At 45.9% G+C, this 141,895-nt stretch overlaps 10 protein-coding genes and 3 pseudogenes across 10 annotated transcripts; 4 read left to right on the top strand and 9 right to left on the bottom strand.

The window, feature by feature from the left end:
• Positions 1–265: 265 nt before the first annotated feature.
• LOC127484807 (lysine-specific demethylase 4D-like) lies at positions 266–2,458 on the bottom strand. Its single transcript, XM_051826924.2, has one exon. The coding sequence runs from the start codon at positions 2,441–2,443 to the stop codon at positions 266–268; it is 2,178 nt and encodes a 725-aa protein (XP_051682884.2). The 5' UTR covers positions 2,444–2,458.
• Positions 2,459–6,957: 4,499 nt separating this feature from the next.
• Positions 6,958–9,126, bottom strand: LOC127489960 (lysine-specific demethylase 4D-like). The gene has a single exon (XM_051841958.2). The coding sequence runs from the start codon at positions 9,109–9,111 to the stop codon at positions 6,958–6,960; it is 2,154 nt and encodes a 717-aa protein (XP_051697918.2). The 5' UTR covers positions 9,112–9,126.
• Positions 9,127–13,626: 4,500 nt separating this feature from the next.
• On the bottom strand, positions 13,627–15,795 carry LOC138846088 (lysine-specific demethylase 4D-like). The gene has a single exon (XM_070060733.1). The coding sequence runs from the start codon at positions 15,778–15,780 to the stop codon at positions 13,627–13,629; it is 2,154 nt and encodes a 717-aa protein (XP_069916834.1). The 5' UTR covers positions 15,781–15,795.
• Positions 15,796–20,286: 4,491 nt separating this feature from the next.
• Positions 20,287–22,455, bottom strand: LOC127489958 (lysine-specific demethylase 4D-like). The gene has a single exon (XM_070060728.1). The coding sequence runs from the start codon at positions 22,438–22,440 to the stop codon at positions 20,287–20,289; it is 2,154 nt and encodes a 717-aa protein (XP_069916829.1). The 5' UTR covers positions 22,441–22,455.
• Positions 22,456–26,950: 4,495 nt separating this feature from the next.
• LOC127489967 (lysine-specific demethylase 4D-like) lies at positions 26,951–29,119 on the bottom strand. Its single transcript, XM_051841963.2, has one exon. It carries the CDS (start codon positions 29,102–29,104, stop codon positions 26,951–26,953), a length of 2,154 nt encoding a protein of 717 aa, XP_051697923.2. The 5' UTR covers positions 29,105–29,119.
• Positions 29,120–42,542: 13,423 nt separating this feature from the next.
• Positions 42,543–44,417, bottom strand: LOC100347712 (lysine-specific demethylase 4D-like). Its single transcript, XM_002708441.4, has one exon. It carries the CDS (start codon positions 44,415–44,417, stop codon positions 42,543–42,545), a length of 1,875 nt encoding a protein of 624 aa, XP_002708487.2.
• Positions 44,418–44,621: 204 nt separating this feature from the next.
• On the top strand, positions 44,622–46,908 carry LOC127484812 (intestinal-type alkaline phosphatase pseudogene; annotated as a pseudogene).
• A 12,853-nt stretch (positions 46,909–59,761) lies between these two features.
• LOC138846079 (lysine-specific demethylase 4D-like) lies at positions 59,762–61,781 on the bottom strand. The gene has a single exon (XM_070060705.1). The coding sequence runs from the start codon at positions 61,757–61,759 to the stop codon at positions 59,762–59,764; it is 1,998 nt and encodes a 665-aa protein (XP_069916806.1). The 5' UTR covers positions 61,760–61,781.
• A 59-nt stretch (positions 61,782–61,840) lies between these two features.
• LOC100347956 (intestinal-type alkaline phosphatase pseudogene) lies at positions 61,841–63,920 on the top strand (annotated as a pseudogene).
• A 6,368-nt stretch (positions 63,921–70,288) lies between these two features.
• On the bottom strand, positions 70,289–72,019 carry LOC138846078 (lysine-specific demethylase 4D-like). Its single transcript, XM_070060700.1, has one exon. It carries the CDS (start codon positions 72,017–72,019, stop codon positions 70,289–70,291), a length of 1,731 nt encoding a protein of 576 aa, XP_069916801.1.
• Positions 72,018–74,510, top strand: LOC100346940 (intestinal-type alkaline phosphatase pseudogene; annotated as a pseudogene).
• A 6,488-nt stretch (positions 74,511–80,998) lies between these two features.
• Positions 80,999–117,811, bottom strand: KDM4D (lysine demethylase 4D). Its single transcript, XM_002708442.4, has 3 exons — positions 117,446–117,811; positions 115,872–115,965; positions 80,999–83,406 (listed from the first exon to the last, which is right to left on the bottom strand). The coding sequence occupies exon 3, from the start codon at positions 83,047–83,049 to the stop codon at positions 81,565–81,567; it is 1,485 nt and encodes a 494-aa protein (XP_002708488.3). The 5' UTR covers positions 83,050–83,406; positions 115,872–115,965; positions 117,446–117,811; the 3' UTR covers positions 80,999–81,564.
• Positions 117,812–117,889: 78 nt separating this feature from the next.
• Positions 117,890–131,750, top strand: CWC15 (CWC15 spliceosome associated protein homolog). Its single transcript, XM_002708624.5, has 7 exons — positions 117,890–118,030; positions 119,064–119,202; positions 120,067–120,179; positions 120,568–120,656; positions 121,652–121,759; positions 128,081–128,199; positions 131,577–131,750. The coding sequence occupies exons 2-7, from the start codon at positions 119,072–119,074 to the stop codon at positions 131,704–131,706; spliced, it is 690 nt and encodes a 229-aa protein (XP_002708670.1). The 5' UTR covers positions 117,890–118,030; positions 119,064–119,071; the 3' UTR covers positions 131,707–131,750.
• The last annotated feature ends 10,145 nt before the right edge of the window (positions 131,751–141,895 follow it).

Genomic DNA, 141,895 nt, shown 5'->3' with positions numbered 1-141,895 from the left:
ATTAAAACAACTTCAGCAACAAGAATACAAAAATACAATCATTGACTACCTTTCATCTACTCTGCTTCATATACAATTTAAGTTTAAAAACACGCCAAGGAGTTCTCGTTTCTCTTTGCACGAGGAATACATAACAGGCAGAAATCAGAAATGCCAGTCAGGTACTAGGTCTCCAGTGGGGACAGGCCAGGACGAATGCTCCCGTGGCTGGGAACTTTACAGGTTCTGAGGGTCAGGGGCCACTGCACAGTCACAGAGCAGATGGTCAAGGGCTCAGGGGCTGAAGAGCGTTCACTGGTGCTGAACTTGGCTCATGCCACCAGAAAGCGCCTCCCTGTGGCTTGAGCCAGAGGGGACTAGCATCAGGCACACCAGGGCCGGGGGCAAGCACAGACGCAGCCAAGGTTCTGGAGGCGCAAGTGCGGCGCACCACCCCATCCTCTGCCTGATTCCCAGGAGACGCCCAGTCCCCAGCAGTGTCCCTGCAGAAGCTTCTGAATGGCTGCACGCTGGTGCTGGGAGGAGTCAGCGGCACCACGTCAGGGAGACCCACGGTGATGCTGTCCAAGGAGAGCAGGCAGGGGCCCGGGTGCATCGGGGCATGGGGATCCAGCGGGGGCCCCAAGGGCTGAAGATCCGGGGCGCAGCAACATCCCGAAGCCTTGGCAGGAAACGGGCGTTCAGGGCTCTGAGTAGCACTGACCTCTGAAGCTCCATCACTGGGCAGGGGCGGAGCCTCGGCGCCAGCATCGGTGTGTGCAGAGGGGGACAACAGCCGCCTCTTGGGTGGAACCTCCAGGCTGGGCTCCTCAGCTGGCAGTGGCCGAGGACGCCGACCACGACCACGACTACGACCAAGACCACGACCACGACCAGGTCTGGCAGCTGACAGGCGCACAGCCTCGGCAGACAGAGCTGGAGTCGGTAACCAGGCCAGGCTGGGCTGCCTGGACCTGCGAACGTCAGTGTGCAGTGTGACATCACTGCTGCGGCCCAGAGCCAACTGAGATCCGGGGCCCACAGGAGCAGCTCGACGGGTGCTACCAGAGGCCGGCACAGGCCCAGTGGACCTAGCCTGGGGCGAGGAAAGCTGCCTGAGGCCCAGGGCAGCCCTCCAGAGCCCGCGATCCTGCCTACAGGCCGTCAGCTCCTGGCTGGTGCACAACGCGTGGCTGGGGCGCGGCTTCAGGCAGCGGCGTGATTTCTGGCTGCTGCATGGCTCCTCACTGGTGCCTGGCTCCTGGCTGAGGCTTGGCCCCTGGCTGGTGAGAAGCTCCTGGCTGCTGTGAGGTTCCTCACTGCTGCGTGGCTCCTGGCTGAGGCTTGGCCCCTGGCTGGTGAGAAGCGGCTGGCTGGTGCCTGGCTCCCGGCTAGTGTGTGGATCCTGGCTTGTTTGGCCCATGGGCTCCGGGAGGGCCACAGCGCCACGGTCTTGCCCGCGTTTCCACAGCTCGTAGCGCTCGGGTTGCAGGATACGAACGAAGGGGTCCATGTCAAAGGTGACCCTGGCCTCCCCGCAGCTGCACTGGGAGGCCACTTTGCCATAGTCGATCCAGCGCGGGGTGGCGAAATTGATGGCTTCGGCGCAGTTGAAGCCGTGGTTGAAGCCCGCGTGGTAGCCGTAAGGAAAGGTCACCATGAACTCGCCAGCCTGCTGAGTGACGCGGCGGAAGGGGATGCCGTTCTGCCGCAGGACGCTGGGCGAGATGAGGGCCACCTTGTGCCGCAGGAAGGCCTGGCAGCTGCGGGAACTGCCCGGGAACAGCTGCCCGGCCAGGCGCTCCAGGCGCCGCCCGTGCTCCGGGGGCACCGCGTACCACGTCTTGGGCTCCCCGAAGTGCAGGTAGTTGATGCTGTACAGGTCCATGTCCTCCGTGTGCCAGGCGAACGTGGTCTTCCACATGCCAAAGTACAGGTAGGGCGTGTTGACGCCCTCGATGACGACGCCGCACTCCTGCGCCAGCAGGTCCAGAGGCGAGCCCAGGCGCCTGAGGTTCCAGTGTGCCGTGTTTTCATCAAACAGAGAGCCGCTGATGTCAGCGCCGTAGATCGGGGCATCGTAGACACGGGTCTTCCAGTACTTTTGCTCCAACTCTTCGAAAGTCAGGTGCGCTGGGGTCTGGTATTTTGTGCTGGTGGCCAGCTGGCGATACTGTCTCAGGGTCATGGCTCTCCTCTTTCTGTGGAACTGAGTGAAGACACCTGCCCCGCCATAGGCCTTCTGCTGGAGGGGGCGGGCTATCAAGATGTCATCCATGTCGTCGTAGCTCTGTCTGGCCCTCCACTCCTTGGGTGGGATGACCTTGGCCAGGCCTCCTCGGTGTGCACCCTGAGATTCCATCTGAGCGATAAATTGGTTGAAGTCCATAAACTCCTCCATGGTTGGGTAGAATGTCATGATGTGGCAGCTGGGGTTCTGGGGGCCGGAGCTCTCAGGCGTCATGGCTGCAAGACAGGAAAGTGGGCGACTCTGAGTCCCCAGGTGTGTTCTAGATCGTCCCCCTAGAATTTCCCCCAGAGGATCTTCTCTACGTAGTCTCTCTTTAGTAAAGATGGATTCATTCATTTCACAGGCAGAATCACACACACACACACACACACACACACACACACACAGAGTGAGAGAGGGAGGTCTTCCATCTGCCTGTTCACTCCCCAAATGGCCTCAACAGCCAGAGCTGGGCCCATCCAAACCTGGAGCTGCTTCTGCATCCCCCGTGGGTACAGTGGGTCAGAGCACTTGGATCTCCTTCCACTGCTTTCCCAGGCCATCTCAGGGAGCAGGGTTGAGAGCAGAGCCGTTGGAACTCCAATCAGAGCCCATTGGGGATGCTGGCCCCTAGGCGGAGGATTAACCACCTAAGCTAGAGTGGCCTGCCCCTCTCTGCTGATTTGCTACGTGGTTTCCTTTCTATGGGAAGTCCTAACAGAGATCGAAATGTGGAGAAATGAGAAGGTCTCTTTTCCAGGCTTGTTAATGGCATAGCAGAACCCAAGGAGGGAAGACCTCTTTCCCCGTCTCTCCATCTCTCTGTCCTAACCCTGCCACTCAAAAAATAAATACATGTTTGAAAAAATCCGTGAATACTCCTACAGAAGAGTACATGGAGAAACACGAAGAGAACAGAGAGACAACGCACATAAAGCATATTAGGATAACATAGGTGGCATTAATAAACGTCTCCCAAAGACGTTTTTAAAGTTGAAATGGAGTCTTCAACGCTTTTGGCATAAGGACTTTCTCAAAAGCACAGGCACCAAATATGGCCTAACAGAATAAGAAATTGAGCTACCTGCCGTGGACGAAATCCTGATCCAGGTGAACACACTCTAGGACTCAGAGAGAGGTGGTTTCCCGTGGCCGCTGCAGTCGCAAGGAGGCTCCATCTCTCCGCGCTTCCTTCCGGCTTTATACCTGGGCCAGGTTCGAATCCAATCAGCCCTCAGCTCAGGAAATCCCAGAGCTGGGTTTCTGTCTGACAGCCAGCTTCATTTTGCCCCACCCTTTGCGTTGACATTTGTAGCCAAACTCAAAGGAACATCAGAGTGGAAAATCAAGTGTTGGGGACAGGCAACCTTGACAGATACAACCAAAGACATCCCAGGGAGCAACACGAATATCAAACGAATGGAGCGGGTACTTTGTGAAAAGCTTCATTGGGAAGGAAGAGTGACAACAACCTGTCTTGCATCTGCTGGCTCCCTCCCCAGCTGGGAGCCACAGGCAGGGCTGGGCCAGGCTGAGCCCAGGAGCCAGGAATTCCATCCTGGTCTCCCCCAAGAGGGGCAGGGGCTGGAGTACTTGGGCCATTCCCACAGCTTTCCCAGGTGCAGTGGCAGAAAGCTGGAGTGGAAGGGGAGTGGCCAGAACATGCACTATGGGAGGTCAGCCCTGTAGGGTGTGAACTAATCCTTTCTCTCAGCCTACAGGCCCCTAAGGGGACATTTTACACAAAAGTCCTTTTCAAAGATTTGCAAAATTCCTTTTAAAAATACAATTATTTTAGGGTTAAAAATTGATATAGAAACATGGATTTTCTTAATACATTTCCTTTTTTTCTTTTTCTTTTCTTTCTTTCTTTCTTTCTTCATTTATTTATAGGAAGGCAGGCACGGTTAGACAGAGAGAGAGAGAGAGAGAGACAGAGAGAGAGAGAAAGGTCTTCCTTCTGTTGTTTCACCTCTCAAATGGCTGCCATGGCCATCCCGCTGCGGCTGGCACATTGTGCCGATCCCAAGCCAGGAGCCAGGTGCCTCCTCCTGGTCTCCCATGTGGGTGCAGGGCCCAAGGACCTGGGCCATCCTCCATTGCCTTCCTGGGCCACAGCAGAGAGCTGGACTGGAAGATGAGCAACTGGGACAGAATCCAGCGCCCCAATTGGGACTAGAACCGGGGCTGCCAGCACCACAGGCAGAGGATTAGCCAAGTGAGCCTCGGCGCCAGCCTCTTAATACATTTCTAGCAACTTTTAGAAGATCCTTCATAGTTAAGAAAAAGACGCATTCGGTAGAAAGGATTCAAGTGAGTTCAGTAGGAAAGGACTAAAGTGAAGAAGGTGGAGCCGAGGCTGTGTTGCCTCCACTTAGGGCTCCAGCAGCCCACAGCTGTGCGGGACTCCTGGCTGCTCTGTTTCCAGTGCAGCTCCCTGCTAGCCTCCCTGGAAGATCTCCTCTTTGCTCTGTTTCTTCCCCTCTCTCGGTCACTCTGCCTTTCAAATAAATTAAAAGAACACCACTTAATAAACAGAAGTTGTATATGTGACTACATACCAAAAACCTGTTTTTTTTTAAAAAAAAAAAAAAAAGAAAAAAAGTGATTATGGTATGCGGCTAACTACCCAGCACTGAGACTCTAACTGGCACCCATATGGGATGCTGCCATTGCAGGTGGTGGTGTTGCCCGCTAGGCCATAGCACCAGTCCCATGAATAGCTATTACACAATGTACACATGCATCAAGACATCACACAGAATCACATTAATATGTGCAATGTGATACATCCGCTACATTCTTATTAAATTAATGAAAACGCATTGAAATAGTGTCTTATGCACGCAGGACTTGACGATAAACAACTATTTCTAATGTATGTATTCATTTTTCATTCTAATTTCAGTGTGCTCATTCTATTCATAAAAATGTGTATTGTCAAGCAGCATGTCATGTGCTGGCAGCAGCCTCATTCAAGTGTACTTCAAAGCTCTGTGGAAGGGGCCGGCGCTGTGGCACAGCGGGTAAAGCCGATGTCTAGGACCTATGGGGCCAGCATCCCACATGGGTGCTGGTTCCAGTCCGGGCTACTCCTCATCAGGTCCAGCTCCCTGTTATTGTACCTGGGTATGCCACAGAGGATGGCCCCAGGACTGCACCCACATGGGAGACGCAGAAGCAGCTCCTGGCTCCTGGCTCCTGGCTCCTGGCTCCTGGCTCCTGGCTCCTGGCTCCTGGCTTAGGATCGTCTCAGCTCTGGAGGTTGAGGCCATTAGGGAGTGAACCAGAGGATCACTGCCTCTCTCTAACTCTGCCTTTCGAATGCATGAATACATCTTTCAAAAAGAGAAGAACAGATCTTGGAAAACGTGTCTGTGAATGCACACTTGACCATTCAAACTGTTCTGCCCAAGTTTGTATCAGTTGAAACACTCTCTGCCTAGGAGGACAATTTACGCTTTTCACTTTGTCAAGCTCTGGATGAGTATCAACTTTTGAGTGTTGTCCAATCGAGTGAGAGTGTAGTGGTATGTCATTCCGATTTGCATATGCAGGGACACTGCTGTGGCATAGCCGGTGAAAGCCACTGCCAGTCCTGCAAGCATCCCATATGGGCGCCAATTGAGTCCAGGGTGCTAAACTTCCAATCCTGCACTCTGCTGTGGCCTGGGAAAGCAGTGAAGATGGCCCAAGTGCTTGGGCCCCTGCGTAGCCGTGGAGCCGTGGGAGACCTGGAAGAGTCTCCTAGCTCCTGGCTTTGGAGCGGCGCAGCTCTGGCCCTTGTGGCCAATTGGGGAGTAAACCAGCAGATGGAAGACCTCTCTCTCTCTCTCTCTCTCTCTCTCTCTCTCTCTGTCTGCCTCTCCTTCTCTCTCTGTTTAACACTGACTTTCAAGCAAATAACTAAATCTTTAAAAAAAATAAACTTATCATCTGCTTCCTCGTGGCCGACATGCCCGTGAGCATTTTACTAAAGAGTCTGGGGCTGTAATTCTGGGCAGCCAAGAATCCCTCTTAGGGTGAAGATCAGGGGAGAAAAGGAAGACGAGACTCTCCCCACCCCGGGTTGTCCTACTATTCCGTTTCTACCAACTGCAACAATAAAATACATTTTGCCACCTGCCTTCCTGCACATATAACCTTCATTTTGTATTAGGGATGCCTCTAAATTCTATATATTTTGCTAGACATGTATCAAGTATTTCTTCTTCAGTAAAATGCTGACTTTGGTACTAAATAGTAACTAAATAAAAAGTCTGCATCTTCAGAGGGTATGCAGCTTCCTCGTGGTGGTATGTTTTGAAACAAGGCCTACCTAGGCTTGAATTTTGTCAGCTGCCATTGGCATTCATGAGTACTTGATCCTATCCCTTTTGTTCTGACTGCATTGCTAAGATAAGCTTATTCCTACATTTTCTCTTTTAAACCAGCTTAGAGAAAAAACTTACACTAAATTCATTCAGTGAAGTTTATTTGAGCAATTAAAACAACTTCAGCAACAAGAATACAAAAATACAATCATTGACTACCTTTCATCTACTCTGCTTCATATACAATTTAAGTTTAAAAACACGCCAAGGAGTTCTCGTTTCTCTTTGCACGAGGAATGCATAACAGGCAGAAATCAGAAATGCCAGTCAGGTACTAGGTCTCCAGTGGGGACAGGCCAGGATGAATGCTCCCGTGGCTGGGAACTTTACAGGTTCTGAGGGTCAGGGGCCACTGCACAGTCACAGAGCAGATGGTCAAGGGCTCAGGGGCTGAAGAGCGTTCACTGGTGCTGAATTTGGCTCATGCCACCAGAAAGCGCCTCCCTGTGGCTTGAGCCAGAGGGGACTAGCATCAGGCACACCAGGGCCGGGGGCAAGCACAGACGCAGCCAAGGTTCTGGAGGCGCAAGTGCGGCGCACCACCCCATCCTCTGCCTGATTCCCAGGAGACGCCCAGTCCCCAGCAGTGTCCCTGCAGAAGCTTCTGAATGGCTGCACGCTGGTGCTGGGAGGAGTCAGCGGCACCACGTCAGGGAGACCCACGGTGATGCTGTCCAAGGAGAGCAGGCAGGGGCCCGGGTGCATCGGGGCATGGGGATCCAGCGGGGGCCCCAAGGGCTGAAGATCCGGGGCGCAGCAACATCCCGAAGCCTTGGCAGGAAACGGGCGTTCAGGGCTCTGAGTAGCACTGACCTCTGAAGCTCCATCACTGGGCAGGGGCGGAGCCTCGGCGCCAGCATCGGTGTGTGCAGAGGGGGACAACAGCCGCCTCTTGGGTGGAACCTCCAGGCTGGGCTCCTCAGCTTGCAGTGGCCGAGGACGCCGACCACTACCATGACCAGGTCTAGCAGCTGACAGGCACACAGCCTCGGCAGACAGAGCTGGAGTCGGTAACCAGGCCAGGTCGGGCTGCCTGGACCTGCGAACGTCAGTGTGCAGTGTGACATCACTGCTGTGGCCCAGAGCCAACTGAGATCCGGGGCCCACAGGAGCAGCTCGACGGGTGCTACCAGAGGCCGGCACAGGCCCAGTGGACCTAGCCTGGGGCGAGGAAAGCTGCCTGAGGCCCAGGGCAGCCCTCCAGAGCCCGCGATCCTGCCTACAGGCCGTCAGCTCCTGGCTGGTGCACAACGCGTGGCTGGGGCGCGGCTTCAGGCAGCGGCGTGATTTCTGGCTGCTGCATGGCTCCTCACTGGTGCCTGGCTCCTGGCTGAGGCTTGGCCCCTGGCTGGTGAGAAGCTCCTGGCTGCTGTGAGGTTCCTCACTGCTGCGTGGCTCCTGGCTGAGGCTTGGCCCCTGGCTGGTGAGAAGCGGCTGGCTGGTGCCTGGCTCCCGGCTAGTGTGTGGATCCTGGCTTGTTTGGCCCATGGGCTCCGGGAGGGCCACAGCGCCACGGTCTTGCCCGCGTTTCCACAGTTCGTAGCGCTCGGGTTGCAGGATACGAACGAAGGGGTCCATGTCAAAGGTGACCCTGGCCTCCCCGCAGCTGCACTGGGAGGCCACTTTGCCATAGTCGATCCAGCGCGGGGTGGCGAAATTGATGGCTTCGGCGCAGTTGAAGCCGTGGTTGAAGCCCGCGTGGTAGCCGTAAGGAAAGGTCACCATGAACTCGCCAGCCTGCTGAGTGACGCGGCGGAAGGGGATGCCGTTCTGCCGCAGGACGCTGGGCGAGATGAGGGCCACCTTGTGCCGCAGGAAGGCCTGGCAGCTGCGGGAACTGCCCGGGAACAGCTGCCCGGCCAGGCGCTCCAGGCGCCGCCCGTGCTCCGGGGGCACCGCGTACCACGTCTTGGGCTCCCCGAAGTGCAGGTAGTTGATGCTGTACAGGTCCATGTCCTCCGTGTGCCAGGCGAACGTGGTCTTCCACATGCCAAAGTACAGGTAGGGCGTGTTGACGCCCTCGATGACGACGCCGCACTCCTGCGCCAGCAGGTCCAGAGGCGAGCCCAGGCGCCTGAGGTTCCAGTGTGCCGTGTTTTCATCAAACAGAGAGCCGCTGATGCCAGCGCCGTAGATCGGGGCATCGTAGACACGGGTCTTCCAGTACTTTTGCTCCAACTCTTCGAAAGTCAGGTGCGCTGGGGTCTGGTATTTTGTGCTGGTGGCCAGCTGGCGATACTGTCTCAGGGTCATGGCTCTCCTCTTTCTGTGGAACTGAGTGAAGACACCTGCCCCGCCATAGGCCTTCTGCTGGAGGGGGCGGGCTATCAAGATGTCATCCATGTCGTCGTAGCTCTGTCTGGCCCTCCACTCCTTGGGTGGGATGACCTTGGCCAGGCCTCCTCGGTGTGCACCCTGAGATTCCATCTGAGCGATAAATTGGTTGAAGTCCATAAACTCCTCCATGGTTGGGTAGAATGTCATGATGTGGCAGCTGGGGTTCTGGGGGCCGGAGCTCTCAGGCGTCATGGCTGCAAGACAGGAAAGTGGGCGACTCTGAGTCCCCAGGTGTGTTCTAGATCGTCCCCCTAGAATTTCCCCCAGAGGATCTTCTCTACGTAGTCTCTCTTTAGTAAAGATGGATTCATTCATTTCACAGGCAGAATCACACACACACACACACACACACACAGAGAGAGAGAGAGAGAGAGAGAGAGAGAGAGAGAGGGAGGTCTTCCATCTGCCTGTTCACTCCCCAAATGGCCTCAACAGCCAGAGCTGGGCCCATCCAAACCTGGAGCTGCTTCTGCATCCCCCGTGGGTACAGTGGGTCAGAGCACTTGGATCTCCTTCCACTGCTTTCCCAGGCCATCTCAGGGAGCAGGGTTGAGAGCAGAGCCGTTGGAACTCCAATCAGAGCCCATTGGGGATGCTGGCCCCTAGGCGGAGGATTAACCACCTAAGCTAGAGTGGCCTGCCCCTCTCTGCTGATTTGCTACGTGGTTTCCTTTCTATGGGAAGCCCTAACAGAGATCGAAATGTGGAGAAATGAGAAGGTCTCTTTTCCAGGCTTGTTAATGGCATAGCAGAACCCAAGGAGGGAAGACCTCTTTCCCCGTCTCTCCATCTCTCTGTCCTAACCCTGCCACTCAAAAAATAAATACATGTTTGAAAAAATCCGTGAATACTCCTACAGAAGAGTACATGGAGAAACACGAAGAGAACAGAGAGACAACGCACATAAAGCATATTAGGATAACATAGGTGGCATTAATAAACGTCTCCCAAAGACGTTTTTAAAGTTGAAATGGAGTCTTCAACGCTTTTGGCATAAGGACTTTCTCAAAAGCACAGGCACCAAATACGGTCTAACAGAATAAGAAATTGAGCTACCTGCCGTGGATGAAATCCTGATCCAGGTGAACACACTCTAGGACTCAGAGAGAGGTGGTTTCCCGTGGCCGCTGCAGTCGCAAGGAGGCTCCATCTCTCCGCGCTTCCTTCCGGCTTTATACCTGGGCCAGGTTCGAATCCAATCAGCCCTCAGCTCAGGAAATCCCAGAGCTGGGTTTCTGTCTGACAGGCCAGCTTCATTTTGCCCCACCCTTTGCGTTGACATTTGTAGCCAAACTCAAAGGAACATCAGAGTGGAAAATCAAGTGTTGGGGACAGGCAACCTTGACAGATACAACCAAAGAAATCCCAGGGAGCAACACGAATATCAAATGAATGGAGCGGGTACTTTGTGAAAAGCTTCATTGGGAAGGAAGAGTGACAACAACCTGTCTTGCATCTGCTGGCTCCCTCCCCAGCTGGGAGCCACAGGCAGGGCTGGGCCAGGCTGAGCCCAGGAGCCAGGAATTCCATCCTGGTCTCCCCCAAGAGGGGCAGGGGCTGGAGTACTTGGGCCATTCCCACAGCTTTCCCAGGTGCAGTGGCAGAAAGCTGGAGTGGAAGGGGAGTGGCCAGAACATGCACTATGGGAGGTCAGCCCTGTAGGGTGTGAACTAATCCTTTCTCTCACCCTACAGGCCCCTAAGGGGACATTTTACACAAAAGTCCTTTTCAAAGATTTGCAAAATTCCTTTTAAAAATACAATTATTTTAGTATTAAAATTGATATAGAAACATGGATTTTCTTAATACATTTCCTTTTTTTCTTTTTCTTTTCTTTCTTTCTTTCTTCATTTATTTATAGGAAGGCAGGCACGGTTAGACAGAGAGAGAGAGAGAGAGAGACAGAGAGAGAGAGAAAGGTCTTCCTTCTGTTGTTTCACCTCTCAAATGGCTGCCATGGCCATCCCGCTGCGGCTGGCACATTGTGCCGATCCCAAGCCAGGAGCCAGGTGCCTCCTCCTGGTCTCCCATGTGGGTGCAGGGCCCAAGGACCTGGGCCATCCTCCATTGCCTTCCTGGGCCACAGCAGAGAGCTGGACTGGAAGATGAGCAACTGGGACAGAATCCAGCGCCCCAATTGGGACTAGAACCGGGGCTGCCAGCACCACAGGCAGAGGATTAGCCAAGTGAGCCTCGGCGCCAGCCTCTTAATACATTTCTAGCAACTTTTAGAAGATCCTTCATAGTTAAGAAAAAGACGCATTCGGTAGAAAGGATTCAAGTGAGTTCAGTAGGAAAGGACTAAAGTGAAGAAGGTGGAGCCGAGGCTGTGTTGCCTCCACTTAGGGCTCCAGCAGCCCACAGCTGTGCGGGACTCCTGGCTGCTCTGTTTCCAGTGCAGCTCCCTGCTAGCCTCCCTGGAAGATCTCCTCTTTGCTCTGTTTCTTCCCCTCTCTCGGTCACTCTGCCTTTCAAATAAATTAAAAGAACACCACTTAATAAACAGAAGTTGTATATGTGACTACATACCAAAAACCTGTTTTTTTTTTAAAAAAAAAAAAAAAAGAAAAAAAGTGATTATGGTATGCGGCTAACTACCCAGCACTGAGACTCTAACTGGCACCCATATGGGATGCTGCCATTGCAGGTGGTGGTGTTGCCCGCTAGGCCATAGCACCAGTCCCATGAATAGCTATTACACAATGTACACATGCATCAAGACATCACACAGAATCACATTAATATGTGCAATGTGATACATCCGCTACATTCTTATTAAATTAATGAAAACGCATTGAAATAGTGTCTTATGCACGCAGGACTTGACGATAAACAACTATTTCTAATGTATGTATTCATTTTTCATTCTAATTTCAGTGTGCTCATTCTATTCATAAAAATGTGTATTGTCAAGCAGCATGTCATGTGCTGGCAGCAGCCTCATTCAAGTGTACTTCAAAGCTCTGTGGAAGGGGCCGGCGCTGTGGCACAGCGGGTAAAGCCGATGTCTAGGACCTATGGGGCCAGCATCCCACATGGGTGCTGGTTCCAGTCCGGGCTACTCCTCATCAGGTCCAGCTCCCTGTTATTGTACCTGGGTATGCCACAGAGGATGGCCCCAGGACTGCACCCACATGGGAGACGCAGAAGCAGCTCCTGGCTCCTGGCTCCTGGCTCCTGGCTCCTGGCTCCTGGCTCCTGGCTCCTGGCTTAGGATCGTCTCAGCTCTGGAGGTTGAGGCCATTAGGGAGTGAACCAGAGGATCACTGCCTCTCTCTAACTCTGCCTTTCGAATGCATGAATACATCTTTCAAAAAGAGAAGAACAGATCTTGGAAAACGTGTCTGTGAATGCACACTTGACCATTCAAACTGTTCTGCCCAAGTTTGTAACAGTTGAAACACTCTCTGCCTAGGAGGACAATTTACGCTTTTCACTTTGTCAAGCTCTGGATGAGTATCAACTTTTGAGTGTTGTCCAATCGAGTGAGAGTGTAGTGGTATGTCATTCCGATTTGCATATGCAGGGACACTGCTGTGGCATAGCCGGTGAAAGCCACTGCCAGTCCTGCAAGCATCCCATATGGGCGCCAATTGAGTCCAGGGTGCTAAACTTCCAATCCTGCACTCTGCTGTGGCCTGGGAAAGCAGTGAAGATGGCCCAAGTGCTTGGGCCCCTGCGTAGCCGTGGAGCCGTGGGAGACCTGGAAGAGTCTCCTAGCTCCTGGCTTTGGAGCGGCGCAGCTCTGGCCCTTGTGGCCAATTGGGGAGTAAACCAGCAGATGGAAGACCTCTCTCTCTCTCTCTCTCTCTCTCTGTCTGCCTCTCCTTCTCTCTCTGTTTAACACTGACTTTCAAGCAAATAACTAAATCTTTAAAAAAAATAAACTTATCATCTGCTTCCTCGTGGCCGACATGCCCGTGAGCATTTTACTAAAGAGTCTGGGGCTGTAATTCTGGGCAGCCAAGAATCCCTCTTAGGGTGAAGATCAGGGGAGAAAAGGAAGACGAGACTCTCCCCACCCCGGGTTGTCCTACTATTCCGTTTCTACCAACTGCAACAATAAAATACATTTTGCCACCTGCCTTCCTGCACATATAACCTTCATTTTGTATTAGGGATGCCTCTAAATTCTATATATTTTGCTAGACATGTATCAAGTATTTCTTCTTCAGTAAAATGCTGACTTTGGTACTAAATAGTAACTAAATAAAAAGTCTGCATCTTCAGAGGGTATGCAGCTTCCTCGTGGTGGTATGTTTTGAAACAAGGCCTACCTAGGCTTGAATTTTGTCAGCTGCCATTGGCATTCATGAGTACTTGATCCTATCCCTTTTGTTCTGACTGCATTGCTAAGATAAGCTTATTCCTACATTTTCTCTTTTAAACCAGCTTAGAGAAAAAACTTACACTAAATTCATTCAGTGAAGTTTATTTGAGCAATTAAAACAACTTCAGCAACAAGAATACAAAAATACAATCATTGACTACCTTTCATCTACTCTGCTTCATATACAATTTAAGTTTAAAAACACGCCAAGGAGTTCTCGTTTCTCTTTGCACGAGGAATACATAACAGGCAGAAATCAGAAATGCCAGTCAGGTACTAGGTCTCCAGTGGGGACAGGCCAGGATGAATGCTCCCGTGGCTGGGAACTTTACAGGTTCTGAGGGTCAGGGGCCACTGCACAGTCACAGAGCAGATGGTCAAGGGCTCAGGGGCTGAAGAGCGTTCACTGGTGCTGAACTTGGCTCATGCCACCAGAAAGCGCCTCCCTGTGGCTTGAGCCAGAGGGGACTAGCATCAGGCACACCAGGGCCGGGGGCAAGCACAGACGCAGCCAAGGTTCTGGAGGCGCAAGTGCGGCGCACCACCCCATCCTCTGCCTGATTCCCAGGAGACGCCCAGTCCCCAGCAGTGTCCCTGCAGAAGCTTCTGAATGGCTGCACGCTGGTGCTGGGAGGAGTCAGCGGCACCACGTCAGGGAGACCCACGGTGATGCTGTCCAAGGAGAGCAGGCAGGGGCCCGGGTGCATCGGGGCATGGGGATCCAGCGGGGGCCCCAAGGGCTGAAGATCCGGGGCGCAGCAACATCCCGAAGCCTTGGCAGGAAACGGGCGTTCAGGGCTCTGAGTAGCACTGACCTCTGAAGCTCCATCACTGGGCAGGGGCGGAGCCTCGGCGCCAGCATCGGTGTGTGCAGAGGGGGACAACAGCCGCCTCTTGGGTGGAACCTCCAGGCTGGGCTCCTCAGCTTGCAGTGGCCGAGGACGCCGACCACTACCATGACCAGGTCTAGCAGCTGACAGGCACACAGCCTCGGCAGACAGAGCTGGAGTCGGTAACCAGGCCAGGTCGGGCTGCCTGGACCTGCGAACGTCAGTGTGCAGTGTGACATCACTGCTGTGGCCCAGAGCCAACTGAGATCCGGGGCCCACAGGAGCAGCTCGACGGGTGCTACCAGAGGCCGGCACAGGCCCAGTGGACCTAGCCTGGGGCGAGGAAAGCTGCCTGAGGCCCAGGGCAGCCCTCCAGAGCCCGCGATCCTGCCTACAGGCCGTCAGCTCCTGGCTGGTGCACAACGCGTGGCTGGGGCGCGGCTTCAGGCAGCGGCGTGATTTCTGGCTGCTGCATGGCTCCTCACTGGTGCCTGGCTCCTGGCTGAGGCTTGGCCCCTGGCTGGTGAGAAGCTCCTGGCTGCTGTGAGGTTCCTCACTGCTGCGTGGCTCCTGGCTGAGGCTTGGCCCCTGGCTGGTGAGAAGCGGCTGGCTGGTGCCTGGCTCCCGGCTAGTGTGTGGATCCTGGCTTGTTTGGCCCATGGGCTCCGGGAGGGCCACAGCGCCACGGTCTTGCCCGCGTTTCCACAGTTCGTAGCGCTCGGGTTGCAGGATACGAACGAAGGGGTCCATGTCAAAGGTGACCCTGGCCTCCCCGCAGCTGCACTGGGAGGCCACTTTGCCATAGTCGATCCAGCGCGGGGTGGCGAAATTGATGGCTTCGGCGCAGTTGAAGCCGTGGTTGAAGCCCGCGTGGTAGCCGTAAGGAAAGGTCACCATGAACTCGCCAGCCTGCTGAGTGACGCGGCGGAAGGGGATGCCGTTCTGCCGCAGGACGCTGGGCGAGATGAGGGCCACCTTGTGCCGCAGGAAGGCCTGGCAGCTGCGGGAACTGCCCGGGAACAGCTGCCCGGCCAGGCGCTCCAGGCGCCGCCCGTGCTCCGGGGGCACCGCGTACCACGTCTTGGGCTCCCCGAAGTGCAGGTAGTTGATGCTGTACAGGTCCATGTCCTCCGTGTGCCAGGCGAACGTGGTCTTCCACATGCCAAAGTACAGGTAGGGCGTGTTGACGCCCTCGATGACGACGCCGCACTCCTGCGCCAGCAGGTCCAGAGGCGAGCCCAGGCGCCTGAGGTTCCAGTGTGCCGTGTTTTCATCAAACAGAGAGCCGCTGATGCCAGCGCCGTAGATCGGGGCATCGTAGACACGGGTCTTCCAGTACTTTTGCTCCAACTCTTCGAAAGTCAGGTGCGCTGGGGTCTGGTATTTTGTGCTGGTGGCCAGCTGGCGATACTGTCTCAGGGTCATGGCTCTCCTCTTTCTGTGGAACTGAGTGAAGACACCTGCCCCGCCATAGGCCTTCTGCTGGAGGGGGCGGGCTATCAAGATGTCATCCATGTCGTCGTAGCTCTGTCTGGCCCTCCACTCCTTGGGTGGGATGACCTTGGCCAGGCCTCCTCGGTGTGCACCCTGAGATTCCATCTGAGCGATAAATTGGTTGAAGTCCATAAACTCCTCCATGGTTGGGTAGAATGTCATGATGTGGCAGCTGGGGTTCTGGGGGCCGGAGCTCTCAGGCGTCATGGCTGCAAGACAGGAAAGTGGGCGACTCTGAGTCCCCAGGTGTGTTCTAGATCGTCCCCCTAGAATTTCCCCCAGAGGATCTTCTCTACGTAGTCTCTCTTTAGTAAAGATGGATTCATTCATTTCACAGGCAGAATCACACACACACACACACACACACACAGAGAGAGAGAGAGAGAGAGAGAGAGAGAGAGGGAGGTCTTCCATCTGCCTGTTCACTCCCCAAATGGCCTCAACAGCCAGAGCTGGGCCCATCCAAACCTGGAGCTGCTTCTGCATCCCCCGTGGGTACAGTGGGTCAGAGCACTTGGATCTCCTTCCACTGCTTTCCCAGGCCATCTCAGGGAGCAGGGTTGAGAGCAGAGCCGTTGGAACTCCAATCAGAGCCCATTGGGGATGCTGGCCCCTAGGCGGAGGATTAACCACCTAAGCTAGAGTGGCCTGCCCCTCTCTGCTGATTTGCTACGTGGTTTCCTTTCTATGGGAAGCCCTAACAGAGATCGAAATGTGGAGAAATGAGAAGGTCTCTTTTCCAGGCTTGTTAATGGCATAGCAGAACCCAAGGAGGGAAGACCTCTTTCCCCGTCTCTCCATCTCTCTGTCCTAACCCTGCCACTCAAAAAATAAATACATGTTTGAAAAAATCCGTGAATACTCCTACAGAAGAGTACATGGAGAAACACGAAGAGAACAGAGAGACAACGCACATAAAGCATATTAGGATAACATAGGTGGCATTAATAAACGTCTCCCAAAGACGTTTTTAAAGTTGAAATGGAGTCTTCAACGCTTTTGGCATAAGGACTTTCTCAAAAGCACAGGCACCAAATACGGTCTAACAGAATAAGAAATTGAGCTACCTGCCGTGGATGAAATCCTGATCCAGGTGAACACACTCTAGGACTCAGAGAGAGGTGGTTTCCCGTGGCCGCTGCAGTCGCAAGGAGGCTCCATCTCTCCGCGCTTCCTTCCGGCTTTATACCTGGGCCAGGTTCGAATCCAATCAGCCCTCAGCTCAGGAAATCCCAGAGCTGGGTTTCTGTCTGACAGGCCAGCTTCATTTTGCCCCACCCTTTGCGTTGACATTTGTAGCCAAACTCAAAGGAACATCAGAGTGGAAAATCAAGTGTTGGGGACAGGCAACCTTGACAGATACAACCAAAGAAATCCCAGGGAGCAACACGAATATCAAATGAATGGAGCGGGTACTTTGTGAAAAGCTTCATTGGGAAGGAAGAGTGACAACAACCTGTCTTGCATCTGCTGGCTCCCTCCCCAGCTGGGAGCCACAGGCAGGGCTGGGCCAGGCTGAGCCCAGGAGCCAGGAATTCCATCCTGGTCTCCCCCAAGAGGGGCAGGGGCTGGAGTACTTGGGCCATTCCCACAGCTTTCCCAGGTGCAGTGGCAGAAAGCTGGAGTGGAAGGGGAGTGGCCAGAACATGCACTATGGGAGGTCAGCCCTGTAGGGTGTGAACTAATCCTTTCTCTCACCCTACAGGCCCCTAAGGGGACATTTTACACAAAAGTCCTTTTCAAAGATTTGCAAAATTCCTTTTAAAAATACAATTATTTTAGTATTAAAATTGATATAGAAACATGGATTTTCTTAATACATTTCCTTTTTTTCTTTTTCTTTTCTTTCTTTCTTTCTTCATTTATTTATAGGAAGGCAGGCACGGTTAGACAGAGAGAGAGAGAGAGAGAGACAGAGAGAGAGAGAAAGGTCTTCCTTCTGTTGTTTCACCTCTCAAATGGCTGCCATGGCCATCCCGCTGCGGCTGGCACATTGTGCCGATCCCAAGCCAGGAGCCAGGTGCCTCCTCCTGGTCTCCCATGTGGGTGCAGGGCCCAAGGACCTGGGCCATCCTCCATTGCCTTCCTGGGCCACAGCAGAGAGCTGGACTGGAAGATGAGCAACTGGGACAGAATCCAGCGCCCCAATTGGGACTAGAACCGGGGCTGCCAGCACCACAGGCAGAGGATTAGCCAAGTGAGCCTCGGCGCCAGCCTCTTAATACATTTCTAGCAACTTTTAGAAGATCCTTCATAGTTAAGAAAAAGACGCATTCGGTAGAAAGGATTCAAGTGAGTTCAGTAGGAAAGGACTAAAGTGAAGAAGGTGGAGCCGAGGCTGTGTTGCCTCCACTTAGGGCTCCAGCAGCCCACAGCTGTGCGGGACTCCTGGCTGCTCTGTTTCCAGTGCAGCTCCCTGCTAGCCTCCCTGGAAGATCTCCTCTTTGCTCTGTTTCTTCCCCTCTCTCGGTCACTCTGCCTTTCAAATAAATTAAAAGAACACCACTTAATAAACAGAAGTTGTATATGTGACTACATACCAAAAACCTGTTTTTTTTTAAAAAAAAAAAAAAAAGAAAAAAAGTGATTATGGTATGCGGCTAACTACCCAGCACTGAGACTCTAACTGGCACCCATATGGGATGCTGCCATTGCAGGTGGTGGTGTTGCCCGCTAGGCCATAGCACCAGTCCCATGAATAGCTATTACACAATGTACACATGCATCAAGACATCACACAGAATCACATTAATATGTGCAATGTGATACATCCGCTACATTCTTATTAAATTAATGAAAACGCATTGAAATAGTGTCTTATGCACGCAGGACTTGACGATAAACAACTATTTCTAATGTATGTATTCATTTTTCATTCTAATTTCAGTGTGCTCATTCTATTCATAAAAATGTGTATTGTCAAGCAGCATGTCATGTGCTGGCAGCAGCCTCATTCAAGTGTACTTCAAAGCTCTGTGGAAGGGGCCGGCGCTGTGGCACAGCGGGTAAAGCCGATGTCTAGGACCTATGGGGCCAGCATCCCACATGGGTGCTGGTTCCAGTCCGGGCTACTCCTCATCAGGTCCAGCTCCCTGTTATTGTACCTGGGTATGCCACAGAGGATGGCCCCAGGACTGCACCCACATGGGAGACGCAGAAGCAGCTCCTGGCTCCTGGCTCCTGGCTCCTGGCTCCTGGCTCCTGGCTTAGGATCGTCTCAGCTCTGGAGGTTGAGGCCATTAGGGAGTGAACCAGAGGATCACTGCCTCTCTCTAACTCTGCCTTTCGAATGCATGAATACATCTTTCAAAAAGAGAAGAACAGATCTTGGAAAACGTGTCTGTGAATGCACACTTGACCATTCAAACTGTTCTGCCCAAGTTTGTAACAGTTGAAACACTCTCTGCCTAGGAGGACAATTTACGCTTTTCACTTTGTCAAGCTCTGGATGAGTATCAACTTTTGAGTGTTGTCCAATCGAGTGAGAGTGTAGTGGTATGTCATTCCGATTTGCATATGCAGGGACACTGCTGTGGCATAGCCGGTGAAAGCCACTGCCAGTCCTGCAAGCATCCCATATGGGCGCCAATTGAGTCCAGGGTGCTAAACTTCCAATCCTGCACTCTGCTGTGGCCTGGGAAAGCAGTGAAGATGGCCCAAGTGCTTGGGCCCCTGCGTAGCCGTGGAGCCGTGGGAGACCTGGAAGAGTCTCCTAGCTCCTGGCTTTGGAGCGGCGCAGCTCTGGCCCTTGTGGCCAATTGGGGAGTAAACCAGCAGATGGAAGACCTCTCTCTCTCTCTCTCTCTCTCTCTCTCTCTCTCTGTCTGCCTCTCCTTCTCTCTCTGTTTAACACTGACTTTCAAGCAAATAACTAAATCTTTAAAAAAAATAAACTTATCATCTGCTTCCTCGTGGCCGACATGCCCGTGAGCATTTTACTAAAGAGTCTGGGGCTGTAATTCTGGGCAGCCAAGAATCCCTCTTAGGGTGAAGATCAGGGGAGAAAAGGAAGACGAGACTCTCCCCACCCCGGGTTGTCCTACTATTCCGTTTCTACCAACTGCAACAATAAAATACATTTTGCCACCTGCCTTCCTGCACATATAACCTTCATTTTGTATTAGGGATGCCTCTAAATTCTATATATTTTGCTAGACATGTATCAAGTATTTCTTCTTCAGTAAAATGCTGACTTTGGTACTAAATAGTAACTAAATAAAAAGTCTGCATCTTCAGAGGGTATGCAGCTTCCTCGTGGTGGTATGTTTTGAAACAAGGCCTACCTAGGCTTGAATTTTGTCAGCTGCCATTGGCATTCATGAGTACTTGATCCTATCCCTTTTGTTCTGACTGCATTGCTAAGATAAGCTTATTCCTACATTTTCTCTTTTAAACCAGCTTAGAGAAAAAACTTACACTAAATTCATTCAGTGAAGTTTATTTGAGCAATTAAAACAACTTCAGCAACAAGAATACAAAAATACAATCATTGACTACCTTTCATCTACTCTGCTTCATATACAATTTAAGTTTAAAAACACGCCAAGGAGTTCTCGTTTCTCTTTGCACGAGGAATACATAACAGGCAGAAATCAGAAATGCCAGTCAGGTACTAGGTCTCCAGTGGGGACAGGCCAGGATGAATGCTCCCGTGGCTGGGAACTTTACAGGTTCTGAGGGTCAGGGGCCACTGCACAGTCACAGAGCAGATGGTCAAGGGCTCAGGGGCTGAAGAGCGTTCACTGGTGCTGAACTTGGCTCATGCCACCAGAAAGCGCCTCCCTGTGGCTTGAGCCAGAGGGGACTAGCATCAGGCACACCAGGGCCGGGGGCAAGCACAGACGCAGCCAAGGTTCTGGAGGCGCAAGTGCGGCGCACCACCCCATCCTCTGCCTGATTCCCAGGAGACGCCCAGTCCCCAGCAGTGTCCCTGCAGAAGCTTCTGAATGGCTGCACGCTGGTGCTGGGAGGAGTCAGCGGCACCACGTCAGGGAGACCCACGGTGATGCTGTCCAAGGAGAGCAGGCAGGGGCCCGGGTGCATCGGGGCATGGGGATCCAGCGGGGGCCCCAAGGGCTGAAGATCCGGGGCGCAGCAACATCCCGAAGCCTTGGCAGGAAACGGGCGTTCAGGGCTCTGAGTAGCACTGACCTCTGAAGCTCCATCACTGGGCAGGGGCGGAGCCTCGGCGCCAGCATCGGTGTGTGCAGAGGGGGACAACAGCCGCCTCTTGGGTGGAACCTCCAGGCTGGGCTCCTCAGCTTGCAGTGGCCGAGGACGCCGACCACTACCATGACCAGGTCTAGCAGCTGACAGGCACACAGCCTCGGCAGACAGAGCTGGAGTCGGTAACCAGGCCAGGTCGGGCTGCCTGGACCTGCGAACGTCAGTGTGCAGTGTGACATCACTGCTGTGGCCCAGAGCCAACTGAGATCCGGGGCCCACAGGAGCAGCTCGACGGGTGCTACCAGAGGCCGGCACAGGCCCAGTGGACCTAGCCTGGGGCGAGGAAAGCTGCCTGAGGCCCAGGGCAGCCCTCCAGAGCCCGCGATCCTGCCTACAGGCCGTCAGCTCCTGGCTGGTGCACAACGCGTGGCTGGGGCGCGGCTTCAGGCAGCGGCGTGATTTCTGGCTGCTGCATGGCTCCTCACTGGTGCCTGGCTCCTGGCTGAGGCTTGGCCCCTGGCTGGTGAGAAGCTCCTGGCTGCTGTGAGGTTCCTCACTGCTGCGTGGCTCCTGGCTGAGGCTTGGCCCCTGGCTGGTGAGAAGCGGCTGGCTGGTGCCTGGCTCCCGGCTAGTGTGTGGATCCTGGCTTGTTTGGCCCATGGGCTCCGGGAGGGCCACAGCGCCACGGTCTTGCCCGCGTTTCCACAGTTCGTAGCGCTCGGGTTGCAGGATACGAACGAAGGGGTCCATGTCAAAGGTGACCCTGGCCTCCCCGCAGCTGCACTGGGAGGCCACTTTGCCATAGTCGATCCAGCGCGGGGTGGCGAAATTGATGGCTTCGGCGCAGTTGAAGCCGTGGTTGAAGCCCGCGTGGTAGCCGTAAGGAAAGGTCACCATGAACTCGCCAGCCTGCTGAGTGACGCGGCGGAAGGGGATGCCGTTCTGCCGCAGGACGCTGGGCGAGATTAGGGCCACCTTGTGCCGCAGGAAGGCCTGGCAGCTGCGGGAACTGCCCGGGAACAGCTGCCCGGCCAGGCGCTCCAGGCGCCGCCCGTGCTCCGGGGGCACCGCGTACCACGTCTTGGGCTCCCCGAAGTGCAGGTAGTTGATGCTGTACAGGTCCATGTCCTCCGTGTGCCAGGCGAACGTGGTCTTCCACATGCCAAAGTACAGGTAGGGCGTGTTGACGCCCTCGATGACGACGCCGCACTCCTGCGCCAGCAGGTCCAGAGGCGAGCCCAGGCGCCTGAGGTTCCAGTGTGCCGTGTTTTCATCAAACAGAGAGCCGCTGATGCCAGCGCCGTAGATCGGGGCATCGTAGACACGGGTCTTCCAGTACTTTTGCTCCAACTCTTCGAAAGTCAGGTGCGCTGGGGTCTGGTATTTTGTGCTGGTGGCCAGCTGGCGATACTGTCTCAGGGTCATGGCTCTCCTCTTTCTGTGGAACTGAGTGAAGACACCTGCCCCGCCATAGGCCTTCTGCTGGAGGGGGCGGGCTATCAAGATGTCATCCATGTCGTCGTAGCTCTGTCTGGCCCTCCACTCCTTGGGTGGGATGACCTTGGCCAGGCCTCCTCGGTGTGCACCCTGAGATTCCATCTGAGCGATAAATTGGTTGAAGTCCATAAACTCCTCCATGGTTGGGTAGAATGTCATGATGTGGCAGCTGGGGTTCTGGGGGCCGGAGCTCTCAGGCGTCATGGCTGCAAGACAGGAAAGTGGGCGACTCTGAGTCCCCAGGTGTGTTCTAGATCGTCCCCCTAGAATTTCCCCCAGAGGATCTTCTCTACGTAGTCTCTCTTTAGTAAAGATGGATTCATTCATTTCACAGGCAGAATCACACACACACACACACACACACACAGAGAGAGAGAGAGAGAGAGAGAGAGAGAGAGAGAGGGAGGTCTTCCATCTGCCTGTTCACTCCCCAAATGGCCTCAACAGCCAGAGCTGGGCCCATCCAAACCTGGAGCTGCTTCTGCATCCCCCGTGGGTACAGTGGGTCAGAGCACTTGGATCTCCTTCCACTGCTTTCCCAGGCCATCTCAGGGAGCAGGGTTGAGAGCAGAGCCGTTGGAACTCCAATCAGAGCCCATTGGGGATGCTGGCCCCTAGGCGGAGGATTAACCACCTAAGCTAGAGTGGCCTGCCCCTCTCTGCTGATTTGCTACGTGGTTTCCTTTCTATGGGAAGCCCTAACAGAGATCGAAATGTGGAGAAATGAGAAGGTCTCTTTTCCAGGCTTGTTAATGGCATAGCAGAACCCAAGGAGGGAAGACCTCTTTCCCCGTCTCTCCATCTCTCTGTCCTAACCCTGCCACTCAAAAAATAAATACATGTTTGAAAAAATCCGTGAATACTCCTACAGAAGAGTACATGGAGAAACACGAAGAGAACAGAGAGACAACGCACATAAAGCATATTAGGATAACATAGGTGGCATTAATAAACGTCTCCCAAAGACGTTTTTAAAGTTGAAATGGAGTCTTCAACGCTTTTGGCATAAGGACTTTCTCAAAAGCACAGGCACCAAATACGGTCTAACAGAATAAGAAATTGAGCTACCTGCCGTGGATGAAATCCTGATCCAGGTGAACACACTCTAGGACTCAGAGAGAGGTGGTTTCCCGTGGCCGCTGCAGTCGCAAGGAGGCTCCATCTCTCCGCGCTTCCTTCCGGCTTTATACCTGGGCCAGGTTCGAATCCAATCAGCCCTCAGCTCAGGAAATCCCAGAGCTGGGTTTCTGTCTGACAGGCCAGCTTCATTTTGCCCCACCCTTTGCGTTGACATTTGTAGCCAAACTCAAAGGAACATCAGAGTGGAAAATCAAGTGTTGGGGACAGGCAACCTTGACAGATACAACCAAAGAAATCCCAGGGAGCAACACGAATATCAAATGAATGGAGCGGGTACTTTGTGAAAAGCTTCATTGGGAAGGAAGAGTGACAACAACCTGTCTTGCATCTGCTGGCTCCCTCCCCAGCTGGGAGCCACAGGCAGGGCTGGGCCAGGCTGAGCCCAGGAGCCAGGAATTCCATCCTGGTCTCCCCCAAGAGGGGCAGGGGCTGGAGTACTTGGGCCATTCCCACAGCTTTCCCAGGTGCAGTGGCAGAAAGCTGGAGTGGAAGGGGAGTGGCCAGAACATGCACTATGGGAGGTCAGCCCTGTAGGGTGTGAACTAATCCTTTCTCTCACCCTACAGGCCCCTAAGGGGACATTTTACACAAAAGTCCTTTTCAAAGATTTGCAAAATTCCTTTTAAAAATACAATTATTTTAGTATTAAAATTGATATAGAAACATGGATTTTCTTAATACATTTCCTTTTTTTCTTTTTCTTTTCTTTCTTTCTTTCTTCATTTATTTATAGGAAGGCAGGCACGGTTAGACAGAGAGAGAGAGAGAGAGAGACAGAGAGAGAGAGAAAGGTCTTCCTTCTGTTGTTTCACCTCTCAAATGGCTGCCATGGCCATCCCGCTGCGGCTGGCACATTGTGCCGATCCCAAGCCAGGAGCCAGGTGCCTCCTCCTGGTCTCCCATGTGGGTGCAGGGCCCAAGGACCTGGGCCATCCTCCATTGCCTTCCTGGGCCACAGCAGAGAGCTGGACTGGAAGATGAGCAACTGGGACAGAATCCAGCGCCCCAATTGGGACTAGAACCGGGGCTGCCAGCACCACAGGCAGAGGATTAGCCAAGTGAGCCTCGGCGCCAGCCTCTTAATACATTTCTAGCAACTTTTAGAAGATCCTTCATAGTTAAGAAAAAGACGCATTCGGTAGAAAGGATTCAAGTGAGTTCAGTAGGAAAGGACTAAAGTGAAGAAGGTGGAGCCGAGGCTGTGTTGCCTCCACTTAGGGCTCCAGCAGCCCACAGCTGTGCGGGACTCCTGGCTGCTCTGTTTCCAGTGCAGCTCCCTGCTAGCCTCCCTGGAAGATCTCCTCTTTGCTCTGTTTCTTCCCCTCTCTCGGTCACTCTGCCTTTCAAATAAATTAAAAGAACACCACTTAATAAACAGAAGTTGTATATGTGACTACATACCAAAAACCTGTTTTTTTTTAAAAAAAAAAAAAAAAGAAAAAAAGTGATTATGGTATGCGGCTAACTACCCAGCACTGAGACTCTAACTGGCACCCATATGGGATGCTGCCATTGCAGGTGGTGGTGTTGCCCGCTAGGCCATAGCACCAGTCCCATGAATAGCTATTACACAATGTACACATGCATCAAGACATCACACAGAATCACATTAATATGTGCAATGTGATACATCCGCTACATTCTTATTAAATTAATGAAAACGCATTGAAATAGTGTCTTATGCACGCAGGACTTGACGATAAACAACTATTTCTAATGTATGTATTCATTTTTCATTCTAATTTCAGTGTGCTCATTCTATTCATAAAAATGTGTATTGTCAAGCAGCATGTCATGTGCTGGCAGCAGCCTCATTCAAGTGTACTTCAAAGCTCTGTGGAAGGGGCCGGCGCTGTGGCACAGCGGGTAAAGCCGATGTCTAGGACCTATGGGGCCAGCATCCCACATGGGTGCTGGTTCCAGTCCGGGCTACTCCTCATCAGGTCCAGCTCCCTGTTATTGTACCTGGGTATGCCACAGAGGATGGCCCCAGGACTGCACCCACATGGGAGACGCAGAAGCAGCTCCTGGCTCCTGGCTCCTGGCTCCTGGCTCCTGGCTCCTGGCTTAGGATCGTCTCAGCTCTGGAGGTTGAGGCCATTAGGGAGTGAACCAGAGGATCACTGCCTCTCTCTAACTCTGCCTTTCGAATGCATGAATACATCTTTCAAAAAGAGAAGAACAGATCTTGGAAAACGTGTCTGTGAATGCACACTTGACCATTCAAACTGTTCTGCCCAAGTTTGTAACAGTTGAAACACTCTCTGCCTAGGAGGACAATTTACGCTTTTCACTTTGTCAAGCTCTGGATGAGTATCAACTTTTGAGTGTTGTCCAATCGAGTGAGAGTGTAGTGGTATGTCATTCCGATTTGCATATGCAGGGACACTGCTGTGGCATAGCCGGTGAAAGCCACTGCCAGTCCTGCAAGCATCCCATATGGGCGCCAATTGAGTCCAGGGTGCTAAACTTCCAATCCTGCACTCTGCTGTGGCCTGGGAAAGCAGTGAAGATGGCCCAAGTGCTTGGGCCCCTGCGTAGCCGTGGAGCCGTGGGAGACCTGGAAGAGTCTCCTAGCTCCTGGCTTTGGAGCGGCGCAGCTCTGGCCCTTGTGGCCAATTGGGGAGTAAACCAGCAGATGGAAGACCTCTCTCTCTCTCTCTCTCTCTCTCTCTCTCTCTCTGTCTGCCTCTCCTTCTCTCTCTGTTTAACACTGACTTTCAAGCAAATAACTAAATCTTTAAAAAAAATAAACTTATCATCTGCTTCCTCGTGGCCGACATGCCCGTGAGCATTTTACTAAAGAGTCTGGGGCTGTAATTCTGGGCAGCCAAGAATCCCTCTTAGGGTGAAGATCAGGGGAGAAAAGGAAGACGAGACTCTCCCCACCCCGGGTTGTCCTACTATTCCGTTTCTACCAACTGCAACAATAAAATACATTTTGCCACCTGCCTTCCTGCACATATAACCTTCATTTTGTATTAGGGATGCCTCTAAATTCTATATATTTTGCTAGACATGTATCAAGTATTTCTTCTTCAGTAAAATGCTGACTTTGGTACTAAATAGTAACTAAATAAAAAGTCTGCATCTTCAGAGGGTATGCAGCTTCCTCGTGGTGGTATGTTTTGAAACAAGGCCTACCTAGGCTTGAATTTTGTCAGCTGCCATTGGCATTCATGAGTACTTGATCCTATCCCTTTTGTTCTGACTGCATTGCTAAGATAAGCTTATTCCTACATTTTCTCTTTTAAACCAGCTTAGAGAAAAAACTTACACTAAATTCATTCAGTGAAGTTTATTTGAGCAATTAAAACAACTTCAGCAACAAGAATACAAAAATACAATCATTGACTACCTTTCATCTACTCTGCTTCATATACAATTTAAGTTTAAAAACACGCCAAGGAGTTCTCGTTTCTCTTTGCACGAGGAATACATAACAGGCAGAAATCAGAAATGCCAGTCAGGTACTAGGTCTCCAGTGGGGACAGGCCAGGATGAATGCTCCCGTGGCTGGGAACTTTACAGGTTCTGAGGGTCAGGGGCCACTGCACAGTCACAGAGCAGATGGTCAAGGGCTCAGGGGCTGAAGAGCGTTCACTGGTGCTGAACTTGGCTCATGCCACCAGAAAGCGCCTCCCTGTGGCTTGAGCCAGAGGGGACTAGCATCAGGCACACCAGGGCCGGGGGCAAGCACAGACGCAGCCAAGGTTCTGGAGGCGCAAGTGCGGCGCACCACCCCATCCTCTGCCTGATTCCCAGGAGACGCCCAGTCCCCAGCAGTGTCCCTGCAGAAGCTTCTGAATGGCTGCACGCTGGTGCTGGGAGGAGTCAGCGGCACCACGTCAGGGAGACCCACGGTGATGCTGTCCAAGGAGAGCAGGCAGGGGCCCGGGTGCATCGGGGCATGGGGATCCAGCGGGGGCCCCAAGGGCTGAAGATCCGGGGCGCAGCAACATCCCGAAGCCTTGGCAGGAAACGGGCGTTCAGGGCTCTGAGTAGCACTGACCTCTGAAGCTCCATCACTGGGCAGGGGCGGAGCCTCGGCGCCAGCATCGGTGTGTGCAGAGGGGGACAACAGCCGCCTCTTGGGTGGAACCTCCAGGCTGGGCTCCTCAGCTTGCAGTGGCCGAGGACGCCGACCACTACCATGACCAGGTCTAGCAGCTGACAGGCACACAGCCTCGGCAGACAGAGCTGGAGTCGGTAACCAGGCCAGGTCGGGCTGCCTGGACCTGCGAACGTCAGTGTGCAGTGTGACATCACTGCTGTGGCCCAGAGCCAACTGAGATCCGGGGCCCACAGGAGCAGCTCGACGGGTGCTACCAGAGGCCGGCACAGGCCCAGTGGACCTAGCCTGGGGCGAGGAAAGCTGCCTGAGGCCCAGGGCAGCCCTCCAGAGCCCGCGATCCTGCCTACAGGCCGTCAGCTCCTGGCTGGTGCACAACGCGTGGCTGGGGCGCGGCTTCAGGCAGCGGCGTGATTTCTGGCTGCTGCATGGCTCCTCACTGGTGCCTGGCTCCTGGCTGAGGCTTGGCCCCTGGCTGGTGAGAAGCTCCTGGCTGCTGTGAGGTTCCTCACTGCTGCGTGGCTCCTGGCTGAGGCTTGGCCCCTGGCTGGTGAGAAGCGGCTGGCTGGTGCCTGGCTCCCGGCTAGTGTGTGGATCCTGGCTTGTTTGGCCCATGGGCTCCGGGAGGGCCACAGCGCCACGGTCTTGCCCGCGTTTCCACAGTTCGTAGCGCTCGGGTTGCAGGATACGAACGAAGGGGTCCATGTCAAAGGTGACCCTGGCCTCCCCGCAGCTGCACTGGGAGGCCACTTTGCCATAGTCGATCCAGCGCGGGGTGGCGAAATTGATGGCTTCGGCGCAGTTGAAGCCGTGGTTGAAGCCCGCGTGGTAGCCGTAAGGAAAGGTCACCATGAACTCGCCAGCCTGCTGAGTGACGCGGCGGAAGGGGATGCCGTTCTGCCGCAGGACGCTGGGCGAGATGAGGGCCACCTTGTGCCGCAGGAAGGCCTGGCAGCTGCGGGAACTGCCCGGGAACAGCTGCCCGGCCAGGCGCTCCAGGCGCCGCCCGTGCTCCGGGGGCACCGCGTACCACGTCTTGGGCTCCCCGAAGTGCAGGTAGTTGATGCTGTACAGGTCCATGTCCTCCGTGTGCCAGGCGAACGTGGTCTTCCACATGCCAAAGTACAGGTAGGGCGTGTTGACGCCCTCGATGACGACGCCGCACTCCTGCGCCAGCAGGTCCAGAGGCGAGCCCAGGCGCCTGAGGTTCCAGTGTGCCGTGTTTTCATCAAACAGAGAGCCGCTGATGCCAGCGCCGTAGATCGGGGCATCGTAGACACGGGTCTTCCAGTACTTTTGCTCCAACTCTTCGAAAGTCAGGTGCGCTGGGGTCTGGTATTTTGTGCTGGTGGCCAGCTGGCGATACTGTCTCAGGGTCATGGCTCTCCTCTTTCTGTGGAACTGAGTGAAGACACCTGCCCCGCCATAGGCCTTCTGCTGGAGGGGGCGGGCTATCAAGATGTCATCCATGTCGTCGTAGCTCTGTCTGGCCCTCCACTCCTTGGGTGGGATGACCTTGGCCAGGCCTCCTCGGTGTGCACCCTGAGATTCCATCTGAGCGATAAATTGGTTGAAGTCCATAAACTCCTCCATGGTTGGGTAGAATGTCATGATGTGGCAGCTGGGGTTCTGGGGGCCGGAGCTCTCAGGCGTCATGGCTGCAAGACAGGAAAGTGGGCGACTCTGAGTCCCCAGGTGTGTTCTAGATCGTCCCCCTAGAATTTCCCCCAGAGGATCTTCTCTACGTAGTCTCTCTTTAGTAAAGATGGATTCATTCATTTCACAGGCAGAATCACACACACACACACACACACACAGAGAGAGAGAGAGAGAGAGAGAGAGAGAGAGAGAGAGGGAGGTCTTCCATCTGCCTGTTCACTCCCCAAATGGCCTCAACAGCCAGAGCTGGGCCCATCCAAACCTGGAGCTGCTTCTGCATCCCCCGTGGGTACAGTGGGTCAGAGCACTTGGATCTCCTTCCACTGCTTTCCCAGGCCATCTCAGGGAGCAGGGTTGAGAGCAGAGCCGTTGGAACTCCAATCAGAGCCCATTGGGGATGCTGGCCCCTAGGCGGAGGATTAACCACCTAAGCTAGAGTGGCCTGCCCCTCTCTGCTGATTTGCTACGTGGTTTCCTTTCTATGGGAAGCCCTAACAGAGATCGAAATGTGAAGAAATGAGAAGGTCTCTTTTCCAGGCTTGTTAATGGCATAGCAGAACCCAAGGAGGGAAGACCTCTTTCCCCGTCTCTCCATCTCTCTGTCCTAACCCTGCCACTCAAAAAATAAATACATGTTTGAAAAAATCCGTGAATACTCCTACAGAAGAGTACATGGAGAAACACGAAGAGAACAGAGAGACAACGCACATAAAGCATATTAGGATAACATAGGTGGCATTAATAAACGTCTCCCAAAGACGTTTTTAAAGTTGAAATGGAGTCTTCAACGCTTTTGGCATAAGGACTTTCTCAAAAGCACAGGCACCAAATACGGTCTAACAGAATAAGAAATTGAGCTACCTGCCGTGGATGAAATCCTGATCCAGGTGAACACACTCTAGGACTCAGAGAGAGGTGGTTTCCCGTGGCCGCTGCAGTCGCAAGGAGGCTCCATCTCTCCGCGCTTCCTTCCGGCTTTATACCTGGGCCAGGTTCAAATCCAATCAGCCCTCAGCTCAGGAAATCCCAGAGCTGGGTTTCTGTCTGACAGCCCAGCTTCATTTTGCCCCACCCTTTGCGTTGACATTTGTAGCCAAACTCAAAGGAACATCAGAGTGGAAAATCAAGTGTTGGGGACAGGCAACCTTGACAGATACAACCAAAGAAATCCCAGGGAGCAACACGAATATCAAACGAATGGAGCGGGTACTTTGTGAAAAGCTTCATTGGGAAGGAAGAGTGACAACAACCTGTCTTGCATCTGCTGGCTCCCTCCCCAGCTGGGAGCCACAGGCAGGGCTGGGCCAGGCTGAGCCCAGGAGCCAGGAATTCCATCCTGGTCTCCCCCAAGAGGGGCAGGGGCTGGAGTACTTGGGCCATTCCCACAGCTTTCCCAGGTGCAGTGGCAGAAAGCTGGAGTGGAAGGGGAGTGGCCAGAACATGCACTATGGGAGGTCAGCCCTGTAGGGTGTGAACTAATCCTTTCTCTCAGCCTACAGGCCCCTAAGGGGACATTTTACACAAAAGTCCTTTTCAAAGATTTGCAAAATTCCTTTTAAAAATACAATTATTTTAGTATTAAAATTGATATAGAAACATGGATTTTCTTAATACATTTCCTTTTTTTCTTTTTCTTTTCTTTCTTTCTTTCTTCATTTATTTATAGGAAGGCAGGCACGGTTAGACAGAGAGAGAGAGAGAGAGAGACAGAGAGAGAGAGAAAGGTCTTCCTTCTGTTGTTTCACCTCTCAAATGGCTGCCATGGCCATCCCGCTGCGGCTGGCACATTGTGCCGATCCCAAGCCAGGAGCCAGGTGCCTCCTCCTGGTCTCCCATGTGGGTGCAGGGCCCAAGGACCTGGGCCATCCTCCATTGCCTTCCTGGGCCACAGCAGAGAGCTGGACTGGAAGATGAGCAACTGGGACAGAATCCAGCGCCCCAATTGGGACTAGAACCGGGGCTGCCAGCACCACAGGCAGAGGATTAGCCAAGTGAGCCTCGGCGCCAGCCTCTTAATACATTTCTAGCAACTTTTAGAAGATCCTTCATAGTTAAGAAAAAGACGCATTCGGTAGAAAGGATTCAAGTGAGTTCAGTAGGAAAGGACTAAAGTGAAGAAGGTGGAGCCGAGGCTGTGTTGCCTCCACTTAGGGCTCCAGCAGCCCACAGCTGTGCGGGACTCCTGGCTGCTCTGTTTCCAGTGCAGCTCCCTGCTAGCCTCCCTGGAAGATCTCCTCTTTGCTCTGTTTCTTCCCCTCTCTCGGTCACTCTGCCTTTCAAATAAATTAAAAGAACACCACTTAATAAACAGAAGTTGTATATGTGACTACATACCAAAAACCTGTTTTTTTTTAAAAAAAAAAAAAAAAAGAAAAAAAGTGATTATGGTATGCGGCTAACTACCCAGCACTGAGACTCTAACTGGCACCCATATGGGATGCTGCCATTGCAGGTGGTGGTGTTGCCCGCTAGGCCATAGCACCAGTCCCATGAATAGCTATTACACAATGTACACATGCATCAAGACATCACACAGAATCACATTAATATGTGCAATGTGATACATCCGCTACATTCTTATTAAATTAATGAAAACGCATTGAAATAGTGTCTTATGCACGCAGGACTTGACGATAAACAACTATTTCTAATGTATGTATTCATTTTTCATTCTAATTTCAGTGTGCTCATTCTATTCATAAAAATGTGTATTGTCAAGCAGCATGTCATGTGCTGGCAGCAGCCTCATTCAAGTGTACTTCAAAGCTCTGTGGAAGGGGCCGGCGCTGTGGCACAGCGGGTAAAGCCGATGTCTAGGACCTATGGGGCCAGCATCCCACATGGGTGCTGGTTCCAGTCCGGGCTACTCCTCATCAGGTCCAGCTCCCTGTTATTGTACCTGGGTATGCCACAGAGGATGGCCCCAGGACTGCACCCACATGGGAGACGCAGAAGCAGCTCCTGGCTCCTGGCTCCTGGCTCCTGGCTCCTGGCTCCTGGCTCCTGGCTCCTGGCTCCTGGCTTAGGATCGTCTCAGCTCTGGAGGTTGAGGCCATTAGGGAGTGAACCAGAGGATCACTGCCTCTCTCTAACTCTGCCTTTCGAATGCATGAATACATCTTTCAAAAAGAGAAGAACAGATCTTGGAAAACGTGTCTGTGAATGCACACTTGACCATTCAAACTGTTCTGCCCAAGTTTGTAACAGTTGAAACACTCTCTGCCTAGGAGGACAATTTACGCTTTTCACTTTGTCAAGCTCTGGATGAGTATCAACTTTGGAGTGTTGTCCAATCGAGTGAGAGTGTAGTGGTATGTCATTCCGATTTGCATATGCAGGGACACTGCTGTGGCATAGCCGGTGAAAGCCACTGCCAGTCCTGCAAGCATCCCATATGGGCGCCAATTGAGTCCAGGGTGCTAAACTTCCAATCCTGCACTCTGCTGTGGCCTGGGAAAGCAGTGAAGATGGCCCAAGTGCTTGGGCCCCTGCGTAGCCGTGGAGCCGTGGGAGACCTGGAAGAGTCTCCTAGCTCCTGGCTTTGGAGCGGCGCAGCTCTGGCCCTTGTGGCCAATTGGGGAGTAAACCAGCAGATGGAAGACCTCTCTCTCTCTCTCTCTGCGCCTCTCCTTCTCTCTCTGTTTAACACTGACTTTCAAGCAAATAACTAAATCTTAAAAAAAAATTAAACTTAACATCTGCTTCCTCGTGGCCGACATGCCCGTGAGCATTTTACTAAAGAGTCTGGGGCTGTAATTCTGGGCAGCCAAGAATCCCTCTTAGGGTGAAGATCAGGGGAGAAAAGGAAGACGAGACTCTCCCCACCCCGGGTTGTCCTACTATTCCGTTTCTACCAACTGCAACAATAAAATACATTTTGCCACCTGCCTTCCTGCACATATAACCTTCATTTTGTATTAGGGATGCCTCTAAATTCTATATATTTTGCTAGACATGTATCAAGTATTTCTTCTTCAGTAAAATGCTGACTTTGGTACTAAATAGTAACTAAATAAAAAGTCTGCATCTTCAGAGGGTATGCAGCTTCCTCGTGGTGGTATGTTTTGAAACAAGGCCTACCTAGGCTTGAATTTTGTCAGCTGCCATTGGCATTCATGAGTACTTGATCCTATCCCTTTTGTTCTGACTGCATTGCTAAGATAAGCTTATTCCTACATTTTCTCTTTTAAACCAGCTTAGAGAAAAAACTTACACTAAATTCATTCAGTGAAGTTTATTTGAGCAATTCAAACAACTTCAGCAACAAGAATACAAAAATACAATCATTGACTACCTTTCATCTACTCTGCTTCATATACAATTCAAGTTTAAAAACACGCCAAGGAGTTCTCGTTTCTCTTTGCACGAGGAATACATAACAGGCAGAAATCAGAAATGCCAGTCAGGTACTAGGTCTCCAGTGGGGACAGGCCAGGACGAATCCTCCCGTGGCTGGGAACTTTACAGGTTCTGAGGGTCAGGGGCCACTGCACAGTCACAGAGCAGATGGTCAAGGGCTCAGGGGCTGAAGAGCGTTCACTGGTGCTGAATTTGGCTCATGCCACCAGAAAGCGCCTCCCTGTGGCTTGAGCCAGAGGGGACTAGCATCAGGCACACCAGGGCCGGGGGCAAGCACAGACGCAGCCAAGGTTCTGGAGGCGCAAGTGTGGCGCACGACCCCACCCTCTGCCTGATTCCCAGGAGACGCCCAGTCCCCAGCAGTGTCCCTGCAGAAGCTTCTGAATGGCTGCACGCTGGTGCTGGGAGGAGTCAGCGGCACCACGTCAGGGAGACCCACGGTGATGCTGTCTAAGGAGAGCAGGCTTTCTCAGGCTACTGCAGGGAGCTTGATTGGTAGTGGAACAGCCTAGATTCAAACTGGCACCCATATGGGATGATGGCTTTGTAGGTGGTGGTTGGCTCGCTAGGCTATAGCACCAGTCCCATGATTGGATGTTGCACAAATGGGCACATGCATCAAGACATCACATAGAATTCTTGTTAATATGTACAATTTCATACATCCACTAAATTTTTTTAAATTAACAGGACACTTTTAAATAATGACTTATGTACATAGTACTTGATGATAAACAACTATTTCTAATGCATGTGTCATTATTCATTTTAATTTTAGGTTGTGCTCATTCTATTCATAAAAAAAGTTTATTGAAAAGCAACATGTCATGTGCTGGCAGCAGGCTCATTCAAGTGTACTTCAAAATTTTGTGGAAGGGGCCAGGTCTGTTGCACGCAGGTAAAGCCAATGTTTATGACTGGTGGGGCCAACATCTCACAACATCCCACATGGGTTCTGGTTCTAGTCTGGGCTACTCCTCATCAGGTCCAACTCCCATACCTGTTCTCAGAGCCATAGTACATGGTTCCAGGAAGTCCACAGATAGAACTAGCATCTATCATACCAAAGGCAAGATGCTTATTTCTTGTGTTTGTGAGTTCTAGCATGCAGAGGAGCACATTGTCCCCAGGAGAACACCAGCAGTTCCATGAACTGTCAACTGAGATGATCATCTGCCCATGTCTTGCTGCTCACATCACTGAATAACTACACAAAGGACTACAGTGTCAGCAGGATTACAATGTCACCAGGGGCGTTGGATCTTTTCCCTTCCAAGGAAGTTCTGCTTTGCCAAAAAATGGGAACCAGAATTAGTACTGCAGGCCAGAAACCCTAAAGAGGAGACTCTGAGAGGTCAGCAATCTGGTGGTTTGGTAGAAACGCCCTTACGGCCCTCATCTGAGGGAAGGAGGGAGGAAAGGGAAGCAGATTTCAGCAGAGAGAACAGTGGAGCTGCGGTGCAGTTCCAAAGACAGTCTCTGCAATCCTGCAGGGAGCTCTGGGGCTGAGTGGCCTTGGAAGTTGTCCTGAATTGCGCGGAGACAGCCATGCTTTTATGTTCCAGCAAGGAGCTGTGACCCGGAGTGCACCAAGCTGGGAAGAGGTATGACCTTGGGTGAGGCAGCTCCCACAGCCAAAGGTGCTGACAAGCTGAAGGCTATCTGCCTCTGCCCTCCCGGGGCATTAGGGCTTTAAGAAAGGACAAAGAGGCTCAAGGTCTTATCACATAAAAGTTGACTTCTTGCTCATCCAAATCTGCTGTGGGTGCAGCAGCTCTCCAGGACAGCTCTCTTCCAAGTGATGAGAATGTCATCAAAGTCACTGAACTGGCTAAAATAACAAATCAGATCCTATGTACATTTCACCACAATAAAATATTTAAAAATTACATATTTCTGAAAACTGTACTTTCATTGTGAAATTTAGCTGTTAGCAGTATAAAGAGCTCTTGCATGTACCTTTTCTCTCAATTCATTTGTTGATATTATGATATGCAATTCTCATTTTCTTTTTGTTTGCAGCTGGATAATAACAGGCAAATTCAGCAGATAGCCAGGAGTCTGAACAGGATAGACCAGAAGAGAAATTCACCGTGACACATTGTGGCTACACTCAGCTCAGCGACACACAAAGAACAAATCCTAAAATGTGCCAGAGAGAAATGACAAATTACATTCAGGGGTAAGTTAATCAGACTCACCCCAGACTTCTCATCGCAAACACTACAGGCAAGGAGACAATGGCATGATATATTTCAAGTTTTTTTTTTTTTTTTTTTGACAGGCAGAGTGGACAGTGAGAGAGAGAGACAGAGAGAAAGGTCTTCCTTTTTGCCGTTGGTTCACCCTCCAATGGCCCCGTGGCCAGCGTGCTGCGGGCGGCGCACCGTGCTGATCCGAAGGCGGGAGCCAGGTGCTTCTCCTGGTTTCCCATGGGGTGCAGGGCCCAAGCACTTGGGCCATCCTCCACTGCACTCCCGGGCCACAGTAGAGAGCTGGCCTGGAAGAGGGGCAACCGAGACAGAAACTGGTGCCCCAACCGGGACTAGAACCCGGTGTGCCAGCACCGCAAGGTGGAGGATTAGCCTATTTAGCCGAGGCGCCGGCCTATTTCGAGTTTTAAAAGACGAACAATGCCAACCTAGAATACTAAAGCTATCATTTATATTAAAGCAAAGCTATCATTTATGAATAAAGGGGAAATAAAGATCTTCCAAGACAAACAGAAATTGAAAGAATTTGTATCCATGCATCCAACCCTACAACACTTGTTCAAAGACGTGCTGCACACAGAAATACAAAAACAAGAACTTCACTACAAAAAAAAAAAAGCGAATGTAGAATAAGCTACAAACAAAGTTCAAAATACATAAACAGCTCGTTTCAGGAAACATGACTGGGAAAAGACAGTACTTAACAGTAATCACACTGAATGTGAATGGTCTTAATTTTACTACCAAGAGACACAGACTAGCTGATTGGAACAAGAAAGAGAATCCATCTATATGCTGCCTTCAGGAGACACACATTATCAGCAAAGATGTACGCAGACTGAAAGTGAAAGGATGGAAAAAGATACTCCAAGCTAACAGAAATTAAAAAAGAGCTGGTGTGGCCATCCTGATATCAGACAAAATAGACTTTAACATAAAAACTATTAAAAGAGACAGTGAAGGGCACTATATAATGATTAAAGGATCTATCCAACAGGAAGGCGTTACTATTATAAATGTATACGCACCTAATTATAGGGCGCCTGGCTACCTGAAAGAATTACTAAAGGATTTAAAGGGAGATATAGATTCAAATACAATAGTAACAGAGGACCTCAACACCCCACTCTCACCAATGGACAGATCAACCAGTCAGAAATTCAACAAGGAAGCAACAGAGCTAATTGACGCCATAGACCAAATAGACCTAATAGATATCTTCAGAACCTCCCACCCCACAGCCACAGAGTTCACGTATTTCTCCCAGTACATGGAACGTTCTCTAGGATTAACCATATGCTAGGCCATAAAGGGAGCCTCCACAAATTCAAAAAAATTGAAACTATACCATGCAGCTTCTCAGACCATAGCACAGTGAAACTTGAAATTAACAACCCAAGAATCTCTACACCATATGCAAACATATGGAGAATGGACAACATGACCCTGAATGAACAGTGGGTCATCAAAGAAATTAAAAGAGAAATCAAAAGATTTTAGAAACAAATGAAAATGAGAACACAACCAATCAAAATCTGTGGGACACAGCAAAAGCAGTGCTAAGAGGAAAGTTTATAGCAATTGGTGCCTACATCAAGAAGCTGCAAAGGAACCAAACAAAAGAACTCTCCATGCACCTCAAGGATTTAGAAAAACAGCAGCAAATCAAGCCCAAATCTAGCAGGAGGAAAGAAATACTAAAGATTAGAGAAGAAATAAACAGAATTGAAATAAACAAACAAAAAAATACAAAAGATCAACAAAGCCAGAAGCTGGTTCTTTGAAAAAAATAAACATAATCAACACACCATTTGCCCAACTAACAAAAAAAGGAGAGAGAAGACCCAAATCTGTAAAATCAAAGATAGTAATGGAAATGTAACAACAGACACAACAGAAATAAAAAGAATCATCAGAAGCCACTACAAAGAGATGTATGCTAACAAATTGGGGAACCTGGAAGAAATGGATAGATTCCTGGACACATACAACCTGCCTAAACTGAGCTGTAAAGATATAGAAAATCTAAACAGACCCATAACCATGGAAGAAACTGAATCAGTAATAAATGCACTACCAAAAAAAGAAGAGCCCAGGACCGGATGGCTTCACCACCGAATTTTACCAGACATTTAGAGAACAACTAACCCCAGTTCTTCTCAAATTATTCAAAAAAATTGAAAGGGAGGGAATCCTCCCAAATTCTTTCTATGAAGCCAAAATCACCTTAATTCCTAAGCCCAGAAGAGACACAACAGAGAAAGAAAACTACAGACCTATCTCCCTGATGAACATAGATGCAAAAATACTCAACAAAATTCTGGCAAACCAAATCCAACTGCACATCAGACAGGTCATCCACCCAGACCAAGTGGGATTTATCCCTGGTATGCAGGGATGGTTCAATATTTGAAAGTCAATCAATGTAATACATCACATTAACAAATTGAGAAACAAAAATCATATGATTATCTAAATAGATGCAGAGAAAGCATTTGGCAAAATACAATACCCTTTCATGATGAAAACCCTAAGCAAATTGGGGTTAGAAGGAACATTCCTCAACACCATTAAGGCAATTTATGATAAACCAATGGCCAGCATCATATTGAATGGGGAAAAGTTGGAGGCATTTGTCGCTCCCCCTCTTCATGGAGGAACGACACAGGACCCTGCGCTGTTCTTTCGTCTGCTCGGCCCTCCCCGGGTTTGCTGCTCATTCTTCCCGGGTTGGCTACTATCCCTTCCACCTCCGTGGAAGGGCGGTTCCCCCTGGCCACATTCCCCACTTCCGCAGGGGAGCGGCACACCGCCGGCCGGCTTTCTCGGGGGCTGCACAGGTGTTCCTTCAGCTAGATGTTCCCCTTAGATGTTTCTGGTGCATGCCGTCTCTTTCCTCCTTTATAGTCCTCCTCTGCCAATCCCAACTCGGCTGCCCACACGCCGAGTACGCTGCTCTCCTCCAATCAGTAGCAAGTCCTACAATTTATTGGTTGAACTGGAGGCAGCTGTGTAAAAGCTGTTTTCTTCTCTCCCAGCGCCATATTGTGGGAGAGCAGATGCATAGAATAAGTCTTAATTCCAGTAACTCAGTCCAGTCCGGGCTGCTCCCCACAGGCATTTACATTGAAAACGGACACCAGACAGGGATGCCCACTCTCACCATTGCTATTCAATATAGTCCTAGAAGTGTTAGCCAGGGCCATCAGGCAAGAAAAAGAAATTAAAGGGATACAAATGGGAAAGGAGGAAGTTAAACTATCCCTATTTGCAGATGACATGATACTATATATAGGGGACCCGATAAATTCCTATAAGAGACTATTGGAACTCATAGAAGAGTTTGCTAAAGTAGCAGGATACAAAGTCAACGCTCAAAAAAAAAAATCAACAGCCTTTGTATACACAGACAATGCCATGGCCCAGGAAGAACTTCTAAGATCAATCCGATTCACAATAGCCACAAAAACAATAAAGTACCTTGGAATAAATTTAACCAAGGAGGTCAAATACCTCTATGATGAAAATTACAAAACACTAACGAAAGAAATAGAAGATGACACAAAAAAAATGGAAAAACCTGCCATGCTCATGGATTGGAAGAATCAATATCATCAAAATGATTCTCTCATCATTCTCCCAAAAGCAATTTACAAGTTCAATGCAATACCAATCAAAATACCAAAGTCATTCTTCAAAGACCTAGAAAAAACAATGCTGAAATTCATATGGAGAAACAGGGGACCGAGAATAGCTAAAGCAATCCTATACAATAAAAACAAAGCTGGAGGCATCACAATTCCAGACTTCAAGACCTACTACAGGCAGTTATAATCAAAACAGCCTGGTACTGGCACAAAAACAGATGGATAGACCAATGGAACAGAATAAAAACACCGGAGATCAATCCAAACAGCTATTACCAACTCATATTTGACAAAGGACCTAAAACCAACCCCTGGAACAAGGACAGCCTCTTCAACAAATGGTGCTGGGAAAACTGGATGTCCACATGTTGAAGTAGGAAGCCAGACCCCTACCTTACACCTTATACAAAAATCCACTCAACATGGATCAAAGAACTAGAGATATGCCACGACACCATGAAACTAATTGAGAGCATAGGGGAAACCCTTCAAGATATTGGAACAGACAAAGAATTCCTGGAGAAGACCCGAGAGGCACGGGTAATCAAAGGTAAAATAAACAAATGGGATTACCTCAAATTGAAAAGTTTCTTTACAGCAAAGGAAACAGTCAGGAAAGTGAAGAGGCAACCAACAGAATGGGAGACATTATTCGCAAACTACACAACTGCAACAGCATTAACAACTAGAATCCATAAAACGATCAAGAAACACATAGAATCAAAACAAGCAACCCAATAAAAAGATGGGACAAGGACTTTAACAGACATTTTTCAAAAGAGGAATTCCAAATGGCCAACAGACACATGAAAAAATGCTCAGGATCCCTAGCCATCAGAGAAATGCAGATCAAAACCACAATGAGGTTTCACCTCACTCTGGTTAGATTGGCTTACATACAGAAATCAACCAACAATAGATGCTGGTGAGGATGTGGGGGAAAAGGGAATGCAAACTGGTAAAGCCACTATGGAAGACAGTTTGGAGAGTCCTCAGAAACCTGAATATAGCACTACCACAGGACCCAGCCATCCCACTCCTTGGAATTTACCCAAATGCAATTAAAGGGGAGAACAAAAGAGCCATTTGCACCTCAATATTTGTTGCAGCTCAATTCACAATAGCTAAGACATGGAAGCAACCTAAAATGTCCATCAATGGATGACTGGATAAAGAAACTATGGGATATGTACTCTATGGAACACTGTACAGCAGTAAAAAACAATGAAATCTGGGCATTTACAATAAAATGGAGGGAGCTGGAAAACATCACGCTGAGTGAAATAAGCCAGTCCAAAAGGGACAAATATCATATATTCTCCCTGATGGATGGCAACTAAACGAGCATGTAAAATGATACCCATTGAAGTGCAATGGACACTACAAGAGACAATGACATGATCAGCCCTTGTCTAGACTGTTGAGGAACAACTTACATTTTTATTCCTTTCAGTATTTTGTTGTTGCTGTTGTTGTTGTTCTGTTTGTTCTACTTAATACCACTGGTTGAACTCTGTAATCACACACAATCATTCTTAGGCGTTTAAAATTAACAGAAAAGTGATCTCTGTTAAATATAGGAGTGGGAATAAGAGAGGGAGGAGATACATAGGTCGGCACATGCTCACTCGGACTTACCTCCAATGGTGGAACTAGAAATGTGCCAGGGGATTTCAACTCAATCTTATCAAGGAGGCATGTACCAATGCTAGCGCACTTGGTAAAAAGTATAAGTACATAACCGATCAGAAAGATAGCGTAAGTGTCGAAGAGATTTCACAAATTAGACCAGTGTAAGCAAATAATGAAGGATAGAATTAAAAGGGAGGGAATGATCCTGCGGGGGAAGCAGGACACACAGCAGACTCATAGAATGGCAAACACCCCAAACAGCACTCCAGCATCACAGTCAACCCTTGGGGCATTCGAATCTGGCTAAAAGGCCCATGGGAGTCTCACAGGCATGGAAAGCCATGACACGGTGGCAAAAATAGCCTAAATGAGAGACCCTGGTGAACAAGACCCCAGCAGAAGGAACAGGCCATCAAGGAGGGAGGCGCCTTTCTTCAAAGGGAGGAAGGAGCCTCCACTGTGATACGACCTTGACTAAACGAGTTCAGAGTCAGTGAACTCAAGGGGCTTCCATAGGCTAGAGAGCTCATGGCAAGAGCTTTGGGGGATTGCTGACGTCATAAATAAGAGTGCCAATTGTTAAAGCAACAATGGGAGTCACTGGGTACATGCTCCCCACATAGGATCTCTGTCCTTAATGTGTTTTACTATGAAACTTAAAGACAACACTACTAGTCGAACAACACCCTATACCTTGTGTGGTTGTGTGAGTGCAGCCTGTTGAAATCCTTGCTTAGTGTATACTGAGTTGATCCTCTGTATATGAAGGTAATTGAAAATGAAACTCGATGAAGGGCAGGATGGGAGAGGGAGTGAGAGAGGGGAGGGTCGCAGGAGGGAGGGAGGTTGGGGGGGCAAGCCACAACAATACACAAGTTGCACTTTGTAAATTCACATTTATTAAAGAAGAAAAAGGAAAAAAAAAGAAAGATAATGGTGAAGCGGAACCTAAGACAGGAAGATGGAGTTACCAGCAGATGACAGATACCAGCCCCCACCCCATTTTCAAATAAAGTTAAAAAAAAATAAAAAAGATTTACTGGTTGGTAGACTCAACTGGTTAAAAGTCTTGCCTGAGCAGTGGTGGGAGGGTGGGGGAGGCACAGCAGCAGAAGTGTGAGGTCACTTCCCTCTGGGTCATGTCAATAGCCAGAGGAGGCCAGGGTCAGCGACTACAAGTCCAGATGCAACTTGGGGATGAAGAGGTTCAGTCAGATTCTCAACATCGTCCAGTGCTGGCTCAACAGATGGTGGGGCTGGAGGCACAGCACGGCGGGGGGGGGGGACACTAGGAAAAGGTGGATGCCACGGTAGGAAGCACAGGCACCTCCACGTTCTGACTGGGCTGAGTGTCCTTGAGAGCAACTCTGGCAGCCTATAGGGTGGTGAGGTTCTCCTCAGTGGTCACTGGGAGCCCTCCTGCTTGTCATCATAGGAGAAAGCATTGGGAAGCTGTGGAAATATATTAGTTCTTGGAGGTAAAAGGTCTGCACTGGGCCAGAATTCCCACATGGCTGGAACCTTCCTCTCCCTAAGGTTAGTGTCACATTGGGCAACATCTTCAGCAGCCATGGGCTCCAAATACTAAGAGCATCCATTCATGGCAAAAATATCTTCAAGACTCAAGGGTGCTGCTCCCTCTGGTGTTTCTAGTTCCAGGGGATCACAGTCAGGGACACTGGCTGCATCCAGATTCCTAGAGACATAAGAGTGATCCATCCTCACAACATTGCCAAGAGTAGCCCAGTCCCTAGCAGTGTCTGTGGGAAACCTTCTCCGAGGTACGGTACTACTGGGTGATGTCAGCGGCACGGTGTCAGGGAGATCCACTGGAATGTGGTCCAAGGAGAACAGGCAAGGGCCAGGGTGCATTGGATGGTCGGAATCCAATGGGGGCCCCAAGGGCTGAAGATCGGGGGCACAGCAACATCCAGAAGCCTTGGAAAGAGGCTGGAGCTCAGGGGTCACGGGAGCTGTGTTGACCATCAAAACCCCATGCTCCAGCAGGGACTGGGCCTCTGCACCAGGAGCTGTGTGTGCAGCACCCGAGAACAGCGTCTTGGCTGGAACCTGCAGGATAGGCTGTTGAGCCTCCAAGTGCTGAAAACGACTCCCACGACCACGACCACGTCTACCAGTTAAGGCACGAGGACCTGGGCTGAGTAGACCGGGGATCTCCAATGGTACCCAATCAGGCTTCCGTGAGCTACTAGCACCAGCAGCAACAGGCTGGCCTGCAGTGCCTCTAGTACACAAGAATTGCACCGAAACAGGACCCACGGGGGCAGACTGGACACTCCCATCACCTTCCTCCAGAGGCTGTCTAGGGCATCGAGGCCGACGGCTCTCGCGGCGCCTTCTGCCTGGCGCGCGACTCCCTGTTGCTTGCACCCTGCTCCCAGTGGTCAGCTTCCGCATATTTTGATTCTTCTGCACACCCACGCGGGCTTGCGCCTTCTGCCACAGCTCATAGCGCTCGGGTTGCAGGATACGAACGAAGGGGTCCATGTCAAAGGTGACCCTGGCCTTCCCACAACTACACTGAGAGGCCACTTTGCCATAGTCGATCCAGCGCGGGGTGGCGAAATTGATGGCTTCGGCGCAGTTGAAGCCGTGGTTGAACCCCGCGTGGTAGCCGTAAGGAAAGGTCACCATGAACTCGCCAGCCTGCTGAGTGACGCGGCGGAAGGGGATGCCGTTCTGCCGCAGGACGCTGGGCGAGATGAGGGCCACCTTGTGCCGCAGGAAGGCCTGGCAGCTGCGGGAACTGCCCGGGAACAGCTGCCCGGCCAGGCGCTCCAGGCGCCGCCCGTGCTCCGGGGGCACCGCGTACCACGTCTTGGGCTCCCCGAAGTGCAGGTAGTTGATGCTGTACAGGTCCATGTCCTCCGTGTGCCAGGCGAACGTGGTCTTCCACATGCCAAAGTACAGGTAGGGCGTGTTGACGCCCTCGATGACGACGCCGCACTCCTGCGCCAGCAGGTCCAGAGGCGAGCCCAGGCGCCTGAGGTTCCAGTGTGCCGTGCTTTCATCAAACAGAGAGCCGCTGATGTCAGCGCCGTAGATCGGGGCATCGTAGACACGGGTCTTCCAGTACTTTTGCTCCAACTCTTCGAAAGTCAGGTGCGCTGGGGTCTGGTATTTTGTGCTGGTGGCCAGCTGGCGATACTGTCTCAGGGTCATGGCTCTCCTCTTTCTGTGGAACTGAGTGAAGACACCTGCCCCGCCATAGGCCTTCTGCTGGAGGGGGCGGGCTATCAAGATGTCATCCATGTCGTCGTAGCTCTGTCTGGCCCTCCACTCCTTGGGTGGGATGACCTTGGCCAGGCCTCCTCGGTGTGCACCCTGAGATTCCATCTGAGCGATAAATTGGTTGAAGTCCATAAACTCCTCCATGGTTGGGTAGAATGTCATGATGCGGCAGCTGGGGTTCTGGGGGCCGGAGCTCTCAGGCGTCATGGCTGCAAGACAGGAAAGTGGGCGACTCTGAGTCCCCAGGTGTGTTCTAGATCGTCCCCCTAGAATTTCCCCCAGAGGATCTTCTCTACGTAGTCTCTCTTTAGTAAAGATGGATTCATTCATTTCACAGGCAGAATGACAGACACACAGAGAAATAGAGAGAAACAGAGAGGGAGGTCTTCCACCTGCCTATTCACTCCCCAAATGGCCACAACGGTCACAGTGGAAATCAAAGACCGGAGCTTCTTCCGGGTGTCCCAGGTTGGTGCAGTGGTCCACGCACTTGGGCCATCTTCCACTGCTTTCCCAGGCTGTCAGCAGGGAGCTGGATTGGCAATAGAGCTCCCAGTACTCGAACCTGAGCCCCTACGGGCTGCTTTGCCACACACAGACGCTTAACCTCCTAAGCCGCAGCGTTGGCCCCTCTGCTTTTTATTCTAAGTGGCTTCATTTATAGGTGAAGCAGTGACACACACTGAACTTTTGAAGAAATGAGAGGCTCACTTCCCAGGCTTATTAATTCAATAGCAGGACTTCACTGTGGACAGGCCCAGGCCCACAGGGCAGTCTCCCGGTGGAGCAGGCTCCTCACCCATGTCCTGACTCAGTCAGGACTTTCACTGTCTCTGAGGTCTGTCCTGATCCCTGGTAGCTCCTCACCCCACTACGTCAGAAGGTCCTCAAGGAAGTCTACACGCTAACCTTCAATAAAGAATGGAGGTGGGGAGGCCCGGTGTCCTGGGCTGGCCGCACCGACACCATCCAGTCCAGCAGGGGACCTGGCTGCTGCCGCTGCTGTCACCGCTCCTGAGCCTGAGGCCTCAGCCTGCCCAGACTTCTGGAACCAAGAGGCAAAGGAGGCCCTGGCTGCCATCAGGAAGATGCACCCCATCCAGACGGCCACCAAGAACCCCATCCTCTTCCTGGGAGTCGGGATGGGGGTTTCCATAGTGACAGCCACATGGTCCTTAAGGGGCAGATGAGGGGCAACCTGGGGCCCGAGATACCTTCTGCCATGGGCCACTTCCCACACCTGCTCCATTCAAGACCTACAACGTGAAAAATAGGTGCCAGAGAGTGCTGGCATAGCCACAGCCTACCTGTGCGTGGTCAAGGCCAATGTAAAGACCATTGGCCTGGTTACGACCAGTACAACACAATCCAGGGCAACGAGGTGCTCTCTCGGGGATGTACAGGGCCAAGAAGGGAAGTGGGTGGGGTGCTGGTGACACCACCCGGTGCAGCACACCTCACCAGCAGAACACAGGTGCTCACTGTGAACCACAACTGGTACTCGGTGCTGGTGCCACTGCCTGCCTCGGTGCTGCAGCAGAGCTGCCAGGACACTGCCACACACGTGGTCTCCAACACGGACATCAACAAGATCCTGGGCGGGGGCGCAAGTACATGTTTCCTAAGGGGACCCCAGGCCCTGAGTACCCAAGTGACTCCAGCCAGAATGGGACCAGCTTGGACGGGCAGAACCTGGTGCAGGAGGAGTGGCTGACAAAGCAGCAGGGGCCCCAGTGTGTGTGGAACCACGCAAGCTCATGCGGGCGGCTCAGGACTGCAGGCTGACCCACCTCATGGGTCTCTTTGAACCCTCAGACATGAAATATGAGACCGAAGGAGAGCCCCAGCAGGACCCCTCCCTGATGATCCTGACCAAGGCTGCCGTGCACCTGCTGAGCCCGAACCCCCTCGGTTTCTTCCTCTTTGTGGAGGGGGGCCACCGTGAGCACGTCACCACCAGGGTGTAGCTCATCAGGCGCTCACTGAGACTGCCATTGAGAGGGCGGCCAGCTCACCAGCGAGCGGGACACGCTGACCCCAGTCACCCCCGACCACCCCCCATCTTCTCCTTTGGGGGCTACACATGAGGGGCAGCTCCATCTTTGCGCTGGCTCTGAGCAAGGCCTTGGACGGCAAGAACTACACCTCCATCCTGGAGGGCAACCATCTGGGCTAAGCTCTGAGAGGGGGCAGCCGCCGAGACCTGAACGAGACTCAGAGCAGGTACCCCCGGGTACCAGCAGCTGGCAGCCGTGGGCAGACGCACAGCGGCGAGGACGTGGCGCTGCTGGCGCGAGGGCCGCCGGCTCACCTGGTGCATGGCATGCAGGAGCAGTGCTACACGCCCAAGTCCTTCCTCCTCCAAGTCTGGAGCCCTACACAGACTGCTCCCTGCTGCCCCCCGGCGGTCGCAACAATGCCGCGGGCCCTGGCTGCCATGGCTGGCAGGGCGCAGCTCCAGCTGTTCCTGCTAGGGCCGCAGCGCCCTGACCTGCCCGGCCCCACGACCTTCTCCCACCCCACGGCGCCCACTGCGGAACCCTTCGCCCGCACCAGGTGTTCCCTCCACCGCCCCCGTATGAGGTCCTCAGCCCAGGTCTTGCTCAGCGCTGTCACCTCCCGACCCCTAGCCGTGCCTCTTCCCGCCACTTTCTTCTCCTTCCATAAAGCAAAGTCAGTTAAAAAGATTGATAGATGATAGAGAGAGAGAGAGAGAGAGAGAGAGAGAGAGAGAGGCCCGAGCTGTAGAGCGGGTTAAGTATCCTGCCTGCTGGCAACACTTATGGGCGCCGGTTCGAGAACCGCTCCACTTCCAATCCAGTTCCCTCCGATGGCCTGGGAAATAGCAGAAGACGGCACAAAGGCTTGGGCCCCTGCATCCCTGTGTGGGAAGGCAGGAGCAAAGCTCCTAGCTCTTGGCTTCCCATCGGCCCAACTCCGCAGTTGTAGCCTTTTGGGGAGTGAAGGAGCAGATAGAAGACCTCTCTCTGTGTCCATCCTCTCTGTCTGTATGTAACTCTGCCTCTCGAGTAATTAAATAAATCTTAAAAAGATAAAAAAAGAACGAAAAATACTTTATCGTAAGTGGTGCAAATCACCACTGAGGTACCATCAAGCCAAACAGAATTGCAAAGGCGATGTTCCTGTCAGATTTGAAGCTTAAATAAGCACGCGTCTAAAGGAGGGGGCCACTGGGTGAAGAAAAACAAGCTTGGAAATAGTGAGTTAGGTACTCCACAAGCGTGTCAATGAATTGGTGTCAAAGCAAAAGTAAGTTTCCAAAAACAATAAACAGAAGCAATGATTATCGACAGTACAACTAACACGGCTGATGACAAGAATCGAAGATTATTCTTGGTACAAAAAAGGAACCACAGAGGAGTAACTCTTTACAAGAAAATAAGAAAATGCATATAAAGCATATTAGGATAAAATATGGCAATGCTAAACGTCTCCCAAAGGCATTTTTAAAGTTGAAATGGAGTCTTCAACACTTTTAGCATAAGGACTTTCTCAAAAGCACAGGCACCAAATACGGTCTAACAGAATAAGAAATTGAGCTACCTGCCGTGGACGAAATCCTGATCCAGGTGAACACACTCTAGGACTCAGAGAGAGGTGGTTTCCCGTGGCCGCTGCAGTCGCAAGGAGGCTCCATCTCTCCGCGCTTCCTTCCGGCTTTATACCTGGGCCAGGTTCGAATCCAATCAGCCCTCAGCTCAGGAAATCCCAGAGCTGGGTTTCTGTCTGACAGGCCAGCTTCATTTTGCCCCACCCTTTGCGTTGACATTTGTAGCCAAACTCAAAGGAACATCAGAGTTGAAAATCAAGTGTTGGGGACAGGCAACCTTGACAGATACAACCAAAGACATCCCAGGGAGCAACACGAATATCAAACGAATGGAGCAGGTACTTTGTGAAAAGCTTCATTGGGAAGGAAGAGTGACAGCAACCTGTCTTGCATCTGCTGGCTCCCTCCCCAGCTGGGAGCCACAGGCAGGGCTGGGCCAGGCTGAGCCCAGGAGCCAGGAATTCCATCCTGGTCTCCCCCAAGAGGGGCAGGGGCTGGAGTACTTGGGCCATTCCCACAGCTTTCCCAGGTGCAGTGGCAGAAAGCTGGAGTGGAAGGGGAGTGGCCAGAACATGCACTATGGGAGGTCAGCCCTGTAGGGTGTGAACTAATCCTTTCTCTCACCCTACAGGCCCCTAAGGGGACATTTTACACAAAAGTCCTTTTCAAAGTTTTTGCAAAATTCCTTTCTTTAAAATACAATTATTTTAGTGTTAAAAATTGATATAGAAACATAGTTTTTCTTAATATTTTTTTGGCAGGCAGAGTTAGACAGTGAGAGAGAGACAGAGACAGAGAGAAAGGTCTTCCTTCTGTTGGTTCACCCCCCAAATGGCTGCTATGGCCATTGTGCTATGGCTGGCACATTGTGCCGATCCCAAGCCAGGAGCCAGGTGCCTCCTCCTGGTCTCCCATGTGGGTGCAGGGCCAAAAGACCTGGGCCATCCTCCACTGCCTTCCTGGGCCACAGCAGAGAGCTGGACTGGAAGACGAGCAACCGGGACAAAATCTGGCGCCCCAATTGGGACTAGAACCGGGGCTGCCAGCACCACAGGCAGAGGATTAGCCAAGTGAGCCTCGGCGCCAGCCTCTTAATACATTTCTAGCAACTTTTAGAAGATCCTTCATAGTTAAGAAAAAGACGCATTCGGTAGAAAGGATTCAAGTGAGTTCAGTAGGAAAGGACTAAAGTGAAGAAGGTGGAGCCGAGGCTGTGTTGCCTCCACTTAGGGCTCCAGCAGCCCACAGCTGTGCGGGACTCCTGGCTGCTCTGTTTCCAGTGCAGCTCCCTGCTAGCCTCCCTGGAAGATCTCCTCTTTGCTCTGTTTCTTCCCCTCTCTCGGTCACTCTGCCTTTCAAATAAATTAAAAGAACACCACTTAATAAGTAGATGTTGTGTATGTGACTACATACCAAAAACCTGTTTTTTTTTTTTTTTTTAAAAAAAAGACAAAAAGTGATTATGGTATGCGGCTAACTACCCAGCACTGAGACTCTAACTGGCACCCATATGGGATGCTGCCATTGCAGGTGGTGGTGTTTCCCGCTAGGCCATAGCACCAGTCCCATGAATAGCTATTACACAATGTACACATGCATCAAGACATCACACAGAATCACATTAATATGTGCAATTTGATACATCCGCTACATTCTTATTAAATTAATGAAAACGCATTGAAATAGTGTCTTCTGCACGCAGTACTTGACGATAAACAACTATTTCTAATGTATGTATTCATTTTTCATTCTAATTTCAGTGTGCTCATTCTATTCATAAAAATGTGTATTGTCAAACAGCATGTCATGTGCTGGCAGCAGCCTCATTCAAGTGTACTTCAAAGCTCTGTGGAAGGGGCCGGCGCTGTGGCACAGCGGGTAAAGCCGATGTCTAGGACCTATGGGGCCAGCATCCCACATGGGTGCTGGTTCCAGTCCAGGCGACTCCTCATCAGGTCCAGCTCCCTGTTATTGTACCTGGGTATGCCACAGAGGATGGCCCCAGGACTGCACCCACATGGGAGACGCAGAAGCAGCTCCTGGCTCCTGGCTCCTGGCTCCTGGCTTAGGATCGTCTCAGCTCTGGAGGTTGAGGCCATTAGGGAGTGAACCAGAGGATCACTGCCTCTCTCTAACTCTGCCTTTCGAATGCATGAATACATCTTTCAAAAAGAGAAGGACACATCTTGGAAAACGTGTATGTGAATGCACACTTGACCATTCAAACTGTTCTGCCCAAGTTTGTATCAGTTGAAACACTCTCTGCCTAGGAGGACAATTTACACTTTTCACTTTGTCAAGCTCTGGATGAGTATCAACTTTTGAGTGTTGTCCAATCGAGTGAGAGTGTAGTGGTATGTCATTCCGATTTGCATATGCAGGGACACTGCTGTTGCATAGCCGGTGAAAGCCACTGCCAGTCCTGCAAGCATCCCATATGGGCGCCAATTGAGTCCAGGGTGCTAAACTTCCAATCCTGCACTCTGCTGTGGCCTGGGAAAGCAGTGAAGATGGCCCAAGTGCTTGGGCCCCTGCGTAGCCGTGGGAGACCTGGAAGAGTCTCCTGGCTCCTGGCTTTGGAGCGGCGCAGCTCTGGCCCTTGTGGCCAATTGGGGAGTGAACCAGCAGATGGAAGACCTCTCTCTCTCTCTCTCTGTCTGCCTCTCCTTCTCTCTCTGTTTAACACTGACTTTCAAGCAAATAACTAAATCTTAAAAGAAAATTAAACTTAACACCTGCTTCCTCGTGGCTGATATGCCCGTGAGCATTTTACTAAAGAGTCTGGGGCTGTAATTCTGGGCAGCCAAGAATCCCTCTTAGGGTGAAGATCAGGGGAGAAAAGGAAGACGAGACTCTCCCCACCCCGGGTTGTCCTACTATTCCGTTTCTACCAACTGCAACAATAAAATACATTTTGCCACCTGCCTTCCTGCACATATAACCTTCATTTTGTATTAGGGATGCCTCTAAATTCTATATATTTTGCTAGACATGTATCAAGTATTTCTTCTTCAGTAAAATGCTGACTTTGGTACTAAATAGTAACTAAATAAAAAGTCTGCATCTTCAGAGGGTATGCAGCTTCCTCGTGGTGGTATGTTTTGAAACAAGGCCTACCTAGGCTTGAATTTTGTCAGCTGCCATTGGCATTCATGAGTACTTGATCCTATCACTTTTGTTCTGACTGCATTGCTAGGATAAGCTTATTCCTACATTTTCTTTTTAAACCTGCTTGGAAAAAAAACTTACACTAAATTCATTCAGTGAAGTTTATTTGAGCAATTCAAACAACTTCAGCAACAAGAATACAAAAATACAATCATTGACTACCTTTCATCTACTCTGCTTCATATACAATTCAAGTTTAAAAACACGCCAAGGAGTTCTCGTTTCTCTTTGCATGAGGAATACATAACAGGCAGAAATCAGAAATGCCAGTCAGGTACTAGGTCTCCAGTGGGGACAGGCCAGGACGAATCCTCCCGTGGCTGGGAACTTTACAGGTTCTGAGGGTCAGGGGCCACTGCACAGTCACAGAGCAGATGGTCAAGGGCTCAGGGGCTGAAGAGCGTTCACTGGTGCTGAATTTGGCTCATGCCACCAGAAAGCGCCTCCCTGTGGCTTGAGCCAGAGGGGACTAGCATCAGGCACACCAGGGCCGGGGGCAAGCACAGACGCAGCCAAGGTTCTGGAGGCGCAAGTGCGGCGCACGACCCCATCCTCTGCCTGATTCCCAGGAGACGCCCAGTCCCCAGCAGTGTCCCTGCAGAAGCTTCTGAATGGCTGCACGCTGGTGCTGGGAGGAGTCAGCGGCACCACGTCAGGGAGACCCACGGTGATGCTGTCTAAGGAGAGCAGGCTTTCTCAGGCTACTGCAGGGAGCTTGATTGGTAGTGGAACAGCCTAGATTCAAACTGGCACCCATATGGGATGATGGCTTTGTAGGTGGTGGTTGGCTCGCTAGGCTATAGCACCAGTCCCATGATTGGATGTTGCACAAATGGGCACATGCATCAAGACATCACATAGAATTCTTGTTAATATGTACAATTTCATACATCCACTAAATTTTTTTAAATTAACAGGACACTTTTAAATAATGACTTATGTACATAGTACTTGATGATAAACAACTATTTCTAATGCATGTGTCATTATTCATTTTAATTTTAGGTTGTGCTCATTCTATTCATAAAAAAAGTTTATTGAAAAGCAACATGTCATGTGCTGGCAGCAGGCTCATTCAAGTGTACTTCAAAATTTTGTGGAAGGGGCCAGGTCTGTTGCACGCAGGTAAAGCCAATGTTTATGACTGGTGGGGCCAACATCTCACAACATCCCACATGGGTTCTGGTTCTAGTCTGGGCTACTCCTCATCAGGTCCAACTCCCATACCTGTTCTCAGAGCCATAGTACATGGTTCCAGGAAGTCCACAGATAGAACTAGCATCTATCATACCAAAGGCAAGATGCTTATTTCTTGTGTTTGTGAGTTCTAGCATGCAGAGGAGCACATTGTCCCCAGGAGAACACCAGCAGTTCCATGAACTGTCAACTGAGATGATCATCTGCCCATGTCTTGCTGCTCACATCACTGAATAACTACACAAAGGACTACAGTGTCAGCAGGATTACAATGTCACCAGGGGCGTTGGATCTTTTCCCTTCCAAGGAAGTTCTGCTTTGCCAAAAAATGGGAACCAGAATTAGTACTGCAGGCCAGAAACCCTAAAGAGGAGACTCTGAGAGGTCAGCAATCTGGTGGTTTGGTAGAAACGCCCTTACGGCCCTCATCTGAGGGAAGGAGGGAGGAAAGGGAAGCAGGTTTGAGCAGAGGGAACAGTGGAGCTGCGGTGCAGTTCCAAAGACAGTCTCTGCAATCCTGCAGGGAGCTCTGGGGATGAGTGGCCTTGGAAGTTGTCCTGAATTGCGCGGAGACAGCCATGCTTTTATGTTCCAGCAAGGAGCTGTGACCCGGAGTGCACCAAGCTGGGAAGAGGGATGACCTTGGGTGAGGCAGCTCCCACAGCCAAAGGTGCTGGCAAGCTGAAGGCTATCTGCCTCCTGCACTCCCGGGGCATTAGGGCTTTAAGAAAGGACAAAGAGGCTCAAGGTCTTATCACATAAAAGTTGACTTCTTGCTCATCCAAATCTGCTGTGGGTGCAGCAGCTCTCCAGGACAGCTCTCTTCCAAGTGATGAGAATGTCATCAAAGTCACTGAACTGGCTAAAATAACAAATCAGATCCTATGTACATTTCACCACAATAAAATATTTAAAAATTACATATTTCTGAAAACTGTACTTTCATTGTGAAATTTAGCTGTTAGCAGTATAAAGAGCTCTTGCATGTACCTTTTCTCTCAATTCATTTGTTGATATTATGATATGCAATTCTCATTTTCTTTTTGTTTGCAGCTGGATAATAACAGGCAAATTCAGCATATAGCCAGGAGTCTGAACAGGATAGACCAGAAGAGAAATTCACCGTGACACATTGTGGCTACACTCAGCTCAGCGACACACAAAGAACAAATCCTAAAATGTGCCAGAGAGAAATGACAAATTACATTCAGGGGTAAGTTAATCAGACTCACCCCAGACTTCTCATCACAAACACTACAGGCAAGGAGACAATGGCATGATATATTTCAAGTTTTTTTTTTTTTTTCTTTTGACAGGCAGACTGGACAGTGAGAGAGAGAGACAGAGAGAAAGGTCTTCCTTTTTGCCGTTGGTTCACCCTCCAATGGCCCCGTGGCCAGCGTGCTGCGGGCGGCGCACCGTGCTGATCCGAAGGCGGGAGCCAGGTGCTTCTCCTGGTTTCCCATGGGGTGCAGGGCCCAAGCACTTGGGCCATCCTCCACTGCACTCCCGGGCCACAGTAGAGAGCTGGCCTGGAAGAGGGGCAACCGAGACAGAAACTGGTGCCCCAACCGGGACTAGAACCCGGTGTGCCAGCACCGCAAGGTGGAGGATTAGCCTATTTAGCCGAGGCGCCGGCCTATTTCGAGTTTTAAAAGACGAACAATGCCAACCTAGAATACTAAAGCTATCATTTATATTAAAGCAAAGCTATCATTTATGAATAAAGGGGAAATAAAGATCTTCCAAGACAAACAGAAATTGAAAGAATTTGTATCCATGCATCCAACCCTACAACACTTGTTCAAAGACGTGCTGCACACAGAAATACAAAAACAAGAACTTCACTACAAAAAAAAAAGCGAATGTAGAATAAGCTACAAACAAAGTTCAAAATACATAAACAGCTCGTTTCAGGAAACATGACTGGGAAAAGACAGTACTTAACAGTAATCACACTGAATGTGAATGGTCTTAATTTTACTACCAAGAGACACAGACTAGCTGATTGGAACAAGAAAGAGAATCCATCTATATGCTGCCTTCAGGAGACACACATTATCAGCAAAGATGTACGCAGACTGAAAGTGAAAGGATGGAAAAAGATACTCCAAGCTAACAGAAATTAAAAAAGAGCTGGTGTGGCCATCCTGATATCAGACAAAATAGACTTTAACATAAAAACTATTAAAAGAGACAGTGAAGGGCACTATATAATGATTAAAGGATCTATCCAACAGGAAGGCGTTACTATTATAAATGTATATGCACCTAATTACAGGGCGCCTGGCTACCTGAAAGAATTACTAAAGGATTTAAAGGGAGAGATAGATTCAAATACAATAGTAACAGAGGACCTCAACACCCCACTCTCACCAATGGACAGATCAACCAGTCAGAAATTCAACAAGGAAGCAACAGAGCTAATTGACGCCATAGACCAAATAGACCTAATAGATATCTTCAGAACCTCCCACCCCACAGCCACAGAATTCACGTATTTCTCCCAGTACATGGAACGTTCTCTAGGATTAACCATATGCTAGGCCATAAAGGGAGCCTCCACAAATTCAAAAAAATTGAAACTATACCATGCAGCTTCTCAGACCATAGCACAGTGAAACTTGAAATTAACAACCCAAGAATCTCTACACCATATGCAAACATATGGAGAATGGACAACATGACCCTGAATGAACAGTGGGTCATCAAAGAAATTAAAAGAGAAATAAAAAGATTTTAGAAACAAATAAAAATGATAACACAACCAATCAAAATCTGTGGGACACAGCAAAAGCAGTGCTAAGAGGAAAGTTTATAGCAATTGGTGCCTACATCAAGAAGCTGCAAAGGAACCAAACAAAAGAACTCTCCATGCACCTCAAGGATTTAGAAAAACAGCAGCAAATCAAGCCCAAATCTAGCAGGAGGAAAGAAATACTAAAGATTAGAGAAGAAATAAACAGAATTGAAATAAACAAACAAAAAAAATACAAAAGATCAACAAAACCAGAAGCTGCTTCTTTGAAAAAAATAAACATAATCAACACACCATTGGCCCAACTAACAAAAAAAGGAGAGAGAAGACCCAAATCTGTAAAATCAAAGATAGTAATGGAAATGTAACAACAGACACAACAGAAATAAAAAGAATCATCAGAAACCACTACAAAGAGATGTATGCTAACAAATTGGGGAACCTGGAAGAAATGGATAGATTCCTGGACACATACAACCTGCCTAAACTGAGCTGTAAAGATATAGAAAATCTAAACAGACCCATAACCATGGAAGAAACTGAATCAGTAATAAACGCACTACCAAAAAAAGAAGAGCCCAGGACCGGATGGCTTCACCACCGAATTTTACCAGACATTTAGAGAACAACTAACCCCAGTTCTTCTCAAATTATTCAAAAAAATTGAAAGGGAGGGAATCCTCCCAAATTCTTTCTATGAAGCCAAAATCACCTTAATTCCTAAGCCCAGAAGAGACACAACAGAGAAAGAAAACTACAGACCTATCTCCCTGATGAACATAGATGCAAAAATACTCAACAAAATTCTGGCAAACCAAATCCAACTGCACATCAGACAGATCATCCACCCAGACCAAGTGGGATTTATCCCTGGTATGCAGGGATGGTTCAATATTTGAAAGTCAATCAATGTAATACATCACATTACAAATTGAGAAACAAAAATCATATGATTATCTAAATAGATGCAGAGAAAGCATTTGGCAAAATACAATACCCTTTCATGATGAAAACCCTAAGCAAATTGGGGTTAGAAGGAACATTCCTCAACACCATTAAGGCAATTTATGATAAACCAATGGCCAGCATCATATTGAATGGGGAAAAGTTGGAGGCATTTACATTGAAAACAGACACCAGACAGGGATGCCCACTCTCACCATTGCTATTCAATATAGTCCTAGAAGTGTTAGCCAGGGCCATCAGGCAAGAAAAAGAAATTAAAGGGATACAAATGGGAAAGGAGGAAGTTAAACTATCCCTATTTGCAGATGACATGATACTATATATAGGGGACCCGATAAATTCCTGTAAGAGACTATTGGAACTCATAGAAGAGTTTGCTAAAGTAGCAGGATACAAAGTCAACGCTCAAAAAAAAAAAAAAATCAACAGCCTTTGTATACACAGACAATGCCATGGCCGAGGAAGAACTTCTAAGATCAATCCCATTCACAATAGCCACAAAAACAATAAAGTACCTTGGAATAAATTTAACCAAGGATGTCAAAGACCTCTATGATGAAAATTACAAAACACTAACGAAAGAAATAGAAGATGACACAAAAAAAATGGAAAAACCTGCCATGCTCATGGATTGGAAGAATCAATATCATCAAAATGATTCTCTCATCACTCTCCCAAAAGCAATTTACAAGTTCAATGCAATACCAATCAAAATACCAAAGTCATTCTTCAAAGACCTAGAAAAAACAATGCTGAAATTCATATGGAGAAACAGGGGACCAAGAATAGCTAAAGCAATCCTATACAATAAAAACAAAGCTGGAGGCATCACAATTCCAGACTTCAAGACATACTACAGGCAGTTATAATCAAAACAGCCTGGTACTGGTACAAAAACAGATGGATAGACCAATGGAACAGAATAAAAACATTGGAGATCAATCCAAACATCTATTACCAACTCATATTTGACAAAGGACCTAAAACCAACCCCTGAAACAAGGACAGCCTCTTCAACAAATGGTGCTGGGAAAACTGGATGTCCACATGTTGAAGTATGAAGCCAGACCCCTACCTTACACCTTATACAAAAATCCACTCAACATGGATCAAAGAACTAGAGATATGCCACGACACCATGAAACTAATTGAGAGCATAGGGGAAACCCTTCAAGATATTGGAACAAAGAATTCCTGGAGAAGACCCGAGAGGCATGGGTAATCAAAGGTAAAATAAACAAATGGGATTACCTCAAATTGAAAAGTTTCTTTACAGCAAAGGAAACAGGAAAGTGAAGAGGCAACCAACAGAATGGGAGACATTATTCGCAAACTACACAACTGCAACAGCATTAACAACTAGAATCCATAAAACGATCAAGAAACACATAGAATCAAAACAAACAACCCAATAAAAAGATGGGACAAGGACCTTAACAGACATTTTTCAAAAGAGGAATTCCAAATGGCCAATAGACACATGAAAAAATGCTCAGGATCCCTAGCCATCAGAGAAATGCAGATCAAAACCACAATGAGGTTTCACCTCACTCTGGTTAGATTGGCTTACATACAGAAATCAACCAACAATAGATGCTGGTGAGGATGTGGGGGAAAAGGGAATGCAAACTGGTAAAGCCACTATGGAAGACAGTTTGGAGAGTCCTCAGAAACCTGAATATAGCACTACCACAGGACCCAGCCATCCCACTCCTTGGAATTTACCCAAATGCAATTAAAGGGGAGAACAAAAGAGCCATTTGCACCTCAATATTTGTTGCAGCTCAATTCACAATAGCTAAGACATGGAAGCAACCTAAAATGTCCATCAATGGATGACTGGATAAAGAAACTATGGGATATGTACTCTATGGAACACTGTACAGCAGTAAAAAACAATGAAATCTGGGCATTTACAACAAAATGGAGGGAGCTGGAAAACATCATGCTGAGTGAAATAAGCCAGTCCAAAAGGGACAAATATCATATGTTCTCCCTGATGGATGGCAACTAAACGAGCATGTAAAATGATACCCATTGAAGTGCAGTGGACACTACAAGAGACAATGACATGATCAGCCCTTGTCTAGACTGTTGAGGAACAACTTACATTTTTATTCCTTTCAGTATTTTGTTGTTGCTGTTGTTGTTGTTCTGTTTGTTCTACTTAATACCACTGGTTGAACTCTGTAATCACACACAATCATTCTTAGGCGTTTAAAATTAACAGAAAAGTGATCTCTGTTAAATATAGGAGTGGGAATAAGAGAGGGAGGAGATACATAGGTCGGCACATGCTCACTCGGACTTACCTCCAATGGTGGAACTAGAAATGTGCCAGGGGATTTCAACTCAATCTTATCAAGGAGGCATGTACCAATGCTAGCGCACTTGGTAAAAAGTATAAGTACATAACCGATCAGAAAGATAGCGTAAGTGTCGAAGAGATTTCACAAATTAGACCAGTGTAAGCAAATAATGAAGGATAGAATTAAAAGGGAGGGAATGATCCTGCGGGGGAAGCAGGACACACAGCAGACTCATAGAATGGCAAACACCCCAAACAGCACTCCAGCATCACAGTCAACCCTTGGGGCATTCGAATCTGGCTAAAAGGCCCATGGGAGTCTCACAGGCATGGAAAGCCATGACACGGTGGAAAAAATAGCCTAAATGAAAGACCCTGGTGAACAAGACCCCAGCAGAAGGAACAGGCCATCAAGGAGGGATGCGCCTTTCTTCAAATGGAGGAAGGAGCCTCCACTGTGATACGACCTTGACTAAACGAGTTCAGAGTCGGTGAACTCAAGGGGCTTCCATAGGCTAGACAGCTCATGGCAAGAGCTTTGGGGGATTGCTGACGTCATAAATAAGAGTGCCAATTGTTAAAGCAACAATGGGAGTCACTGGGTACATGCTCCCCACATAGGATCTCTGTCCTTAATGTGTTTTAAAATGAAACTTAAAGACAACACTACTAGTCGAACAACACCCTATACCTTGTGCGGTTGTGTGAGTGCAGCCTGTTGAAATCCTTGCTTAGTGTATACTGAGTTGATCCTCTGTATATGAAGGTAATTGAAAATGAAACTCGATGAAGGGCAGGATGGGAGAGGGAGTGAGAGAGGGGAGGGTCGCAGGAGGGAGGGAGGTTGGGGGGGCAAGCCACAACAATACACAAGTTGCACTTCGTAAATTCACATTTATTAAAGAAGAAAAAGGAAAAAAAAGAAAGATAATGGTGAAGCGGAACCTAAGACAGGAAGATGGAGTTACCAGCAGATGACAGATACCAGCCCCCACCCCATTTTCAAATAAAGTTAAAAAAAATAAAAAAGATTTACTGGTTGGTAGACTCAACTGGTTAAAAGTCTTGCCTGAGCAGTGGTGGGAGGGTGGGGGAGGCACAGCAGCAGAAGTGTGAGGTCACTTCCCTCTGGGTCATGTCAATAGCCAGAGGAGGCCAGGGTCAGCGACTACAAGTCCAGATGCAACTTGGAGATGAAGAGGTTCAGTCAGATTCTCAACATCGTCCGGTGCTGGCTCAACAGATGGTGGGGCTGGAGGCACAGCACGGCGGGGGGGGGGGGGGACACTAGGAAAAGGTGGATGCCATGGTAGGAAGCACAGGCACCTCCACGTTCTGACTGGGCTGAGTGTCCTTGAGAGCAACTCTGGCAGCCTATAGGGTGGTGAGGTTCTCCTCAGTGGTCACTGGGAGCCCTCCTGCTTGTCATCATAGGAGAAAGCATTGGGAAGCCGTGGAAATATATTAGTTCTTGGAGGTAAAAGGTCTGCACTGGGCCAGAATTACCACATGGCTGGAACCTTCCTCTCCCTAAGGTTAGTGTCACATTGGGCAACATCTTCAGCAGCCATGGGCTCCAAAGATTAAGAGCATCCATTCATGGCAAAAATATCTTCAGGACTCAAGGGTGCTGCTCCCTCTGGTGTTTCTAGTTCCAGGGGATCACAGTCAGGGACACTGGCTGCATCCAGATTCCTAGAGACATAAGAGTGATCCATCCTCACAACATTGCCAAGAGTAGCCCAGTCCCTAGCAGTGTCTGTGGGAAACCTTCTCCGAGGTACGGTACTACTGGGTGATGTCAGCGGCACGGTGTCAGGGAGATCCACTGGAATGTGGTCCAAGGAGAGCAGGCAAGGGCCAGGGTGCATTGGATGGTCGGAATCCAATGGGGGCCCCAAGGGCTGAAGATCGGGGGCACAGCAACAGCCAGAAGCCTTGGAAAGAGGCTGGAGCTCAGGGGTCACGGGAGCTGTGTTGACCATCAAAACCCCATGCTCCAGCAGGGACTGGGCCTCTGCATCAGGAGCTGTGTGTGCAGCACCCGAGAACAGCGTCTTGGTTGGAACCTGCAGGATAGGCTGTTGAGCCTCCAAGTGCTGAAAACGACTCCCACGACCACGACCACGTCTACCAGTTAAGGCACGAGGACCTGGGCTGAGTAGACCGGGGATCTCCAATGGTACCCAATCAGGCTTCTGTGAGCTGCTAGCACCAGCAGCAACAGGCTGGCCAGCAGAGCCTCTAGTACACAAGAATTGCACCGAAACAGGACCCACGGGGGCAGACTGGACACTCCCATCACCTTCCTCCAGAGGCTGTCTAGGGCATCGAGGCCGACGGCTCTCGCGGCGCCTTCTGCCTGGCGCGCGACTCCCTGTTGCTTGCACCCTGCTCCCAGTGGTCAGCTTCCGCATATTTTGATTCTTCTGCACACCCACGCGGGCTTGCGCCTTCTGCCACAGCTCGTAGCGCTCGGGTTGCAGGATACGAACGAAGGGGTCCATGTCAAAGGTGACCCTGGCCTTCCCACAACTACACTGAGAGGCCACTTTGCCATACTCGATCCAGCGCGGGGTGGCGAAATTGATGGCTTCGGCGCAGTTGAAGCCGTGGTTGAACCCCGCGTGGTAGCCGTAAGGAAAGGTCACCATGAACTCGCCAGCCTGCTGAGTGACGCGGTGGAAGGGGATGCCGTTCTGCCGCAGGACGCTGGGCGAGATGAGGGCCACCTTGTGCCGCAGGAAGGCCTGGCAGCTGTGGGAACTGCCCGGGAACAGCTGCCCAGCCAGGCGCTCCAGGCGCCGCCCGTGCTCCGGGGGCACCGCGTACCACGTCTTGGGCTCCCCGAAGTGCAGGTAGTTGATGCTGTACAGGTCCATGTCCTCCGTGTGCCAGGCGAACGTGGTCTTCCACATGCCAAAGTACAGGTAGGGCGTGTTGACGCCCTCGATGACGACGCCGCACTCCTGCGCCAGCAGGTCCAGAGGCGAGCCCAGGCGCCTGAGGTTCCAGTGTGCCGTGTTTTCATCAAACAGAGAGCCGCTGATGCCAGCGCCGTAGATCGGGGCATCGTAGACACGGGTCTTCCAGTACTTTTGCTCCAACTCTTCGAAAGTCAGGTGCGCTGGGGTCTGGTATTTTGTGCTGGTGGCCAGCTGGCGATACTGTCTCAGGGTCATGGCTCTCCTCTTTCTGTGGAACTGAGTGAAGACACCTGCCCCGCCATAGGCCTTCTGCTGGAGGGGGCGGGCTATCAAGATGTCATCCATGTCGTCGTAGCTCTGTCTGGCCCTCCACTCCTTGGGTGGGATGACCTTGGCCAGGCCTCCTCGGTGTGCACCCTGAGATTCCATCTGAGCGATAAATTGGTTGAAGTCCATAAACTCCTCCATGGTTGGGTAGAATGTCATGATGTGGCAGCTGGGGTTCTGGGGGCCGGAGCTCTCAGGCGTCATGGCTGCAAGACAGGAAAGTGGGCGACTCTGAGTCCCCAGGTGTGTTCTAGATCGTCCCCCTAGAGTTTCCCCCAGAGGATCTTCTCTACGTAGTCTCTCTTTAGTAAAGATGGATTCATTCATTTCACAGGCAGAATGACAGACACACAGAGAAATAGAGAGAAACAGAGAGGGAGGTCTTCCACCTGCCTATTCACTCCCCAAATGGCCACAACGGTCACAGTGGAAATCAAAGACCGGAGCTTCTTCCGGGTGTCCCAGGTTGGTGCAGTGGTCCACGCACTTGGACCATCTTCCACTGCTTTCCCAGGCTGTCAGCAGGGAGCTGGATTGGCAATAGAGCTCCCAGTACTCGAACCTGAGCCCCTACGGGCTGCTTTGCCACACACAGACGCTTAACCTCCTAAGCTGCAGCGTTGGCCCCTCTGCTTTTTATTCTAAGTGGCTTCATTTATAGGTGAAGCAGTGACACACACTGAACTTTTGAAGAAATGAGAGGTTCATGTCCCAGGCTTGTTAATTCAATAGCAGGACTTCACTGTGGACAGGCCCAGGCCCACAGGGCAGTCTCCCGGTGGAGCAGGCTCCTCACCCATGTCCTGACTCAGTCAGGACTTTCACTGTCTCTGAGGTCTGTCCTGATCCCTGGTAGCTCCTCACCCCACTACGTCAGAAGGTCCTCAAGGAAGTCTACACGCTAACCTTCAATAAAGAATGGAGGTGGGGAGGCCCGGTGTCCTGGGCTGGCCGCACCGACACCATCCAGTCCAGCAGGGGACCTGGCTGCTGCCGCTGCTGTCACCGCTCCTGAGCCTGAGGCCTCAGCCTGCCCAGACGTCTGGAACCAAGAGGCAAAGGAGGCCCTGGCTGCCATCAGGAAGATGCACCCCATCCAGAAGGCCACCAAGAACCCCATCCTCTTCCTGGGAGCCGGGATGGGGGTTTCCATAGTGACAGCCACATGGTCCTTAAGGGGCAGATGAGGGGCAACTTGGGGCCCGAGATACCTTCTGCCATGGGCCACTTCCCACACCTGCTCCATCCAAGACCTACAACATGAAAAATAGGTGCCAGAGAGTGCTGGCATAGCCACAGCCTACCTGTGCGTGGTCAAGGCCAATGTAAAGACCATTGGCCTGGTTACGACCAGTACAACACAATCCAGGGCAACGAGGTGCTCTCTCGGGGATGTACAGGGCCAAGAAGGGAAGTGGGTGGGGTGCTGGTGACACCACCTGGTGCAGCACACCTCACCAGCAGAACACAGGTGCTCACTGTGAACCACAACTGGTACTCGGTGCTGGTGCCACTGCCTGCCTCGGTGCTGCAGCAGAGCTGCCAGGACACTGCCACACACGTGGTCTCCAACACGGACATCAACAAGATCCTGGGCAGGGGCGCAAGTACATGTTTCCTAAGGGGACCCCAGGCCCTGAGTACCCAAGTGACTCCAGCCAGAATGGGACCAGCTTGGACGGGCAGAACCTGGTGCAGGAGGAGTGGCTGACAAAGCAGCAGGGGCCCCAGTGTGTGTGGAACCACGCAAGCTCATGCGGGCGGCTCAGGACTGCAGGCTGACCCACCTCATGGGTCTCTTTGAACCCTCAGACATGAAATATGAGACCGAAGGAGAGCCCCAGCAGGACCCCTCCCTGATGATCCTGACCAAGGCTGCCGTGCACCTGCTGAGCCCGAACCCCCTCGGTTTCTTCCTCTTTGTGGAGGCGGTCCTCCGCGAGCACGTCACCACCAGGGTGTAGCTCATCAGGCGCTCACTGAGACTGCCATTGAGAGGGCGGCCAGCTCACCAGCGAGCGGGACACGCTGACCCCAGTCACCCCCGACCACCCCCCATCTTCTCCTTTGGGGGCTACACATGAGGGGCAGCTCCATCTTTGCGCTGGCTCTGAGCAAGGCCTTGGACGGCAAGAACTACACCTCCATCCTGGAGGGCAACCATCTGGGCTAAGCTCTGAGAGGGGGCAGCCGCCGAGACCTGAACGAAACTCAGAGCAGGTACCCCCGGGTACCAGCAGCTGGCAGCCGTGGGCAGACGCACAGCGGCGAGGACGTGGCGCTGCTGGCGCGAGGGCCGCCGGCTCACCTGGTGCATGGCATGCAGGAGCAGTGCTACACCGCCCAAGTCCTTCCTCCTCCAAGTCTGGAGCCCTACACAGACTGCTCCCTGCTGCCCCCCGGCGGTCGCAACAATGCCGCGGGCCCTGGCTGCCATGGCTGGCAGGGCGCAGCTCCAGCTGTTCCTGCTAGGGCCGCAGCGCCCTGACCTGCCCGGCCCCACGACCTTCTCCCACCCCACGGCGCCCACTGCGGAACCCTTCGCCCGCACCAGGTGTTCCCTCCACCGCCCCCGTATGAGGTCCTCAGCCCAGGTCTTGCTCAGCGCTGTCACCTCCCGACCCCTAGCCGTGCCTCTTCCCGCCACTTTCTTCTCCTTCGATAAAGCAAAGTCAGTTAAAAAGATTGATAGATGAGAGAGAGAGAGAGAGAGAGAGAGAGAGAGAGAGAGAGAGAGAGGCCCGAGCTGTAGAGCGGGTTAAGTATCCCGCCTGCTGGCAACACTTATGGGCGCCGGTTCGAGAACCGCTCCACTTCCAATCCAGTTCCCTCCGATGGCCTGGGAAATAGCAGAAGACGGCACAAAGGCTTGGGCCCCTGCATCCCTGTGTGGGAAGGCAGGAGCAAAGCTCCTAGCTCTTGGCTTCCCATCGGCCCAACTCCGCAGTTGTAGCCTTTTGGGGAGTGAAGGAGCAGATAGAAGACCTCTCTCTGTGTCCATCCTCTCTGTCTGTATGTAACTCTGCCTCTCGAGTAATTAAATAAATCTTAAAAAGATAAAAAAAGAACGAAAAATACTTTATCGTAAGTGGTGCAAATCACCACTGAGGTACCATCAAGCCAAACAGAATTGCAAAGGCGATGTTCCTGTCAGATTTGAAGCTTAAATAAGCACGCGTCTAAAGGAGGGGGCCACTGGGTGAAGAAAAACAAGCTTGGAAATAGTGAGTTAGGTACTCCACAAGCGTGTCAATGAATTGGTGTCAAAGCAAAAGTAAGTTTCCAAAAACAATAAACAGAAGCAATGATTATCGACAGTACAACTAACACGGCTGATGACAAGAATCGAAGATTATTCTTGGTACAAAAAAGGAACCACAGAGGAGTAACTCTTTACAAGAAAATAAGAAAATGCATATAAAGCATATTAGGATAAAATATGGCAATGCTAAACGTCTCCCAAAGGCATTTTTAAAGTTGAAATTGAGTCTTCAACACTTTTAGCATAAGGACTTTCTCAAAAGCACAGGCACCAAATATCGTCCAACAGAATAAGAAATTGAGCTACCTGCCGTGGATGAAATCCTGATCCAGGTGAACACACTCTAGGACTCAGAGAGAGGTGGTTTCCCGTGGCCGCTGCAGTCGCAAGGAGGCTCCATCTCTCCGCGCTTCCTTCTGGCTTTATACCTGGGCAAGGTTCTAATCCAATCAGCCCTCAGCTCAGGAAATCCCAGAGCTGGGTTTCTGTCTGACAGCCAGCTTCATTTTGCCCCACCCTTTGCATTGACATTTGTAGCCAAACTCAAAGGAACATCAGAGTGGAAAATCAAGTGTTGGGGACAGACAACCTTGACAGATACAACCAAAGAAATCCCAGGGAGCAACACGAATATCAAACGAATGGAGCGGGTACTTTGTGAAAAGCTTCATTGGGAAGGAAGAGTGACAGCAACCTGTCTTGCATCTGCTGGCTCCCTCCCCAGCTGGGAGCCACAGGCAGGGCTGGGCCAGGCTGAGCCCAGGAGCCAGGAATTCCATCCTGGTCTCCCCCAAGAGGGGCAGGGGCTGGAGTACTTGGGCCATTCCCACAGCTTTCCCAGGTGCAGTGGCAGAAAGCTGGAGTGGAAGGGGAGTGGCCAGAACATGCACTATGGGAGGTCAGCCCTGTAGGGTGTGAACTAATCCTTTCTCTCACCCTACAGGCCCCTAAGGGGACATTTTACACAAAAGTCCTTTTCAAAGTTTTTGCAAAATTCCTTTCTTTAAAATACAATTATTTTAGTGTTAAAAATTGATATAGAAACATAGTTTTTCTTTCTTTTTTTTTTTTTTTCGCAGGCAGGCAGAGTTAGACAGTGAGAGAGAGACAGAGAGAGAGAGAAAGGTCTTCCTTCTGTTGTTTCACCTCTCAAATGGCTGCCATGGCCATCCCGTTGCGGCTGGCACATTGTGCCGATCCCAAGCCAGGAGCCAGGTGCCTCCTCCTGGTCTCCCATGTGGGTGCAGGGCCCAAGGACCTGGGCCATCCTCCATTGCCTTCCTGGGCCACAGCAGAGAGCTGGACTGGAAGATGAGCAACTGGGACAGAATCCAGCGCCCCAATTGGGACTAGAACCGGGGCTGCCAGCACCACAGGCAGAGGATTAGCCAAGTGAGCCTCGGCGCCAGCCTCTTAATACATTTCTAGCAACTTTTAGAAGATCCTTCATAGTTAAGAAAAAGACGCATTCGGTAGAAAGGATTCAAGTGAGTTCAGTAGGAAAGGACTAAAGTGAAGAAGGTGGAGCCGAGGCTGTGTTGCCTCCACTTAGGGCTCCAGCAGCCCACAGCTGTGCGGGACTCCTGGCTGCTCTGTTTCCAGTGCAGCTCCCTGCTAGCCTCCCTGGAAGATCTCCTCTTTGCTCTGTTTCTTCCCCTCTCTCGGTCACTCTGCCTTTCAAATAAATTAAAAGAACACCACTTAATAAATAGAAGTTGTGTATGTGACTACATACCAAAAACCTTTAAAAAAAAAAAAAGAAAAATAAAAAAAACTGATTATGTTATGCAGCTAACCACACAGCACTGAGACTCTGAAAACTGATTTCAAGCTGAAACACCTCAGTTTCCAATCATCCTGGCAGGTGTTTTTTCCAACACCATTTCTTCAGAAACTGCTACATAGAGCAATGAAAATAAGTAATCTGATAGAAATACATACTCATAAAATTATCTTAAAAACCAATCAATTAGAAAAGGGCCTAACAAAAAGGATTTTAATCCTTTTAACAACAAGACCAAGATTCCAATATGGAAATCTAAGAATGACATGTACTTAAAGTTTGTTCGCTCTATGCATAAACAAATGAGATACTCAACCAAGAAGTGCTTTCTGATAGAAAATCATCATTTTAATGTTTTATGCCATAAGGGAAAACACAACAGAAAACGTGTCACTTGCTGCTGATCTAAAACCTTGATTGCAAAAGCAGATATTCAGGGCCAAGAAATGAAACATGCCGTATCAGGGGCAAGCTGTTTATGATCCCCTGAAATTCTGGTTCACTGGGTTCCCATCGTGGCCCAGGGCGTCCACCCATGCTCTGTAAGGCTGGCATTCCGTATTAGAGCACTGGAAGTCCTGGTAGCTCCACTCTGACCTATCTCTCTGATAATACACCTGGGAAAGCAGCAGGGAAAGGATCAAATCCTTGGGCCCCTGCACCCACATGGGAGACCCCGGAGAAGCTCCTGGCTCCTGGCTCCAGGCCGGCCTGTTGCAGCCACTTGGGGAGTGGAATAGCAGATGGAAGATCCTTGTCTCTCTCCTCTCTCTCAGTAACTCTGCCTTTCCAATAAAAAATGAATCCAAAAAAACAAACAAACAAACAAACAAACAAAAAGAGGGTGGGGAGGGCTCACTCTTATTCTGTCTCTCTGCCTGACAGCTCAATAAAAGTTAACAAGGATGGAAAAAAGTAGTATGAAGAACAGGTACTAACTTACAGCCAGGTAGGAATAAAGAAGTTGTAGTGTTTTGTTGAGAGTAGAAAGACTATAGACAATATCTAGTATATTTCTCTATAAAAAGAAGGACAAAGAAGATAGGCATGTGGAAATCAGATCAAAATGAAATGTGAAATGCTGCAGGAGATAGATGTATGCATCATGATTGGATTTGCTTTAACGATTTATTTTTTGAAAGGCAGAGTTACAGAGAGGAAGAGACAGAAAGAGGTTTTTCCATGAGCTGGTTCACTCTGCAGAGGGCTCCAATGGCTAGAAATAAACCCACTCAAGGCCAGGAGCCAGGAGATTCTTCCAGGTCTCCCACATGGGTGCTGGGACCCAAGGATTTGGGCCATCTTCCACTGCATTCCCAGGCCAAGCAGAGAGCTGGATCAGAAGTGGAGCAGTCGGGACTCAAACTGGAACCCATATGGGATGCTGCCATTGCAGGTGGTGGTGTTGCCCGCTAGGCCATAGCACCAGTCCTATGATTGGCTATTACACAATATACACATGCATTAAGATATCACATGGCATCCCATTAATATGTACAATTTTATACATCTGCTAAATTTTTAAAACGCAATTAAATAGTGTCTTATGCATGCAGTACTTGACGATAAACAACTATTTCTAATGTATGTATTCATTTTTCATTCAATGTCAGTGTGCTCATTCTATTCATAAAACTGTGTATTGTCAACCAGCATGTCATGTGCTGGCAGCAGCCTCATTCAAGTGTACTTCAAAGCTCTGTGGAAGGGGCCGGCGCTGTGGCACAGCGGGTAAAGCCGATGTCTAGGACCTATGGGGCCAACATCCCACATGGATGCTAGTTCCAGTCCAGGCGACTCCTCATCAGGTCCAGCTCCCTGTTATTTTACCTGGGTATGCCACAGAGGATGGTCCCAGGACTGCACCCACATGGGAGACGCAGAAGCAGCTCCTGGCTCCTGGCTCCTGGATCCTGGCATAGGATCGTCTCAGCTCTGGAGGTTGAGGCCATTAGGGAGTGAACCAGAGGATCACTGCCTCTCTCTAACTCTGCCTTTCGAATACATGAATACATCTTTCAAAAAGAGAAGGACACATCTTGGAAAACGTGTATGTGAATGCACACTTGACCATTCAAACTGTTTTGCCCAAGTTTGTATCAGTTGAAACACTCTCTGCCTAGGAGGACAATTTACGCTTTTCACTTTGTCAAGCTCTGGATGAGTATCAACTTTTGAGTGTTGTCCAATCGAGTGAGAGTGTAGTGGTATGTCATTCCGATTTGCATATGCAGGGAGACTGCTGTGGCATAGCAGGGAAAAGCCACTGCCAGTCCTGCAAGCATCCCATATGGGCGCCGATTGAGTCCAGGGTGCTAAACTTCCAATCCTGCTCTCTGCTGTGGCCTGGGAAAGCAGTGAAGATGGCCCAAGTGCTTGGGCCCCTGCGTAGCCGTGGGAGACCTGGAAGAGTCTCCTGGCTCCTGGCTTTGGAGCGGCGCAGCTCTGGCCCTTGTGGCCAATTGGGGAGTGAACCAGCAGATGGAAGACCTCTCTCTCTCTCTGCCTCTCCTTCTCTCTCTGTTTAACACTGACTTTCAAGCAAATAACTAAATTAAAAAAAAATAAACTTATCATCTGCTTCCTCATGGCCGACATGCCCGTGAGCATTTTACTAAAGAGTCTGGGGCTGTAATTCTGGGCAGCCAAGAATCCCTCTTAGGGTGAAGATCAGGGGAGAAAAGGAAGACGAGACTCTCCCCACCCCGGGTTGTCCTACTATTCCGTTTCTACCAACTGCAACAACAAAATACATTTTGCCACCTGCCTTCCTGTACATATAACCTTCATTTTGTATTAGGGATGCCTCTAAATTCTATATATTTTGCTAGACATGTATCAAGTATTTCTTCTTCAGTAAAATGCTGACTTTGGTACTAAATAGTAACTAAATAAAAAGTCTGCATCTTCAGAGGGTATGCAGCTTCCTCGTGGTGGTATGTTTTGAAACAAGGCCTACCTAGGCTTGAATTTTGTCAGCTGCCATTGGCATTCATGAGTACTTGATCCTATCACTTTTGTTCTGACTGCATTGCTAGGATAAGCTTATTCCTACATTTTCTTTTTAAACCAGCTTAGAGAAAAAACTTACACTAAATTCATTCAGTGAAGTTTATTTGAGCAATTCAAACAACTTCAGCAACAAGAATACAAAAATACAATCATTGACTACCTTTCATCTACTCTGCTTCATATACAATTTAAGTTGAAAAACACGCCAAGGAGTTCTCGTTTCTCTTTGCACGAGGAATACATAACAGGCAGAAATCAGAAATGCCAGTCAGGTACTAGGTCTCCAGTGGGGACAGGCCAGGACGAATGCTCCCGTGGCTGGGAACTTTACAGGTTCTGAGGGTCAGGGGCCACTGCACAGTCACAGAGCAGATGGTCAAGGGCTCAGGGGCTGAAGAGCGTTCACTGGTGCTGAACTTGGCTCATGCCACCAAGAAGCACCTCCCTGTGGCTTGAGCCAGAGGGGACTAGCATCAGGAACACCAGGGCCGGGGACAAGCACAGACGCAGCCAAGGTTCTGGAGGCGCAAGTGCGGCGCACCACCCCATCCTCTGCCTGATTCCCAGGAGACGCCCAGTCCCCAGCAGTGTCCCTGCAGAAGCTTCTGAATGGCTGCACGCTGGTGCTGGGAGGAGTCAGCGGCACCACGTCAGGGAGACCCACGGTGATGCTGTCCAAGGAGAGCAGGCAGGGGCCCGGGTGCATCGGGGCATGGGGATCCAGCGGGGGCCCCAAGGGTTGAAGATCCGGGGCGCAGCAACATCCCGAAGCCTTGGCAGGAAATGGGCACTCAGGACTCTACTTAGTGTTGACCTCCAAATCTCCATCACTGGGCAGGGGCGGAGCCTCGGCGCCAGCATCGGTGTGTGCAGAGGGGGACAACAGCCGCCTCTTGGGTGGAACCTCCAGGCTGGGCTCCTCAGCTTGCAGTGGCCGAGGACGCCGACCACTACCATGACCAGGTCTAGCAGCTGACAGGCACACAGCCTCGGCAGACAGAGCTGGAGTCGGTAACCAGGCCAGGTCGGGCTGCCTGGACCTGCGAAGGTCAGTGTGCAGTGTGACATCACTGCTGCGGCCCAGAGCCAACTGAGATCCGGGGCCCACAGGAGCAGCTCGACGGGTGCTACCAGAGGCCGGCACAGGCCCAGTGGACCTAGCCTGGGGCGAGGAAAGCTGCCTGAGGCCCAGGGCAGCCCTCCAGAGCCCGCGATCCTGCCTACAGGCCGTCAGCTCCTGGCTGGTGCACAACGCGTGGCTGGGGCGCGGCTTCAGGCAGCGGTGTGATTTCTGGCTGCTGCATGGCTCCTCACTGGTGCCTGGCTCCTGGCTGAGGCTTGGCCCCTGGCTGGTGAGAAGCTCCTGGCTGCTGTGAGGTTCCTCACTGCTGCGTGGCTCCTGGCTGAGGCTTGGCCCCTGGCTGGTGAGAAGCGGCTGGCTGGTGCCTGGCTCCCGGCTAGTGTGTGGATCCTGGCTTGTTTGGCCCATGGGCTCCGGGAGGGCCACAGCGCCACGGTCTTGCCCGCGTTTCCACAGTTCGTAGCGCTCGGGTTGCAGGATACGAACGAAGGGGTCCATGTCAAAGGTGACCCTGGCCTCCCCGCAGCTGCACTGGGAGGCCACTTTGCCATAGTCGATCCAGCGCGGGGTGGCGAAATTGATGGCTTCGGCGCAGTTGAAGCCGTGGTTGAAGCCCGCGTGGTAGCCGTAAGGAAAGGTCACCATGAACTCGCCAGCCTGCTGAGTGACGCGGCGGAAGGGGATGCCGTTCTGCCGCAGGACGCTGGGCGAGATGAGGGCCACCTTGTGCCGCAGGAAGGCCTGGCAGCTGCGGGAACTGCCCGGGAACAGCTGCCCGGCCAGGCGCTCCAGGCGCCGCCCGTGCTCCGGGGGCACCGCGTACCACGTCTTGGGCTCCCCGAAGTGCAGGTAGTTGATGCTGTACAGGTCCATGTCCTCCGTGTGCCAGGCGAACGTGGTCTTCCACATGCCAAAGTACAGGTAGGGCGTGTTGACGCCCTCGATGACGACGCCGCACTCCTGCGCCAGCAGGTCCAGAGGCGAGCCCAGGCGCCTGAGGTTCCAGTGTGCCGTGCTTTCATCAAACAGAGAGCCGCTGATGTCAGCGCCGTAGATCGGGGCATCGTAGACACGGGTCTTCCAGTACTTTTGCTCCAACTCTTCGAAAGTCAGGTGCGCTGGGGTCTGGTATTTTGTGCTGGTGGCCAGCTGGCGATACTGTCTCAGGGTCATGGCTCTCCTCTTTCTGTGGAACTGAGTGAAGACACCTGCCCCGCCATAGGCCTTCTGCTGGAGGGGGCGGGCTATCAAGATGTCATCCATGTCGTCGTAGCTCTGTCTGGCCCTCCACTCCTTGGGTGGGATGACCTTGGCCAGGCCTCCTCGGTGTGCACCCTGAGATTCCATCTGAGCGATAAATTGGTTGAAGTCCATAAACTCCTCCATGGTTGGGTAGAATGTCATGATGTGGCAGCTGGGGTTCTGGGGGCCGGAGCTCTCAGGCGTCATGGCTGCAAGACAGGAAAGTGGGCGACTCTGAGTCCCCAGGTGTGTTCTAGATCGTCCCCCTAGAATTTCCCCCAGAGGATCTTCTCTACGTAGTCTCTCTTTAGTAAAGATGGATTCATTCATTTCACAGGCAGAATGACAGACACACAGAGAAATAGAGAGAAACAGAGAGGGAGGTCTTCCACCTGCCTATTCACTCCCCAATTGGCCACAACGGTCACAGTGGAAATCAAAGACCGGAGCTTCTTCCGGGTGTCCCAGGTTGGTGCAGTGGTCCACGCACTTGGGCCATCTTCCACTGCTTTCCCAGGCTGTCAGCAGGGAGCTGGATTGGCAATAGAGCTCCCAGTACTCGAACCTGAGCCCCTACGGGCTGCTTTGCCACACACAGACGCTTAACCTCCTAAGCCGCAGCGTTGGCCCCTCTGCTCTTTATTCTAAGTGGCTTCATTTATAGGTGAAGCAGTGACACACACTGAACTTTTGAAGAAATGAGAGGTTCATGTCCCAGGCTTATTAATTCAATAGCAGGACTTCACTGTGGACAGGCCCAGGCCCACAGGGCAGTCCCCCGGTGGAGCAGGCTCCTCACCCATGTCCTGACTCAGTCAGGACTTTCACTGTCTCTGAGGTCTGTCCTGATCCCTGGTAGCTCCTCACCCCACTACATCAGAAGGTCCTCAAGGAAGTCTACACGCTAACCTTCAATAAAGAATGGAGGTGGGGAGGCCCGGTGTCCTGGGCTGGCCGCACCGACACCATCCAGTCCAGCAGGGGACCTGGCTGCTGCCGCTGCTGTCACCGCTCCTGAGCCTGAGGCCTCAGCCTGCCCAGACTTCTGGAACCAAGAGGCAAAGGAGGCCCTGGCTGCCATCAGGAAGATGCACCCCATCCAGAAGGCCACCAAGAACCCCATCCTCTTCCTGGGAGCCGGGATGGGGGTTTCCATAGTGACAGCCACATGGTCCTTAAGGGGCAGATGAGGGGCAACTTGGGGCCCGAGATACCTTCTGCCATGGGCCACTTCCCACACCTGCTCCATTCAAGACCTACAACGTGAAAAATAGGTGCCAGAGAGTGCTGGCATAGCCACAGCCTACCTGTGCGTGGTCAAGGCCAATGTAAAGACCATTGGCCTGGTTACGACCAGTACAACACAATCCAGGGCAACGAGGTGCTCTCTCGGGGATGTACAGGGCCAAGAAGGGAAATGGGTGGGGTGCTGGTGACACCACCTGGTGCAGCACACCTCACCAGCAGAACACAGGTGCTCACTGTGAACCACAACTGGTACTCGGTGCTGGTGCCACTGCCTGCCTCGGTGCTACAGCAGAGCTGCCAGGACACTGCCACACACGTGGTCTCCAACACGGACATCAACAAGATCCTGGGCGGGGGCGCAAGTACATGTTTCCTAAGGGGACCCCAGGCCCTGAGTACCCAAGTGACTCCAGCCAGAATGGGACCAGCTTGGACGGGCAGAACCTGGTGCAGGAGGAGTGGCTGACAAAGCAGCAGGGGCCCCAGTGTGTGTGGAACCACGCAAGCTCATGCGGGCGGCTCAGGACTGCAGGCTGACCCACCTCATGGGTCTCTTTGAACCCTCAGACATGAAATATGAGACCGAAGGAGAGCCCCAGCAGGACCCCTCCCTGATGATCCTGACCAAGGCTGCCGTGCACCTGCTGAGCCCGAACCCCCTCGGTTTCTTCCTCTTTGTGGAGGGGGTCCTCCGCGAGCACGTCACCACCAGGGTGTAGCTCATCAGGCGCTCACTGAGACTGCCATTGAGAGGGCGGCCAGCTCACCAGCGAGCGGGACACGCTGACCCCAGTCACCCCCGACCACCCCCCATCTTCTCCTTTGGGGGCTACACATGAGGGGCAGCTCCATCTTTGCGCTGGCTCTGAGCAAGGCCTTGGACGGCAAGAACTACACCTCCATCCTGGAGGGCAACCATCTGGGCTAAGCTCTGAGAGGGGGCAGCCGCCGAGACCTGAACGAAACTCAGAGCAGGTACCCCCGGGTACCAGCAGCTGGCAGCCGTGGGCAGACGCACAGCGGCGAGGACGTGGCGCTGCTGGCGCGAGGGCCGCCGGCTCACCTGGTGCATGGCATGCAGGAGCAGTGCTACACGCCCAAGTCCTTCCTCCTCCAAGTCTGGAGCCCTACACAGACTGCTCCCTGCTGCCCCCTGGCGGTCGCAACAATGCCGCGGGCCTTGGCTGCCATGGCTGGCAGGGCGCAGCTCCAGCTGTTCCTGCTAGGGCCGCAGCGCCCTGACCTGCCCGGCCCCACGACCTTCTCCCACCCCACGGCGCCCACTGCGGAACCCTTCGCCCGCACCAGGTGTTCCCTCCACCGCCCCCGTATGAGGTCCTCAGCCCAGGTCTTGCTCAGCGCTGTCACCTCCCGACCCCTAGCCGTGCCTCTTCCCGCCACTTTCTTCTCCTTCGATAAAGCAAAGTCAGTTAAAAAGATTGATAGATGATAGAGAGAGAGAGAGAGAGAGAGAGAGAGAGAGAGAGAGAGGCCCGAGCTGTAGAGCGGGTTAAGTATCCCGCCTGCTGGCAACACTTATGGGCGCCGGTTCGAGAACCGCTCCACTTCCAATCCAGTTCCCTCCGATGGCCTGGGAAATAGCAGAAGACGGCACAAAGGCTTGGGCCCCTGCATCCCTGTGTGGGAAGGCAGGAGCAAAGCTCCTAGCTCTTGGCTTCCCATCGGCCCAACTCCGCAGTTGTAGCCTTTTGGGGAGTGAAGGAGCAGATAGAAGACCTCTCTCTGTGTCCATCCTCTCTGTCTGTATGTAACTCTGCCTCTCAAGTAATTAAATAAATCTTAAAAAGATAAAAAAAGAACGAAAAATACTTTATCGTAAGTGGTGCAAATCACCACTGAGGTACCATCAAGCCAAACAGAATTGCAAAGGCGATGTTCCTGTCAGATTTGAAGCTTAAATAAGCACGCGTCTAAAGGAGGGGGCCACTGGGTGAAGAAAAACAAGCTTGGAAATAGTGAGTTAGGTACTCCACAAGCGTGTCAATGAATTAGTGTCAAAGCAAAAGTAAGTTTCCAAAAACAATAAACAGAAGCAATGATTATCGACAGTACAACTAACACGGCTGATGACAAGAATCGAAGATTATTCTTGGTACAAAAAAGGAACCACAGAGGAGTAACTCTTTACAAGAAAATAAGAAAATGCATATAAAGCATATTAGGATAAAATATGGCAATGCTAAACGTCTCCCAAAGGCATTTTTAAAGTTGAAATTGAGTCTTCAACACTTTTAGCATAAGGACTTTCTCAAAAGCACAGGTATCAAATACGGTCTAACAGAATAAGAAATTGAGCTACCTGCCGTGGATGAAATCCTGATCCAGGTGAACACACTCTAGGACTCAGAGAGAGGTGGTTTCCCGTGGCCGCTGCAGTCGCAAGGAGGCTCCATCTCTCCGCGCTTCCTTCCGGCTTTATACCTGGGCAAGGTTCTAATCCAATCAGCCCTCAGCTCAGGAAATCCCAGAGCTGGGTTTCTGTCTGACAGCCCAGCTTCATTTTGCCCCACCCTTTGCGTTGACATTTGTAGCCAAACTCAAAGGAACATCAGAGTTGAAAATCAAGTGTTGGGGACAGGCAACCTTGACAGATACAACCAAAGAAATCCCAGGGAGCAACACGAATATCAAACGAATGGAGCGGGTACTTTGTGAAAAGCTTCATTGGGAAGGAAGAGTGACAGCAACCTGTCTTGCATCTGCTGGCTCCCTCCCCAGCTGGGAGCCACAGGCAGGGCTGGGCCAGGCTGAGCCCAGGAGCCAGGAATTCCATCCTGGTCTCCCCAAGAGGGGCAGGGGCTGGAGTACTTGGGTCATTCCCACAGCTTTCCCAGGTGCAGTGGCAGAAAGCTGGAGTGGAAGGGGAGTGGCCAGAACATGCACTATGGGAGGTCAGCCCTGTAGGGTGTGAACTAATCCTTTCTCTCACCCTACAGGCCCCTAAGGGGACATTTTACACAAAAGTCCTTTTCAAAGTTTTTGCAAAATTCCTTTCTTTAAAATACAATTATTTTAGTGTTAAAAATTGATATAGAAACATAGTTTTTCTTTCTTTTTTTTTTTTTTTCGCAGGCAGGCAGAGTTAGACAGTGAGAGAGAGACAGAGAGAGAGAGAAAGGTCTTCCTTCTGTTGTTTCACCTCTCAAATGGCTGCCATGGCCATCCCGTTGCGGCTGGCACATTGTGCCGATCCCAAGCCAGGAGCCAGGTGCCTCCTCCTGGTCTCCCATGTGGGTGCAGGGCCCAAGGACCTGGGCCATCCTCCATTGCCTTCCTGGGCCACAGCAGAGAGCTGGACTGGAAGATGAGCAACTGGGACAGAATCCAGCGCCCCAATTGGGACTAGAACCGGGGCTGCCAGCACCACAGGCAGAGGATTAGCCAAGTGAGCCTCGGCGCCAGCCTCTTAATACATTTCTAGCAACTTTTAGAAGATCCTTCATAGTTAAGAAAAAGACGCATTCGGTAGAAAGGATTCAAGTGAGTTCAGTAGGAAAGGACTAAAGTGAAGAAGGTGGAGCCGAGGCTGTGTTGCCTCCACTTAGGGCTCCAGCAGCCCACGGCTGTGCGGGACTCCTGGCTGCTCTGTTTCCAGTGCAGCTCCCTGCTAGCCTCCCTGGAAGATCTCCTCTTTGCTCTGTTTCTTCCCCTCTCTCGGTCACTCTGCCTTTCAAATAAATTAAAAGAACACCATTTAATAAATAGAAGTTGTGTATGTGACTATACCAAAAATCTTTCTTTTTAAAAGGAATAGGGATAAAGCATTTCATGTTAGGCACCTAACCACACAGCACTGAGACGCTGAAAATCTGTTTCAAGCTAAAACGAACAAATCTCCAATCATTGTGGTAATTTTTTCCCCAACACTATTTCTTAAATACTGCTCAGTAGAGCTGTGAATAAAAGTAATAATACTATTAAAAGAAAAAAGAAAAGCAACAAAATATATAGGAACCAAGGAAATGGCTCCTGGTTGTCAGAATTTGAATGAGTGAGGTAAAATGTAAAGGACAAAATCAATATCTATGAGTTCATACTGAAATACATAAATACTGAATAAAGAAACAAACTGTGGATGAGACAAATGTCTCTTGTTTCAGAGTTCCAAGTAAGTCATTGTGTTTCTCTCCCCAGTCATACATCAGGTTGACAGACACACCCTTAACAAGAAGCACAAATCTGGTTGAGAAGACACACCCTTAACACCATGGGATTAAAAATGTACTCTTCAGGGCTGGCGCTGTGACATAGCACGGAAGCAGGTTCCATCAGAGGGGCGTCCTGCAATAGTGCTTCCCTTCACTCCCCAAAACTGTCAGGTTTCTGAATAAGTCTTTCCTTAAAAAGAGAGAAAATCCGAGAAGCTATCAGAGCTGAGAGAAATCTAGGGAGACATAAAAACCGCATGTAATGTAGTATGATATCCTGGAACAGAAAAAGGACATTAAGGAAAAATTAAGAGAATCAGGATCAATTGTTGCCTTTAGTTAATAAGAATTCATCGATACCAGTTCTTTTATTTTCAGTCATATGGGAAATTGTGTATGTGTGTGTTTGTGGGGAGGTTGTTCTAATGCGATTGTCCATTTATATAGTCATAACTTATGTAAATCTAAAGTGTAGGGACCAGCAGTGTGTTACAGCAGGTTAAACTGCTCCACTTTCGATCAGCTCCCTGCTATTGCTCCTGGGAAGGCAGAGGAGGATGGCCCAAATCCTTGTGCCCCTGCACCCACACGGAGACTGGGAAGAAGCTCCTGGCTCCTATTAGGCCGGGCCTGGCGCTGGGCTGATATGGCCATTTGGGGAGTGAACCAGCAATGGTACTAGTATCTTTCAATTGATGAATAATAGTTACAATTTTCCACTCTTTTTAGTGATATATGGATTGTTCAGACGTCTAAATTGTTATGAATTGTGTAAATATCTAAGAATAGAATTGCTTATGGATAGTTGTATGCTTAAGTTCACAAGACTCTGACAAATAGTTTTCAACTATTTCAACATGATTCTATGATCCCATAAGCAATGTGAATGTCAATTGCTCTGAATGTGGCACTGTTCTTCTCAGAGAATATGTGGTTCCAGAAACCCACAGAGAAAACTGGGGTCTATCACACCAAAGGCTTGCTTCTTGTCCTGTGACTTCTAGTATGCAAAGGAGCATGCTTTCATCCAGAAAAACAACAGTAGTTCTTGGAAGCTGAGATTAACATCTGTCCATTTCTATCTCCCCAGATCACTGAATAACCACACAAAGAAAGACTATAGTGTCATTGGTAGGAATCGCCCTTACGGCCCTCATCTGAGGGAAGGAGGGAGGAGAGGGAAGCAGGTTTGAGCAGAGGGAACAGTGGAGCTGCGGTGCAGTTCCAAAGACAGTCTCTGCAATCCTGCAGGGAGCTCTGGGGATGAGTGGCCTTGGAAGTTGTCCTGAATTGCGCGGAGACAGCCATGCTTTTATGTTCCAGCAAGGAGCTGTGACCCGGAGTGCACCAAGCTGGGAAGAGGGATGACCTTGGGTGAGGCAGCTCCCACAGCCAAAGGTGCTGGCAAGCTGAAGGCTATCTGCCTCCTGCACTCCTGGGGCATTAGGGCTTTAAGAAAGGACAAAGAGGCTCAAGGTCTTATCACATAAAAGTTGACTTCTTGCTCATCCAAATCTGCTGTGGGTGCAGCAGCTCTCCAGGACATCTCCCTTCCAAGTGAATCCTGCGTGCTCCATCTTGTCATTCCACCATCTCAATATTGACTTAACCGTTCTCTGAGTCAACACCCTCACCCTCCTCTGTGCCTGGAGTCTCTTGAGATCAGTCTCTCAGCCTCCAGGATCCAAACAATAAGATCCTATCACTTGTATTACAAAAAGCAAAGCTGCCTAGCCTTGTGCACAGAGGGGAAGACAAAGGTTTATGCCCCTCCTCATTCAGAACTCATTTCCCTTAGTCCTGCTTTTGGTTTTACCTCGTGCTTTGACTTGCAGAGCTACCATAATTATGTAGGGGGAGAAAAGAAAGGTGTTTCCAAGAAGAGGAGTGGCTTGCTCCTCTGAAACAGGTCTTTCTGTACCCAAAGTGACATTTTCCATTTCCCAAAATATATTCCGCATTTCTTCACTTTGTGCATTTCAGAGGTGCATACCTTGTCTAAATAGCTATCATTCTCATCGATATTAGATGCTATGCTTTTTCTGCCCCCAATTCTCCGAAGATTTGTGCTGATGGTTTGAATACGTAAATGACATCATGTCAACTGTGGTTTTCAACTTCCAGTGCCTTCTTTTTTTTTTTTTTTAAGATTTATTATTTATTTGAAAGGCAGAGTTACAGAGAGGCAGAGAGAGAGAGAGAGAAAGTCTACCATCCACTGGTTCACTCCCCAGAAGGCTGCAATGGCCAGAGCTGCACTAATCCGAAGGCAGGAGCCAGGAGCTTCTTCTGGGTCTCCCACATGGGTGCAGGGGCCCAAGGACTTGGACCATCTTCTACTGCTTTCCTAAGCCATAGCAGAGAGCTGGATCAGAAGTGGAGTAGCCGGGACTGAAACTGGTGCCTATGTGGGATGCCGCCACAGCACCAGCCTCATCAGTACTTTTTTTTTTTTTTTAACAGGCAGAGTGGATAGTGAGAGAGAGAGACAGAGAGAAAAGTCTTCCTTTGCCATTGGTTCACCCTCCAATGGCCACCACGGCTGGTGCACTGCAGCCAGTGTACTGCGCTGATCCGAAGGCAGGAGCCAGGTGCTTCTCCTGGTCTCCCGTGGTGTGCAGGGCCCAAGCACTTGGGCCATCCTCCACTGCCTTCCCAGGCCACAGCAGAGAGCTGGCCTGGAAGAGGGGCAACCGGGAAAGAATCCGGCGCCCGGACTGGGGCTAGAACCCGGTGTGCCGGTGCTGCTAGGTGGAGGATTAGCCTATTGAGCCGCGGCGCTGGCCTCAGTGCCTTCTTATTTGAAGTTGAAAAAATTCAGATCCTTGGGGCTGGTGCTGCGGTGCAGCAGGTTAACGCCCTGGCCTGAAGCGCTGGTATCCCATATGGGTGCCAGTTTGAGACCCGGCTGCTCCACTTCCGATCCAGCTCTCTGCTATGGCCTGGGAAAGCAGTAGAAGACAGCCCAAGTCCTTGGGCCCCTGCACCCACGTGGGAGACCCGGTGAAGCTCCTGGCTCCTGGCTTCAGATCAGCACAGGTCCAGCCATTGCAGCCAATTAGGGAGTGAACCATCAGATAGAAGACCTCTCTCTCTCTCTGCCTCTCCTCTCTCTAACTCTTTCACATAAATTAAAAAAAAAAAAAAAAAACTTTAAAAAAGAAAAAAAAATTCAGATCCTTAACATGAGATGCAAGGCCCTCCCTGCTTTGTCCCCCCTCCCCTTCTCCTTCCTCTTCAGGCACCAGAAGCAAATGGACTTCTATTCCATTCCTTGAAAAGCAAAACCCCAAAGCCCCATGTTGAGTTTATGGTACTTGCTGGTCCCTGCAAATGGAAAACTCTGCTCTGTGAACCCTTGCTTGGCCAGGGACCAGGGCCAGCCCTGGCCTTCTCCTCCATTCTACCTTGCTTTAGGTTCTTCACAGTGTATAATACTAGTTGATATAATCCTGCTCATTTATTTATAGACTTGCATATTGTTATGAGTAAATGAATTGATAGTGGGGAATTTATGTATGTCTTACAAAAGAAGTGAAGATCTGGGGAACTACCAACTACCAAGTTATCCCAAAGCATAGCTGCAAACCAAACTTCCCCAGTGGCACCAGCCAGCCAGATCCCAACAAACCCACTCATCATCACCTCACACTGTAATTAGCCCATGAACACTTTTGCCTTTAATGTTTTGAAATCATTAAGATGAATAAAAGAATAACCCTTCCTCCCCCTGCTGTTTGAAAGTAAAATATTAGAAACAAAGGCAGAGTTTACCATTCGGTTATCTTTAATATTTGTGAATGAATACTGATGACAGTGCATTTTAAATACAACCATAACTTAGGTCATCCGTTTCTTTCTGTGACTCTATGAACCTAATTCAAAACTGCTTCATTTTTCAAGAAATGGTTGAGGATGATGGGGGTAGAGGAGAAGTGGAAGGAAAACCAAAGTCCAGAATTCTTTGGAAGCAGAGCAGCCTCCACTCAGGCCCAAGAGAGAGTGGGGGATGGGTGTAGGAGAGATTCCAGAAACCTTGGCAGAACCCGATTCGCAGAGACACAGCAATGGCCAGCGGATGAAACCTCAACTAGAGAGACTGAAGTTATCAAAGTCCCAAGGCATTCCAGGGTCTGAATAGAAGAACACGGATGGTCAATTTGGCAACTACCAGCACTCAGCAGTGCTGCTTCAGGGTACACCAACACGGGGGCGTTCTCTGCAGGACCCGTTAATGCAAACTCATTCAGCACTCTGCCCCGTAAAAGTGACAGTCAGCAAACCTCCATGCAGCTGAGCAGGGGAGTATGAAGGGCCCAAGCAGCTTCCGGAAGCCTAAGCGGGGAGCTGCGGCCCCAGGCTTGGTGCAGGATTGACCATCAAGATACCACGCTCAGGTGAGGACTGAGGCTTGGAGCGCGCAGCTGTGCGCCCTGTTCTGACTGAGAGGCGCCTCTTTGCTGGAGATTGGAGGCTTGGCTCCTGCACCCCCAGTTCCCTAGAGCGACGCCGACAGCCACGTGTGACAGTTGAGAGGACCTCTGGGGCACAGGGACCCAGGGAAGTCCGCGGGGCTGCGTGAGGTTTCCGGGAACTGTGGGCAACGCCCCCTGGCTGTGCTGTAGATTCCCTGGCAGCCCGTAGGCGCTTGGGAGCCTTGCAGCTAGTACCATCACCTGCAGCCAGGGACCTAGCGAGTTTGGGGGCCAAGCCTCGGGCTGCCCTCCAGAGCCTGCGATCCTGCTTCCACCTGGTCAGCTCTGGGCTGGTGCGTGCCGTAGGCTCCGTGTGGTCCACGGCCTTCCGGTCTTGGCCGCACTTCCACAGCTCGTAGCGCTCGGGTTGCAGGATACGAACGAAGGCATCCATGGAAAAGGTGACCCTGGCCTCCCCGCAGCTGCACTGGGAGGCCACTTTGCCATACTCGATCCAGCGCGGGGTGGCGAAATTGATGGCTTCGGCGCAGTTGAAGCCGTGGTTGAACCCCGCGTGGTAGCCGTAAGGAAAGGTCACCATGAACTCGCCAGCCTGCTGAGTGATGCGGCGGAAGGGGATGCCGTTCTGCCGCAGGACGCTGGGCGAGATGAGGGCCACCTTGTGCCGCAGGAAGGCCTGGCAGCTGCGGGAACTGCCCGGGAACAGCTGCCCGGCCAGGCGCTCCAGGCGCCGCCCGTGCTCCGGGGGCACCGCGTACCACGTCTTGGGCTCCCCGAAGTGCAGGTAGTTGATGCTGTACAGGTCCATGTCCTCCGTGTGCCAGGCGAACGTGGTCTTCCACATGCCAAAGTACAGGTAGGGCGTGTTGACGCCCTCGATGACGACACCACATTCCTGCTCCAACAGGTCCTGAATGGTGCCCAGGCGCCTGAGGTTCCAGTGTGCCGTGTTTTCATCAAACAGAGAGCCGCTGATATCAGCACCATAGATTGGGGCATCGTAGAGACGGTTTTTCCAGTATTTTCGCTCTAAATCTTCAAAATTCAGGTGCGGTGGGGTCTGGTATTTTGTGCTGTTGGCAAGTTGGCGATACTCGCTCAGAGTCATGGCTTTGTTCTTTTTATGGAATTGAGTAAAGACACCTGCCCCGCCATAGGCCACCTGCTGGAGGGGGCGAGTTATTAAGATGTCATCGATGTCATCATAGGTCTGTCTGGCCCTCCACTCCTTGGGTGGGATGACCTTGGCCAGGCCTCCCCGGTGTGCACCCTGAGATTCCATGTAAGCAATATAGTTATCAAAATCACTAAACTCTTCTTTGGTTGGATGAAATACCATTATGCTGCAATTTGGATTCTGAGCACGATGGGCCTTAGACTTCATAGTTTCAATTTAATAAGCAGCCAATTTTCAATGTTTAGCTAAGTCAAGATGGTTCAGGATGGAAGAAAAGTCCACCTTTGAAAATCTGAGTTGCTGTCTCTAGGAGGTAGCAGGATCCACCAGTTAAGGTTTTTTGCAAATAAGGTAATAATCCCTTTTAGGCTTGCTGTGTCACCAGGGGCACTCCACTGTTGGTGGCAGCTTTGTCCAGGCTCTGATGGTCAGTGAGTCTGCAATTGGTACTGTTCCTCAGGTGGTGGCTGGCTCTACCTCCTTGAGGTCTACTGAATAGCCTAGACTTGGGTGGGTGACTCAGATGTAGTTGAGTATATATGAGTGCTGTGTCTAATACAAAATCTGAAAGAAAGAATATAGAAACATTGAAAATTAATGTTTGGAAAAAAGTTATGAAAGAATTACCAAATAAATACCAGAATGAGAAACTACTATTCCAAAGATAGGCTAAAATGTTATAAGATTATCAATACAAGTGATGGTGTGGATGTGGGACAAGAATTCTCACTCTCTACTAGAATGAGCATTTCAGGTATGGAAAGTCAAGACCCAAAATTGTCCTACTAGAAGGACCTCTATGGGTGAGATCCTAGTGGAAAGAAGTGGTCATCAAAGAAGGGTGTACTTTTCTCTGAAGAGAGGAGAGATCTTCCACTTAGCTTATGGCCTTGTCTAAATATTGATGGGGCTTGTGAATTCAAAAGGCTTCCATAGCCTAGGCAAGAGCCTCAGGTGATCACTGATGTCATACATAAGAGTGTTAATTGTTAAATTAACAAGAGTCACTGTGCACTAACTTCTCATGCAGGACCTATGCTCTCAAAGAGTTAGATTAGGAGAGTTAGAAGTAAAACCTGTTTTCAAAGATTTATTCCATTTTAGTGTATTAAGTGGAAGGTATTATTATATCTTATAAGTTTCAGTTACACCAAAGTGTCCAACTCCATGTTTGTTTCCTTGGTGCTTCTTTAATTAATGATTAAGCTTATTCCCAAATATTTACTTTCTTTTAGTATATTAAGTGGAGGCTATTCTTATGTCTCATAAACTGCAGTTATGTCTTAGTGCTCCCAAAAGATGTATCATTTTTGGGTGCTTCTTTAAGTGAATTAAGTTTCTCAAAAAAAAAAGTGAAATTAATTTCGAGATGGAATGCTTTTGAACAGCCCTTGTCTTGACTGTTGAGAAACAGGGTTTTTTTCTTTTTGTTTTTTCTTTTTTCATACCAATTATTGAACTCTTTGATTACTATAAATAATCTTCAGTGTATAAAGTGAGTTGAAAATAGAATTTAGTATAAAATAAGACTGGGAATAGAAGAGGGAAGAAGATGAGAGGTGGGAGTGCAGGTGGGGAGGCGAGCCAGTGGGAAGAATCACTGTGTTCCTAAAGTTGCACTTAGTAAATGCATGAAGTTTGTATTCCTTAAATAATAGATTTCTTTGGGAAAAAAAAAGAAAACAAAGAGTTACAGCTAATACACAAAGGGGGAGGGATGGAATTTTAAATAATAGCATCCAAAAGAAAGGGAAATGTAATAAAGTAAACATGGACTAATACAAAATACATAGCAAGATAACAGACTCAACTTAACCAAACCAATAACATTTAATGTAGGTAGTCAAAACACCAATTAATAGGGAGAGACTCTTGGGACCAGACATTTAGCTTAGCAGTTAAGCACCCATGTCCCACATCAGAGTGCTGAGTTTGATTTTCCTGGCTCTGGATCCTCATTCCAGCTTCCTGCCAAAGTAGATCCTGGAAGGTGGCAGTTATGGCTCAAGTAATTGGGTTCCTGCTACCCATGTGGGAGACTTGGATTGAATTCACAGCTGCTAGTTCTTGTCCCAACCCAGCCCCAGTCACTTACAAAGAGAACCAGAGTGCAGGATATATGTCTGTATAGTCTGTCTCTCTCTCTCTTAAATAAGAAAAAAAGAATTTAAGGCAGAGATTGTCAAATTTGATAAAACAAGATCTAACCTATACACAAGGATAGGAAAGGTCAAAGAAATACTACACTGCTGTTTGGGGAAGGGGGGTGACCCTAGGAATCTAAGCAGCCTCTCGAAGCTAGAAAAGGTGAGGAACACTGCCAGTGCTTTGATTTTGACCCATTGAAATCCATTTGAGACTTCTGACCTCCAGAACTGAAAATGATATATTTGTGTTGCTTTAAACCATTACGTCTGTAGTAATTAGTTACAGCAGCAACAGCAAACTAATATAATACCCAACAATATATTCAAAGGACATTATGACAAGACAGAGTTTTTCACAGGAATGCAGAGAAGGTTTGTCATTAGATGATCTATCAGGGGATAGAGAGAGCTTAAGCTGAGCACAGTTTCTAGGCTCCGGGTTGCTCCACTTCCAATCCAGCTCCCTGCTAACTCACCTGGGAAGGTAGCAGCAGACTACCCAAGTAGTTGGGCCCCTGCCACCCATTTGAGAGGCCTGGACAGAGTTTCAAGCTCCTAGCTTCAGCCTGGCCCAGCCCTGGCCATGGCAGCCATTTGGGGAGTGACTCCGCAAATGGAACATCAGGGTATTTCTCTCTAAGTGCCTTTAAAATAAATAAATAAATCATTTTGAAACAAAAAAAAATAATTTTTTTGTGAAAAACAAAAATATTATTTATTTGAAAGAGTATGTGGGCGGGGTGGGGGGGGCAGAGAGAGAGAGATGTTTTCCATCTGCTGGTTTACTCCCCAAATGACCACAATGGCCAGGGCTGGGCCAGGCTGAAGCCAGGAGTCAGAAGATTCATCTGGTTCTCACAGGTGGGTGGCAGGGACCCAAACACTTGGGCCATCATCTGCTGCTTTCCCCAGGCCATTAGAAGGAAGCTGGATCGGAAGTGGAGCAGTTGGGACAGGAACCCACACCCATTATGGGATACCAGCATTGCAGAAAGAGGCTTTACCCAGTATGCCACAATAATGGCTCCTAAAATTTTTCTCTTTAATGATTTTACTGTAAATTCTTTATAGGTTTATAATATATATCAAAAACTTCATTCTTTCTACCTGAAAACTTGCTCTAGAGAATAAGTGGGGCAGGAGTTTGATGAAGAACTTAAGATGCCACTTGGGACATCTGTATTTTATATTGGAGTACCTGAGTTTGAGTCCTGGCTCCACACCTGATTATAGCTACCTGATAATGTGTATCCGAGGGGGCAGCAGGTGATGGCTTAAGTAGTGGGGACCCTGCCACCCATGCAGGGGACTGGGATTGAGTTCCTGGCTCCTGGTCATGGCCTGACGCGGCCCTGGCTATTGTGAGAATGTGGGCACTGAACCAGAAGATGGGAGCATTTTCTTCCTCCCTCCTTCCCTCTCTCCCTCCCTCCCTTTCTTCCCTCCTTCCTTCTTTCTATTCTTTCTCCTTTCTTCTTTCTTTCCTTTCCTTCTTTCCTTTCTCTTTTTTCTCTCCCTACCTCTAGAATAAATATTTTAAAAAGAAAAAGGTGACATTATTTAGAAAGAGCTCAGTATCAGAAACTTAAATACCATGCTGAAGACTTTCCCTCCCAGGAAATAATAAAATGCTGACTAGGAATATCACATAAGCTCCCATGAATATTCTTATTGAATATACAATTAAAACAAGCTTGAAATTGTGTTCTATAAGTCTCAAAAGGTTTCTCTGTGAAACTGTGTTCTTGCTTCTTTCAACTGAAATGACAAGTAATGGTAAATAATTAGCCGGTCACTTCAGATTTTCCTTATCCACCATAGCCACAATTATGTGGAATTCTTCATTTAGGGAAACAACAGTTCTGACAATTAAAAAGTATTTTCTTCCTATGAGAATGATTAAAAAATAGTACTTGGGGGCTGGTGCTGTGGTGTAGTGGGTAAAGCCACCGCCTGCAGTGTTGGCATCCCATTTGGGCGCCGGTTTGCACCCTGGCTGCACCAATTCTGATCCAGCTCTCTGCTATGGCCTGGGAAAGCAGTAGAAGACAGCCCAAGTCCTTGGGCCCCTGCACCCAAGTGGGAGACCAGGAAGAAGCTCCTGGCTCCTGGCTTCGGATCGGTGCAGCTCCCACCATTGTGGCCATCTGGGAAGTGAACCAGCGGATGGAAGACCTCTGTCTCTCTGCCTCTCCTTCTCTCTCTGTGTAACTCTGACTTTCAAGTAAATAAATACATCTTTAAAAAAAAATACTTGGTCCCATAATCTTGATGGCTTTCTTAAGACTTATCTCCCTTTCTTTTAAAAATAATGCCTCAGGCACCGGGTACTAGCCCCGGTTGCTCCTCTTCCAGTCCAGCTCTCTGCTGTGGCCCGGGAGGGCAGCGGACTCTCACTGTCTAACTCTGGCAAAAAAAATAAATAAATAATAATGCCTCAGGGGCTGGAGCAGTGACATAGAGGGTAAAGCCTCCACCGGCAGTGCCAGCATCCCATACGGGCACTGGTTTGAGTCCCAGCTGCTCCACTTCCCATCCAGCTCTCTGCTATGGCCTAGGAAAGCAGTAGAAGATGGCCCAGGTCCTTCGGCCACTGCCTCTGTGTGGGATGACCGGGAGAAATTTCCTGGCTCTTGGCTTTGGATTGGTGCAGCTCCAGCCACTGTGGCCAATAGGGGAGTGAACCAGCAGATAGAAGACCTCTCTCTCTCTGCCTCTCCTTCTCTCTCTGTATAACTCTGACTTTAAATAAATAAATCTTTTTTTAAAAAATGCCTCTTAAGCTTCCTAAGGATGTGCGTGTGTGTATGCACACATGCATGTGTGTGTAGGTATGCACACACGTGTGTTTTAAGCTAGAGAAGATGAAAAATGGATTACATTTAACAATTTGTTTCACTGCAGCCTTTGCCCAAATTATAGGACAACAGCAGAGCCTTTTGTCTTTCATGTGGTATACATATTTATGTTACATAATTTCAGTTGGAGGGTGGTGAGCAAAATGTCTCAGACATTAGCCATTATTTCTCTGACAGTCAACATTTAAGTGCTATGATTAGTCAAAATTTTCTTCTCAAGTTAGAAAAGTTACTTACCCTTCTTACAAATCATAGAAGACAATAAATATGTTATAGCTGAAAAAAACCTACTTTAGTGCATGGTCTTAATTCTACTACCAAAAGACATAGACTAGATGACTGGATCAACAAAGAGAATCCATCTATATGTTGCCTTCAGGAGACACACCTTATCAGCAAAGATGTACGCAGACTGAAAGTGAAAGGATGGAAAAAGATACTCCAAGCTAACAGAAATTAAAAAAGAGCTGGTGTGGCCATCCTGATATCAGACAAAATAGACTTTAACATAAAAACTGTTATAAGAGACAGAGAAGGGCACTATATAATGATTAAAGGATCTATCCAACAGGAAGACATTACTATTATAAATGTATACGCACCTAATTACAGGGCGCCTGGCTACCTGAAAGAATTACTAAAGGATTTAAAGGGAGATATAGATTCAAATACAATAGTAACAGAGGACCTCAACACCCCACTCTCACCAATGGACAGATCAACCAGTCAGAAATTCAACAAGGAAACAACAGAGTTAATTGACACTATAGACCAAATAGACCTAATAGATATCTTCAGAACCTCCCACCCCACAGCCACAGAGTTCACGTATTTCTCCCAGTACATGGAACATTCTCTAGGACTGACCATATACTAGGCCATAAAGGGAGCCTCCACAAATTCAAAAAAATTGAAACTATACCATGCAGCTTCTCAGACCATAGTGCAGTGAAACTCGAAATCAACAACCTAAGAATCTCTACACAATATGCAAATATATGGAGAATGGACATGATCCTAAATGAACAGTGGGTCATAGAAGAAATTAAAAGAGAAATCAAAAGCTTTCTAGAAACAAATAAAAATGATAACACCACCTATCAAAACCTGTGGGACACAGCAAAAGCAGTGCTAAGAGGAAAATTTATAGCAATTGGTGCCTACATCAAGAAGCTGCAAAGGAACCAAACAAAAGAACTCTCCATGCACCTCAAGGATTTAGAAAAACAGCAGCAAATCAAGCCCAAATCTAGCAGGAGGAAAGAAATACTAAAGATCAGAGAAGAAATTAACAGAATTGAAACCAAAAAAACAATACAAAAGATCAACAAAACCAGGAGCTGGTTCTTTAAAAAAATAAACAAAATCAACACACCATGGACCCAACAAACAAAAAAAGGAGAGAGAAGAACCCTAATCTGTAAAATCAGAGATAGTAAAATGGAAATGTAACAACAGACACAACAGAAATAAAAATAATCATCAGAAACCACTACAAAGAGATGTATGCTAACAAATTGGGGAACCTGGAAGAAATGGATAGATTCCTGGACACATACAACCTGCCTAAACTGAGCCATGAAGATATAGAAAATCTAAACAGACCCATAACCATGGAAGAAACTGAATCAGTAATAAATGCACTACCAAAAAAGAAGAGCTCAGGACCAGATGGCTTCACTGCTGAATTTTACCAGACATTTAGAGAACAACTAACCCCAGTTCTTCTCAAATTATTCAAAACGATTGAAAGGGAGGGAATCCTCCCAAATTCTTTCTTCGAAGGCAATATCACCTTAATTCCTAAGCCCAGAAAAAACACAACAGAGAAAGAAAACTACAGACCTATCTCCCTGATGAACATAGATGCAAAAATACTCAACAAAATTCTGGCAAACCAAATCCAACTACACATCAGAAAGATCATTCACCCGGACCAAGTGGGATTTATCCCTGGTATGCAGGGATGGTTCAATATTTGAAAGTCAATCAATGTAATACATCACATTAACAAATTGAGAAACAAAAATCATATGATTATCAAAATAGATGCAGAGAAAGCATTTGGCAAAATACAATACCCTTTCATGATGAAAACCCTAAGCAAATTGGGGTTAGAAGGAACATTCCTCAACACAATTAAGGCAGTCTATGATAAACCAATGGCCAGCATCATATTGAATGGGGAAAAGTTGGAGGCATTTACATTGAAAACTGGCATCAGACAGGGATGCCCACTCTCACCATTGCTATTCAATATAGTTCTAGAAGTGTTAGCCAAGGTCATCAGGCAAGAAAAAGAAATTAAAGGGATACAAATGGGAAAGGAGGAAGTTAAACTATCCCTATTTGCAGATGACATGATACTATATATAGGGGACCCGATAAACTCCTATAAGATACTATTGGAACTCAGTAGAGTTTGGTAAAGTAGCAGGATACAAAGTCAACGCTCAGAAATCAACAGCCTTTGTATACAGAGACAATGCCAGGGCCGAGGAAGAACTTCTAAGATCAATCCCATTCACAATAGCCACAAAAACAATAAAGTACCTTGGAATAAATTTAACCAAGGAGGTCAAAGACCTCTATGATGAAAATTACAAAACACTAAAGAAAGAAATAGAAGACGACACAAAAAAAAAAAAAGGAAAAACCTGCCATGCTCATGGATTGGAAGAATCAATATCATCAAAATGATTCTCTCATCACTCTCCCAAAAGCAATTTACAAGTTCAATGCAATACCAATCAAAATACCAAATTCATTCTTCAAAGACCTAGAAAAAACGATGCTGAAATTCATACGGGGAAACAGGGGACTGAGAATAGCTAAAGCAATCCTTTACAATAAAAACAAGGCTGGAGGCATCACAATTCCAGACTTCAAGACCTACTACAGGCAGTTATAATCAAAACAGCCTGGTACTGGTACAAAAACAGATGGATAGACCAATAGAACAGAATAGAAACACCGGAGATCAATCCAAACATCTATTACCAACTCATATTTGACAAAGGACCTAAAACCAACCCCTGGAACAAGGACAGCCTCTTCAACAAATGGTGCTGGGAAAACTGGATGTCCACATGTTGAAGTATGAAGCCAGACCCCTACCTTACACCTTATACAAAAATCCACTCAACATGGATCAAAGAACTAGAGATATGCCACGACACCATGAAACTAATTGAGAGCATAGGGGAAACCCTTCAAGATATTGGAACAGACAAAGAATTCCTGGAGAAGACCCCAGAGGCACGGGTAATCAAAGGTAAAATAAACAAATGGGATTACCTCAAATTGAAAAGTTTCTTTACAGCAAAGGAAACAGTCAGGAAAGTGAAGAGGCAACCAACAGAATGGGAGACATTATTCGCAAACTACACAACTGCAACAGCATTAACAACTAGAATCCATAAAACGATCAAGAAACACATAGAATCAAAACAAACAACCCAATAAAAAGATGGGACAAGGACTTTAACAGACATTTTTCAAAAGAGGAAATCCAAATGGCCAACAGACACATGAAAAAATGCTCAGGATCCCTAGCCATCAGGGAAATGCAGATCAAAACCACAATGAGGTTTCACCTCACTCTGGTTAGATTGGCTTACATGCAGAAATCAACCAACAATAGATGCTGGTGAGGATGTGGGGGAAAAGGGAATGCAAACTGGTAAAGCCACTATGGAAGACAGTTTGGAGAGTCCTCAGAAACCTGAATATAGCACTACCACAGGACCCAGCCATCCCACTCCTTGGAATTTACCCAAATACAATTAAAGGGGAGAACAAAAGAACCATTTGCACCTCAGTATTTGTTGCAGTTCAATTCACAATAGCTAAGACATGGAAGCAACCTAAATGTCCATCAACGGATGACTGGATAAAGAAACTATGGGATATGTACTCTATGGAACACTATACAGCAGTAAAAAACAATGAAATCCGGGCATTTACAACAAAATGGAGGGAGCTGGAAAACATCATGCTGAGTGAAATAAGCCAGTCCAAAAGGGACAAATATCATATGTTCTCCCTGATGGATGGCAACTAAACAAGCATGTAAAATGATACCCATTGAAGTGCAATGGACACTACAAGAGACAATGACATGATCAGCCCTTGTCTAGACTGTTGAGGAACAACTTGCTATTTTATTCCTTTCAGTATTTTTGTTGTTGTTGTTGTTGTTGCTCTGTTTGTTCTACATAAGACCACTGGTTAAACTCTGTAATCAATGCACAATCATTCTTAGGCGTTTAAAAATTAACAGAAAAGTGATCTCTGTTAAATATAGGAGTGGGAATAAGAGAGGGAGGAGATATATAGGTTGGCACATGCTCACTCGGACTTACCTCCAATGGTGGAACTAGAAATGTGCCAGGGGATTTCAACTCAATCTTATCAAGGAGGCAGGTACCAAAGCCAGCGCACTTGGTAAAGTGATAAGTATAAATACACAACCAATCAAAAAGATTGAGTATGTGTTGATGAGATTTCACAAATAAGACCAGTGTAAGCAAATAATGAAGGATAGAAATAAAAGGGAGAGAATGATCCTGCGGGGGAAGCAGGACACACAGCAGACTCATAGAATGGCAGCACTCCTGCCTCAGAATCAACCCTTGGGACATTCGGATCTGGCTAAAAGGTCCATGAGAGTCTCACAGGCATGGAAAGCCATGACACGGTGGCAAAAAAAAAATCTAAATGAAAGATCCTGGTGAACAAGACCCCAGCAGAAGGAACAGGCCATCAAGGAGAGAAGCGCCTTTCTCTGAAGGGAGGAAGGAACCTCCATTGTGATACGGCCTTGACTAAACAAGTTCAGAGTCAGTGAACTCAAGGGGCTTCCATAGCCTAGACAGCTCATAGCAAGAGTCTCAGGTGATTGCTGACGTCATAAATAAAAGTGCCAATTGTTAATCAACAACGGGAGTCACTGGGTACATAGTCCCCACGTAGGATCTCTGTCCTTAATGTGATTTACTATGACACTTAAAAACAACACTACTAATGGAACAATACCCTATACCTTGTGCGGTTGTATGAGTGCAGCCTGTTGAAATCCTTGCCTAGTATATACTAAGTTGATCTTCAGTATATGAAGGTAATTGAAAATGAAAGTCGATGAAGGGCAGGATGGGAGAGGGAGTGGGAGAGGGGAGGGCCACGGGAGGGAGGGAGGTTTCGGGGGAAGCCACAACAATACACAAGTTGCACTTTGTAAATTCACATTTATTAAATAAAAAAATAACTATATAACAAACAAAAAAAAAAGAAAAAAAAACTTAATACTTTACCCTTTTAGTATTTTTTATGTTCTACTTAAAACTATTGGTTGAACTCTGTAATCAATACACAATTACTCTTAGGTGTTTAATTAATGCTATAACTAGTACTCAAATAGTATTTTACACTTTGCGTTTCTGTGTGGGTGTAAACCGTGGAAATCTTTACTTACTATATGCTAAATTGATCTTCTGTATATAAAGATAATTGAAAATTAATGTTGATGTGAATGGAAGGGGAGAGGGAGTGGGAGAGGAGAGTGTTGTGGGTGGGAGGGAAGTTATGGGGGGGGAAGCTATTGTAATCCATAAGCTGTACTTTGGAAATTTATGTTCATTAAATAAAATAAAATATAAAAAAACCCTATTTTATAGAGATAAGTGATTCAATTTTCACACTTTATTAAATACATTGTTTTTACTTTTCTACCATTATTACTCTCATTTATACTTACATATTTATCCCATATATCAGTATATAAAACAGTATACCAAATAAAACATGAGTTGGGTGAAATGAAATTCCTCAGATAAGAAACTTATTTTGACTTATATTATAGGGTTTAAATATTTTAAAATTGTCAACATATAATGCAAAAACATCTCAGAAAGAATGTATAATTTTAAATTCTCAACATTGAATAACTTTATATTGGAAAAATATTTTTTTCACTAATTTCATAAATAAGAACATGTAGTCCAAATTTTAATTTATATTTCTTGGATTACCACTTGGACTGATTTTTTTTCAAGATAATTAGCCATTGGTTTTTATCTAATGTATTGTTTCATACTTTTGTCCTATTTTTGCTAATAGGATCCTAGTGTGTTTTCTGATCTACTTATATGAACATTTTACATACTACTTAATATTGTATATATTAAAAAATTTATTAGATGTCAATAACTACTTTTGTTTGTCATTTCTATTTCTTTAACAAAAATTAAGACATTTTTATATTTCAATGTTTTATGTTGTAGATTCTATTTCCCTATTTATATGCAGATAAATATTATTTTCCTACTTATATCTAATTTACCCTTAATTCTGATTTTTTTGTGAGGAGTCATTAACTTCCTTTTTTTAAGAAAGCTTTTATTTAATAAATATATATTTCATAAGTACAGCTTTTGGATTATACACCCCCCACACCTGCCCTCCCATCCCCATTAACTTTTTTTTTTTTTTTTTTTGACAGGCAGAGTGGATAGTGAGAGAGAGAGACAGAGAGAAAGGTCTTCCTTTTGCCATTGGTTCACCCTCCAATGGCCGCCACGGCTGGCGCGCTGCGGCCGACACACTGCGCTGATCCGAAGGCAGGAGCCAGGTGCTTTCTCCTGGTCTCCCATGGGGTGCAGGGCCCAAGCACTTGGGCCATCCTCCACTGCACTCCTGGGCCACAGCAGAGAGCTGGCCTGGAAGAGGGGCAACCGGGACAGAATCCGGCGCCCCGACTAGGACTAGATCCCGGTGTGCCAGCGCTGCTAGGTGGAGGATTAGCCTAGTGAGCCGCGGCACCGGCCCCCATTAACTTTCAAAAGTGGCTTATGGGGTGGTGCTGTCACACAGTGAGTTAAGCAGCTGCTTGGGATGACTATCTCCCACATTGGAGTGCCAGTTCAAGCCCAGCTGCCCTGCTTCTAATCCAGCTTCCAGCTAATGTAGACTGTGGGGTAGGAGATGATAACTCAAGTACCTAGGCTCCTGCCACCCACTTGGAAGACCCAAACTCCTGGCTTTGGCCTAGTCCAGCTCTTTCAGCCTGGCTATTATAGGCATTTTGGGATTGAATCAGCAGATGGAAGATCTCTCTCTCTCTCTCTCTCTCTCTCTCTCTCTCTCTCTCCGTCCCTCTCTGTTGTTCTGCCTTTCAAGTAGAGGAAAAAATTGAAATAAATATTTTGTGAATGTTGGTGTGATGATGGATATAAGGAAAATATAAATTTGTTTCCTGGACCTTGATAGATAACTTGTTTATTGTGTATGTGTTGTTTAGAGCTTTTCTTAGTGTTAAATTTTATATCAATATTAAAAGTCCTGTCTTAAATTGTAGGAAATTTTTTGTTACTTGTTTTATGACTTTATCTACTCCTTTCGTTAATTGCACAGTGAGTCTCTCATGGATTGGACCTCTAATTTTCTTACTTTTTTTTCTACCAACTTTGTCATTATACTGCATCATCTGAAAAATTTCCTCATCTTTATCTTCCAAATCCCTTCATATTTGTTATTTTCATTTATCAAACTTTTAACTTTGAATAGATCATTTATGGTCCCTTAGGTTTTCTTTAAAGATTTATATTTGAAAGGTACAGAGAAATTTTCCATCTGCTGGTTCACTCCCTATTTGGCTACAATGCCTGGGGCTCTGGAACTCCATTCAGGTCTCCCACATGGGTGGCAGGGGCCCAAGTAGTTGGACCATCTTCTGCTGTTTTTCTGGGCACATTAGCTGGGAGTTGGGTCAGAAGCAGAGTAGCTGGGTATCTAATGAGCACTCCGCTATGGGTATGGCATCACAAGCAGTGACTTAACCTGCTGCACCAAAACACTTGCCCCATCCTTAGATTTTTTTTGTATGTGAGTACATACTTTTTTTTTTTATCATCTTGTTCTTATTTTATGGATGCTTGTCTTCTTTTATCTCTCTGAAAACACTGAAATGTAAATGGTTTTTGAAGTTTTGGGGTTTTTTCCACTGCACAACTTATTTCTTTCACATTACTTTTTGTCCATTATTTTACTTGATCTCTTTCAAGTTTAAGGCTTTCCTAAATGTATGGTAATCCTCAGTAGTAGGCTTATATATAAAAGCATAGCTCAAAAAAAGCTGATTGAAAACTCAGGGTGTGTGGATGGGTTTGCTGATATTCTCTTCATGCTGATCCAGCTGGGCTGTTTCCTGGGTGAACTCCTAATGCTGATATCTGTAGGTCTGGTCAAATTCCTCAGTGAAGGCTCCTCCAATATTTCTCCTGGAGGGGACAGGTCTGGCTTCCTAACCAAATAGGAAAATACGTATTTAAGTTTCACTATTCGTTATATAAAGTTTACTAAATTTGTTTTCCATATGACACTCCCACTTCAATGGTTCCTGGAAACTTTCAGTCCAGAGAGTGTCTTTTTCACCCGCTCTAGAAAATGAAGCTCAATCTTGTGCCAAGCTGACGGCAAGAAAGCTGCTCGGAGGAAGGATGGGGATCTGGAATTCTTGCTAATTCTTAGATGGATTTTTAACAAATCCTCCTTGGCCTCATTTCAACTGCCCCTGCCAGAGGTACCTAATGCCATAACATCCTAAGCATTTTGGGTTCTATAGAGACCATCATGTTGCTTCTCAGCTTTCCTTATTGACAGTTTAGGATTCAACTTTACAGGGTTTGATAAATCACCCTGTTTTTCAGTTTCTAGAATTTTGCTGTCATTCACCATTTTCTGTCTTTATAAGTTTATTTATTTATTTTGAAAGTCAGAGTTACACACAGAGAGAGAAGGAGAGGCAAAGAGAGAGAGAGAGAGAGGTCTTCCATCCACTGGTTCACTCCCCTACTGGCTGCAATGGTGGGAGCTGTGCCGATCCGAAGCCAGGAGCCAGGAGCCAGGAGCCAGGAGCCAGGAGCCAGGAGCCAGGAGCTTCTTCCAGGTCTCCTACGTGGGTGCAGGGGCCCAAGGACTTGGGCCATCTTCTACTGCTTTCCCAGGCCATAGCAGAGAGCTGGATTGGAAGTGGAGCAGCCGGGACTACTGGTGCCCAAATGTGATGCTGGCACTGCAGTCAGTGGCTTTACTGGCTATGCCATAGCGCCAGCCCCTAGTTTATTTTTTAAAATATAAATCTTGTTACTGCCACATTAGTGGGATTTTTGAAGGAAGGAAAGTAAGCCACAATCTTTTATTGCTTTTTGTTTTCCCAAGTGTATCTTCCATTGTTCCTTATACAGACTTTTGGTTCTACTCACATACCTCTGGTCACTGTCCCTCTAAACTCTTCCTCCCTCACTTCTTTTTCTGCATTGTAACTCCTGCCTTCCAGACCAAGCCAAGACTCTGCTGCATAAGGAATCCTCCTCTGCTAACCCAAGATCTTGGTGAGGATTCTATCCTCAACATTCCATGAGTACTATTTGCCTGGGTCATTTGGTGCTTAGTACAAATTGCTGAGGTGAGAATTCTCCAGACGCTGTTGTACTTGATAGGCAGTTGTCACCTCTGACAGGTACTTATTTAATGTAACAAACTTCTTCCGTGGGATGTCCTTGCTTCTCATTCCAAGATATATGTATGTCTCTGCCCTGCAAGCTTTGATATTCCATTCTTGACAAGCTGTATAGAAAAGGGAAGATGAAAGGACAACTTTCCCTGTGCTTACACATGTAATTGTTATGGACTTTCTACTTAGGAACATCCAGGAATGTGGATATAAAGGAGAAACATACATGGCAGGAAACATCGGCATGAAAGCATAGATTAAATTGTGTGACAGAACCCAGAGATCAGGATTTAAGTGTCACATTATGATCTCATTGTGACATATAACAAATTAAACATGGAGTTATGAATCTTGAGTCATCTTTATTTATTTATATCTGTTGCACAGATGTGGCGGCAGTAATAGTGGTATCTAGCAACAGAGAGGTGAGAGTCAAAAGTCCTCTTGCATCTACCTACAAGGACACACCACTCTATTTAGAGTTTGAGGCAATTTCTAAAATACACTTCTATGAATTATTTAAATACATTTCTTGAGTAGCATGTAAACCTAGTTCTTGGACTCTCTCAAGGTCTTTGTAACTAATCACTACTTTAAAAACATCCCCTTTGGCTTAAACTTTATAATACAGTGAATTCTATAGCACACAACTAAAGCACCCTGACCAATATATTTCCCCTGCCACATTCCCACTCTTCAAAGGCAATCATTAATATATTTCAGGTATTTTTTCTGTTTTGTTTTTTCCTATGGATCTTGACTTTCCAGTTTTAAATATTGTGGACACTCATACTGTAAAAGAAAGGATTTTGTCCTTTTATGCCCCACCTCAGCACACCCAGACTTTCCCTAATTTTTCTCATATGTCAATATTTTGGGCTAACTTCAAAGCCTAAATTTTTTCCATGTAAAATTAGTTTCAGCTGAACCATGTAGAGTACTATGATTGCACTGCCATTCATGTGTAAATACTTTCTCCTTTTTCTTGTTGTTTCAGACAGGTGAAAGGGTTTGAGGGAGGTACATCTCAGTGGTGTGGAACTCCAATCATCATATTCATGAATCAAAAAAGGACCTGTATATAAATTTTATTCATCTTATAGCTAATAATCCTCTCCTTCTTTAGTTTGTTTGGTTTTATGTGCCAGTTCTTTAAAAGGTTCATGGAAAAGTTATATATCATAAAAATAACCAAGCATGTATTTCAAATTTTTTTCACCAAAATAGACATCTTTTAATTCCATTTTCCATGAACTTTCTGAAGTACCCTGATACATATTAATTCATTACCAGATTAATTTCCAGACATGTAAATCTCTTCCATATATGAAACATATCATGTACTGAATCAAATTTCAGGAGCCCTCATATATTTATTTGAATATAGACTGATTAGTCTTTTGGTTGTTGCAGAGCCTGTATCCCAAGATTGCTATTCACTATAATCCTGAGGATTTTCTCTATTGCATTAGATCTCCTTTTCTAGCTCAGTCTCTTTTCCTGGCTTTACTCTCTTGTGTTGTTAGAACATGTCACTAGACCGGCGCTGTGGCTCAATAGGCTAATCCTCCACCTTGCGGCACCGGCACACCGGGTTCTAGTCCCAGTTGGGGCGCCGGATTCTGTCCTGGTTTCCCCTCTTCCAGGCCAGCTCTCTGCTGTGGCCAGGGAGTGCAGTGGAGGATGGTCCAAGTGCTTGGGCCCTGCACCCTATGGGAGACCAGGAGAAAGCACCTGGCTCCTGCCTTTGGATCAGTGTGGTGCGCCGGCTGCAGCACGCCGGCCGTGGCGGCCACTGGAGGGTGAACCAATGGCAAAGGAAGACCTTTCTCTCTGTCTCTCTCTCTCACTGTCCACTCTGCCTATCAAAAATAATAAATAAATAAAAATAAATTTTAAAAAAGAACATGTCACTAGGACCATCCTTGGAAGCTTCATTAGATAATTAAGTGGCTCACAGAATCTTAGGAGGAATAGAAACTAGGATCTGAGGACTGTGCATTCAGGAACAAGATGGGAATTATGCAACAAGTGGTATTTCTGTATCTCCCCTGGTCAAAGGCACCAAGACTAAGCAAAGACATTTCCAAGTACAATCTATGCCACTACTGCCTCTGAAAGCTGTTTCTTACCACACTCCTCCAGGAACAGATCCTTTGCAAAATACACTTTCTCACATTTCTTTAAATTTAGGTCTTTCGTGGAAGTACCTGATTATAAGAGCCTAGCTCATAGTCTACATTTTTGCTGCAATAGATGCTGGATAATTGAGTTCTAGCTTCAACTTTGCTGGGGCAGAGTTCACAGTGTGAAAATGTCTCCAAATATAAAAAGGGAATTTTAAAGTTATTGGGTATCCACAAATATCACATCTGTTTACCGGAGTTTATGTGTATGAAAATGTCTTTGTTCTTTTCTTGAATTGCAAAGCTAGTCTGTTTTCTGATCCTCTTTAACAACCTGTTTGGATATTCCTTTGTTTCCTATCCTCTAAAGTTTCATTAGGATATGATTGGTAAGTCACTTTTGTAAATTATTGTGCTAAGCCTGCCAAAGTAGAAACTCATATTCTTCATTGCTGTGAAACTGTCTTGTATCATTTCTTTGCTATATTCCTTTCAACTCCATTTTCAGTCTGTCTCTGAAAATACAATTAGTTGGACTTCAAACCTCTCGATTGACCCTCTAATTTTCTTGTCTTTTTTCTCCTATTTTCTAATGTTCTTTTCTTTTGTTACTTTCCAAATTTCCATCAATTATTTTTAATTTCCAGAATTTTTTCTCGGAATATTCATTACAGATTTCTGATATTGCCCATAGATGCAGATTTTCTCTTCTCAATTAGGAATAATTACAGAGCTTTTAAGGATTCATTTTCTCTCTACATTGTGTCTGTTTCCTCTGAATTAACCCTTCCAAGATGTTTCAGTTTCTGTTTCCATGTTGAATGTATTCCATAAATGTTTAGTTATTCTTGGCTTGTTTTTAAGAGTTAGGCATTAAAGGGTTGCATTTTCTGTGCATAAGTGGTGGATTCTGAGAGTGTACTAGCAAGGATCTAGTCCTTGGGGATGAAGTCCTGGGGGATCTGGTTCCTTTGGGGATGAAGACCCTTGTCAGTAACTGAAGGAAAGGGTCTAATGAAGACTCCAACTTCACATATTCCTCTCAGCTGAAATTGCTGCTCAAGAATTCATGGTGTCTGAGTTTCCATCTTTGAGAAATATCACAAATATAGAAAACATAATCTGTAACAAACCTGCATTCCAACCAGCCAGAATAGATACCTGAATATTTTAAATTTGCTTCAAGTAGGTTTTAACAACTTTATTGAGAATTTACATAACATAAAATTCATTCATTTTAGGTGTACACTTCAACGGTTTTTAGGATAATTACAAAGTTATACAACCATCACCACAACCTAATTTTAGAATATTTCCATCACTCCAAAAGGAAAGTTTATTCCCATTTGCATTCATAGTCCATTTCTATGCCAACTTCAGGTAACTGCTATTCAACTTTCTACCTTCATAGATTTATCTACTCTGGACACATAATATAAATGGAATCATATAACATGTGGCCTTTGTGTCTAGATTCTTTCATTCAGCATACTTTTGAGGTTCATCTATGTTGTAGTATGTATCAGCATTTGTTCCTTTTTATGGCCAAATTATATTCTATGCTACGGGTATATTACATGTTACATTTCCACTCATTAGTTTATGGACATTTGGATTGTTTTCATTTTCAGGCTACTATGAGTAATGCTGTCATAAAGATGTGTGTACAAGTCTATGTGTAGACATATGCTTTTGCTTGGGGGGGTAGATACAAGGAATTGAATTGCTGTGCCATTTGATAACTCTATGTTTAACATTGTGAGAAACCATGACAGTTTTCTAAAATATCTGCAACATTCTACATTCCCACCTAAAATATATGAAAGTTCCAATTCTTTTACATCCTCATCAAGAGTTGGTGATTGTCATTTTTGTCACAGCAATTCTAGGGATACAAAGTATTAATCCTTGTAGTTTTGATTTGTATTTCCTTACTGTCTAACAACATTGAACATCTTTTCATATGCTTCTTGACCATTCATATATTTTTAGATACATTTGTATTCAAGTACTTTTGTTTGTTTTTTATTTAATTTAATTTATTTATTTGACAGGTAGAGTTACAGACAGTGAGAGGGAAAGACAGAGAGGTCTTCTATCTGTTGGTTCACTCCCCAAAAGGCCGCAATGGCTGGAGCTGTGCCCATCAGAAGCCAGGAGCCAGAAGCTTCTTCCATGTCTCCCATGCAGGTGCAGGGACCCAAGTACTTGGACCATCTTCTACTGATTTCCCAGGCCATAGCAGACAGCTGGATCAGAAGAGCAGCAGCCAGGACTAGAACTAGCGCCCATATGGGATGCCGGCACCACAAGAAGAGGATTAACCTACTGTGCCACAGCACTGGCCCCAGCTTGTTTTTTTATAATTTATTTTTTCCTTATTTCTGAGTTGCAAGAGGTCTTTATATGTCCTGGTTACTGAATATATGATTTGCAATATTTTCTCTGGGTTTTGTGTTCACCTTCTTGATATACCTTTTCAAGTGGGTAAATCCTGAGTTTTGATGAACTCCAACTTATTCATTTTCGTTGCTGCTACTTATATTCTCAGTGTAATCTCTAACTTGGTCTTGTCTAGCCCACATTCATGAAGACTTTCTATGTTTTATTCTAAATAATTAAAAAATCTATGACCAATTTTGACTTAATTTTTGTGTATGGTGAAAGGTAGGGATCCAACTTCATAATTTTGTATGTAGATATCCAGTTGCTCCAGCACCATATGTTGAAGACTGTTCTTTTCTCCATTGAATTATCTTGCAATTTTTATTGATAATCAGTTGACTACAAATGTAAGCTTGTTTCGGACTTTCAATTTTATACCACTGAACCATATATCTGTATTTATATCACTGTCTTAATTATTAGAGTTCTGTAGTAAGTTTAAACAGCAGAGTATGTACCATCCATGTTGTTTTTGTTTTTCAAGATTGTTTTCATTATACTGGATACTTTAGGTTTCCACTGAAATTTTAGGATCAACATTTAAATTCTTAGGGAAAAAAAAGCTAGCAGGAATTATGATAGAGACTACATTGAATCTGTAGAGCAATTTGGGCAATATTACCATGTTAACAATATTGTCATCTGATCCATGAACAGGGAATATCTTCCAATTAATTTAGCTTTCATTTAATAATATTTTGCAATTTCCAGTGTAAAAGTCTTGTACTTTTTTTTAATAGAACTGTTCTCTTAGTTTTGTTTTCAGATTGTATGCTAGTATATATCAACTGATTTTTCATATACTGATTTAAATCAGGCAACTGTGCTAAACTTTTTTAGTACTAGTGATTTTTTTAGTGGATTTCTTGGGATTTGCCATCTGTCGGTGAAGACGGTTGTAGTTCTTCCTTCCAATCCAGGTGCCTGTTTTCCCCTTGCCTGATCACACTGGCTGGAAGCATCCAGTGCAATGTTGAAAAGAACCAGTGAAAAAAAGACATCCTAAAAGATCTTGTTCCTGCCTCAAATGCTTTTAAAAAGAAGAATCAATTATTCCACATTAGTTCCTGTTTAGTAACCCATTTTTTTTCTTTGAAGTCACTAAGATCATATTTTCCTATAATTGATAATTGCTATATTTTTTACTTTTTTTTTTTTTTTTTTTTTTTTTTTTTGCTTAACCCACTCAGAACATCATATCGTTGAGAAGCAGGGATCTAAGCTTTGTTTTGCTTGGACATTTTTTAGAAATCCAGTTGTCTACCATTTTCTCCATTGACTTGAAATCCTCCTTTCAGTTATAAGCATGGGTCTCTTTGGCAATTTTCCATCTGGTCCACTGATTCATTTGCCCATTTCCGTGCTGATACTTTACTGTTTTAATTAGCACAACTTTATATTTAACACAGGTGTCTGGTAAGGCAAGTCCCCATATTCTTACTCATTTTATTTTTAAAATTAATTTGTCTAGATCTATAGAATTAAACTTGAGTAGTTTAGCGTAAACTTTTCCATTTCTTTCAAAATCCTGTTGATTTAAATTAGAAATACATTGAAATTAGAGAAAATTGGGGGTATAGTTTCATACTTTATGTATTAAGCATTCCTATCCATTACTTGGCATATTTCTATATTTATTCAGATTTTGTTATGTATATTTGAATAGTTCCAGGACTTTATCTACAAACATAATATATTTCCTCAGATATATCTTTAGGGATTTTATAATTTATTGAGCATGTAAAAAATGGACACATTTTTTCTAATAATTTTTCTCATTATTTACTGATTGTATTTTTTTAAACCTTGCACCTTTTTATTTCCTAGTAAATTTACTAGTTTGACTACTGACTCAGAGTTTTCCATAGAGATTATCATATTTTCTGTTAAAAATACAAAAATTTTATCTCCTCTTCTTCCATTTACTCATACCTATTGTTTTTCATTTTGGAGCTGGGCAGAAAGGGAAGTCTATATAACTAGATAGAATGTCCTGTAAAATGCATGAATGTTGAATAAGGTAGTAGAAATTCTATTTTGTCTCAAATATTCAGTACATTTTCTTAGAGAATTTTAAATTACATCCAATTATTTATCACTTAATCTCAGACCCTCCTAAAAGCAAAAGGGACCCAGAAATAACAAGCATCAACCAAGACCCTACTGACTCATAAAGCAGTTTAAGAAAAAAAGATAGGCAGCTAGAACTCTGTATTTCCAACTGTGGAACGTGTTTTTTTTTTGTTTTTGTTTTTTGTAAAATAAAAATTTTATAAAACTAACCATAAAACATGTATGAACAAATGTCAAAGGCTGAAACCAGTTACAGCATGTTCTTTAAGGACAAAGAAAAATAACTAAGAGATTCAGAATTTTATAAAATTAAAGATACATTTCTAAATAACCATTTAATGAGAATTAAATAAAAAATAGAAATTAGGAAATAGTTTGAACTAAATATAAATAACATCAGGAAAGATAAAGAGACTATCATTCAAATGCTACTGACATTAAAAAAGAAAGAATACAAACAACTTTATCCCAATACATTTTAAAATATAGATGAAATAACCTCTTGGTAAAATAACAGCAAAATTGACAAAAAAGGAAATAGAACACTAAATATCTCCATTAACTACCAAGCAAATGAAAACAGTATTCAAAACTCTTAACAATAACAAAACCCTAAGACCATATGGCTACAGTAGCAACTTACCAAAAACTGAATACAGATGAAATTCCAATCTTAGACAAATTTTCCAAGGGAACAGAAAAAGAATATTTGCCAACCCATCTTATGATATAAACTTTGTGACATAAATTTTATGAAACTAATCCTTAATAAGGACATTGAGAAAGTCCAACTTTGCTTATGAATGTTGAAGCCAAAATCCTAAATAAAATCTGAGCAAAATGATTTCATAAATAAAAACATCATGATCCATGAGTAAATTCCAGAAATGCAAGGTTAGTGGAAACTTAAAGAATAACTAATAGTGCACATTAACAGATTACAAGTGATTCTCACTAGATTAAAAAAAAAAAAACAATGCTTGATAAAATCCATCATCCTTGGGGCCAGCATCATGGCTTAACTAATGAGTAAAGCCATGCCCTGCCACACTGGCATCCTATATGGGCACCAGTTCATGTCTTGGATGCTCCACTTCTGATCCAGCTCACTGCTAATGGCCTGGGAAAAGCAGCAGAAGATGGCACAAGAGTTTGGGCCCCTGCCACCCATGTGGGAGACCTGGAAGAGCCTCCTGGCAATGAATCCATCCAATCCTGGGCTTTTCTTTGTTGGGAGGGTCTTTATTACTGATTCAATTGCCATCTTGGTTATTGGTCTGTTTAGTTTTTCTATATCTTCACAACTCAATTTTGATAGATTGTATGTGTCCAGGAATCTATCTATTTCTTCTAGATTTTCTAATGTGTTGGCATGTAGCCCTTTGTAATGATTCCTGATGATTCTTATTATTTTTGAGATATCCATTCTTACATCTCCTTTTTATCTCTTATTTTAGTAATTTGGGTTCTCCCTCTTTCTTTGGTTGGACCAATGGTGTATCAATTTCATTTATTTTTTCAAAAAAAACAGCACTTAATTTGACTCATCTTTTGTATTGCTTTTTTTGGTTTTAATTTTGCTTATTTCTTCTCCAATTTTAATTCTTTCTTTCTTCCTACTAAGTTTGGGTTTGGTTAGTTCTTTTTTTTTCTAGGTCCTTGAGATGTTTTGATAGCTCATTTATTTGGTGCCATTCCAATTTCTTGATGTAGGTGTCAATTGCTATATCCTTTTAAAACAGTTTTTGCTGTATTCCATACATTTTGATATGTTATACTGTCATATTCATTTGTTTCCAGAAACTTTTTAATTTCCCTTTTCATTTATTCCATGACCCACTGTTCATTCAGGAACATGTTGTTCAGTCTCCATGTGTTTGCATATTTACTAGAGATTCTTGAGTTGTTAATTATCAGCTTTATTCTATCGTGGTCAGAAAAGACACATGATATGATTTCAGTTTTTTTGAATTTGCTGAGAGTGGTTTTATGGCCTAGCATATGGTCTATCCTTGAGAAAGTTTCATGCACTGATGAAAAGAATATGTATTGTTCAGCTGTGGGATGAAATTCTTTGCAAATATCTGTTGGGTCCATTTGGTCTACAGTGCCCATTAGCTCTGTTGTTTCTTTATTGATTTCCTGTCTAACTGATCTATCCACTGATGAAAGTTTTGAAAGCTATGTCTCCCTTTAGATTCATTAACATTTGTTTTAAATAGCTGGGCACCCTGGTATTGGGTGCATATACATTTATTATAGTCATGTTTTCCTGTTGAACTGATCCCTTAATCATTACATAGTACCCTTCTTTGTCTCTTTTTAACAGTTTGTGTGGCAAAGTCTATTTTGTCTGATATTAGGATGGCTATGCCTGTTTGTTTTTGCTTTTCATTAGCATGGAATATCTTTTTCTGTCCTTTCACTTTCACTCTGCATGTATCTTTGTTGGTTAGGTGTGTTTCTTGTAGGCAGCAAATAGATGGGTATTGGTTTTTAATCCATTCAAACAATCTGTATCTTTTAATTGAAGAATTTGGGTCATTTACATGCAAGATTACTACTGATAAGTACTGACTCAGCCCTGGCAACTTTTTTGTAAATATCCCCATTGTTTGCTTTGGATTTCCTTTTCTACTTCTACTGTGATATTTTCTGCCTTTACATTCTTTCATAATGATGACTATCTTTCTGTGTTTCTGTATGTAGCACATCCTTAAGCATCTTTTGTAATGCTGGACAAGCAGTGACAAATTCTTAAAGACTCAACAAAGAAAAGCCCAGGATTGGATGGCTTCACTGCTAAATTCAACCAGACATTTAAAGACTTTTAAAGAAGAACTAATTCCAACTCTTCTTAAGCTAATCAAAACAACTGAAAGGGAGAGAATCCTCGCAAACTCATTCTATGAGGCCAGCATCACCATAATACCAAAACCAGAAAAAAATACAACAGAGGAAGAGAACTATAGAACAATATCCCACTTGAAGATAAATGCAAAAATCCTCAACATAATACTAGCTATTCGAATCCAACAACACATCAGAAAGATCATTCACCAGGACCAAGTGGAATTTATCCATGGTATGCAGGGATAAATGCATACAAGTCAATAAATGCGATATTTCACATTAACAAATTAAAGAATAAAAACCACATGATTATCTCAATAGTTACAACAAAAGCATTTGATATAATACAACATCTTTCCTAGATGAAAACCTTAAGCAAACTGGGTACAGAAGGAACTTTGTCAACACAATCAAGGCAATTTATGATAAAACTCACAGCCAGCATCTTATTGAATAAGGAAAAGCTGAAGGCATTTCCACTAAGATCCAGTATCAGAGAAGGATGCCCACTTTCACCATTGTGATACAATATTGTCCTGGGTGTTTTAGCCAGAGCCACTATACAAGAAAAAGAAACCAAATGGATATTAATCAGAAAGGAGGAAGTCAAACTATCCTATTTGCAGATGACATGATTCTATATACAGGGGAACCAAAAGACTCCACAAAGAAACTATTGAAACTCATAAAATAAGAGTTGGGAAAAGTTGCAGGATATAAAGTTAACACACAAAAATCAACAGTCTTTCTATCTGACACTTTAAAAGTTTCAGACAATGTATGGCTGAGAAAGAACCTTGGAGGTCAATCCCATTCACAACAACTCCAAAAAATTAAAGACCTTGAAATAAATTTAACAAAGGATGTCAAAGATCTTTATAATGAAAATTATAAAACATTAAAGAAAGAATTAGAAGACACAAAAAATGAAAAAATATTCCATGTTCATCGATTGGAAGAATCAATATTATCAAAATATCCATACTACAAAAAGCAATTACAGATTCAATATGATTCCAATCAAAATATGAAGGAACATTATTCTCAGATCTAGAAAAGATGATGCTGAAATTCACATGGAAACACAAGAGCTCAAGGAATTTTATACAACAAAAAACAAAGCTGGAAGCATCATGATACCAGATTTCAAGACATACTACAGGGCACTTATAATCAAAACAGCTAGGTACTTGCATAAAAATAGACCTGTAGATTAGTGGAACAAAATCAATCCATGCATCTACAACCAACTAATCTTTGACAAAGGAGTTAAAATCAATCCCTGGAGAAAGAACTGTCTCTTCAACAAACAGTGCTGGAAAAAATGGATCTCCCCATGAAGAAATATGAAGCAACACCTCTACCTTATACCTTATACAAAAATCAACTCAAAATGGATCAAGGATTTACATCTACAAAATGATACCATCAAATTACTAGAGGAAAACATTGGGGAAATTCTGCAAGACATTGGCATAGGCAAAGAGTTCTTGGAGAAGAACCTAGAAGCACATGCAATCAAGACCAAAATAGACAAATGGGATCACATCAACCTGAGAAACTTCTGCATTGCAAAAGAAACACTCGGTAAGGTGAAAAGGCAATCATCAGAATGGTAGAAAATATTTGCAAACTATGAAACTGATAAAGGATTAATATCCAGAATTTATAAAGAGCTGAAGAAACTCAGTAACAGCAAAGCAAAACAAAACAAAACAAAACAAACAAAAAAAACCCAGTTAAGAAATGGGTAAAGAATTTGTACAGGCATTTTTCAAGAGGAAAGACAAATGGCCAATAGACACATGAAAAAATGCTCAGGATCACTAGCCATAAGGGAAATGCAAATCAAAACTATAATGAGGTTTCACTCATCCCTGCTAGAATGGCTGTCATACAGAAAATCAACAAACAACAAATTCTGGTGAGGATGTGGGGGAAAAGGTATCCTAATCCACTATTAGTGGAAATGAAAACTAGTACAGCCATTGTGGAAGACAGTATGGAGATACTTCAGAAAGTGAAAATAGATATCCCATATGACCCAGAAATCTCTCTTAGGAATTTATGCAAGAGAAATGAAATAAGCATATGAAAGAGTTATCTGTATTCCCATGTGTATTTCAGCTCAATTCATAATAACTATGACATGGAATCAACCCAGATGTCTATCAACTGACAACTGGTTAAAGAAATTGCAGTATATATATATAGCATAGAATACTACTCAGCCATAAAAAAGAATTAAATCCTGTGTTTTGCAAAAAAAAAAAAAATGGATGCAACTATAAATCATTATACTTAGTGAAATAAGTCAATCCCAAAGAGAAAAATACCATAAGTTTCTCCTGATTTGTGGTAACTAATAGAGTAGTAAAAATGCAATGTATAGGAGTAAAATTGACATTTTGAGATTTGGTGATTGTTTACAGCCCTTGTCTCGACTGTTGAGGAACAGTGTTTTTTCTTCTATTTATTGAATTCTTTATTAGTGTAGGAATAATCTTATGAGTATAAAATAAACTGACAATAGATCTTTGTAAAAATCAAGAAAAGGAATGAGAGGAAGGAGGAGGAAGGGTAGGAGCACGGGCAGAAGGGAGAGTAAGGTGGGAAGTATCATTATGTTCCAAAATTTGTATATATGAAATAACTGAAATTTGTATACCTTAAATAAAATTTTTTTAAAAAACCTAATGTGCAACATGAGGATTAGAGTTAACAAGACTGTATCATACTCAGGATTTTTTCTTAATGATTATATTGTAGCTACTCTTGTCACAAGGGAGGGGAAAAAGTGTAGCTATGTGAGATGATGGATATGTTAATTTATTTCACCATAACAACCATTCACTACACATGTATCTCATGACATGTTACATGCCTTAATTATACAAAATAAAGTTTATTTAAAAAGAAAAAAAAGAAAGAAAGAAGCCCCTGGATCCTGTCTTTGGCTTGGCCTACCCCTGGCCACTGTGGCTATCTAGGGAGTGAATCAGAGCAGGAAAGATCTGTCTCTCTCTCTCTCTCTCTCTCTCTCTGTAGTTCTGACTTTCAAATCAATCTATCAAAAATCCATCATCATTTCAGCAAACTAAAAATAGTAGGAAAAATTTTAATAGCATAAAGTGCATCTACCAAAAACCTTCAGCCAAATCACACTTCAGTGAAGTTAAAAGCTCTCCCTTGCAAATCAGGAAAAAGATAATTATGCCTGTGGTAAGCATGTTTATTCAACATCATCCTAGAAGTTCTAATCAAAGTAAGAAAGCAAGGTAAAAAAGGAGAAGGAAGGGAAAGAGATTGGAAAAGAAAAAAACAAAGCTGTCATTACTGGTAGGTGATATGATTCTGTATGTGTATGTCAAAAAAATGTGATTGAATCATTTTAATTAACAAGAGTTTGGAAAGGTCTCTGATTTAAAATATCTCTATATAGCGATATACATTTCTATATACTAGTGACAAGCAAAATTTATGAAGGATGCCATTTATAATAGCATTAAGCATTGAGGGATACCTACAAAATTTTGCAACATTTCTATAAAGACAATAACAAATATCCTTGGAGTAGACATATATTAAAGGTACTTTAAAATATTTAATGAGGGTCTTAAAAATGGAAAAGCTATAGCCTATTAGGTGATTTGAAGACAATGTAAAAATGCCAATTCTTCTTAAGCTATACTCACAGATTCGATTATCTCAATTGAAATCTCAAATATGTTTCTGTAGAACTTGACATTTTATAGTGAAGTCCAAAGGGCAGAGAATAGCAAGGACATTCTCATTAAAGAGGATCAAGTTAAGAGGCCTTGTTCCACCAGATTTCAAGACTCCTCCATCACATCATGCACAAAACTGAATTTCTAGTGAAACTCTGAAAGGCCTATAGATCTTTTAGAAAACAATATTTGAGAATAATATCATTATGAATTCAAAGGAGAAATATGCACTAAAACAAAAAACAATAATTGATAAACTGAAGTACTCTAAAATTATAGATTTCTGCTTATCAAAATATACCAAAAGGAGAAGCCACAAAGTGGGAAATTATATGTGCAGCACATGTAAGTGGTAGAGAACTGGTGTTCCAAGTATTAAGAAAGCCCAAAGAAGACAAACCAAAAGAAAGAGTTAAAGAGATAACCTGCAAAAGAAATTCAAATGGGCAATGAATATATGAATTGGTAATTAAGGAATGCAAATGAGACCTAATTATATATTACTATACATTTAATAGATGAGATAAAATTGAAAAATAAGACAATATCAAGTATGGTGAGATTATAGAACTCTTATGATGAGATTATAGAACAAGAATTCTCATACAGCTAATGGAATATTTATATGAAATACACACACATACACCTTTGTACATCTACAATTGTGTTTGTAGTGGCATTATCTTTAAAACTGCCATAATGAATAGAGAATTATTAGAATAAATTATGGTAGTATTTTTACATAATGAAATTTTGTATCATGTACCATAGTTACACATACCATATATTAAGTGTGAGGAAAAATACAAAACAAAAATAATATAACTCATTTATATAAAATTTTGAACATTTAAATAACATCCCAAAATTGGCAAGACTATTATAATTCAGAAATGCATACACAGGCAGTTATTGAAATGTATTTTGGGGCTTTATTCTTCATTAATTTTTGTAAATGTCCTATGTTTATTGAAAAGAATCTTAGCTACAAAATTTTATAGACATAAATAAGCATACACATGTAAGAAACATATACATACATACAGCATAAATATTAGACTTGATCTACCAATCTGAGAGAAATGTATGTTTAAAAATTGCCCACAGTCATAGATTTGGTAGTGTTCTTCCTTTCTAATGCTTTGCTTTTTGCTTCATATTTCTCCAGCTATGTGGCTAGCTGCATATATGTCTAAAAATATAATATATCCTAGTGGGATTTTTCTTGTGATGCTTCTTTGCCTCTATTAACGTTACTCGATATAAATATTACTTTTGGTAACTAATTTTGCTACAGAATAAATTTTGTTTATAATTTGTTTGGCATGTCTTTCCTATTCCTTTATTTCTATAAAGGTACATCAGAATGTTTGAGGAAAATGGAATTACAAAATAAATTTATTTGTGGACAAAAAAATTTGAAATCCATGTGTATGAGATGTTTTCAAAAAGTTCATGGATGAAAAGTCTACCATGGATTTAAAAATGTCTTTGCAACAAAATAAACTCACCTTTTAATTCCATGTTCCACTAATAAATATCCTGAATTCTCTAATATATCTTAGCTGATTTTTCACTACTTTTTAATATTTTTCCATTTCTGATTATCTTAGTAATAAGGGATTGTCCTGCTAATAAAGTGCCTATGTCATTAGATCAGATGATAAGTTGTTATATTATCATCCAGTAAGCTAGTCTGCATCAGCAGCAAATGATATTTTATTTGGAGGATATCTCCAGGAAATCATCTCCCTGAGCCTGGGTATCTTCATTTAAAATCAGGATTTTGTGTGATAGAAGGCAAGCCATTTTAGTTTTCTATTCTTCTCACTTGTTAAAACATGTTAAAGCATTAGCTTTCTACATTAGAAGATGAGTGATTTTTGGGTTAAAAATTCGACTTGCCCCAAACAGTAGAGTTAGAAATGCACCAGGGGATTCCAATTCAATGCCATCAAGGTGTTATGTACCAATGCCATCTCACTAGTCCCGCTGATCAATTTCTGCTCACAATTGATCATAATGATAGGTCTAAGAGTCAAAGGGATCACATAAACAGGACTAAAGTCTGCTAGTACTATCTGATATAATTAAGAAGGAGAGAACGATCCAACATGGGAAGCAGGATACACAGCAGACGCATAGAATGGCAGATGTCCTAAACAGCACTCTGGCCTCAGAATTAGCCCTTAAGGCATTTGGATCTGGCTGAAGAGCCCATGAGAGTATTTTAGGCATGGAAAGCCAAGACACTCTGGCAAAAACAAAACAAAACAACAACAACAACAAAAATACCTAAATGAAAGATCGCTGGGAGTGAGATCCCAGTGGAAAGAACAGGCCATCAAAGAAGGAGGTACCTTTCTCTGAAGGGAGGTGAGAACTTCCACTTTGACTATGACCTCGTCTAAATAAGATCGGAGTCGACGAACTCAAAATGCTTCCATAGCCTTGGCAACTCATGACAAGAGCCTAGGATGATTACTGACGCCATAAACAAGAGTGTTAATTTGTTAAGTTAACAACAGGAGTCACTGTGTACTTACTCCTCATGCAGGATCTCTGTCCTTAATGTGTTGTACAATGTGAATTAATGCTATAACTAGTACTCAAACAGTATTTTACATTTTGTGTTTCGGAGTGGGTGCAAACTGTTGAAATCTTTACTTAATTTATACTAAATTGATCTTCTGTATATAAAGATAATTGAAAATGAATCTTGATGTGAATGGAATGGGAGAGGGAGTGGGTGATGGGAGGGTTGCAGGTAGGAGGGAATTTATGGGGGGGAAAAGCCATTGTAATCCATAAACTGTACTTTGGAAATTTATATTCATTAAATAAAAGTTTAAAAAATTCAAAGATTTCATTATTTATATTACTTTATTTTAAATGTGATTTCTGACTCACGGGTATTAAGGTTTTCTATCTCTAATTAAAAATCCTCAAAAAACATTTTTAAGCAAAAGTTGCACATTTTATAGTTTGAGAACTTTGTGATGTGGAGTTTACTAGAATTGGGAGAACTAAATCCATTGGAAGAGATAGAGATTGGATTAGCTGTGATTGAACTGGGGGTATGTCTGATTTAAATAGAATGCTGATGACAAACCTGGAAATCATCTTTCCGGATCTTATCACCTCTTTGTTTAAAAGTCAAGACTTCAGACTACTAGAACGTAAGTTACTTTTTTCTCTTTGGAAGTATAAAACATATTAAGGCAATGAGTTTTCAACAGGATGTGATTTTTTTTTTCTTGTTAAGACATCCATCCATCCATCCATCCATTCATTTGGAAAATGTCTACTGGGCAACTGTTAGTGGCAGGCATTATTTCAGATGCTTGATCTACATCGCTGAGCGAAACAGAGATGCTCTCCCTTGTAGAATTTATATTTGCTTGGAAGAGAAAGAAGCAATCAATGAACATATTTGAATTACTCAGGATCACGGAAGATGATTCATACTACATAAAAAGAACACGGTAAGGAGATACGAGTACAGAATGTTAGGGTACAGAAGAGAACAGTCAGTTTTAAAGGGGCTGTCAAGACTGGTTGGCCTCGTTTGAACACTTGAATTAGATAGGGCAGAGTGTTCTTGGCAGAGAAAATAGCTAGTGTAGGGGCTCTACAGCAGGAGCAGCTGCTCTTGTTCAAGCAACACCAGGAAGCCTAAGTGATGACATCAAGGAGACGGGGGAAAGGCTGGACCATGGAAAACCCCGCTGCCACTGTGAGCACTTGGGCTTCTATTGAGAGAGCAATGGGGAGTCCATGCCTCTCCCACTGTCTCACTGCATGCCCCTTATTTCAATCCCATCCAACTGCATTCGTTTTTTTAAATTGTTTCCAATGTGATTATTATTATTTTATTTTCGTTTTCCTCATTGGAAAGTTGAGTATCTCTCATGTTTATTGTCTACTGTCAAGTTTGAATTGTTTTTTCTAAATGGCCATTTACATTCTCTGTCCATTTTTATTGGGTTCAAATTTTTCATATTATGTGTATTGCTATGGTAGTAGTAATCCTTTATATGTTATATACATTAAAAAACCTTATATGCTAACCTGGCCTTTACCTATGGATTTTGTTTTGGGCAGCTTCTGCAATAAAATCCATTTTTTGTATAGACAAAATTGTAAAATTATATATTTTAAAACTCAGGTATACTGCTTTGATCAAAAAATCTTTCCAAACTAGTTCCTATAGGTAAGCTTTAAATTTTATCCTTTGGTTTAATGTTTTTTTGTTTTCCCTTTTGGGTATTGCTTTTGTGTAAGCCTTGAAGCTAGAATCATAAGATTATGATTATAATTATATGATTATAAGAATAGCCAGTTTTGCAGTCTCAGTTTATTATAGAAAACATTGTTTCCTATTAAATTAGAATACTACCTTTCTCATATTAAAATGAAGGAACATTTTTAAGGTTAAGACGCACTACCCCATGTACAAAAGGTGGTAAAAGGGAAGGCTTCGCAGAGTAGGAGAAACAGGAAATACAGCAGGGTGCCAGTAAGAGTGAAGTGACTGAGACCCAGGGCACAGGTTACCTCAGCTCTAGTACCAATAGAATGCTGAGGATATGGGCACAGCCAAAGGTAGCCTATAGATCTGCCCAGAGGGGAGATGAGGGGTTCTTCAAGATCTATTTTCCCCGAGAATTAAGATGTTTTACTCATAGGAGAAAGGAAGCGGAAGGGGAAGGAGATGGAAAAGGCACACAGACTTGAATAAAGAAGGGAATGTGGTAAATATTATTGGAGAGGGGAAAAATAGAGGGACAAAAGACGACTGCAGACGCAAAAGCTCAACTATATTATGGTAATAATACATTTAAAATAAGAGTTCTTGGGAGGTTATATGATTTTGGCCAGCAGAGTTAAATGATAGGGTGAATGTTAAGTCTTCAGTAAACATATTTTTTCCTTTCTGATACTTTCAAACTGTTGAAATAAATCAGAACTTTTTCCTATTAGTACTTTCATGTCATATGTAGTTTCTTTTAATACTTTCAGGTCAATAGGTCAAAAGCTCTTAGTTTTTGTGGACTGATTATGTTAGATGTTGGTGCTAATGAAATTATAGAGTAGCAGTTAGCAGTCAAAAGATGGAGCAGTGGGCTGTGAATTAAACAGATTAAAGTGATTCATGCAGGGTTGAAAAGGGCAGCTGGAACATAAAAACTATTTGCTATAATTGTGTTACCATCTTGCCATCGCTGCTACATTCCTCTATTTCATAGTGCATCATTCATTCATTCATTCATTCAGAAAATACTTACTCAGCACCTATTAAGTGTCAGGCACAGCTCTATATGCAGAGAACACACCAGTGAGCAAGACAGACAAGATTCCTGCTTTCCTGGAACTTATGTTCTAATACAAGAAGATAGACAACAATAATAAAATAATATTAATAATAATAGCTAACATTTACTTAGCAAGTATTATTTGCTGAGACAGTTCTAAGCACTTTACAAATATTCATTCTTACAGTCACATTATGAAGTAGGAACTAGAATTTTCTCCATTTTATACATGAGGAAACTGAGCGCATTAGAAAGGGAAAATAACTTGCCTAAGGTTATACAGCTACAAAAGGGCAGAACTGGAGTTTAGAACCAAGACAGTCGGGCTTTCGCTTAATGGCTTTGCTATGCTGCCTCTCAGACAAGCAACAAAGCAATAAAGAAGGAACAGAACAGGTTCAGGTAGTATTCACTGGTATGAAGCAGGATAATGATACGACTTTGCATGCTGGAGGGGCGGGGATGCAAATGCAGAGGTCAGGGAAAATCTCCCTGGGGAGGTAGCATTTGAACTGCTACTTGAAGGATGGCAACAGTTATCTTGGACTATAGGCAACAGAGAAAAGCCACTATAAAGTTCTAAGGTAAGGACCAATCCTGCCTTATTTTATGAAACAGAAATGCCCACGTAGCTGCACCTCCAGCCATGGAGAGTCTGGTGTGTAACAATGACTGCTTCAGAGTGAAATCAGGGAGATAAGGCAGGAGCCAGACTCCACAGGCCACGGTGAGAAAGGTGGTCTTTAATCTAAGTGCAGGGGGTTTTATGCAAGTGAGGAATGCTAGCTATGATTAATCACTATCCAGGTGGAAGATGATGGTGGTTTTGATGAGATCATGATTGTGGAATGGAATTTAGGGTAAATTTTGACAAGACTTGCGAAGGAACAGGATGTGAATAGTGAAGCAAAAGCAACTGTTAAGTAGGTGCCCTGGGGTTTTTGGTTTGAGTAACTAGTGTGATGGCTGCATCCTTTACTGATGTGCAGGACTTGGGGAGGAATATATTTGAAAGAAAAAGCAAACACACACAAAATTTTCCAACTTGAACCTTACAGAGGAAGGCGCTTTTTCTACATTGGTTTCACTTAAAAGTTTCAAAGAAAGAATTTTCAGGAAAAATCCTTCAATGTTCAATTTTGACACTAAATTGGGAAAACTTAAATTTTCACTGGTTTAACAAATACTGCGCAGGATACTACCATGTGTGACACTCTACCAGGAAGGACTAAACAAACAAGATCCCTGCTCTCAGAGTGCTTGTTTCTCAGGGGAGAAAGAAAAACGACTGGTGATTTACTTTTTGCCTTTTCCTGGTCTTACTACAACCTCCCCTAATGCATCAGTAGCCATCTTAATAATTCCACCCCGTGCCACTGGCGGTTGGGCCCACCGTTCTAAACGTTCAAGGTCGTAAACGCTAATGCTGACATCTCCCCTCTCACAGAACTTAAGGGCATTTTAAAGGGAAAAAAAAAAAAAAAACTTAGCAAACAATACGAATACAACCTTTGCTGTGAAGTCTAATATTTTTGCAGGAATGGTACCTTTATAAAGATCGTGGTTGCCCCCGCACATATTTGTTCTTTCTTCATATCCAATTAAATGAAAACACTAGTGTTTCCGCAGCCTAGTTTTCTAGGCTTGTTGGCTCTAGCTCAGGAGAAAGGATGGAAACAGAATCGTTGGATTTAAACTGTTTGGTGAAATCCCTTTGCACGCTCTCTCCCGCTAGCCATGGATGTGGTGTCGGCTACACCGGGTTTTCCATCCACGCAGTGCCGGAATGAAGGAGTCTGGGAGGGGGGGTTGGGGAAGGGAAAGACGGAAGAGACATTAAGTAACTGGCTCTCGAAAGCGTAAGATGATGTTCAAGGTCTGCTCTAAAGCACTGATTTCAAATGCCCGCCCCCTGGGCCGTTTCAGCCCCGCCCCTTGATGTCGTCACACCGACTTCCACTTTGGCCTCTGAGGATTGGTCGTTGCCGCCACCTCTTTGGGGCGGTTAAAAATGCTCGGGTTTTGCTTCCGGGTCTTGGGCTTTGGCCCTGGGCGCAGAGGTTTCTGGGAGCTATCAAGCACAATGGCGTCTGTATGATTTTCCGTGAGTGTAGTATCGGACGTCTTCCTAGGTGAGCGGCACGGGGAGAGCAGTTTGTGTTTCTTATCCGGGTGGCGTGGGAGACGGCAGTCGGGGTCAGAGTTGGCGTTGGCCGAGTGCCGAGCGCCGGCGGGAAAGACCGGGAGCCGCGGACGGGCGGTGGAGCCCGGTGCCGGCCGGGCGCGCCCGCAGCCCCCGGCCTCCAGCGCGGAACGAAGCTCTGCCCTCTGTGGCTTTAAGCCGGGGCTTGAAGCAGGCCAGCCAGGCGAAAGGCGGGCTCCCGGGCGGCCGGAGTGATCAACCTGAAGCTTTTGGGAAGCGGCGGCGCCCCCGACCCTAGAAAACCTGCTTCTCTCTCTCCTTACGCAGGCTTTCACGGCCTTTTGGAAACCGAGGGAAGCATACAAAATAATCCTGCCGTCTTCTGCACCCTCCCCAGACACTTGCTTTTCTGACGTTAACGGGCTTTTGGGCTCTTAGTAGCCCCATCAGCTGGGCAGTATTCTTTCCGTTATCAGATTCCTTTGAGGATTAGGTTTCTGTCATTGGAGCATTTCTTAAATTGTAGCCTGACGTGTATGTTGTGAGGACTGTCCCAGGAGAAAATCGAATCCACAAGATTGTTGGAGAATGTTTCCCACTGATTTTCAGCACACTTACCTCTGGGACACTTAAGAGTTTGTCAGTGATTTTTAAATTTTCTTTCTTTTTGTCTTTTCCTTAAGGACATTTAAACTAAGGTTTAAACTGAGAACTTTTAGGGCTTTGACATGTGGGATCTCATAATTCTTTGAGGAATAGCCCCATTCTATAAATGAAAGATTGGTCACTTGTCCAAGGCCACACAGAAGGGGAACAGGAGCAGAAACTCAGGTCTTCACCACAGAATTTTTGGTGTGAGATAAAAGCTGCCCTTGCACCTCATAATTGGTTTCCTTCAGAACTTTGGTTTGGGAGGGTTATTGAAGCAAGTTTTGAGATTATTTCACAAGGATGGATATTTGTTTAGTACCTTACACAGTGAAAGTATGTCGCATTAGAAACAACTTTGTTTTCCCCCATAGCGTCAAAGATGACGACAGCAGCCAGACCAACTTTTGAACCTGCAAGAGGTGGAAGAGGAAAAGGGGAAGGTGATCTGAGCCAACTCTCAAAGCAGTATTCCAGCCGAGACTTACCTTCCCATACAAAGATAAAATATAGGTATAAAGACTCGCAGCTTTTTCTTGCTCATGAAATAGGCCTAATCTGTTGAAAAGCATGGCCATGATGTGTAGTAGGGGTAGGTTTGAATTGTATCACTTCAGTTACCATTTTCAGAGGAATAGAATACAATAGAAAGTTTAACATCAAAATTACACTCTGTGATTTTAAAGTTCTATCCCCTTCCTGCAGCCCAAATTCTTATTATCCAGGAGTTTCCATATGGAGATGGAATGGTAGCTAGTGGATTATCTCAGAGAAACTATGCACTTACCAGCATTAGTCAACATGACATTGAAAGCGTTACTGTAACAGGCCCTGAATTTCTAATAATACAACAATTAAATACCTGCTTTTAGGGAAAAAATTATTTATTTTATTTGAAGAGCGGAGTGAAAGAGATCCCCCATCTGCTGGTTCACTCCCCAAACGCCTGCAACTGTCAGGGCTGGGCCATACTTAAGCCAGGAACCAAGAACTCAATCTGTGTCTCCCATGTGGTAGATGACAGGGACCTGAGTACTTGAACCATCACCTTCTGCCTTCCAGAGTTCACATTACTGGGAAGCTGGAATGGAGAATAAAGATGAGTCTCAAACCCAGACACTCCTTTATGGAGTGTCCCAAACAACACCATAACCACTGAGCCAAGTGCATAGTTCAAAAAATTAAGGACATTATAATAAATCTGTAGCTGTATTATGGGAAAGTATGCAGTTCAACCTTCAGATTGTGTCATAATTCTGACAACTTTCCTCTTAGGCTTAAAGGACAAAGTTGCTGTGATGAATTATATTTCATTGCTACAGCCATGTATTTTTTTCTTTCTAGTAACCTTTTGACCCTGATTGGTTTATAATTTAGGCAAACTACTCAGGATGCCCCTGAAGAGGTTCGTAACCGGGACTTCAGGAGAGAGCTGGAAGAGAGAGAGAGAGCTGCTGCCAGAGAGAAAAATAGGGATCGTCCAACCCGGGGTACTAACGCTATCCCAAACGTTTGTCTCATAAAATTATGTTCTCCATATTTTTTTATGTGTTAATTAGAAACTGTTAATATTTCTGTTTGTTTGCTTTTAAGTATTAGTGTGAATTACAGTGCTTTCTTAACTAGCCTAGAAGTGATGATCAGGTTTAGGTTCCCAACATGTATAAACTATTCCCTGAATTTCCTGAGGCCGCAGTTCCTGTATAAAATCAGTGCTTTCATTAAGTCATTCGATAAATATTTATCCAAATGCTTATCTGCTAGCCACTGTATGAGCCCTGCTGCTGGGATGCTTTTAGTGTGATTGTTTTGTGCCCATGAGTCCCTGAATCGTAAGAAACGTGTGTCAGTAACTAGGTGATGTTTGCCTACCCCCAGAACATACAACTTCCTCTTCAGTATCCAAGAAGCCTCGGTTAGACCAGATTCCTGCTGCCAACCTTGACGCAGATGATCCTTTAACAGACGTATGTTTCATTTCCTACTTTCACCTCTTATCTAGTCATTTTTTACTGCATTTTTCTGAAATATATTTTTATGCTTTTGTATTTAAGAAGTCACATGTGTTTGTTTTCACTCACTATTGTTCAAATGCAGCCCTAAGCTCAATGTTAAACTTTGCAGTTGACTTTAAAATAAAAGATGTTATTTTGTGTTAAGAACTTCACAAACAAATTTGATCTATGAAGAACCAAAAATGGAAGCAATCTGTTGAAATGTGTACTTTCCCCCCAAAATAATTTCCTGTATTAAACCTAGAGGTGGGGCTACCAGGTTATTCACAGGGTACTCTTATACTAGGTTTTCCATAAACAGTACCCTCTCAGTTAATATTGAAATCCATGGAGACCCTACAGTCTGTAATTAATTTGTAGGTTTCTATAGACAATGAAAAAAATCTGAATGGCTTTTCATGGATAGTTTCTAATTATGTATATAAGCAATTAATTCTAGACTTGACGGAGTTACAGTAATTAAATAGAATACTGATTTTACATGAAACTTAAATGATTATTCATTTCAAAATATTTTCTTCTAGAAATTTGGCATTCTGTTCATGCTATTGATTATCCTTGCTGGTTTAAAGTTGTTCTGAGCTACATAAAGTGTTTTGACTCTTTAGAGTGATACAGTGTGCATTTATACAGTGTTTCAGTGTAAAATTTTCCTCTCTGGTTTTGGAAACCTTCTCAGATGGAAATTTTTTTTAGCCATGTAAATTTGAAAGGTATTTTGTCAGGGATTGACATTTTTGAGTATTTGTAAACTTCTTCTGTGGGACTTTATATTTTGTTGTAATTTGGTTGTTGATTTTAATCTTAGTATTTAGGTGCATTTATCTTTGCCATGGAGAAACTTAATTCTGCCCCAAAGTTACTTGGCAAGGGCAATTTTTGTGGAAAAAAAAAAATGAATAATGTGTATTTTCTCACCAATCTCCTGGGCTATCTGTTCTTATTAGGAGGAAGATGAAGATTTTGAAGAGGAGAGTGATGATGATGACACTGCAGCTCTTCTTGCAGAACTGGAAAAAATTAAAAAAGAGCGAGCTGAAGAGCAGGCCAGGAAGGTAAAATCCCAGTGTTAACTACACACCACCCTGTCTTCTCACACATAATACATTAGACATTTTTTAAAATTCAAGTAATACTTTTTATTAGAAATGTTTTTCACCATGTCTAAGCATTGTAGCATATATACATCTAGAAATCTGATTGTTTGTATGACATTTATACTCCTGGCATACAAAGATTATCTCTGCCTCCTGCCTAGACACTTGTTGAGTCAAGCTGTGAATAGATTTTTTATAACCTAGGGCAAGTTATTACCTAACTTCTTTAAGTACCCATAGTCTCTTCATTCTTGCAGGGGATAGAAAGAATGTCTAACTCAGGGGGAAGGGCTTTACATAAATGGGCGTTACATAAGATGCTGCTTGGGACACCTGAGTCCCATCCTGGAGTGTCGACTTTACGTCCTGACTTTGCTTCCAATTCCAGGTCTCTGCTAATGTGCACTCTGGGAAGCAGCAGATGATGACTCAAGTAGTTGGGTCCCTGCACTCACCATGGAACACCAGGATTGAGTTCCCAGCTTTTTTTTTTTTTTTTTTTTTTAACAGATTTATTTATCTGAAAGGCAGAGTTACAGAGGGAGAGAAGGAAAGACAGGGAGAGAGTGTTCTTCCATCCTCTGGTTAACTTCCCAAATGACTGCAATGATTGGAGCTGGGCATTTGCAAGCCAAAAGCTTCCTCTGGGTCCCCTACACAGGTATAGGGGCCCAAGCACTTGAGCTATCCTCTACTGCTTTCCCAGGCCATCAGCAGGGAGCTAGATCAGAAGTGGACCAGCTGAGACTGAAACCCACACCCAAGAGGGATGCCAGCGCTGTAGTTGGCATAACAACCTGTTATGCCACAGCACCAAACCCTCCATTTCTGTTTTCAGAGAAATAGCACCTGCCCTGGTTATTACAGGTGCTTGGGGATTGAACCAGCAGATAAGAAATTCTTTCTGTCCATGTGCCTTTCAGATAATTTAAATAAATAATTTTATAAAAAAGAATGTCTAACTCAAAGATGGTTAAAACTTCGAATTACCCATTTTGCTATGTAAAGGATGTCTAATGAGTAAAAAGGTGAAACTGGAGAGACAGACACATTAGAAGTTTATAAACCAATGCTAGAACAGTGTAGATTTTGTTCTGAAGGATATAAGGAGCCATTTGATTTTAGCAGGATATTGACAGGATCATATATTCATTTTAGAAAAACTGTAAACTTGCCATGGGACTCCAAATCCCATTAATCTGGGTGGTAATAATGCCATCTTAAGTGTTAAAGGGATCATATTAAGTGTTAAATTGATCATATAGATAGGATTAAGTGTTAAAGGGATCATAAGTGTAATAATAATAGATAAAAAAGGAAAGAATGTTCCAACATGGGAAGCAGTTTACACAGCAGACTCATTGAATGAAAGTCTCTCTAAATAGCACTCTGACCTCAGAATCAGCTTTTAAGTCATTCTGGTCTGGCTGAAAAGCCCATGAGAGCATTTCAGGCATGGAAAGCCAAGACACTGTGGCAAAAAAATGTCCTACATGAAGGATCTTTGTGAGTGAGAGACCCCAGTGGAAAGAAGGGGCCATCAAAGAGTGTACTTTTCTCTGAAAGCAGGAGAGAACTTGCACTTTGCTTATGGCCTTGTCTAAATACCGATGGAGACTGTGGACTCATAAGGCTTCCATAGCCTTGGCAGCTCATGTCAACAGCCTCAAGTGATCCTTGACATCATACATAAGAGTGTTAATTATTAAGTTAACAACAGGAGTCACTGTGCACTAACTCCCCATGCAGGACCTCTGCCCTCAAGGAGTTGTTCTATGAGAATTAACTGTAAAACTTGTTCTCAAACAGTTTTTTATATTTTGTGTGTTTGTGTGTGTGTGCAAATTGTTGAAATCTTTGCTTAGTATAGAATTGGTCTTCTGTGTATACAGTTAATTGAAAATCTTAATGGAGAATGGGACTGGGAATGAGAGAGGGAGGAGGAAGTGAGTAGAGAGTTGGCAATGGGAGGGTGGGTATGGTGAGAAGAATCACTGTATTCCTAAAGTTGTGCTTAAGAAATTTGTACTCATTAAATAAAAGGTTTCTTAAAAAAAAAAAAAAAAAGACTACTGTAACAAAAAATAAGGAGGATAGATTGGGAAAAACTGAGAAGATTGTTCTAGTAATCCTCACATGCAGTTAGGAGAATTTTCACTTGTATAATAGGAGTTGAAATTTAAAGATGTTAACAGATACTGAAAGAACTCTTAAGAAGGTAGAACTAGCTGGTGGGATGTGGCAGCGAAGATGACCCCTAGTTTCTGGGTAAATATTGGTGCCATACATAATATAGGGATTGCAGAAAAATGAGCATGTTTAGGCAGAGAGAGAGGATGAATTCCACTTTGAACCTGTTAAGGTCAGCACATTGTCTGTCATTCAGGTAAAGATTTCTGCCCCCATTTTCAGCCAGAGTAGCAACAGCTCATTTGTGGACTTTTATATAAGATGACACTTGAGCCACGAATTACTGTTTTTTGAAGAAGAAATAAGGAAAAAGACTTTTTAGGAAAAAAACACTGACTTGGATTAATGCTAGAAATTTAGAGAAAAATAGTGAGTCAGAATGGTCAGGAAAGAATTGAGAAGAGTTGTAGGAAATTCCCAATATCACTTGCTGGCCACTAGAGGGCAGTTGTTCCAAACTCTTTGTTTGCCTGACAGCTCTGGATACAGTTAGACAAGCAATTGAAATGCTTTTGGTTGACCATTCCGACAGAAGGTCTTGTAGTTTTGTGCTTTATACAAATGCTTTATACAAAAAATTTATTGGACTTTCTTGGAGCTCAGTGACAGTTCCATATTGTCCTTTTTTCCCTTTCCATCAGCTGATTTTTGAGGTATCCCAAAATAACATTTTCATATCAATCAGCCTTATGATCAAGGTTTGGCACACTTTCTGTAACAGTAAGTATATTAAGCTGGCTAGCCATACGGCCTTTGTCAGAACAGCACAACTCTGGCTTGGATTTGACCTGTGGGCAGGCCCATTCACTAGCTGATATTTTGCCTGGTATTTAAATATAGAAGAATTGTTGCCTTTTGTTCCTAGTGCTGCATATGACAATCATTCAGTAAGTCTAAAGCAAATAATAGTTCAAACATAAAGCAAGCAAAAACCTTATATGTTATATACATTATTGTAAGTTTGGATGAATTGTGTACTTGAGCTATTTCTCTGGCACTTCAGTATCAATGTAATTTGTTAAAAGTAAAGTCTTTAGAATGCTATCTGTTCATAGTCTATGATCCTTGCTAACTCTATTTGCCTAAATTCTGAGTGCATCTTCTCACCTCCCATTTATTTATCATCATAAAAATAATCCACTGTTCATATTTGAATATTAAAATGAAGTGTCTGTAACCTGTATAGAAAGTGAGATCATTATATTTTTGTTTAAGATATATTTTTAAGGCAGAGTTACAGATAGAAAGGGAGAGAGAGAGAGAGGGAGGGAGGGAGGGAGGGAGGGAGGGAGGGAGAGGTCTTCCATCTACTGGTTCATTCCCCAGATTGCTCAGTGGTCAGGGCTGGGCCAGGCTGAAGCCAGGAGCTTCATCTGGGTCTTCCATGTGGGTACAGGGGCCCAACTACTTGGGCCATCTTCTGCTGCTTTCCCAGGTGCATTAGCAGGGAGCTGGATCAGAAGCAGAGAAACTGAGACTTTAACTGGCATCCATATGGGATGCCAGTGTTGCAGGCAGTAGCTTAACCATCTAGGCCACAATGCTGGCGCCTAAAGGTTCATTTTAAAATGATTTCCAGACAGCCTATTCTTCTTTGATCCATTAAGTCATTGATTTCTGTCATCTCCAAAACAGCAAAATGGGCTTTATGTTTGATTTCAGATAGCGTGTTGTCAGGAAGACCTAGAAGTTATAGTTCAGGCTTTTAGACATTTTATATTCTGCTTCTGAAATGGAACTGAGGGTGATTTGAGTTTGAAAAAGTTGGTGCTAAAATAAAAAGAACAAAGATAAGGAGTAGCAGGCATTTAGCCAAGTGGTTAAGATGCCTGCATCCCAGATCAGTTCCTGGGTTTGGTTCCTGGCTCTGGCTCCCTACTCCAGCTTCCTGCCACTGCAGACTTAGGAGGCAGCAGGGTGGCTCCGGACACCCAAATGGAAGACCTGGATTGTGTTCCTGGCTCCTATTTCTGGCCCCAGACCCATCCCTGACCATTGCAGGCATTTGTGAAGTGAACCAGAGGGTGGGAGCTCTCTCAGTTGTCTGTCTCTGTCTCTCCAATTCCTAAATTTTTTAAACATTTCTAAAAGATAATAAAAGGAAGAAAGACAAACTGACAAAGGATGAGAAATATAAAAATAGCAACAAGAAATTGTAAGAACAAAATGGATATACCTCAGGTAAATTAGTAAAACTGCATGTTAATTGCATACATATATAGAGAGAAATTTTTTCATTTTTATGAGTTTATTCATAAAAGGCGTTTACGAATTTATTCAAAAAGAGGCATAGTGACAGAGAGCTCCTATCCACTGGTTTACTCCCCAAATGCCTGCCATGACCGTGGAGTGGAAGCCAGGAACCAGGAGCACAGTTCAAGTCTCCCATATGGGTGGCAGGAGCCCAGACACTTGAACCATCACTACTGCCTGCCCAGAGCTTGCATTAGTGGGAAGCTGGGTATGGAACCTGTGTGCGCTAGTAGGGAACATGGTGTCTTAACCACCAAGTCAAATGCCTGCCTCATGTGTAATTTTTTACATGGTAATGTGTCTTATTTTAGAAGTCATTCTTAATAATTTGTAATCAGTTCTAGAAAGAGGAGTTCATATTAGTAATTCAAAGTAATTTTTTTAAATTCAAAGTAAAATATATTTTTTTATTAAAGATTTATTTTATTTATTTGAAAGAGTTACAGAGAGAAGTAGAGACAGAGAGAAAGGTCTTCCATCTGCTGGTTCACTCCCCAGATGGCTGCGCTGATCTGAAGCCAGGAGTCAGGAGCTTCTTTCAGGTCTCCCACGTGGGTGCAGGCGCCCAAGGACTTGAGCCATCTTCCACTGCTTTCCTAGGCCATAGCAGAGAACTGGATTGGAGAAGGAGCAGCCAGGCCTAGAACCGGTGCCCACATGGGATGCCGGCGCTTCAGGCCAGGGCGTTAACCTGCTGTGCCACAGTGCTGGCCCCAGTAAAATATATTTTTAATCACAGTTACATATAGCTCTTTAAAAATTGAGATAATTGCCAAATATGTCTTTTTATGTTTTTTGAATACATTTTAAAAAATTATTTGAAAGGCAAGGTGACAGGGAGAGAGGAATAAAGAGAAAGAATGAAATCTATCTGCTGGTTCATTCCTCAAAATGCTGGCAGTTATCAGCGCTGGACCAGGCCAGAGCCAGGAGCCTAGAACTCTCTCCAGTTCTCCCAGAAGGGTGGTAGAGACCCAAGTACCTGGCCATCATCTGCTGCTTTCCCTGATGGATGAGCAGAGAGCTCTGAAGCGGAGTAGCTAGAACTGGAAAAAGCACTCCAGTATAGGAAGCAGGTGTAACAAGCAGAGGCTTAACCACTACGCCATAGCACCAGCCCCTAATGTGTTCTTAAATTAAAAAAAGGTTGGCTGACTGTATTTATATATCCTCTGAAAATTTAAAGCAGTTAATGTTGCTTGTTCTTTAAGAGAGAAAATAGATTTAAATATTCAGCTCAACATTTTGAAGCTAGGAGTTACTAATGACTATGATGACCAGTACGAAATATTTACAATAAAAATTGCGATTTTTTTTTTTTTTTGACAGAGTGGACAGTGAGAGAGAGAGAGAAAGGTCTTCCTTTTGCCGTTGGTTCACCATCCAATGACCGCCGCGGCCGGCGCGCTGTGGCTGGCGCACCGCGCTGATCCAAAGGCAGGAGCCAGGTGCTTCTCCTGGTCTCCCATGCAGGTGCAGGGCCCAAGCACTTGGGCCATCCTCCACTGCACTCCCTGGCCACAGCAGAGAGCTGGCCTGGAAGAAGGGCAGCCAGGACAGAATCTGGCGCCCCAATCGGGACTAGAACCCAGTGTGCTGGCGCCGTTAGGCGGAGGATTAGCCTGTTGAGCCGTGGCGCTGGCCACGAATTATTTTTTATAAATGAGACTTTTCTCTTATTTCTTAAAAAAAAAAAAAAAAAAAAAAAAAAAGCAAAAACCTGTTTTGGTGATGTTCTGAAAAAATACAAACGGGTTTTGTTTTGTTTTCAATCAGATAATATAAGAAAATTGATCTAGAGTTAATATAATTTGAATCTTACTCTGTCCTTAACAGGAACAAGAACAAAAAGCTGAAGAAGAGAGGATCCGAATGGAAAACATTCTGAGTGGAAATCCTCTGCTTAATCTCACTGGCCCATCCCAGCCTCAGGCCAACTTCAAAGTTAAAAGAAGGTACTATTCAGTAATGGATTGGATGGGTATACTGATTTTGAGTTGGATAACAAATTACATTGTATAAAGCTTCTAAAAACCCCATCTTCCACTGATGCTCTTCTGTCAGATTTTGGAGCCGTGGAAAGAGGAGAATGAATAACCAGCTGTGTACCAAACAATGATCCAGGCACTAGGGGTAGAGTAATGAGGTAAACCCTTGACTCCACAGAGCTTACATTTTACATTTTTGTGTCAAGGGTCTCCCAAAGACACTCAGAGGACTTGACCTGTAGTTGTATTTGTGGCTAATACAGTAAAGATACACAACAGAATCATAAGGGGAAAAGACACAGGCAGAAATGGGAGGAATCTGCTTGTTTCCTGAGACTCTGTCCCTCCCGTGAGAAGTCATACAGAGCACGTTGTTCCCTCAACAACAGAAATGCAGCAGCACATCAGTGCTTTTGCACAGGGAAGCCTAGCTGAGATTCAGTCTCTAAGATTTTTGTTGGAGTTTGTCATGTGGGGCAACTTCTGCCTTGCACCTAATAAAAAAATCCAGACTCCACAAAGGAAAGTAAATGGTCAGTATAAACTACATTATTTATACATTGTAGGTACAGTGATGGTGAGAAGATTCCTAAAACCTGGGTTTCCAAATGCCAGCCCTTTCTAAGGAGAGCAGTTCTCAGCCTGCTATCATAACTCTTTAGTGTACAGTGTGTTTGGAGGGCTGAGGTAGAGAGTTAAAGGAGAAGAGACTATAAACAAAAAGTACTATCTATGGTATTTTAGATGATATGCAGAAAAATAAAGTTTTATAGGAAGTGCTGAGTGAAGGAAGCTTAGTGATCAAGGCTCTTGGAGGCTTAACTTTTTTTTTTTTTTTTTTTTTTTTTTTGACAGGCAGAGTGGACAGTGAGAGAGAGAGACAAAGAGAAAGGTCTTCCTTTTGCCATTGGTTCACCCTCCAATGGCCGCCGCAGCCGGCGCACTGCGGCCAGCGCATCATGCTGATCCGATGGCAGGAGCCAGGTGCTTTTCCTGGTCTCCCAGGTGGGTGCAGGGCCCAAACACTTGGGCCATCCTCCGCTGCACTCCCGGGCCATAGCAGAGAGCTGGCCTGGAAGAGGGGCAACCGGGACAGAATCCGGCACCCCGACCGGGACTAGAACCCGGTGTGCCAGCGTGGCAGGTGGAGGATTAGCCTAGTGAGCCACGGCGCCGGCCTGGAGGCTTAACTTTTAAACTATATCCATTATTTCTCACCATCTCCATTGCTGCGTCTTCCATAGTGATGCAGTGCCCCTAATTGTTCTCCTGCACACTCGCCACCCTCTTCACTCCCAGATTTTTCTTGACACAGAAGCGTGATCCTTTTAAACTGAAGTTTACAGCAACAGTCTCCTCTACTAAACCTCCCATGGCTTCTTGACTCATTTGCAGTAAAAACTTGAGTCCTTACAGTGGTCTCTAAAGCTGTAAAAATCTCCCTCCATGCAGAGGCAGCAGCATAGTCAAGGAAGGATTTGCTGACAAGGTGACATTTTTATCAGAGACTGGAGTCTGAGCTATTTGACCCAAACAATTGTGAAAGGATAGAGATAGTGAAGAATGTAGACTAAGGTTGGGGTTAGGGGAGGTGGCAAACTTAGGACACAGTAAGTTTGGCAGGATACGTGCATCTCTGAGGAAATGTTAAGGAGGTAACTTAATATGATTCCAGTCCAAGCTGGGGTAATAAATTTCAGAGTTGTCTGCTTATAGGAGTTCTGACACTGCGTAAGATCACCTCAAGAAGGCCGGCGCCGCGGCTCAGTAGGCTAATCCTCCACCTTCTAGTCCCGGTCGGGGCACCGGATTCTGTCCCGGTTGCCCCTTTTCCAGGCCAGCTCTCTGCTGTGGCCAGGGAGTGCAGTGGAGGATGGCCCAAGTGCTTGGGCCCTGCACCCCATGGGAGACCAGGAGAAGCACCTGGCTCCTGCCATCGGATCAGCGTGGTGCGCCGGCCGCGGCGGCCATTGGAGGGTGAACCAACGGCAAAGGAAGACCTTTCTGTCTGTCTCTCTCTCTCACTGTCCACTCTGCCTGTCAAAAATAAAAAAAAATAAAAAAATAAAATAAAAAAAAAAGATCACCTCAAGAATGAGTATAGCTAGAGAGGAGTCCTAGGACTGAGCATGGTGTTGTATTCAGAGGTTGAGTCGATGATTAGCTATCACTGCCTGAAACAGTAAATGAATTTTGAATGGAAGAAAACTAGACAGAGAAGGAACAGCCAGTGAAACAGAGAACTAAGAGATTGGTGTGGCAAGAGGAGAGGCATGATCATTTAGGGCAAATATTGGTGTCAGGACACGTAAATGAGTGCTACCATTTAGTGGCGTGGAATGATAATTTTGATGTTGGGGAGGAGGGACAAAGAGTTGGGAAGAGAGTGGACATAGAAAAAAATGTATATTGATTTTACTGATTATATATAAAGGTAAGGATAAACAGTTTCTTTTCCTTTTTGGATGCAGATGGAATTGTTTGTAGATGGAAACATGTCTTATATTCTAGTCATGTTGATCTGTTTACACTTTTATGTTTCTGTGTATTGTATCAATGATGACTTCACTAATGCTATATTTCAAAAATGCCCACATTCTTTTCTTATTTCTTCTGTGCCGTTTCTCATGGCATACATACATCAACACACGCAACCACGTTTGAATAGGCTTGTATTTTACACTCGTATCATTTGTTTGAGCTTATATCTTATATGCTGGGTCATGTTATGCAATCTTATCTTATTTTCTCTAACATCTATTTTATAGTCCACCCACGGGTGTTTTTTTTAATACTTACGCAGTACAAAATCCACCCAGAAGTATGCAAACAGAGTTCTACCTTGAGCTCTTTAAGTGCTATCTTTCTGTGGTTTATGTAGATGTGAGTCAATATAAGAACCTTAGTTATTCTACCTGATAGTTCCTGTTCCTTTTGCCCCACAATGTTACTGCTATAGTATGATTACTAAATTAACTAATAAAGAAGATTATATAATATCCTCAAAATGTCATAATCTAAACTATAGTAAATTGATCAGTTATTCTCATCTAGTGACATCTATATTAATGAGGATTATCCTGTATATTCTGTATATTTCTGCTTTATAACTCAGTTTCTTTTACTGGGGAAACAGCAAACTTTACATTCTCTAAGTAAGAATTGTCTTTCCTGCTAAAATAAAGCACGATTATTAAGGATTACGTTAATCTTCTGGGTATAATTGCTGCATCAAATGATGTGCATGTCGAGCATATTTCTGTATAAAGACTAAGCTTTGCAGTTCGCGTGGTGCCTTCCTGATACAAACGTTATAGGGTGTTCTATGTTTTTTCCCTGTTTAGGTGGGATGATGATGTTGTCTTCAAGAACTGTGCAAAAGGTGTAGATGATCAAAAGAAAGACAAAAGATTTGTAAATGATACACTGCGATCTGAATTTCACAAGAAGTTTATGGAGAAATATATTAAGTAGTACAGTTTTATGTGCTTAATTAAAGACTCAAATGTTAAGGATCATCTTGGCTTTGGTTAGTTTTTTCTTTTTATCCACCCCCACTTTCCTGTCATCTAAATCATTTGTAGACTTCCCTAATTTTAAATCCCAAAATACCTTTTCCTTTATTCATACCTTATTTTATAATGGACATGGGAATAGTTTGAACCCAGTCTCCATTATCAGTGTTTCCAATCATGTTTTCTTTTTAATTGAGAAAAGGAACTTTGCTTGTAATAAATATTTTTAATCTAAATAGCTAAATTTGTGTTCCAAATTTTTGTTGTAATTTATGCAGCTTATAAAATGTTGCATACTTTCTTTTCAAAAGAAAACTTATGTGCTTTGTGTTTCTTTGTGCGTTTAATTCCCCCCCCCACTTCTCTCATTGATTTAAGATCAATTAATGTATAATATTTTATCTGTGCATTTTTTAAGAGTGTGAAGAAAGATTAAAGGAATTCCATGTTGGACCTCCTGTTGGTATGGAAGAGTATTGTCCATCAGTAAATGGTGCAGCCTTCTGCAGGCACTCCATGATCAGAGACAGAAGCTCTGTAAGCGTTTCTAGGATGCACATGATGCTCACTTGTTTCTCCTGGTATTCAGCTGCCATGTTTCTCTTGAAAGTTATTAGAGTTTTCACACCGACGTGCATTAGATAAAAAGCCTATGGCATTCCAAATCCAAAAATAAGTAAAGGAAAACCTAGTTGGAAATAGGATTTTATTTGTTGTCCTGGAAGGCATGTCTTCCAGGTGAGAGGTGAGAGGGACACAACCGAGCTCTACTAAAAGCCAGAACTCCGGGAAATGAAGTTTCTGTAAGCTCAGCTGCAACTTCTCCTATTTGAGCTTGATAGGTTCAGGAAGAATCAGAAAAAAGCTAGTTTCCATGATTTCTTTCTTCCTATCCATGTGGTTTTCTTTCTTTTTTTGTTGGAAGGCAGAGTTACAGAGAGGCACAGAGAAAAGTCTTTCATCCGCTGGTTCATTCCCCAAATGGCCACAACAGCTAGAGCTGTGCCAATCCGGAGCCAGGAGCTTCCTCTGGGTCTCCAACTTGGGTACAGGGGCCCAAGCACTTGAATCATCTTCTGCTGCTTTCCCAGGCCATAGAGAGCTGGATCAGAAGTGGAGCAGCTTGGACTTGAACCGGCTCCTATATGGGATGCTGGTACTGTAGGCGGCAGCTTCCTCCACTAACCACAGCACTGGCCCAAGTAGTTTTTTAATGTAAAACATCATAGAACTTGTCTCAGTCCCAGAACACACACAAACGTGTCGGCTTCAGATTTATAGCCTACTTAGCTAGACTGCCCTGTGTCCTCTTTGCAAAAGTACCTTGTATAGGAATGACTGAGGGGTCCGTCATACCCTTCGAATGCTGATGCTGTGTGAAAGAGCCAGAGCTTTTAAGCCAGGTGGGCCTGGGTGCGAAGCCCAGCTTTACCTGTGGCTTTAGTACAGCAAACATTGAATGACCACCAAGTGCACCCGTGCTGCATTCATCTAATTGACACCACTCCCTCTAAGGTAGGCGTGATTATTTTCCCCATTTTATGGAGAAGGAAAACATAAGAGAAGTTAAAATAAACTTTAATGAAAGAAGACTAAGACCTGTAACTGTTGATGCTAAGCCATCTACTGCTATGCTTGACTTGATGTTAATTAGTCCTCAGGCTTTGCTCCACAGTCAGAAACAACAGTAACAGTAGTCTTGAGGGAGTTTTGTAGGCATTGACCAATGTAAACTTCAAGTGTCTGGCAGGCATATTTTAGGGACTTCATACCTTCTTCCTCATACCTTGCTCTGCTAATAGCAGGAACTGGCTAAAAATTTCAAAGCCTTTTGTTTAGTTCTGTCACAAAGGTTTGGTTCTGAATTAAGAGGTTCTGTGGCCCCTCAAAGCATGGTATGACCCACACTTGCATTGTTAGTTGCTAGGATTAGAAATGGCAGTCACAGAAACTTAAGTGAAATAGAGGATTAGCTTAATATTTAAAAGATGTCACCCGTGGGGCTGGCACTGTGTCATAATGGGTAAAGCTGCTGCCTACTGTGCCAACATCCCACATGGGCATTGATATGAGTCCCAGCTGCTCCATTTCTGATCCAGCTCGCTTATGGCCTGGGAAAGAAGTAGAAGTTGGCCCAAGTCCTTGGTCCCCTTCACCCACGTGGGAGACCCAGTAGAAGCTTCTGACTCCTGGCTTCAGATTAGCACAGCTCCAGTTATTGTGGCCAATTGGAGAGTGAACCAGCGGGTGGAAGACCTCCCTCCCCCTTCTCTGCCTCTCTTCTCTCTGTGTGTTACTGACTTTCGAATAAATAAATATAAATCTTTAAAACAAAACAAAGTGCCACCTGTGTCCGGCTTTCATGGCTTCCTTCTTTTCATCTGCCCAACTTGCTCTGTGAGACTGTTTCTGTATTACAAAACTTGAAGTCATTCATGTTCCTGGAAAAAGGGTCTTTATAACTTCACTGCCCCACTGGCCAGTAGAGCTTCTGTATTCTGAAACAAAGCTGGTCCATTGAGCAGGGAACTCAGTTATCTAGAATAGATAGGGGCAGGGAGACAGAGATAGTTCATTTGTTAGTTAGACATGGCCTGAGATACTCAGCCACATGCATCGTAGACAAGACATGGAAACAGCAGTAATTCCAAACTCCTTGGGGTAGAGCTGCCTCCCCCTCTTCCACAATACCTAGCACCATGCTAGGCATGGAGCAAGGCCTCTATGAATACCAGATGGTGTGGATTGGATGTTAGCTATTTTGGAAGAAGCACTATGGAGTAGGACAGTATCCCAAAGGATGCTAGACTGACTTTTAGTTGTGCCAGTTATTAGTTTTATGCCTTAACATTATTTAAATATCTGTGTCTCAGTTTCCTCCTTTATACAGAATTTAACAATCCCACCATGCAAAGCTGAAGATTGGATGTGACATAATAGAATGCAGTTCATGGACCTGTTGGAGGCTCTTGGAGGGTGAGAGTAACTACCCTTGTCCTTCTCCTCTAAATTTCCAGTCAGCTATAAAACAAGAGGAAAAGTATTAACTACAGATCCCAGCCAGTGTCCCGGCCTAAGTGCAGTTGCCTAGGGTATAATGGCCCTAATTTCAATTGAAATTGTTAGAATAATTTGACCTTTGAATGTGTGTTTTGCAAATGAAATCTGGTGGCACAGTGAAACATGATAAGTGGGGGCCATGGCTTCTGAGGTCCTGCCTCCCAGAGATAGATTCTCTGCTGCCCATTCCTGGTGCAAGCCTGGATGCTGGCACTAGGTGGTGGGCACCCAGCTGAGCACAGAGGGGAAAGCAAGAACCAAAGGAGTAGAGGCTTGGGAAGTTTTTCCAGAAGCAGCCCTGGCTGGACACTAGAAGCACCAGACCCAGGGAGCAAGGTGAGGTTTGTCCTGTCCTTAGGGTACCTTCTCAGAAATAGGACCAATTGGATGGAACCACTCCTAGTGGGGAGTAGGGCAGAGGGAGGGGTGAGAGCTAAAGGGAGAGAAGAACAACTCAAGCTTCTGCAGGTGGGACTTGGGCCCAGATCCCCTTGTGTCTGGGCCAAAAAATGGGATCCGCCTTGGAGCCATCTTTCAGTGAATTGCTAGGTGTCATTTTATTTGTGCTGCTGATGTCATGTGTGATGCTCTTGTGGATGTGTTGCTTGCACCTTTCCTAAATCACACCCCCACAGAGCCTCTCCCAACCCCCATGTGCTTCCTAACTTGGAATCTTTTTATATATGGAAGCTCTTAAAATGTCCTGTTCTCATCTGACTAGCTGTCAGAGGTACTGTAGGAGGGGAAAAGAGGAAAAGGAAGAAATCCGTTGAGTTCACGCTCCTGAGAGAGGCATATGGCCGGTTTCCTGTCCCGGGTGCTGAAGCACCTCTCTTCTGAGAAAGTGGGGGAGAAGTGGTTGCTCAAGGTTAGACGAGTAGAAAGCAGCACATTCTTCTCTGTGTGCAGAGCCTGAGGCAGAGGGAGAGTGGTGAGAACTGAAAGAGTTTTGACTTCAGAGAGGAGAGTTCTGGTGGCATCCTGAGATTTCCTCAACAGTCATGCCCTGCCAGAAGTCCAGCTGTTTGTCTCAGAAGCCCTTTTCCAGAAGGTGTGTTAAAGAAGAGCTGGGATCAGGCCACTGTCTTGAAGAGTTTCATTTTCAAAGAGGCCACAAGGGCAAAAAAAGAAAGGATATCAGTGAGAAAAACTGGGAGGACAGAGGCGACGAAGCTCGCGGAGCATCAGAGCCATGTTCCTAAGGTCCTAGGCCTTAAAGACAGCACAGCTCCTGTCCAGGCTGGAGCCTCCTGCCAGGCCACCGCTCCCCTCCTTCCTCAGTGGAGCTTTGACCATGCCATTCCCTGCCTAAACCCTTCAATAAACAATCACCAGAAGGAAATATAGCAAAGATGATCCCAGTCATGGTAGCTACAGAAAATGGAAAAGGCGTGTTCATAAACGTGCTATGAGGCATTAAGAAATGTGTGGGGCCTCTTTGAAGAGAACTCTTACACTGTCTTGTGGGACATTAGTAAAGACTTTAATAAATGTGAGGGAACCCTGTTCCTGAATGGGAGGATTCCGCAGTGTAAAGATAATCAGTTTTTCACCCCAAAGAAACTGCAATTGCAGTGGATTGGGACTTTTTAAAACTAGATTTTGACCAAATTATTTTAAATTTTGTTAGCATAAATTTATAAGAATATCCAGAAAAAAATCTAGGAAACAGGGATATGAAGGGGTTCTTCCTACTGAATGTTGAAATGGATTATAAACAGAAAAATTAGGGTGGTTCTGGCCCCAGAACAGAGAGAGAGGGAAAATGGAATATAGTAAAAGGTCTGGAAACAAATGCAAATACAAAATAATTCTGTATGTAAGAAAATTTCTTTTAAAAAGGGAATCAACAGAAGAATGAAACATTTAGTAAATGATGTCAGGAAGGTTTTACTGGCCATCAGAAAATAGATTGCTACTGTGAAGCACAAGGCCAAGACAAGGGTGACAAATTCAGCCAGCAGAGAAATAAGCCCTTTTTAGATTCAGACAGTTCAGTACTTACATAATAAAGAAGATAGCCAAGGGTATAGTTCCCTGTGGCCCTGGGTCAGGGAGACCCCAAAATGAGAAAAAGGACCAGTTATAGAAGTGGTGCAGCTGTTTCATAGCTTCCAGCCGTACCCAAAGGGCAGCAAGGTGAACCAGGACGTGATTGGGAAACAAGCAACACGGCCCTGGTAGCTTCCAGAGCTGCCCTTGAACTCACGCTCCAGGAGGATCAGAGTGTTCTACCAAGACCCAGGTCAGCAGCCGTTCAAGTCTTGCCTATGTGGATGTTTACAAACAAGGTCATGGGTGCCTGCACAGGGATCTTCCCCTACAGCTGCCCCACAAATCCTCCAGGACACGTTTCATGTGTTTTTTGGTTTGTTTTTCTTTTCTTTTTTTTTTTTTTTTTTTTTTTTTTTTTGACAGGCAGAGTGGATAGTGAGAGAGAGAGAGAGAAAGGTCTTCCTTTTGCCATTGGTTCACCCTCCAATGGCCGCCACGGCTGGCGCGCTACAGCCGGTGCACCGCGCTGATCCAAAGCCAGGAGCCAGGTGCTTCTCCTGGTCTCCCATGGGGTGCAGGGCCCAAGCACTTGGGCCATCCTCCACTGCACTCCCTGGCCACAGCAGAGAGCTGGCCTGGAAGAGGGGCAACCGGGACAGAATCCGGCGCCCCGACCTGGACTAGAACCCGGTGTGCCGGCGCCGCTAGGTGGAGGATTAGCCTAGTGAGCCGCGGCGCTGGCCTTCTTAATGACTTCAAAAAAAAACTCAAGTACTAGAGAGATATCTAGGTAAATACACATTTACTATTTAGCTAGGGACAGCCTGCCTAAGCATTATATCAAAAGCAGAAATCATACTAGAAAAAAAATCAGGTAAGTTGTTACTCTTTAAAAATTTTATAAATGGAAAAATTTTAAACACCATTACCATGGTTTAATTTCTTAGTCTTCTCTTAAAATTTCTTCATTTATCTTCATTTTTTTAAAACATTGTTTCGTTGTGTAAGCTACACCATTAACTTGCTCTCTTCCAGTATCTTCCAATCAAAGCAGTGGCCCAGGGTCTTGTGTTATTATGAGGTGGCCTTCCATGCTCTTTCACACAGAATCCTCTCATGTTTTCCTCCTTCCTTATTTGCTCCCTTATTTTTCATGGAGTATATCCTGAAATGACTTCTTAAGAATAGATGCAGGCTCTGGCCTCAGAATCAGCCCTTAAGGTATTCGGATCCGGCTAAAAATTCCCTGAGAGTTCCTCAGGTATGGAAACCCAAGACACTGTGGCAAAAAAAAAAAAAAAAAAAAAAAAACCCTAAATGAAAGATCTCTGAGTGAGATCCCAGCGGAAAGAAGGGGCCCTCAAAGAAGGAGGTACCTTTCTCTGAAAGTAGGAGAGAACTTCCACTTAGACTATGGCCTTGTCTAAATAAGGTCGGAGTCTGTGAACTCAAGAGGCTTCCATAGCCTTGGTAGCTCATGACAAGAGCCTCAGGAGATTACTGACTTCGTAAATAAGAGTGTCGATTGTTAAATCAACAACGGGAGTCACTGTGCACTTATTCCCCATGTAGGATCTCTGTCCTTAATGTGTTGTACTATGCAAATTAATGGTAAAACTAGTATTCAAACAGTACTTTATACTTTGTGTATCTGTGGGTGCAAACTGTTGAAATCTTTACTTAGTATATACTAAGTTGATCTTCTGTATAGAAAGATAATTAAAAATGAATCTTAAGAATGAGATGGGAGAAGGAGTAGGAGATGGAATGGTTTGTAGGTGGGAGGGTGGTTATGGGGAGGGGGGAATCACTGTAATCTAAAAGTTGTACTTTTGAAATTTATATTTATTAAATAAAAGTTTAAAAAAAAGAATAGATGAATAGATGCAGGAAACTTAACTCACCTGCCCCACACACAGACTCATAGTTGATAGGCTTCCTGTATGTAAGTTTAAAATAACTACCGTAAGTTAAAACTTTGCTACATTTTCTCCTAAATTTCAGTTACTTTTGAAAACTCTCATGTCAGTCTCCTTTGGATGCCTTTTTACAGTCCATGTCCTAGTTTTGTTTTTAATCTCTGCAATCTTTTGGGATCTTCTCTTTTTCTTTGCTGTTCTGAAATTTCACAGTGATGTACCCAGCTGTGAGTCTTTTACCATTTGTCATGTTTGATCCTCAGTGAGCCCTCTGGGGATTCAGAATTCATGGACTTCATTTCTGGGGAGATTTCTCATTTCTTTGATAATAGCTCCCCTCTATTTTCTCTGTTGTGGCTCTTCAGAACTCTAATTGGTTAATAGATGTCAAAGTAAAACAAAATGTAGAGACGAATCTTCAGTTGAGGAAACTTTATTTGGAAACAAAAGAATAGGCTAGCAACCTGGGCACACATGCACAGGCTGGGGTACGTCGGGAGAACAAAGGAAAGAATGAGGGTTTTATTAGGACAGGTAACTACACAAGCTATTTTAAAGGAATGTTTGTTGGCACTTTCGGTGCTTGGCCAGCTCTGATTGGCAAACAGAAACAGTTACTATGTAAAGCTAGTCATCCGGTTCCATTATTGGTTAAGCAAAAGAAGTCTCAGAGATAACCAGGCCGTTTCAGTGGGTTGAATGTGAGATAGTTTCTGAGGTAGAGTCAGAGACCTGAGTGTTTCCCTGGTTTTCTCACAGACCCTCGATGGTGACCATGGTGGTGGTGTGTGATGGGAAGGACTCCACTTTGTATCATGAACTTTTAAAGTATTAAAGATTAACCTTGTTTCATTTTTCTTGTCTTTCAGATTTTGGTCTGACATTTTGTTCCGCTTTCTAGGGCATTTAATACCTTTTATTCCAAAACTTTTACTGCTGTTTTGTCTGATTTTGGCAATCAGATGTAAACTTTTCAAGATCTCATTCTTTGAACCTTTCTCCTATTATCTCCGTGATGCTTAATCTTGGCTGTACATGTGAACTACCTGGGGACTTTTGAAAATTCGAGAGTCAGACAGAAATCTCCCATCCTCTGATTCATTCCCCAGATGCTCAGAATAGTGAGGGGTGGATCAAGGCTGAAGCTGGGAGATAAGATCCCAACTCAGGTCTTCCACATGAGTGACAGGAACCTAACTGCTTGAGGCTTCAGAGCTGCCTCCCAGGGTCGGGAGTAGCAGGAAGCCAGAGTCGAGAGCTGGAGCTGGGTACCAAGCACTCAATTCTGATGTGGGATGCAAGTGTCTTAACCAACTTCTTAACAGTTCCACCAAATATTCTGCCCCCCTTGGGACTTCTCATAGCTCTTATGCCCATACCATGCCCCAGACTAATTTAATCCAATCTAGGGCTAAGACACAAGCGTCATTTTTTTTTTAATTTGTTTATTTGAAAGGCAGAGTTACACAGAGAAGGAGAGGCAAAGAGAGAGAGAGAGAGAGAGGTCTTCAATCCACTGGTTCACTCCCCAGTTGGCTGCAACGGTCGGAGCTGTGCATTTCCGAAGCCAGGAGCCAGGAGCTGCTTCTGGGTCTACGACACAGGTGCAGAGGTCCAAGGATTTAGGCCATCATTCACTGCTTTCCCAGGCAATAGCAGAGAGCTGGATCAGAAGTGGAGCAGCTGGGACTCAAACCAGTGCCCATATGGGATGCCAGCACTGCAGGCGGCAGCTTTACCCCTACACCACAGAGCCGGCTCCTAGTATCATGTGTTTTTTGTTTTTTGTTTTTTGTTTTTTGTTTTAAGATTTTATTTTATTTATTTGAAAAAGTTACAGAGAGAGATAGAGACAGAGAGAGAGGTCTTCCATCTGCTGGTTCACTCACCAGATGGCCACAATGGCCAGAGCTGCGCCGATCTAAAGCCAGGAGCCAGGAGCTTCCTCCAGGTCTCCCACCTGGGTGCAGGGGCCCAACAAGTTGGGCCATCTTCTGCTGCTATCCCAGGCCATAGCAGAGACCTGGATCAGAAGAGGAGCAGCCAGGACTAGAACTGGCACCCATATGGGAGGCCTGTGCTTCAGGCCAGGGCTTCAAAGCTTACCAGCTGATATTAGCTTGTTTGAAAAATTGCAACATTACTGTACCTGTTTTAGACATTTAGTATCTCATTTATTAATCTGTATGTGTGCTTCATCTGTATGTGTGCTTTCATCTATTAATCTGTATGTGTGTTTCATCTCTTATGAAAGTTTGAGCCTTTATCTTATCCCTTTCATAGACTATTTTTGAGGCACTATATGTTATGCATCTAGAGTTTCTGATGCTGTATCTTTTCCATAATAGTTATTTTTTCTCTCTAAATTGAATTCTGTGTGTTTTGGTCTAGATTTCATAAGCTAGCATGGGCTCTAAGTAGACATGATAAATGCTTTCACAGTCAAGCACACTTCCTCTCCTCATCACCCTCCTCAGTTTCCACCTTGCTGTTCCATTATCTGAGAGGTGTGTGCTGCCCTGGCTGCACTGACTGTTCCCTAAGGAAGGCCAGTGGGAAAGGCCTGTTTCCCAGATCCTGAGGAAGATGCTGAGATTATACTTGGCAGGGCTGCGAACCAAGCTCAGCTTCCTGATTTTCCCTTCGGCCGGCCATTGACGTAGCTTTTTTAATTTTTTTAAAATAATGTATTTTCAGTACAGTAAAGATAATGTGCTCTATCATGTTAGGAAAGTGTATAGGTCCTGAACGAATTTTTTTTAAAAGATTTATTTTATTTATTTTTTTTTGAAAGAGAGAGGGATCGTCTATCTGCTGGTTCACTCCCGAAATAGCTGCAATGGCCAGAGCTGGGCCTATCCTGGAGCTTCTTCTGGGTCTCCCATGTGGGTGCAGGGGCCCAAGGACTTGGGCCATCCTCCACTGCTTTCCCAGACACAGTAGCAGGAAGCTGGATCAGAAGAAGAGCAGTCCAGACTCAAACTGGTGCCCATATGGGATGCCAGCTTTGCAGGCCAGGGCTTTAACCCACTGCACCACAGTGCTAGCACCATGAACGAATATTTAACCCACCTTGAAACATTCTCCAAGCTGATTTATGGGTTAAAGCCTGAAGCACAGCTTGGACAGAGCTAGGCCGTCTACCCACATCTTAGATGGGAATTCTGAATTCAC

Source organism: Oryctolagus cuniculus, chromosome 1 (genome assembly GCF_964237555.1).
Source record: "Oryctolagus cuniculus chromosome 1, mOryCun1.1, whole genome shotgun sequence".
In the NCBI taxonomy this organism is placed as follows: Eukaryota; Metazoa; Chordata; class Mammalia; order Lagomorpha; family Leporidae; genus Oryctolagus; species Oryctolagus cuniculus.
This window is presented reverse-complemented; position numbering and strand designations above follow the sequence as displayed.

Excerpts from the sequence above, each read along its gene's own strand:
- LOC127484807 (XM_051826924.2), bottom strand. The coding sequence starts at position 2,443 with ATGACGCCTGAGAGCTCCGGCCCCCAGAACCCCAGCTGCCACATCATG.
- LOC127489960 (XM_051841958.2), bottom strand. The coding sequence starts at position 9,111 with ATGACGCCTGAGAGCTCCGGCCCCCAGAACCCCAGCTGCCACATCATG.
- LOC138846088 (XM_070060733.1), bottom strand. The coding sequence starts at position 15,780 with ATGACGCCTGAGAGCTCCGGCCCCCAGAACCCCAGCTGCCACATCATG.
- LOC127489958 (XM_070060728.1), bottom strand. The coding sequence starts at position 22,440 with ATGACGCCTGAGAGCTCCGGCCCCCAGAACCCCAGCTGCCACATCATG.
- LOC127489967 (XM_051841963.2), bottom strand. The coding sequence starts at position 29,104 with ATGACGCCTGAGAGCTCCGGCCCCCAGAACCCCAGCTGCCACATCATG.
- LOC100347712 (XM_002708441.4), bottom strand. The coding sequence starts at position 44,417 with ATGACGCCTGAGAGCTCCGGCCCCCAGAACCCCAGCTGCCGCATCATG.
- LOC138846079 (XM_070060705.1), bottom strand. The coding sequence starts at position 61,759 with ATGAATGAATCCATCTTTACTAAAGAGAGACTACGTAGAGAAGATCCT.
- LOC138846078 (XM_070060700.1), bottom strand. The coding sequence starts at position 72,019 with ATGACGCCTGAGAGCTCCGGCCCCCAGAACCCCAGCTGCCACATCATG.
- KDM4D (XM_002708442.4), bottom strand. The coding sequence starts at position 83,049 with ATGAAGTCTAAGGCCCATCGTGCTCAGAATCCAAATTGCAGCATAATG.
- CWC15 (XM_002708624.5), top strand. The coding sequence starts at position 119,072 with ATGACGACAGCAGCCAGACCAACTTTTGAACCTGCAAGAGGTGGAAGA. Across the intron at positions 121,760-128,080 it reads CTGAAGAGCAGGCCAGGAAG|GAACAAGAACAAAAAGCTGA; the intron begins GTAAAATCCCAG and ends TGTCCTTAACAG. Across the intron at positions 128,200-131,576 it reads AACTTCAAAGTTAAAAGAAG|GTGGGATGATGATGTTGTCT; the intron begins GTACTATTCAGT and ends TTCCCTGTTTAG.